Raw genomic sequence first — 144,179 nt, 5'->3', positions numbered from 1 at the left:
TAAGGGGTTCTGCTAAATGCCATAAATGTAAAATGAATGAAATGGCGTGTCCTTTTATGGACGATTATGTTGATGAAGAGTCTGTATTAATTCGATTGAGCCCATAGTGGACTTTTGTCACATCCATATGCATTTTTATTTGAGCAGTACAGTTTTTTTTTTACAGTAAATAAGATCCATAATCTCATCCATCCTTACTGTACATCAGCCATCTCGGCCGTGCTCTTACATCCTAGCAGATGCTTTGCGTTGCCTTACGTTTCTTTGCAAATTGTAGTTTTGTGTATAACATCGGGGATGCAGAACATATTAGTAAGGCTACTGTTTGCAGAGCGGCCAGGAAAGTGTGCCTCACTCTTAAGCGCTTTCTGACAATTTTTGTGTTGTTTCCTGATAAAATAAAATACTGTTCTTCCGGTTTCACCTCTGATATTATAACTTACTCTAAAATAGTTCTTAATCACTAACTACAAATTACATCTTCAACAGTAATTTGGTCTACTTACTTATTAATTACTTTCTAAATCCCAAATCAACATCAACCACTTGAACAATAAGGTAAGACAAGAAACTGCACTTCAATATACAATATACAATTGCAGTATACAATATACAATTGCATGAATTATCCTTGAATTGAACAAAGTGTGTAACTAGAAGGAGAAGTTTACATTAAAAATATACATATATATATATATATATATATATATATATATATATATATATATATATATATATATATATATATATATATATATATCTGTGTTTAAGTGACCGCTCAGTTACCCCAGTGAAGTCAGATCTTATAGGGATGTGAGCCTATACTTCCCATAGTTCCCATGGTTGGTAACATAAAGAATGATTATGGCAGGGCCATCTGTGGTAAGGCTAATTATGATAAAGACAAGAGTGTGTCTGTGTGTTGGGGGGAGAATGTGTGTGAGAGAGAGAGACAAAGAACAATGTTCTCTGTTCAGAAAGTCGGCAACATTACCAGAAACGATTGTTGTATGCAATTATTCTCACTATATACATACATATATATATATATATATATATATATATATATATATATATATATATATATATATATATATATATATTAAATACACCTTTTAAAATTTGATGTTAAATCCACTATTGTTTAGCAAAGTGAACAGCGGTGGACTGAGCATGCAGCCTTGAGGAGCTCCAGTGTTCAGGTCAAGTCAAGTCAAGTTCACTGTGGTAGTGTTGGAGATGCTGTTCCCGATCCGGACTGGCTGAGGTCTCCCAGTCAGGAAGTCCAGGATCCAGCTGCAGAGGGAGGTGTTCAGTCCCAGCAGGCTCAGCTTCTCAATCAGGTGCTGAGAGATGATTGTGTTGAATGCTGAACTAAAGTCTATGAACAGCATCCGTATGGTAGTGTCTTTATTGTCCAGGTGGGTGAGGGCTAAATGAAGGGCCCTGGCAATGGCATCTAACATGTTTTGGCGATATGCGAATTGTAGGGAGTCCAGTGAGGGTGGTAATTGGGTCTCGATGTGCCTCATGACAAGCTTCCCGAAGCACTTCATCACAATGTGTGTGAGTGAGATGGGACGACAGTCATTGTGGCAGGACACTGTAGACTTCTTTGGCATGGGGAGGATGGCGCTTGTCTTGAGGCCCATAGGAACAACAACGCTGCTCAGGGAAATGTTGAAGATGACAGTGGAGACATCTACTACCTGTTCTGAACATTCCCTTAGCAATCTGCCAGGAATGTTGTCTGGTCCAGCAGCCTGTCGTGGGTTAACACTGCATAGAGTTCTCCTCATGTCAACCGTGGATAAACAGAGTCTATCTGATCATTGGTGGAGGGATGTTCTTCTGGCTTCTGGTTGGAGCATGTGGTGATGTACTTGGAGCTGGTAACATCATCAATGCGCTTGCCAATGTAGCTGGTCACTGAGTCCGTATACTCTTCCAAGTTGATGGAGTCACCGTTGATTGCAGCCTTCCTGAAGATGTTCCAGTCAGTGCACTCAATGCAGTTCTGAAGAGCAGAGGTGGATCCTGCTGGCCAGGTTTTCACATTCTTCACCATTGCTAATTCTGCAGATCAATAATAGCCCCATAGAGTTCACATAGAGACTCTTTAGCATTAGCGCTGGGGGAACTGTACATTCTGACAATGAAAACCGTGGTGAATTCCTGTGGTAAATTAAATGGCCTGCATCTAACAGTCACAAACTCCACTAAAGATTAACAGTAGCTAGAAACAAGCAGAGTTCTTACACCATTTAGTGTTGATGTAAACACACACACCACCACTGCAAGCCTTACCACACAGAGTTACATTTCTGATGGCACGAAACAAGGTGACCCCATATAGCTGAATGGCAGCGTCTGGAACTTGCTGAGCCGTCTCTGTGAAAACAAAGATGCTGCAGTTTCTAAATCCAGTTTATTGTCCAGGGATGGATGGGATGGATGGTAAACCCAGCCAGTTAGGGTTTGTTTTTAGCCTAGAATGGACACCCACCTGCTTACTCCACTTCCTCAAGCACTACGTGCCGCCAGTATCCCTATAGTTGTCTTAAGCCAAGGGGTCTCAGAGGTGGTCTTACTGACGATGACATTTCATGTTGCTGCTATGGCCCTTTGGTGTATTTGGGCTGCATATTGTTTATCAGCTCAAGAGTCTTATTCAAAGGCACTTTCACACAAAGATCTGATCCTGAGTCTCATGCCTGCCATGATGCAACCACAGACCTTTAGGCACAGGTCCACTAGTGCTCTATAACCCAGGACCACCACTGCACCAGGACCTTCTGCTCCACTGCCCAGATCTGCAAATGCTTCATGGCCCATGTTTTCCAGTACTCCACAGTTTAGACCCACAATTGGACCTGGACCTTCTGCTTCACTGCCCAGGTCTGCAAATGCTTAATGGCCTGGGTCCCCCATTGCAACTGACCCACTGCTCCATGGTCCAGGCCCACCACAGTTCCACATCCCAGTTCTACCATTGCACCATGGTCCAGGTCCACCATTGCACAATGACCCAGCTTCAGTCCTGCTTCATCGGCCTGGCTGTTACATTTTTATCATTCTGTTTTGCCATTGCCTTTCCCTGACTTTTTTGTTTAATAAATCTAGCTGCATTTGGATCCTAGGCCTCATCTTTCAACACATGTCACAGCATGGAATGAAATCTGCCAGTGCTTGCTACCACTGGCTCAAACTGTGTTTCTGCCTTTGTAAAATATTAAATAGCTTATTGTGTTTCTGCATATACTTTGAAACTAACTGCACAGGGGTAGAAATGCCAGCACTACATAATGGTTGTGTGTTGAGTTATTTTGAGGGGACAGCAAATGTACACTGTTTTAGAAGCTGTGCACTCACTACTTTAAATTAAATATCTAAAAAAAATATGTGTACACTCCACCTTCCACTCCACCTTGGCTCCTAACCTGTCCTACAGTATCTATCATTTCCTAAATTTCTGAGTTCATTCTTCTGCTGTAATCATAATCATATGTTATATCTCCTCTTTCTCCCTCGCACACACAAACACACGCGCGCGTATGCACGCAAGCATTCCTGAAAGGAATTTTTCAGTCGCTCCGTATCCAGCTTTTCGTATCCAATATTTTTCGGCAAATTTGACAACTGTCAGGTTAAATGTCAAATCATACTTTTTTCTTTTTGTCTTCATTGTGGTATTGAGAGAATTAAGAAGAACAGAAGACTAAAAGAAAGTTCGTTAACCTCTTTGTTATGTTGCCATAGTGATGAGTCGTTCATGAACGGTTGCATCTGTCACGTGAAATCTAATCAAAACATAGAACAGACGATCTGACAGGTTTTAGAAGATCAAATACAACCTGATACTAAAAAACAGACTAGGCCTCTATTTGAGACAGGCTTTTATTTACCCAAACCTGTCGTCACACCAGGCGTTTAAAAGAGACAGGCATCTATTTGGGACTCGGCTATTATTTGTTTTACGGTATATTGCAGTGTTACCTGTTTTTTGTCAACAATAAAAAAATGAAATGGTGTTATTGTTTAATTTCTTAATGTTTTATGTTTAAATTCTTTTAATTAATATATAAAATCAAGTAGTATAATTTAAATTATAAGACATTAATAGTTATTTTATAAAACATATGCTCGCAAAACATTAGTAATTTGAACTAATGAATTTCAGTAACGACTACTAATGTACACTTGATTTGTCTATCGCATGACTTGAGATTCTATGTTCAAACAACTTAACTTGTTTCGTTTTATTCTGTGTAAAAACTAAAATGGATTTGTGTAACCGGTTTCCTTGAAAATTTCTAGTAATGTCAACTAATACAGGTTAAGAGTGTATGACCTTGGGATGAAATAAACGCTTTCAGATTTATTCTCATTCTATTTTCTCTCTACTCTTCCCCTACACTCTCAAAAAGAAAATGAACAAATACACGACTCATAACAAGCACAAGTTGGCTGCATTTTTTTATTTACATTTCTCCCTTTAGCACTCTCCCCTTTCTCTCTCTCTCTGGCTGTCACTCCTCTGTTACTCCCTTTTTTGTCGCAGTGCTTTCATTCCCTTTTTGCTCAGTTTCTCTACTGTTCCCACTGTTATTTCTTTTGTTGTGTCTTTGTTGCAACCACCCTACCACATCTTTTCCATTTCTTTTTCTGTGTGTGAGGAAAAAGATATACTGAATGTTTGAATGTACATAAAACATTAATGCAAAATATTTTATTAAAATCTTGTGAAAAATTAGGAATATTAGATTCATTCACTGATAGTTAAGATATTTGATCTTTTTGGCAAGATTTTTACACTGAATTGAAATTGTGCCTTCTTTTTAATTTAAGGCTTTTTAGAGTTATAAATCAAATGTTGTTTATTTCTTTATTTATTCATTCATTCATTCATTCATTCATTCATTTATTCATCAAGACAGCAATGTATACCAGGACTAGTTTGACACCTACTTTTGGAAGGTGGGAGAAAACTGGAGAACCCTGAAGAAACCAACACAGATTCGGGGAGAACATGCAAAACTTCACACAGACAGGGTTGAGTTTTCTTCTTAAATTATTCACTACTTCAACTGCTCCACGTTTAGTTGTGTACAAAATTGAATTAAAATATTCAGTTTTCTATACTCAAAATAAAGTGTATTTCCTTTAAACTACACATTGTGTCCAGTGATATTTATTTTATTGGCTTGAACTATATAAACCATGGCCATGTATGGTAATTTTTATAATATGCAAATGATAATAAGAACTAGTCTCTAATATTTTTGCCGAAGCTTTACAATATTGGTATCAAACTATTCTACTACTACTACTACTACTACTACTACTACTACTACTACTACTACTACTAATAATAATAATAATAATAATAATAATAATAATAATATTTGTTTGTGTGTGTCTGCATGTGCTAAATTATAAAAAGCATAGTGTGGAAAACCCACCAGCTGCCATGTTTTATCCAGGAGATAGGTTTATCACTTATCCCTCTATCTTTCTCCCAATATTTTCTTTCCCTGAGAAAAACAGAAGTGATCCTGCATCTGTCACCATAGACAAATTTTCTAAATTAGGATGAAGCAAGCTTCCACTGTCATTTAATGCATGAAAAATTCTTAAGCCTAATAACACCTAGGTCTTATTTTCTTCCTTATTAGGTATGAAACCTAATATGAACCCTCACTGAATTAAACAAACAATTTGAACCTGTTATAACACTATTTAATGCATCTTTAGATTATAAACATTTATAAAATCAGAAGCAAATCTTCAAAGGAGTTCAGACCATAATTATGTTGGCTTTGTAGAAGCCAACATTCTGATTTCCGTTATAAGCTTATTATTTTTATGTTGGCTTTGTAGAAGCCAACATTCTGATTTCGTTATAAGCTTATTATTATTATTATTATTATTATTATTATTATTATTATTATTATTATTATTAGACAAAAATTTATTTAAAAAAATGCGGCCCAGGGCATTCGAGCCACATGCACCAAATTCGGATATGTCGTAGACCCTGGTTTGAAATTTTTCTAAGCGAACAGAATTCCGACATTCCCAGTATGGAAGCTCAAAGTGGCCTTTTTTCCCATAGACTTCCATTATAAACTTTTGAGGTTTATAATTCGGCAGTTTTCGAGCGATTTACACTGAACTTGGACAGGTTCTTTAGGACATAACTCCGGACCAAATTTTTATTTCGGAGATCCGACGGAATTTTCGGTTTTCCCGTAGTCGATGGACGAACATCCCATAGACTTGAATAGGGAATTCCGAAAAGTCCTCTAAGCTCTCACACACACAATACATCCAACATTAAGAATTGCATGTACTGTTCTATGCAGTATAATAAGTAGAATCCCATAATGATTGCAGTATTGACATATCAAAACACTCAGCACAATGAGGGGAACTACCTCACGGGTATTCGGATCACATAACATGCTCATGTTCGCTCACCTCCAAAAGTATTGGCACCCTAGCGGTCCAGTAGCTTTCACAATCATTTTGTCCACTCGCCTCCAAAATGCACCGGCCTTTGCGAATACTTGCACCGTCAAAACCAACATCAAAGTTAGTCGCGATGAACTTTACAAATCTAGTTTGGATTTTGTGATTTCTTATTTAATTTACTTTCTCTCCAACTGTATTGGATTTATTCATTCATTCATTCATTCATTTTCTACCACTTATCCGAACTTCTCAGGTCACGGGGAGCCTGTGCCTATCTCAGGCGTCATCGGGCATCAAGGCAGGATACACCCTGGACAGAGTGCCAACCCATCGCAGGGCACACCCACTCTCATTCACTCACGCAATCACACACTACGGACAATTTTCCAGAGATGCCAATCGACCTACCATGCATGTCTTTGGACCGGGGGAGGAAACCGGAGTACCCAGAGGAAACCCCCGAGGCAAGGGGAGAACATGCAAACTCCACACACACAAGGCTCTGACTCTAATTGGTGATATGAACTTGTGTATGCCAGTTGTAGGTGTCCCTTTCTAATTCTTTGCGTGAAATTCCCAAAGTGGCATAGTCGAAACTGATATCTTTCTTATTTATATTTTAGTAATAATTGTTCTAGCACCTTCATAACCCCCCTTACCGCCACACAAGAAAGTTTTAGACTTTCTTTCACATGGAAACCATGTGTCACAGGCCTTTCATTTACTCTTCAGAATGTTTCGTGGCAGCTAGAATTTTTGCAAATGTATCCCTGTTCAGAGACTGCCATGATTGCCATATGCTTTTGGTTTTAGTATAACATCTCCTTCTTTTTTTTCAGTTTTTAAAAGCAGTTTATGCCTCTTGGGTCAAAGTGACCTTTATGCTTATTCATGGAATTTCACATTGAATTAAGCCCTGGATGTTTAACTGCTTCTGAACTTTCATTAGGCATACAAACATGTAAAAGCAGTGACTGGTATAGATTTTAATATTTTAAGATTGCAGCCTGTCTATGGCTAAGAGTCTCAAGGTTGTCTTAATGTTCAGTAAGCTCTTTTCAGTATTTGTACTTTAAAGTTGTGTATTGTGTAAATATTTGCATAAGCCAAACTAAACTAGATATTTCTATTGAATTTACAAAAGTTTCTGAAATGCTGGTTTCTTCATATTCACATGCATATGTTGATAAATAGCAATAATTAGGGTGTGTGCACAGTTGATATTATTTGCATTTAGTGACATACACAAAATTCCATAAAAGTCAAATTTTAACATCAGAAATCACTAAATATCTACTACTCAGTCATTTTCTCTGAGCCAGGAGTGGCGGTTCTTCTGAATCACATTAATAAGGAAAAACAATTATTTAACATTATAATCAGATGACTCAAAAAATGTAGAGGAAAATAAAGAAAGAAAATAAAGTGTACCACAAGTGGCGTCTTGGAAAAGCAGGACATTATGCTCAGTGTAGTGTATTGCAGAAACTCTAAAACAGATTTCAAGTGTAAAGCAAATATGTCAATCATTGTAAAATGTGAAAATGAAGCACTCTGATATATTCAGGAACAGAGTAATGGCATGCAGCACACTAGGGAGTATAGAACTCATTGCTGGTTGAAACATTCCACTTTGTTAATTTTTTTCAATATGATTTTAGCAAGAAACCCATGCACAGTTATGGACATGTACATGATGTCCCAAAATCCTTTTGTAGGTTGAATTAGTGCTGGCTCTAAAATCTTAGTCACTTGTTTAAAAAATATATAATGGTTTCTATATCATATCTGGTCTTCAGCACAGCATGTTAACTCATCTACAAATTATCAAGCACAAATATAAATATAGCTGTTTTTAATACTTTGGCTTACAGATGCCATATACAAAGTCCAACAAGCTCTCATTTAATATGGTGGCATTTTTGTGACATCTTTTTGTTTTAATATATAGTACAACTTAAACCTGACAACACCTATTCATAATATATGAGATGAAGTCAATTATTTGAGGTTTACAGTTGATGGTCTTCTGACATGAAAATTTACCAAGAATATTTACCTAGGATATTAAATGTACCAAATATTCCTGAATACCAGATTTTTTGTGTGCAAATGCTCATAAAAGCCAACAAATCAAGGACTATGGGTCTTTGAAGAAATTTGCTCCTTTTTGCATGGCTCTGTGGGCTATAAATTATAATTACTGAACTAAAATGAGTAGGCAACAGAATACAATATGAGAGATGAGAGATTCCCTCAGTCATAAACCCTGATCTACCCTCTCAGAAGGAGCGTTTCCTGAGCTGAACCAGTGCAAAAATCTTTCACGCCTCCTATTTCGTCTTTCTTTTCTTTTCATCTCTTCTGGCATTTCATTAACAAGTTTATTTTATACCAGAGTGTGGCAGAATATCAGAAGCATTTCTAATCAGAGCCAAATAGACATCAACTGCTTTCAGCCTTATTTGCACAAACCTACTCACCCATCATAAAACCGTCAAATTTCAGGCAATCATGACACAGAGCAGGGGCTGGTCAATTAGGTGACCGCATGGAAAGTTAAAAAAGCTAAGGTTTCATTTGTGAGATACACATCAGTAGTTACAATCTTCATTGTTAAGCCTAATGGAGCTCATGAAGGTTCTCTCTGACTGTCTGCAATGGATATAAGAGTGCCTGTCCAAAACATTAAATAAAAAAAGCTACAGTATTGAGCTAAAATTATTCTCAAACTCTTCTAGCATGTCATTTTCTGACACAATGCAGAAAGTTATCTATCTGTTATCTATGCATGTAGAAATTTCCCATAAATCAAATCCTGAAACTCTAAAAAAAGTAAATTCTCAGCAAGTGAGAATAATGTCCAGTATATGAAATGCTATTTTTAAAGCTATATATAGTCCATAATTACACCATAAGTATAATGGCATATATGCCAAATTATAACTGTTTTCTGCTGCTTTTCACTTTACACTGCGTACAGTATATGATATCATGTAGTCAAAACAAGGAAAGTAGATTTTTTTCTTTCTCATCAGGGGTATGTGTGTATATATTTTTTTTTTACTCATTCTCTAATTTCCCATAAGCACAAACTAACAAAGATTAAGTGGCTGTTTTTGGCTGAAAACCCAAATGTGTTTTTTTATTTAATCAATATTATTATTATTATTATTATTATTATTATTATTATTATTATTATTATTATTATTATTATTATTATTATTGATTATTTTGTTGTTGTTTTATTCACAATGTATGGATGCTGATTTGCACTGTATGCTATCTTATAATGTTTATATATGGAAGGTAAAAGTTTAAGCAATATAAAAGTATATTACTAAAGCAAAATATTTCTACAGTACTTTTGGTAACTCCTGTAACTCCTGTTTGGGTCAGTCAGTGATTATGGATAAATACTGGAAACAGGACTACTCTAACAAATAATATTGATTACACTAATAAAAGATTAGCTCCAGAATGAATGTGAGGCCTTGAAAATAATGACTCCAAGTGAGGTTTGTAAATATGCACAGATCTTTACAAATATCAGTTTTATATTTATATTTTAGTAATTCAGAAAGTCATACATTTTGTTAAAGACTTTTGCTGCAGGATTCTATAATAAATTACCAAGGACCATGTCGTTGTATAGACTTAATTAGTGACCATGTCTAATGATTTTAAAGGCTAAATTAAAGATTAAGATAATCATCCAACAGTTTTTGTCATTATTATTTAATTGATATACAGTCATGTGAAAAAATAGGACACCTCGTTAGTAGGTTCTTTATTAAGAAATATCAAAATGTCGATTTCTGTTCTTGTTTAAATTTGTAGCTGTAGACGAAAGTTATGTAATTACTTGTAAACAGCAATAAAAAAAAATCACTTTTCACTTATTAATCAAAAGAAATTAGTATTTCAACGGAAAAAAGCCTATGCCATAATGCTAGTCTGTGCCCCTTTGGCTGAAATAACCTCAGTGAAGCCTCTTGAAGCCATCAACAAGTTTCTGACATCAACTGGAAGAAAATCTTCCCCATTCTTCAATGCAGATTTATTTCAGCTGTGTGATGTTTGAGTGGTTTCTTGGATGCACAATCCATTTCAAATCACCCCACAGAATCCCAAAAGGGATTTGAGCTTTGTCTTGGCCATCCAAAATTCTAAGTTTTTTCCTTTTTAGCAAGTTCTTGGTGGATTTACTGATATGTTTTTGTTATGTTCCAAGGTCCAGTTCCAATTATTTTTTGGATAATTCTATAAACATCTTGTGATCTACTCTTGGGGTGAATTTGCTTGAATGGCCTGACATTGTTATGTTGTCAGTTGTTTTAAATGTTCTCCACTTAAATAATTTTCCAGACAGAGGTATGGGTGATTACAAATTCGTTTGAGATCTTTTTCTATCTTTACTAGACTCATAAGCATCAACAATCTTCTTTCTGAAAGCCTAAGAGAGCTCTTTGTATTTCCCCATGGTTATACCTCTCACTTCAACAATTAAGAGCAAACCAAACTAAATGTTTAAAGTATAAATAAGGCAAACCTCCTTCAAAGTGCTTTGTAACAATGTTCTAATAAATTGCACCTAATGTGAAACACTTGTAGGTAAAATGATCCATTTTAAGTACATTTTACAGATCATTTAAAAAATTTCTTAGTTTTTTTTTTGTTTAGTTATATTACTCATACACTTTCTCTAAATCCACAAAGACACAGTGCAGCTCCTTCTGACCATATCTGTACTTCTTCATTAACATTCTCAGAGAAAAATTGTACTCTATATAGTGCTCTTTCTGAGCATGAAGCCATAATGCTGCTCACAAATATCTACTTAGTTTCTTAGACTATCCTCCACTTTATTGTGTGGCTCATAAACTTTATACCTTTGTAGTTTCTACAGCTCTGCACATCACCCTTGTTCTTAAACATTGGCACTAGAATGCTTCTCCTTCATTCCTCAGGCATCTTTTCACTCTCTAATATCCAGTAGCATCTACCTATACTAGGAATGGCTGTTCAGGATCGAAGTGTCATAAGATGGGTGCTGTAGTAAAATTCTCTTTGAGCAGTTGAAATGCCTTCTGTGTTGCCTGAGACCACTGCTCTTACTTTGCCTTGTAGTAGAGCAGTGAGTGGGGTATTTGCCGTTGAATAGTTATAGAATTGAAGCATTGGTAAAACTTGGTGATATCCCAGGAACCTCTGCAAATCCTTGATACTGGAGGGGGTTGGCCATTCTGTTACTGCCTTGACTTTGGTCTCCTCCATTGTCGACAATCACATATCCTAGGAAGGTTGTTGTTGCTTGGTGAAAATCACACTTTTCTGATTTATATAGAGTTGTTGCTGCAGTAGACATGATAATACTTTTCAAACTTGAGTACTATGTTTGTTCATAGTCTTGGAACACTAAAATTTCATCTATGTAAACTATAACACACACTCCTCTCTGCACCCATATCTTCAACAGATCACAGGAGCTCCCCACTGCTATTCTCCCTCTATACTAGTGACTGCACTTCAAGAGACCTAACTGATAAACTCCTGAAATTTGCAGATGACACTACGCTCATCTGATTCATCCAAGATGGCAACATGTCTGCATACCAGCAGTAGGTGAAGTGGCTAGTGCTATGGTGCAGTCAGAACAGCCTAGAGCTAAACACCCTCAAAACTGTGGAGATGATAGTGGACTTAGGAAAGACCCATTAACACTACTCCCCTTCATAATATGTAACATTCCTGTGTCATCTGTGGAGCTCTTCAAGTTTCTGGGCACTACCATTTCCCAAGACCTGAAATGGGAGAGCAACCATTATCAAAAAGACCCAGCAGAGGATGTGCTTTCTATTTCAATTAAAGAAGAATGGTCTGCCACAGAAGCTGTGGATGCAGTTCTATGCATCCCTGAAACGCCACTGGAGTGTTAGCCAATCCATACAGCTTAACCAAGTATTAGTAATGGCCGTGTGAGGTCAAAAATGGTGTCTTCCCCTCATCCCCCTCTTGGACCCATATGAGGTTGTATGCACTCCTTAGGTCCAATTTAGCAAACACACATGCCTCCCTGAGTTATTCAAGGTAGGAGGCCTACATCTTTTTTTGAACAGAGAAAAATCTTGATGCGGCTAGAGATGTCGGGGTCGTATGAAGCCGGCCAAGAGAGCTTACTCTATGAAGCTTTCCATGGCTTGGGATGAAAAAGATTCTGCTCTTGGGTGTGGTGTTGGGAAGGAGTTCTATGGCCCTGTCCCATGGTTGGTGTGGAGGCAGTTTGGTGGCTCTCTCCTGGCTGAAGACTTCCTGTAGGTCCCAGTATTCCAGGGGGACATGGGCCTCTTGGATAGGTGTGGAACTCGCAACTTATGTAGCACAACAGGAAAAGTATATCTGTTTCTTAAAACATTGTTTTTGGCTTTTAGCTCCTTTTGTTGCCAGAAGATGAATGGATCTTGTGTATGGAGCCAGGGAAATCCTAATGGGGTTGTTAGGTTAGGAAGTAACGTACAAAGTGGTTTTCTCCGTGTGGAAAATGCCAAACTGCAATGTGATGGACCTGGTCTGATGGGTGATGTATCCAGCTCCGATGGGCTGGTTATACACTGCCACAAACTTTAATAGGGCTGCACCATGTACGGTGTGGAGCTTTAGATCTTGATCTCCTTGGCAGTGGATCTCATTGACTGCTTAACCTGAATCTATGCTCATGGCTCACCTTGGTAGCTCATGTGGGTTTCTTGGGGCAGTTAGAACACTGGTGTCCTGATTTTGTGTCATTGGAGTTAGAGCGGCAAAACAAGATGATGGCGCACTACTGTTTCCAGTTTTCAGAACACTAACGGAATATTTGCGGCGGAACCACAGCGTTTTGATTAAAAGGCTTACAGATTTCAATTCCTTGGACCTGTGTGGATTTTTGTGGATTATTTGTTTTGGAATATATTACCCCAGTGAAGAAAGGGACGCGTCTAAAGGTAAGGGAAAAACTGGTCTAGCACCACCTAGGTCAGTTTTGTCCAAAAAATTTTTCTAATAGTATGAAGGCTGTGAATCATATTATGCTTTGTGTGTGGGCTTAAAAAAATATTGAGAGTATAAACTTTACTAGGTAAATAGGTTTTTTCGTGTTTTTGGAGGATTTGATGCTTTAAAGATGAATTGAAGCTTGTTTCTGGGTCATCCCCTAGTGGTCACTTTGCACGGCACGGTGACCCATAACAGGTTGTACATACCACTACATACTACACCCAATAGTCTCCATACATATGGGAAATGACCTTTTTATTAAAAATTTCTGATAAAAGTGTTATGATAATTGGGAATTTATATATGAATGGCTGTGAAAAAAATATAGAACATATAGGGTCTGGCATCTTTTCCACATTTGTTTTCATGTGTCATAAAAGCACCATTTCTGAGAATAATAATATCTACATGCTTTTGCATTTCTTTGAGTTTCATTTTATATGGCAGCATATACTTCATTTAAATGAAGAATATTTTTCATATCTCTGTTGATAGATAGAGCACAACAATATTTTACTTTTGTAAATTCGTTTTTGCACACATCTGTCCATGACTTTGGAACCGCAAAAAATAAATTCCAGCTTTCCATCATAGAGGAATCATCATAAAGTAAGTCTCTGAATGGGATGTTGCCAGCCTTTACTCTTTTTTCCCTTTTTCTTGTTTTTTTAATAGCTTTGTGTATTAAATAATATAGTTTGCTCGCTGGATTTGGTTATCTCCAGGGTCAAAATCCAACGTTTGTGCATTAATAGTGCCATTCACTTTTACAATTGGTGTTAGCATTTTGTCACACACTTGAAAACCAATTGAAATTAATACCTTATAACATATATATTATATGTCCAGAGGTTATACATCATTACTGCCATCAAGTTGTTGATCCACTTTTCTCTTTCAAGAGTCTGAATATGAACTAATGTCAGTTTAATTCCGAAAAGGCAGACAGTATGCTCATTTTGGTCAGCATGCCATACTGTGTCTCTTTAACATCTAAACATTGGTTTAAATGTTGTTTTCTCCACAGAATTTATCTAAAGAAGCTATGACACAATGCTAGTGTGGACAGTTAAAATTAAGATTTAACAGTTAGCACTAAGAACTGTCACCTTTGAAGCAAAATGTACTGTTTGTAGTGTGACCTCTGAAATATATCTGATACAGCCCCATTGTCCACATTATTAGAAACACCTACACAAAAACTTCTATGCACTTATTCGATTAGCTAATAATGTGGCAGAAATGAAATCCATAAAATCTTGCATATACAGGTCATCATATGTATATACAGAACTTCAGTTAATGTTCACATCAGAGATTAGACTGGGGGAAATGACTTTTAGACTGGGGGAAATGACTCAGTGACTTTCACCATTTCATAAACAAAACTGCTGGGATCTTGCGATTTTCATGCAGAATAGTCTTTAGAGCCTATCTAGATGTTTTGAAAAACAAACAAAACAGAACAAAACAAGTGAGTGGTGGTTTTATGGGAAAAATGCCTTTTTGATGAGTGAGGTCAGAGCAGAACATCATCTTCTCTTTATGCAAACTTCAACTGTCCAGTTTCACTGAGCCTATCACCGCTGTAGCCTCAGATTCCTGTTCTTGGCTGAATCTCCAATTTTCATCCGCCTTTACATCTCTATATGCCTTTAGACCTATGTTATCTTCAGCTTCAGACTTCTTTTAGCACTTAAGAGGGTTGCCAATAGCTCATAAACTCACCATGTTTACATGCTACAAGCAATGGTAGACAATAACAAACAAATGAAGAAGTATTGCAGTTGCTAGAAATGTCTTAACATGCAGTTACACCTGTCAGATGAGTTTGTGAGCTATTGGCAACCCTCTTTAGACCTACGATGTGATCTTTAGCTCCAGTCTTCTTTTAGCACTAAAGAGGGTTTCCAATAGCTCATAAACTTACCAGACAGGTGTAACTGCATATTAAGAAATTTCTAGCAATTGCAATGCTTATTCATTTGCTTGTTATTCTCTACTATTGTTTGTAGCATGTAAACATGCAGTAAAGATAATTAGGTTTTGAACTTCTCTCTGCACTTTAATCCTGTTTCACTTTCTCTTTCTCTATGTGGGATGTTTTTGTGGAAGGTAAAATATAACACAAAAAGTAACATTTTGAGAACAGTTGCATGGTACTTATATCTAAATGATTTTGATTACGTTGCATGCTGAGAGCAAATTATCACAAAATGTGCCAAACTGCTAACTTAGCTGAATCACTGTGTATTTGAAAGCAGCTTGTTTGTTACTCTTTTTTATATTTAAGCTCTGATGTTGTGAACAATTTGACTGTATGAGGTTGGTACCTGTGGACAAAAACACCAACATGATCAATCACTCTGTAGGGAACATTGTATTCTTCATTTATGCCATGTCAAAAGAAGTGAGGAATATTACAGAGCCCATGTTCCTATATTCAAGGTATTATTTCAAGGCCAGGCTTCATATTACAGGAGTAAAGAAAAAAAAACATTATTTTGCAAACCAGGTCAGGCAGGGAGTCATCATCCTGTGAAACAATCAAGAAATCTCATGTGACAAAGTGTTTTTATAGCTTGTGATTGAAGGTTAATTATTGGAGGAGTCTTACCTCTTTCCTGTACTTTTCAGTACTTCTCACTATGAAAGAGTACTTACTTAACAACAATTTGGGAGGAAATCCCTGCATTTTATGTCAAATACGTTAGATAATTCACTTATAGGTCTCAGTATTGACATCATATAAATGTGATTTACAAAGTTTTTAAATTTGTCTTTAAATAACTACAGTTGGGTTCAGTTTCCATTCCTTTTTCAGTTTTGGCATAAAAATAACTGGTAACATGATACATTGAAATATGTATTAGCATAATTTAGAAGTGTGGCCTGTGTAATAAATAACACAACACACCGGAAGCAGCAATGCTTTTATCAAACTTGGAGTTTAATCTGACTGCTGTTTGTAAGAAGAAAAAGAATACAGCGGTCGATGGGAGCAAATTTGAACAAAACAAAAAGTCTGATTTAAACAATTTTTACAAAAAGAAGAAACTAGTGGGAATTTGGAGATGACAAATCTCACTTAAATCAAACCAAAACCGTCAAAAAGAAATAAAAGCACATTAGTTCAACCGTCTTATCTTTGTTTCTTTCCTTAAACAATCATCATGCAAGACATACATTAAACTATGCATATGCACATTTCACACGCACATTTTGCAGAATCATTACGTAAACATTCATGCATAAAAGATAAACTTGGTAATTAAACTTTTACATATGAAAATAATGAAGTTTACATACCTAATCCGTTAAATTACCACAAGATTCACTTTCACAGGCACATTAGATCCAAATGTGTCCCAAACAATCACCAATCCGCCACGAGCACAAGAAACAAACTTCTCTCACCACATGAAAAATATGGCTTCTCTGACTTAGCCCACAGCTTCAAAACTTGCAAACTTTATTGAAAAAAGGAAGAAAGTGTGTCTCTTAGAGGAGCCATGACCCTTTTTTAAAACACCACGATAATGTACATTTTAGCACCTGGCTACACAAGGAAGAGCCAAAATTACAAGTCTTGAAGTATAAAACTTTATGCAATATAGCCTAATAACCCATAGGCTTATGGGAAGTGTGAAGAAATACACCTGGAGATGGGAAGAACATGTGAATATTGACACAGACAGTAACCCAATGTCAGGATCGACCAGAAACCCTGGAACTGTGCTATAACAGTGCTAAGCCTGCATCACTGCGCTCCCCTTTTTATTGCTTGTGTTACTAAAACAATTTTTTTGTACATTTGTTTTGAAAATCTTGCAGCATTTGTCTAAATTTAAAATTACAGAAAGCAAATAAAAATGTTCTTTTGTTATTGCATTTTGCAAATTGTTTCTATGACTTCAACTATTTTACCCTGTTAACTTCATCACTATCACTGAGATCTGGTCTTTTATTAGTGTGTACTTGCTTCAGTGGAAATGCAGTGCGGGCCAGAAATGCCAGTGTATCGACCTGTCAACACAGCAACCTCAGACGGGTCATTTTCAATTACCTAGCTGAAGTGGTCATTACATGGAGTAAAGGCTGGCTGTCAGTCTGTGGGCATTTAGTTTCCACTTCACTTGCAGGAACCAAAATTGATTTCTGCATAGCTCCTTGTGGACTAGGATGTATTAAAGTGTTAGTGTATTAGGGAACTGGGGGATGGGGGAGTGGCGACTAGGTGAGGCAAAAAACAGAGGGTATATACAGATCCTGGGGGGTTTTTATTGAAGTGAGCTAACTCAATAAGCCAGGCTTATTTCAAGTTATTTTGACATATGGTATGTCATGAAATTAAGGATTGTCTTGCACTAAAGTGCTATCTTAATAAATTGAATACAGATTTCCAGACACTGTGTCATTTTTACCAAAAGGCATTTTAGCTGTCACTGGTATGCATGCTAGTATGTCAGTTTATGAGGACCTTGAAAAAATAACTTAATTCATTTCAGCAACAGCAGCAGCAACAAATGTCAGTGGTGCCATAATAGCTGTTATAAAAGCCCCATCACAGCCTGTGCAGACAGGGGATGTAAATAATTTCACAACATGAATGTATTGGTACAGCTTGATGTTATCTTCAAAGGAAAAGCATACTCTACTACCAAAAAATTTTAAAACACTATTGACTATTAAATATAGCCAATTTAGACATTTAACCTGCACATTGAATCTGATGAATGAAATATTCAAGATCAAAATCTTTTCTTATATTCATTGATTAAAATGATGTGACAATGGTCACTATATATGCCCTTATTCAGTTATATGTACATATTACTACACCTTCTGTATAACCTCACACCCTTATTTATTACACTGCCACTTGTAAATAAGCTATCTATGCACTTCTGGTTAGATGCTAACTGCATTTCATTGGCTCTGTACATGTACCTTGCACAATGACAATAAAGTTGAATCTAATCTAATCTAATCTAATCTAATCTAATCAATGGAAACCAAAATCATCAACCCACCAAGGACTGGATTCAAAATCACACAGAAAATCACTGGGGAAAAAATTAAATTGCAGATTGAACTTTTCATCACAGAACCCCATAATGTTAGTATGGTAGGGTGTATGGCCCCCCATGTGCCTGTATGCACCCCCAATTCCATCTAAGCATGCTTCTGTAGAGACGACAGACAGTGTCCTGTAGGATCTCATGTTGACCTGGATCAGGGCATCATTGAATTACTGGACGGTCTGTAGTTAATACATAACATCCCAGAAGTTCTCAATTGGATTCAGGTATTCAGGAATGTGAGGGCCAGTTAATGGTTTAATTAACTTGGTTTTATATTGTGCTTAAGTGTTCCCTTAGTTTTTAAGCAGTGTACATACACTACATATATAGAGAAATGTTAGACAGTTCCTTTGTTCATAAAACAAAATCCATTAAGACATGGTTCGTGTAGGTTAGCATGAAAGACATTGACTGATCCACACAGAACCTGGACCGCAATTCCACTGAACATAATTGGGATGAACTGAAACACATAATTTAAGCCAGGTGTCGGAACTCAGAGCCGGTCTCCAAGTCGACACATCACAGGGTGATCTCTTCTCTTAGGCCTTTAGTTAAATTTCACTGTTAACTCTATAATTACCACAAAAATACTGAGAAAACTCCTCAGACCTGGATGAGAATGAGCAAACTTCTTTATTATGGTCAATCAGCCAACAAATTATAATTTGCCAAATTCAAAGTATCAAATTGCCAAATTAAAAGTAACAAATTGCCAAATCAAAAGTAACAAATTGCCAAATTCAAAGTAACAAATGAAAACCCCCAAAAAGAGCATGTCATGCAAAATCAATCAAGAAAAACAAGAACTCTCGTGACGTCCTTGCAAAAATAAAAACCACCCACCTTGACACGCGGACACGGGCATGCGCCCGCGTGCGTGCGCACGCGCCCCCACACGCACACACACACCTTCACCCCCGAAGAACCAAAAAAAAAACCTCAGATATCTTTTCAATATATACCCTGGCGCTCCTAGGAGCCCAGGTGCCATATCACCTTATTTACCGGAATCATCTCCTATGTTTTCTAAATACACTGACCCAATTTCCCCTTATTTCCCATTACCTTTCACCCATATGCCCATTTATGGATTTTCCTCCCCTTATTTTTCATGACCTCAGACTAAACACCTGGGCCTTCTTCAGTCTGCACAACAAGTTTATGAGCACCACATGCCCATATATGATTTTCCTTCCTTTAGTTCTCAGGGCCTAGGTCTGTGGACCACTGTTTTTTTCATTCTACATAACATGTTATTGCTATGGACCAAGGTCTGAGAACCATGGTGTTCTTCATTTTCCATAACAATTTATGAGCTAAGGTCTGGGAACAATGGTATTTTCCCTTCTACATAACAAGTTGTTATTACAAATGTGCTCAGACTGACTAGGCCTAACCGCCCCGAATCTGGTTGCAATAAACATCTTTGGCCTACAACATCACCTACATATGTCTTATGACAGCAATTGTAATATTTTGCAAGGCCTAATACTTTACTTTGGTTATAGTATTGTAAGGAATAATATTTAAATTATTTCTACTAAGATTTTTTCCAACACAGGCCTTCTTGTCCAACATTATTGCTGAATCTCAATAATGCTCTTGTGGCTGAATGGGCAAATCTCCACAACCACTCTATAAAATCTACTGGAAAATCTTCACTGAAGAGTAGAGAACGATGCATCAAACTATGGCCTTTTTATACATTTATCCAAAAATAATGCAGTGAAAATGGGATTAAGGGATTTTCATGTCATTACAAATGTAATTGTGGCAATTGTTTGAACACACATGCATCCAATAAGCTTGTTTATTACAGCTGTGTGTATGCACATATAGCAATTGTCAGTTTTCTTGTCCATACTGTCAATTATGCTAGGCATAGAATATATCTCTTGTACACTTTGATAAATAAGACTCCATGTCCAGTGGTCAAACTAATGCCAGCAGGCCTTTGTGAGTGTTAAGAGTGCTATTTCACGCTTTGTTTAGATTATGTTGCCCTGCAGACTTTTTGAAGGATGTCAACATGCCAGCATCATTCATTGGTATTTGGCATTCCATCCTTTTAAGTGCACAGTGGTCCTTGAGCCATGGAGCAGATGGCAGTGTATGATGTATTTTCCTGAGTCATCAAGGGCTAGCTATCATCTTGTCATTTGGAACATGTAAATCAAACCTTTACATGGGTACTTGTAAAGGTCTCACCACAGCACCTAAGTGTTGCTGCTAAGAGTTCCTGTTATCTACATTGTCTGGGAATATGCTTACACTACAGGTGCATCACAATAAATTAGAATGTTGTGGAAAAGTTCATTTATTTCAGTAATTCAACTCAAATAGTGAAACTAGTGTATTATATAAATTCAGTACACACAGACTGAAGATGTTTAACTCTTTGGTTCTTTTAATTGTGATGATTTTGGCTGATATTTAACAAAAACCCACAAATTCACTATGAATTTAATGCAGAAAATTGCTTTCTAAACAAAATTACTGTTGGGTTATACAACAGTGAAAACATCCACTGATACAACTTAAAATTATAGGTTGACTATAATGCTGTATATACAGAGGTGTCAAGTAACGAAGTACAAACACTTCGTTACCTTACTTAAGTAGAAATTTTGAGTATCTATACTTTAATGGAATAATTATTTTTTGACAGACTTTTTACTTCTACTCCTTACATTTTCATGCAATTATCTGTACTTTCTACTCCATACATTTTAAAAATAGATTCGTTACTCCTATTTCATTTCGGCTTGTTTTCATTCGGGTTAGTCATCTTTCAAAAAACCTATCAAGATAAATCGCACCATCCGGATTGAGTGAATTTGACTGCGGTTGGATGAAAAGTATAAACATATACTATTCCGACACCCTATTGGTTTGTACGCGATCCATTGCACCTGCACATGACACAAATCATGTCACACTTCAGTTACCCCTACGATGGATAATGAAGGACTAAACAGTCATACAGGTAGATTTTATATTTTATATCTATTATGCTTTATTATATTACAAATAAGCCATTTTTGAAAAACAAATAAACAACCAAAAACTATGGTTAGGGTTAGATTATCAAATAGGCCACGCCTGCCCGATGACGCTGTTCTGAAATCCCTTGAAATAAGTGCATCTCATGATTCAACAATGCAAACTAGTTTGGTGGCTCGGTGTGAGAAAACTTTAACCAAATGTTATCTGAGTTTATATTGTTACTATATGCAATATTTGTAAGTTAATTGTGCAAAGCTATAATCCACAGCTCTTTGATAAGGTATGTGCTAAGGATCATGATCCTGTCTGTGTATGAGAGTGCACGCGCCTGTAAGGGGCCCTATGGGTCCTTGTAAAGAGGCAGTAGGCCCAACTATTAGACAAATGCTGTTTAAAATGATTTTACTGCTAATTTTCAGTCATGCCAGCAGCTGCTTGTGGTCCTAAAACAGCTTTAAAGGGATAGTTCACCCAAAAAGAAAAATTCTGTTATCATTTTCTCATCATGTTGTTTTAACTCTGTGTGAATTTCTTTATTCTGATGAACTTCTTTTCCTCCTTGAAGAAGACCAGCCTTCTTGAAATGACCCAGCAGTTGGATGCAAACCTGGGCTGCCCAGGAGACACAGTAGAGGTACTGACGTCCTTTCCAGCTGTGTGCCAGCTATGGCTTAATACGGCACTCCGGGCCAGCTTAATACGGCACTCCCGGCCTCAGCAGCCTGTGAAAGACTGTTTAGTGTTGCAGGGCTGCTCTTCAGGCCAAGAGGAGCATGCATTGGCTCAAAGAACTTTGAGAACCAGCTGCATTTGTGAATGAACAAAGCCTATTGGTACTGTAACTCTTTGTCGTATGCTCTGTGCTTAACTGATGTTTATTACCCTGTTGTTGTTTGAGTCCAATATGTTTGTTTCAATAAAGGTTATTGATGACATGCCTCTGAAGTTTGACTTTTTGCACCATTACAATACTTATAGCCAACTAGTCATATCTTCCGCTCTATGAAACACAGCTCAGTAGTACACATACTTTATATGGTTCTTTAATGTATTTGCATTGTACTAAAATGCATTCTATTTCAATTGGCATATACAGTATGCAGCTTAAACAGGTAGCCAGTGCATCCCAAATTTTTCAACATTATCATATTAATATAACATTATAGTCATTATGGCCTTTAGAAATGTGTTTTTTGAGGAGGTTCAGAAGGAGGGGGGTTTGGGGGCTTCCTTCTTTGGATAGCAATCAAACTTGTTTTGACATTTCATTTATCATATGAATATTATTTCTTAAAAATTCAGCAAATACTTTTCCTCCTGTTGTGTACAATAGGCCCCTGTGGCACAGCCTAAGCTTTTGTCCTTAAAGGCAGGGTCTCCGATTTTTGAGAAATGCTTCAGAAAACTGAGTTGGGCCGAATAATAAAAAAATCAAAAACAAAATTCAAAACAAATGTGTAGCCAATGAGCAGAAAGGGGTAGGGCTTGTCAATATGCATTGGAGAGAGTGTTCTGTGCGCATGTGTAACATTAGCAGAAAGTGATTTTAACATTGACATGGAGGATACAAAGAAAAAACAAAGAAAGAAAGCGAAGAAAGGCTTACGATAAAGCAAGAAGTAAGACCCGTGTTAATATAGTATCAGCTTTCCAGCTCTGGAGAGAACTGAAGGAGTTCACTGAGTTCACATATTCCCAGATTGGAGTTTCCCGAGTCAATAACTCCTGAGCTAAACACTGTTACTACACTTATAACACCTCCTTTCTATTGCAGTAATGTAGAGAGGTGCTGCAACCACGTTTTGCTAGCGTTTAGCTCAGGAGTTATTGACTTGGGAAACTCAACTTTACTTAAGACGCCGAGGTTGCTTTTTTCCTTCTTGATAGGTGAGTAATGTTGGTTTTGCTTTGTTTCACAGAAATAATATACAGTATGCCATCCTTTGCATGATTATGCTTGTGTGTCATTTTTGCTTGTTTGTTTATCTGCAATTGTATTGTTCTTCCCTTCTATGATAAAGACACATTTCTTTCCATTATTTGCCTGGGTTACGTAAGTATGTGTGGGTGGAGCTACAGTATCAATACAGGGGTGGGACCCATTTGGGTTAGGGGTGTGTTTGTTTTGGTGATTTCAAATGTCGACATTGGCTTTCAAAAATCGGAGACCCTGCCTTTAATGGCATATTTTCCTTGCATTACTATTACTTTTATACTTTTAAAGTTTTAAAGCTTGAGTTGATATTTCTACAGAAGTCTTTTTAACCCCAATTATCTACTGTATACTGTATTTTGAGAATTCCCAGCACTGTTAGTAAACATTTGAGAATTCCCAGCACTGTTAGTAAACATTCTCTCCTTTCTGCTGACAATAGAGAAAGGTTGAGGGATACTATTGAGGGTATACTCTTAAGAACACAAATTAAACACAACCTTGTTTTTACGAAAATTCTTGTTTCCTGTAGTTTCAAGCACCAAACACAACTCTTTCTTTGAAGTCTAACACATATTGTGGAGAAATGAGGGATAAATATTTGTTGAAATAAGGAACTTATGTGTACAATCTATTAAGGACACACATCTGGTTGATAAAACAACAGTATCAAGAACTTTACATTTCCATCTGTTTTTATGATTTTAGTGTGCATCTGTGCATAACAAAAATACGAGAAAGAATATACAGAATATAAGGCCTAATGTCTATAGACAAACAGTTGGTTTACAGATAAACAGAAAATAATATAAAGGGTGATGGAAAAGCATTTAAAAAGTTCCAAACCAAATGACTATTTTGGTTTTTCTCCATAGGTGAACCCTTAAAGCTTCTAACTAGAATCTTACCAGAATGATTCTCTTTATAAAAAGTTTCCAGTAAAATCTCTTTAGCAAGCTAAAACAGTTACCTATCCTTTAAACTTTTCTGAAAACTGCCAACTTATCCAAGTGATAATTATCTCTCTCTCTAATGTATTCTAACATTAGGAATAGTTTTGGTTTAAAAAAATTAGCTTTTCAGAGTATGAAAAAAATAATAAATAAAAATATAAATAACTAAAAAAGCTTACTTATATTAAACAGTAAGATAGGGACAGATTTATTCAGTGTCATTAATTTTTCATTATGGGTTAGTTTGCACATATAAAATAGAATACAATATTCTATTTAGAATGAGATTATAATGAATATCATATATATATAATCTACAAAAAAATAAAACTTTAATGATTACATTAGAATAATGCAAAATCAGTAAAAGAATACAAGGCACACACTAGCTAAAGTACCATCTTGCAAACTACAGCAATTGGAAATTTCTAAATTGGCAGTAAGACTGATTTCACAAATATGCCCTCTGAAATGCACAGTTGTCAGCAAACATTCCAGCCATTCACAGGAGTACCCAAAATTGCTGAAACATTTTGGCAATTCACAATAGTTCCTCAGACTTTAGACAGCTTTGTGCACTCTGATTGTCTGTTGTTTTATTCAATGTCTACAGCTAAGTCATAGATGAAAATCTTCATGCTACAGTGGGAAGAATTATAGGCAACACTGTATTAAGAAGATTAAGAAGGAAGGAATATTTTAATATTTTACCAAATTTAATCAGAACATTACAAAGAAATTATAATGACTTCAGGTACAAAATGCTGTGTCAAATTAGTTGAATAATGGTACAAAATGGTTCTTTAATTTAAATGTTTATTTTTGCACTGATTGTGTTTTTGTTTTTTTGTTTTTTTTTTGGTTTTGCTCTATGCATGGACATAAATCCCCCCACAAAAAAATGCATTTAGAAACATTTGAGTTCCCCCTCCCCTTCCTCACAGTGGTTTGACCCACTGCCTGCTTTCCCAGTTCATCTCACCTACTCTGCACACGAGTCAGGTGTGTGGCAGCGGCTCAATTAATGTTCAACTCCATTAAGTAGGGGATTTTATTCACTTTAAATAAAGCGATTCTCTTTAATGTAGTTGATGCAGACTCATTCATAAATTAGTTGCGGCAAAAAATGCTGATTACCGATGTAATTTTCCATGAATCTGCTATATTAACGATTAAAATATTACTTATCTAGTTAACGTCAACTTGTTTACTTGCTTGTTGCATAGTGCACTGCAGCTAACATGCCAAAGCCATTTCCCATGCATTGTTCTATTTGGGACTACTTGGCATAATGTTAACTTAACATTAACGGCCACAATTAGCACATTGTTTAGCTGTGCAATTACTAAATGAGCACTGTGCTACGTCCGATCTGACCTCACTGTATTTTTTTGTATAATCAATTTCTATTCTGTTCTTAAGTGTCTTAATTAATTTTAAATAACATTTTAAACCTTTTTTAATTACTTGGTTTTATTGTTGTGATTATTTTTTTATGATAGTTTTACTTTCTTTATGTAAAGCACTTTGAATTACCATTGTGTATGAAATGTGCTACAGTATAAATAAACTTGCCTTGCAGTGTCAGACTAGATAAAATGATGGAAAAATGGAAAATTTGAACCTGAGAAAAACTTTGAAAATAACCACAATGACACAGTCTTCATGCTACAATAATAATGATAAAAGCAAAGTTTTTCAATTTGGGGACATATCTTTATAAGTACAATTTGACTATTATTTGTGTCCCCCCCCTACAAAAATTGCTCATGAGATATTTTACAGTATATTTATTGTCCCCTCTACTGTTAAATGAAATTTACGCCCATGGCTCCATGTTTATTTCAAGTAATTTTAACTTATTACAGTTTCATTACTTTTTTCATAGATGGACCTGACAGCATGCTAAAAGGTGCTTGTGGTGGCCTAGTTGTTAAGTTGTTGGGATACCAATCAGAAGGTTGTGAGTTCCGTCCCAGGTCCACCAAGTTGCCACTGTTGGGTCCCTGAGCATGGCCCTTAACCTTCAATTGCTCAGTTGTATAAAAAAATTAGATCATTGTTACGACCGGGTCTAGGTCAGACTGTAACATACAGGTAAAAATGAAACTCAGCACAAAAATAGAAAAGAAAAAAGAAAAATAACAGAACGTGGCATGTCAGTTTCCTTCTTGTATTTATTTTATTTAGGTGGTGACAGCGTCAGAAGTCAGAAAGGCCAAAATAATAAATAAAACTCCCTCTAACTCAACAAGTACAACTCCCTTAACCTAATCCAAAGAAAAGAAAAGAAAGTACATGTCCTTCCCTCGCTCCCTATCTAGCCAAAAACAATAATAAACCGAATAACAAAACTGGCACCGACTTAATACAAACCACCGAATAGTGTGTATTTACAAGGTCCACATATAACCATATTTACAAAATCTACATGAAAAACACATACAACAGGACACTCATACAACAAGGCAGAAAACACAAAATGACTAAATCAACCCACAACTTCGACAATACACCGTGCTTTGCACAATGGGGGTAGTACGGCACGCAAACTACAGCATACAACCATTCAAAAACCGGCTTTTTCTCTCTATCTCTCCCCCCTGTCACTTTCGCCGACGTGGTTTAAATGTCCACCTGAAATTCGCAGCCAGCCAATAGCACGACGAAGAGGCGGGGCATAGCGTGTCATGTTATGATCGTCCAATGGCATGCAGGCGGATATGTGACGTAATTGGAGGGGCTGAAACAAGAACCAGACACCGAAAGACACCAGTGACAGTCACAAAAATAATAAGCAAAATTCAAAACATAAAGGCGTAACATCATGTAAGTCTCTTTGGATAAGGGCGTCTGCCAAAAGCTGGAAATGTAAAAGGTAAACATTAAAAATATATCCATGTTAAGCATGTTTGCACTTATTGAGCTGAAATGTTACACAACAGGAGGAAAAGTATTTGCTGATTTTTTTAAGAAATAATATTCATATGATAAATGAAATGTCAAAACAAGTTTGATTGCTATCCAAAGAAAGAAGCCCCCAAACCCCCCTCCCTCTGCACCTCTGTCTCTTTTTTCACCTCTGTGTGGACATCTGACATTTAATCTGATTTCTTTGGGGCAGCCTGCAGGGTTTTGAATCTTCTACCTTGGCATTTCAAGCATGGTGTTTTACTGCTTTTGCCATTTTATAGAAAGCTGTATACTTTTCATTTTTCAAACCGACAAGTTATCCTAGCAGTTATAAAATAGTTTAAAAAGCTTGCCCAAAAATGTGCAAAATAATGGAACAATGCAATTGAAAATAATGTAGGTATGCTACCAAAAACAAATCTATTATTTTCTATACATATAAAATATAGAAATTTGTTCTGAACAGATTCAGAAAGGTCATGTTTGTGAAAAAAGGTGTGAAAATAGCCTAGCTTCACTTATGTTAGCCTTCACCATCCCAGTTGGTAACTGTCATATGGTGGGGGTGCTGGCTGGTACTTAAGAATTAGGCAAAACTAGAGCAAAATTGAGGTGGGAAGTAAAAACCTTTAGGCACAGGATGGTATAAAAAGCAAATGACACAGTAGTACAAAATATTATACTTCTTTTTCCCTTAATTTAAATTAAAAATATTAGTATCATGTATAATAAATGTGATTAATATATTGCACAGAGACAGAACTTCAGTGAAAGCAGAGTGGTAATAGTGCCCTTAGAATTATTGCATTTATGGCATTTAGCAGACACCTTTATCCAAAACAATTTACCTTTAATCTCATTTTATACAACTGAGCATTTGTGGGTTAAAGATATTGCTCAGGGGCCCAATAGAGGCAGCATGGTGGAGCTGGTATTCAAGCTCACAATCTTCTGATCAGTAGTCCAACGCCTTAACCACTACGCTACCACTTCCCACACGCAAAATGCCCAAAATTGAAAAAAATGTATATGGATTGTATATGAATGTAATTACACAGTCAGTGAGGTGATATATTCTCTTTCTTTGGTTATTTCTTAATTAAATTTTGTTTAGTGGTTTCACTTTTAGGGGTTGAATATTTCATTATTGAGCCACACAGAGTAATAGCTTAGGATTCAGTTAGCTGATATATAGCAGAATACAAAGGAGAAAAAACATTAAAAATTTAACATCTTTAAATTTAAGAATTTTGTCAATAAGTGAATAAATAACATATATACTCATACAAGTCTTTAATGACATTTCTTCAAGGTGGGCCCAGGCCAAAATAATTAACAAAAGAATCTAATAGTTAGAAACTTTCTTACCTGAAATTAAATATAGAGAAAAATACAGTGGGGCTTACCTAACTCCCTACAGGGAAAAAAAAAACACTCCCAAAGAAAAAGGGCAGCCACACTATATATATATATATGTATATATATATATATATATATATATATATATATATATATATATATATATATATATATATATATATATATATATATATGCAGACAAAGATTAACAGCCACAAGTCGAAAACAGCACAGAAACAATCACTTAAAACAACAATTACGATCACATCAAAACTACTCCAACACGACACTTCTACCACTCTTCACCTTGCTTCCCTTCTTTCCCTTTTTTTTATAGAAGGCCACTGGTTTTGTCATTGAAATTGAGGCGGAGTAAGGGCAGGTCAAAAACTCTGGAAACACCTGCATGACTGCAAAAGATGCTACTTCAGATCCAGCGCTATGGCCTGCACATTAAGTACACTCCAAGAAAGGATATGCTTATAGCAGATGCTCTATCCAAAGCTTTCGCAATGATTGAAACCTAGTGGCCAAGTGAGACCATGATTATGGAGGAGTCGTGTACACACTGGCAGCAGCTGAGGCTCTGGGGGAGGAATTGAGCAAGTGGCCACAAATGAAGATGCCACACTCCAGAAGCTGCTAAATACCCTCCAAATCTGGCAAAGCACAGAAAGCAGGTAGATCCAGAGTTACGGGTCTATTGGCCAATCTGACACATCAACAGACTTAGTGAAGGAATCTTCATTATGGGCAACAAGATTTATCGTTCCCAGAAAGCTGAGACAAGTGATGCTACAGAGGCTATACTTAGTACACTTGTCTGTTAATGTGAACATTTAAGCAAGTAGAAGATGAAATTATCTCCAAAAGGCATTAAGTTACAGATGACACTTTCTCTTTATATTTTAAACAAAACATATTTTTCAAAATAATAGAAAAGGAAAAGGGCCTGCAGAACGCTTTTTTGAGCTAGCTAAGGGTCTTCATTTCTTGTTTGAGGTACTTGGAGAAAATTAAAAAATTTCTTCCAGTTTTATGTGATGCTTGGGCCGTCTTGCACACATTGCCCTTTTGAGGTCTATTCACAGATTTTTAATGATGTTTAGGTCAGGAGACTGTGAGGGGCGTGGTAAAACCTTCAGTTTGAGCCTCTTGAGGTAATCCATCATGGATTTTGAGATGCGTTTAAGATCATTATTTGTTTGTAGAAGCCATCCTCTTTTTATCTTCAGCTTTTTTTTTTTTTTACAGATGTTCTTATGTTTGCTACCCGAGTTTGTTTGAATTTAAATTCATTCATTCTTCTCTTCTTCCAAGCTTAACAGTTGTACAGTAGTACTTTTCATGAAATTCTGTGCTCTTTGTTCTAAAAACTTACCTTTGTCATTGCGGCCAAAAAGTTATTTTTTTAACCTCATCGGTCCGCAGGACTAACCCAAAATGACCCAAGATGCATCAGGCTTGTGTTAATGTTCTTTTTGAACAGGGCCCAGGAGAGGATTTCTTCGGGTTACTCTTCCATGAAGGCCATATTTGTGCAAGTGTCACTGAACAGATGAACAGTGTACCACAACTGTGCTTTAACTCTCTATATGTGATTATATTGTCTTCTGGTAAAGTAGGTTCCTGTCTTTTGTATACTATCTGCTTAACTCACTTTGTTCTAGAGTAGTGTGATTTGAATTGTGTTATATTCTATACCATTGTTGATTTTTATAGTGTTGGTCTTTGTTGTTCTCTCAGCTGATTAATCAAGAGTAGTTAGCCCAAATCTAACCCAAATCTTGCAGAGATCTTTTGCAGTCAAACGGTGTTTCTGACTTGCTTTTTTAGCAATCTTATGAGCAATTCTCTCTGACATTTTTCTTGATCTTCTAGACTTCCACCAAACTGAGGAAATCTGTACCTGAAAACACTTTGCTATCTTCTTATAGCCTTCTCCTACTTTGTGGGCAATATCATTTTTATTTGCAGAGTGCTAGGCAACTACTTAGAGGAACCCATGGCTGCTGATTTTTGGGACAAGGTAGATGAGTCTGAGTATTTATAAAGCTTTGAAATTTGCATTACCGGGCTCTCACTAATGATGACTGTGACCAAGCTATTACCCTAACAGGCAAATTAAGGCCTAATACCTTGGTCAAAGTTATCTAAGAGCTCAAGTCTCCTGGGGTTCCTATTCTTTTGCATGGTGCTGCTTTCCCTTTTTCACTCTAAAATTGTAGAAAACATAAACAATAGACTGATATTGTCTAAAATATTGCAAAAGAGTGTTCCATGTTTCATTTCATTTTCGACTTACATAACTGTTTGCATAAACTGAAATTTTAACCAGGGATGCCCAAAATTTTCATACTACTGTATTACAACCAACATGCAAAGCCTCTCTTTGTACTTGAGGCAGGAATGTCTGTCAACATGCAAACTCCTCAAGGATGGAAACCTACATGGGTTGAACTACACATGATGGAGCCAAGGTCATATGACATTGTGACTCCAACCAGACAGAGATACAGGAGAAATAGGCAACACCTGAGATCAACACAGAGATTGTCCTGGGACCGTATATACCTACACATGCATAGTTTAAAATTCTTACAGACATTCTTACAGACTGTCAGGGTTCAGCAGACTGTCAGGGTGACTTTCGGCCACGTGTGTCTGATGTCGTTCCTCGTCACGTGTCTGCCCCGCCTTCGTCGTCCTGTGTATAAATGTGAGCCGCGTTGCCGATGGCAGCGCAGATTCATTAGTTACATTTACCCTTTGTCATGTCTAGTCATCGTTTAGTCCTCGTCATTGTATTTTACTGTATTTGTCTTTATCATTTATTAAACCCCACTCCTTTCAAGCTATCCTGTGTACTTATCCACCTCCTTCCTCCCCTGGTTGTGACAAAGACCAAGGCACAGTACCCTAAAACAGAAGCTTGAGTGGTTTTCTTTTCCTGACAACCAAGTTGTTTTTTTTTTAAAAAGAATTTTGCAAGAGGCTTGAGTTTAAGGATGTGCAGTTTTGATGATATATGTATAAGCCAGTTTAAAACAGTCGGTTAATGTTAATGTGACAACTATGCTGTTTTTTTTTCTTGTGAAAAAAGGAGTGAAAAGGGGGATGTAGTACTGTATATGCAGCTGTGTGTTAAAAAAAAAATATTAATATAGATCTCTACATGATATCCACATACAAAATTAAATAATTTCATGTGAGTACTAGGCTACTTAATAACAAAATATGCATGGGCATTCACAATGCGATTTAAGTAAGCTAGTTTGTTAATAAGAACTGAAAAAATCAAGAAAACACACTTGTCTGTTTCATTATGATGGAAAGAGAGAAAGCTGTGTAGTATATATAAGATGATATATAGTCCCTGTCTTTCATATGTACAGTATAAGCGCTCACACATACACACATACACACAAACATGCATACAGATGCACATACAAATACAGGCACCAGAAGATGGACCTACACATGCATATATACACATACTACAGTCCTAAGCTTGGGCTACTGAAGTGTTACTGTACATGTTCTATCCTTTTGCTCCAAACATGACAAGCTAAAATATGCACCTAGAAATCTATTACCTGTTTGAAAATTTGTAGGTGAAATTAAGACAATATTTTAGCAGCATTTACATAACTCAAACTTGATCTATTTCTATGTATTATTAACTTATAACTGTCAGCAAGTGGATCCAGGCCCAAACGCTGTGATAGCAAACAGACACAATTTATTAACAAAACCCGGTAAGAGGACAAAAACACTGGGGGGAGACTAGGAAGAACATAAGACATGAACAAGAAATGAAACCAAAACTTAAAACTACAGATGGGAGGCACCAAACAGAAACTTGAAGACAAGAATTTTGTAATGCTAAATGCATTGCCGCAAGGCTATATGGAGGAAAACAATTAGACACATAAGGGACAGGTGTGCAGGGGCAGGAAGGAATTAAGACTAGGATGGAGCAAACACACGTGAGCACATAACGTAAAAAACACATAGAGTGTTCCGGCATGGAAATGTTCTAGCATGACCCTGACAGTACAGCCACCCTCAAGGTTCAGCTCCTGACATGCCAAATCAGCACCATGCCTTAAAGTCCGTGGGGATAATGATCCCAGGGAGATCCAGGAGGAACAAGGAGCAAATCAAGGTCCAAAGGGTGAGCAAGGGAAACCACAAGGCTCTAGGGGGCAAGGAGGAACATGGCAAGGCACGTGGGGTAAGTGAAAAACATTGCAAGGCACATGAGAAACACAGTGGTGAAGCCAGTGGGACCCAAGCGATGTCCACAGCTGAGCAGAAGAGTTGGGCAAAGTCCCAGATATTGCAGAGGAAAGTCCTGTAGGGAGGGAACATCCTCTGCTGAGTGCCCATACCTGGTGTCCTCCCCACAGGTGCAGAAAAAAATTGTTCAAATTGTGAAAAACAGAAAAGAAAAAACAAGCATGTTAGGTGGCCTCCCCTCACAGAAACAGGAACGCAGCAGGTTTACGGAGCACAGATGAAACAAAAACCAGTGAAATTGGACACCATCCTCTGCGAACAGGAAACAGAGCCCTGTCTCCCTCAGAAGCCTGTGCAGAGCAATGGCGACAAAATAATCCAGGTAAAACCTAATGTCCTCGGCGAACGGTCCAGAGTAGCTGCCTCCACAGCTGAAGGGTCAAGGCTTATGCTATCCTACTGGGTCTGTATATGGTGGATCCTTCTTTCTATGAGAGGATGCCTCTACCAGGGTAAAAATCTAGGCACAAATGCAGGAATAGCAAACAGGCACAATTTATTAACAAAATAATCTGGTAAGAGGACAGGAAACACTGGGGGCAAAAACTAGGCAGAACTAGACAATAAATTAAACCGAAACTTAAAACTAAAGACTGGAGGCACTACAGAATAACACAAATTAGAAGACAAGGATTCCGTGCCACAAAATGCAATGCAACAGGGCTATATGGGCGGAAAATTTTACACATACGGGACAGGTGTGCAGAGGCAGGAAGGAATTAAGTCTAAGTCAGGGCAAACACACGTGAGCACAGAACGTAAACAAATACACATGGCACAAGGCACACTGTCAGCTCCCTGATGTTCTGGCAGGGAATTGTAGAAGGGTGACACTGATAGTAACTAAAAACCCAAGCATAAAAAATGTGGCCATAGAAGACACAATGAGAAAGTGAGGAATTATAAAATAGAACATAGATAAAGGAAATGGAATTGAATGAGTAAGAGTGTCCCAGGGGTTGGCTCTAGACTTTTTATAACCCTGACCCTGTAAAGCTGATGATGATGATAAATGCATGAATGAATGAGAGAAATAGAAAAAGGTTATATAAACAAGGAGTAAAGGAAAGGGGAAGGAGAGAAGGATACAAGAATGCAAGAAGGAAGTTGGGTGGGTGGGTGGGGGACGGGGACAGAAACTGTATGTAGCAGAAAGTGTCTGTGAAAAAGTGAGCTGAGGGACAATGTTACACCATGGAGGTACAGCACCACCCACAGGACTTAACAGAACTGCACACACACACACACACACACACACACACACACATGCACACACACATGCACACACATTGCATTATGCACTGTGATAAATTATTTAAAATGTCACAATTACTTGTGGAAGCCTGTGTCTTTCTCTGCTCCTGTTGAGTCACGTCTATATCTCTACATGACTGAAACATTTGCACAATCAGAACAGAGATGGAGATAGGCACAGGCTCCCCGTGACCCGAGGTAGTTCGGATAAAGCGGTAGAAAATGAGTGAGAGAGTGAGAGAACAGAGATGGACAAATCAACCACACCATGCCAAATACTTTACACACTGCAGTGCACGACAGAATTATAACTCATATAATGTCTCATTCTCATAACAATGCTGGACCAGTCTGAAATTATCCACTATTGCTACACTAGCATTCATCTTTTACATCATAAAGATGTGACATTAGTTAGAAAACATCTTTGATATTCCATCAAATGATATCACACACACACACACACAAACACACACACACACACGCACACACACACGCACACATACAGACAATTTAGTGTTGCCAATTCACCTCTGGGTATTTTTTTGAAAGTAGAAAACACAGACACACAAACACAGACTGGGTAGCCTGGAGCTATGAGGCGGTAATACTGATTCTAAATGTTGGCATAAATTATTATGCATATAGTGAACAGTGAAAGTAGTAAAAGACTGTAATTATAAAAGCATATTTACAGAAGTTCAGATTTGATTATGGGTACAGATACAAATACCAATTTAAATATGGATTTACAATTTATACAATTATAATTTCATCCTTGCACTTACATATAATTACTTTCAGCAGGAAAATAGCTTCAATAGATGTAGCAACTCACTCCATATGAAGCAAAATTCTCTCCGGATCCCATAATCTAAAACCAAATGAAAAGTGAAGCATACGCCAAGAAAATATAGTATCCATAATGGCAGCTTCCAACAGTGCAAGCCTATATCTGACTTGCAAAGAAATTCTTCACCTGTAAAAACTGAGAATCTTTAGCACACAGAATGTCAGTTTTGAAAAAATACACTCCAAATCAGTACAAAAACAAATAGTCTGAAAGCTTGAAAAAAACGAAGGCTAGTATTGTGTCAGTGTGCTAGACTGGATCCAACACAGTAACTTAACTTTTTAATTGTTTTTATGTCCATTGATTTTTTACATCCCTGCTAAAAAAACAGCATTGCTGGTCCAGCATAAGGTATGTTTTGCATGCTGGGACCAGCTTGGGATGGTGGTATGCTGGTCCAGCATTAGGTGCTGTTTGCTGGTGTGCTGGTCGACCAGCCTGGGATGGTGGTATGCTGGTCCAGAATTAGGTGCTGGTTGCTGGTGTGCTGGCCGACCAGCCTGGGATGCTGGTGTGCTGGCCGACCAGCCTGGGATGCTGGTGTGCGGGCCGAACAGCCTGGGATGCTGGTGTGCGGGCCGAACAGCCTGGGATGCTGGTGTGCGGGCCGAACAGCCTGGGATGCTGGTGTGAGGGCCGACCAGCCTGGGATGCTGGTGTGCTGGTCAACATATGTTGTCTATGATGCTAGTATAATCCCAGCAAGACCACAACAAAATCCATTTGTTTGGAATGTTTTCTGGGAGCGTCCTAGGCTATTCCGTGCTGACGGCCTGCACCCCAGCAGAGTTGGAGCGGAGATCCTCTCGGACCACATCTCCAGGGCGCTGAACACCTTCTGACTGGTAAACTACTCTTTAAATTTGAATCACAATAGCCATCCTTCACCTCAGCACATTGACACAAAAAAAGCACGCATAGCTCACCCTATAGAAACTGTGTCAGTTCCCCGAGCAGTGAGATCAAAAAGTAAATATGTGAGAAGTTTTCAAAAAAATCTTACTGTAATTAGACCAGAAAAATGCCAAAGAAACAAACAAAAACATTTCTTAAGGTTTGGACTTCTGAACATTAGATAGCTTGCACCCAAAGCACTTATTGTAAATGAAATGATCTCAGAAAATAGCCTTACTGCACTCTGCCTCACCGAAACTTGGATTAAACTAAATGAATACATCAGTCTAAACGAGTCTACACCATCAGGATATATCTACAAGCACGAGCCTCGTCTGATTGGTCGTGGAGGTGGTGTCGCCTCTATCCTTAGTGATTCCGAAGAATCCCTGATGTCTCTTGCTCTAGTGACCGTGTACAGACCCCCAGGGCCCTACACAGTTTTTCTTAGAGAATTCACAGATTTTCTCTCAGACCTATTGGTTAATTTTGAGAAAGCATTAATTGTAGGAGACTTTAACATTCATGATGACGACACAAACAACGCTATAGGACTCACATTTATGGACTTACTAAACTCACTTGGGCTCAAACAAAACATCACTAGTGCAACTCATCAACGTAATCACACACTAGATTTAATAATATCACACAGAATAGATGTCACTGATATAGATATCATTCCCCAAAGTGATGACATCACAGACCATTACCTCATAATGTGCACACTACCCGTAGAACAGACTATCTATGTCTCCCACGTTAGAACTATTATTCCCACGACTCGGTAGAACTATTATTCCGACCACTAAAGACAGATTCACAAATAACCTGCCTGATCTGTCTGGACTTCTTACTGTACCCTTAAACACAAACGACCTAGATGCAATGACTAACAGCATAGACGTTATATTCACTAGCACATTAGACACCGTTGCCCTAGTCAGATTACAGAAGGTTAGAGATAAAACACTTGTGGTATAATAGTTATACTCATACCCTCAAGAGAGAGACCCGTAACCTCGAACGGAAATGGAGAAAAACTAAATTAGAGGTTTTTAGAATTGCGTATAAGGACAGTATGTCCAGCTACTGTACAGACAGGCTCTAAAAGCTGCTAGGGCTGAGCACCTGAGCAAACTCATAGAAAATAACCAGAACAATCCCAGGTTTTTATTTAGCACAGTGGCTAGTTTAACAAAAAAAAAAACAGAAATCTGAGCACACTGTTCCATCACAGTTCAGTAGTGAGGATTTTATGAGATTCTTCACTGATAAAATCGAAAGTATCAGGAATAAAATAGGTGACGCTCAACATATGAGAGCAACTAGTGACACAATCTCACCTAAGGCTTTACAGAGCTTTACAAGTACAGGACAGGAAGAGTTAGATAAACTTATTACTACAGCTAAATCAACACTCATCATTCACTAGACCCCATCCCAAATAAACTACTGAAAGAAGTGTAACATAAAGCTGGTGAGCCTGTTCTTAATATCATTAACTCCTCGTTATCTTTAGGTTACGTCCGGAAGTCTTTTAAGTTGGCAGTTATTAGGCCACTCATCAAAAAACCTAACTTAGACCCAAATGAATGATCTTCTGTTTATGTCTAAAATACTTCAAAAGGTTGTGTCTGTCCAACTGAGCTCCTTCTTACAGGAGAACAATATCTTTGAAGAGTTTCAGTCAGGTTTCAGGCCCCATCATAGCACAGAAACTGCACTTGTTAAAGTTACAAATGACTCGTTCTTAGCTCCAGACCAAGACTGTATGTCCTTATTAGTTCTACTTGACCTTAGTGCTGCATACGACACTATAGATCACAACATTCTTCTAGATCACTTACAAAATTACACAGGTATTCATGGACAGGCTTTAAGTTGGTTTAGATCCTACTTGTCTGACTGATACCATTTTGTAGAATTAAATGGTGAATCCTCAAGTTTATTACCAGTTAATTATGGGGTCCCTCAAGGATCAGTTCTAGGACCTCTGCTTTTCTCTATATACATGCTTCCATTAGGGTACATTATTAGAAGACATGGGATTAGTTTCCATTGTTATGCTGACGATACACAGTTATATGTCTCATCAAAACCAGATGAAATAGCCACAGTGTCCAAATTAACTCAATGCCTTAGAGAGATAAAAGACTGGATGAGCTGCAATTTTCTGTTGTTAAACTCCGATAAGACAGAAATACTACTTATAGGTCCAAAAACCAGTGCACAGAAACTCTCACAACTTAACTTCCATTTAGAGGGATGTACTATTACTAATAGCTCGACAGTGAAAGACCTGGGTGTTATATTAGGCAGCAACTTGTCTTTTAAAAACCATATCACCCATACTACCAAAACAGCCTTCTTCCACCTTAGAAATATTGCCAAGAAACATCCTGTCTGTATCTGATGCTGAGAAGCTAGTTCATGCATTCATGACCTCTAGACTGGACTATTGCAATGCATTACTAGGTGGTTGTCCTGCATCTTTAATAAATAGGTTACAGTTTGTAGCATCTTGTACCAGTCATTTTAGATTTCATGTCCCAGGCACCCTAAATTTCAACATCTACTCCTCAATTAACCGATGAGCAACCCAGTTTTACACCCACACCTGGCTCCAGAATGTCTGGAGTCTCCACAAAGACCAGATAACCCCATGCGGCTCATTGGGGCCTGCAAACAGAACTCTCTCTCACACACACACACACACACACACACACACACACACACACACACACACACACACACACACACACACAAAACACAATGAGACATTCCGTTTACTAATAAAACCCAAGATAAGGTACTCTAAGGTTCTCATTCTTATAACCCTTTTTGTAATGTGTTTCTTCTTTTAAGGCTTGCCTGACTTAAAATTATTTGCTCCTTAATTTCCTGACAAGGGTGTATTTTATTCATGTGTCAGAAAACAACATTGTATTTTAAAATCCGTTATACTCTATCATCATATCTTACTGATCATGGCATGTTAATGTATACCTGTTCTAATCCTGTATGCCATTTTAAGGTCTGATGTCAGAATATATACGAAGCTATCGTTTTCTTTTTACTTCCCTAATGAAAGTGCATCTTGTTTATGTTTCATTCTTGTTTCTTTGCCTTTATCTTTGCCTTGATTAATGATCTATGTATGTAATGTACCGCTGCCTTCATACCGTCATTACCCTTCATGTTTAGTATCCAAATGACCACAAAATTATCGGTTACTCATTTTTCAAGCACTGGTGTAGTTTATTTGAGCACGAAAGGCACCATACCATCTTAATACACCCTGGATCAAACTTTAAAGTCATCTAAAAGTTTGATAGCTAAACCACGCCCACAGACACCTGAAACAAAGGGAGTTTTTCCTTTCAAAATCCTGACCGATGTATTGGTCATCTTCCAAAAGATGGGTGGAGTTCGTGACCTTTAAATTGTCACAAACACCACTAATCCGTGGTCAGACTTCCGGAACAGCTTCAAGACGACTCCATCTTCCTTCAAAGAAGTTCCAGCAAGCTTCACTTCCAAGAACGACAACTGCTCTGATCTTCAGGAGAACTTGGAAGAATGTCTGACCCCACCCTAACTGACTTTTCAGAGATTTCTCTGTTGCATCCGGACTCTTGTTCAGTAAGCCAATGCAAGTAACCGTTTCCTTTACCAACCAATTTAGATGCGTAATTTTAAGTAGGAATCTTTCATTGAATCTTAAGGTGAATTTAAGTTTCTGTGACGATTTCCCAGTTAGGGTGTGATTAATTTTTGAGTCTAAGCTTGCCATTTCCTTTCCTTCCTTTCTCTAGTTTCTTCTTTCCAGTCTCTTCCTCCCTTTCCCCAATTTTAATTTCTTTTGTTTTATTTTGTTTTCATTTTCGTTTTCCCTATTTCTTTTGTTTGTTTGTGTAGTTAGTTTTATGTTGTGTTTGTCTCATTCATTAAATGTCATAATTTTGAGCCACAGGTGATTTGTCTCTGAGTATCGCTCACAAATTAAGGTACCTGCAATATCTGGTCTGAACTACATACTCTATTAAGTTAATTTAATTTAAATTACAGTATACAGTAAAAGAAGAGCGAATCTTTCTTGGCCGGGAAGATACCGCCTTCATAGAATTAATAAAGGTTACACGGCCTGTTCGCCGGACGAACAGACCAAATAAGCGTAACGTTAATTCCAGTACCGTTAATTTCAACTTAGGTTAAAATATTTGGAAGTCACTATAACACGTTTTAGTTGCTTATAAATATTTACCTTGCTTCGCGAGCCAAAATCGCTACAGTTAGTCCAAAATGCAGCTGCCAGAGTTCTCACTAGGACAAGAAAGTATGACCATATAACCCCAATTTTATCATCTCTACACTACACTGGCTACCTGTTAAGTTTTTCTGCTCTCTGAGATCACAAAACTCAGGACTTCTGGTAGTTACCAGAATATCTAAGTCTACTAAAGGTGGTAGAGCGTTTTCTTATCAAGCTCCTAAACTTTGGAATAGTCTTCCTGATAGTGTTCGGGGCTCAGACACACTTTCCCAGTTTAAATGTAGATTAAAAACTCATCTCTTTAGTCAGGCGTACACATAATACATCCTATAGTATTATGCACTAGTATATCAGACCTGCACATTTTTATGAACAGAAGATATGTTAATCCCTTTCCACTGCTTCTCTCTTTGTACCCATCCCGAGGCATCAATACATTGTACCAGCTCCCAACGTCCGCTGTGGGACGAAGCCTTTGGACGTCCACTTAGCCAAGGCCGACTCTAAGAATCCTGAGACATCTCCAGTTAGACTCTGTGATACTAAGAAGATCCGTAAGTCCATGATCCTTACACCAATACAACATTTATCTGACTATATATTACAATCACACCCCCAGTGTCACCCATATGAGGATGGGTCCCCCATGAGTCCGGTACCTCTCAAGGTTTCTTCCTTTACCAATATAAGGGAGTTTTTCCTTGCCACTTCTGCCTGAGTCAGCTCAGACTTGCTCATAGGGGGATAAATACATACAGATTGTGAACTATTTATATCTAATAATAATCTAGAATTTTTTTTTATTCTGTCAATCCTTTTACTTTTATTATTCGTTATTTCCTTTATTATTAATTATGTTTACCTTCTACTCTATGTTTATGCTCTGTAAAGCTGCTTTGAGACAATGTCTATTGTAAAAAGTGCTATACAAATAAACTTGAATTGAATTGAATTGAATTTGTTACATATCACATTTCTTAGTGCATATTCATAGTTAAATAAAGACCAAAACAATTTTCTTTCTCTTTTAGCGAGTAACAAGTAGTATGTAATGGCGATGACCATGTTTTTTTAAGAGGTGCTACCCGGAGTCATTTGCCTTTAGACAACTCCTGCTCTATGTCTTCTTTATTCTCTGAAAAATTATAGAAACAAAATAAGAAAAAACTATATCTCACTCATTTGTTTATATTGTGCAGTGAATGAGTTACGATAAAACAGCTACTGCTTAAGTTACATACCTTTAAGCATTAGTATTTGTGCCTAAAAGAAGTCTTGCTTCCATCATAGCTACCCAATAACATCAAACATGTCATAGTTAAAGTCCTTAATTTCGCAAGTTGAAACAACTGCAGTGCAGCCATCATCCAGGTACCTCACGTATGCAAACATTTTGATTCCCAGTGATCAGCAGATACGTTGTGTAGATCGGAAGCTTTTTATTTACCCCAAAACAAAATCCTAATTACGGTGGCAAAAACATGATGATCTGGAACACGTGCACTTATACTAATTTCAATAAACACTGGAAGGTATATAATGTAATCGAAAACAATGCGAGATTTATCTTTGGAAAATGCAGGAACTACATTTACATTCATGAACATAGTGATGAGACTTGAGACAAAAGGATTTTATATATTTATATATATATAATATATAAAATCCTTTTGTCTCAAGTAAGAAGAAGTTTGTTTGTTTGTTTTTTTAGTAAAGCGGTAACGTGAAGAGATATTACCCAGCATCAGTGTTGCTATGCAACCTTTACAGCAACTATGTTCACAAACAAACAACTTCTTCTTACTTGAGACGAAAGGATTTTATATATATAAATATATAAAATCCTTTCGTCTCAAGTAAGAAGAAGTTGTTTGTTTGTTTTTTTAGTAAAGCGGTAATGTGAAGAGATATTACCCAGCATCTCCCTCCTTTGGTGTGTATGTATATATATATATATATATATATATATATATATATATATATATATATATATATATATATATATATATATACATACATACACCAAAAGAGGGAGAAAAAGAAATAACACACTTATAATGAAATATCTTCCAATATATTGTGTTTTAATTTTATATTAATGTGTTACATAGAAACATACACAAGCAAAAATCTAGGTTGTTCCCATAAAGCTCATTCCAGCAAGATCAAACTGGTTAACCAGCTACACCAGCTCCGTTTTGCTTGATAACACCATGACTATGCTGGCCACCCATCTATACCAGCACTATACTAGCACTATACCAGCATTGACCAGCATTATACCAGCACTATACCAGCATGAACCAGTAAAAACCAGCCTGGATCAGCATGGAGTTCATGCTGGTTTATGCTGGATTTTTCACCAGGGATGTTTCAAAGGACATCAACTTAATTGAAATTACAAAGAACTGAAATTAATACATTATTTGACAATACATTCTTTCAGCACAAATCCAAAAATAGCAAAGGACATTATCAGGGGAAAGAAAGTGTGAAGTTACTGGCCAATCATATATATATACTGGCCAATCATTTATTTCAACTGAAAGGTGAAACCACCCAAAAACAAATAACTATTAAACAAACAAGCTGCAGTACTAGCTTTTGAAAAACAACACTAAAAACAAATACAATGGTTTGGTGATGTCAGTTAGTCACCACCTTGATGTAGTTGTAATCAAGGGATATGCCACCAAATGGGATAATGAGCCAGTCTCACTTTGGTTGGAAAGGATGTCAACATATCACGGGGGTTGCAGTCTCATTAATGTAAGAAGTTAGTTATCAGAAGGTTCTATTATAGTGCAATATAAAAGACAGAATCATCTTTGTCAAGTCAATAAGCTTTTATTGTCATTTTAACGATATATCTGTTGCATTACACAGAGAAATGAGACAACATTTCTCCAGGACCATAGTGCTACATAAAACAAAGACAGAACTAAGGACCGATGTAAGTAGTTTTAGCCACATAAAGTGCATCTGTGCAACCTGGTGCAAATGGTGCAAGACAAAAGACAAAAAGACAGTTCAGGACAAAAGACAGTGCAAACAAAAAATGCAAGACATTTCACAAAAGACAATACACAAAAGACAATACACAAAAGCAGCGCTGACCAGTGTAAATCTACTGTACATCCAATCAATATTGCGTGTGCAGATATACTAGAATGAACACTAGTACATCGGCAAGTTACATCGGCAAGTGTAGACCATCACCACACGCTCCAATCAGAAGCCGTCGATGACTGCTAACGTGCTACCACTGCTGAGGATTAGAAACCTAGCCTTCAGAAAAGGGGACAGGGCGGCCCTAAGAACAGCAAGGGCCAAACTGTCCCGAGCCATAAAAGAGGCAAAGCGCACACACACCCAGACAATCCACAGCCACTTCCAAGACATTGGGGACACCCGGCGCATGTGGCAGGGTATACAGGCGATCACGAACTACAAGACAGCTTCACCTGCTTGTGATAGCGACACCTCCCACACAGATGCGCTAAACGACTTCTACACTCAGTTTGAGTTGCAGAACAACATAGCGGCAAGGAAGACCATCCCTCCCCTGATGACCAGATACTATGTCTATCCACGGCCAATGTGAGGAGAACTCTAAGCAGAGTTAACCCATGGAAGGCTGCTGGACCAGATAACATTCCTGGCAGGGTGCTCAGGGAATGTGCAGAACAACTAGCGGATGTCTTTACTGACATCAACATTTCCCTAAGCAGCGCCGTTGTTCCTACGTGCCTCAAAACTATGCCTCAATTAAGACACTTATGTACGAATGCTGTTCATAGACTTTAGTTCAGCATTCAATACAATCATCCCTCAGCACCTGATTGGGAAGCTGAGCCTGCTGGGACTAAACACCTCCCTCTGCAACTGGATCCTGGACTTCCTGACTGGGAGACCTCAGTCAGTTCGGATCGGGAACAGCATCTCCAGCACCACCACACTGAACACTGGAGCCACTGGAGCCACAGGGCTGCATGCTCAGTCCACTGCTGTTCACCTTGCTGACTCACGACTGTGTAGCAATGCACAGATCGAATCATATTATCAAGTCTGCCGATGACATGACCATGGTGGGTCTCATCAACAAGAATGACAAGTCAGCATCCAGGGAGGAGGTGCAACAACTAACTGCCTGGTGTAGAGCCAACAACCTTTCTCTGAATGTGGATAAAACTAAAGAGATGGTTGTGGACTTCAGGAGAGCACAGAGCGACCACTCTCTGCTGAACATTCACGGATCATCTTTTAAGATCGTCAAGAGCACCAAATTTCTTGGTGTTCATCTAACGGACACCAGCGCCATCACCAAGAATGCACAACAGCGTCTCTACTTCCTAGCGAAGGCTGAGAAAGTCACATCTCCCTCCCCCCCATCCTGACCATGTTCTACAGAGGGACTATTGAGAGCATCCTGAGCAGCTGCATCACCATCTGGTTTGGGAACTGTACAATCTCGGATCGCAAAACCCTGCAGCGCATAGTGAGGACAGCGGAGAAGATCATTGCGGTCTCTCTTCCCTCTATCTTGGACACTTACAGTACACGCTACATCCGCAAAGCCAACAGCATTGTGGATGACCCCACACACCCCTCACACACACTCTTCACCATCCTGCCATCTGGAAAAAGGTACCGAAGTATTCGGGCCTTCACAACCAGACTGTGTATTAGTTTCTTCCCACAAGCCATCAGACTTCTTAATAACTGAACTGTGCTGAGCACAACATACACACACATCATCTGTATGGACTGCACAGGCCCACACAAAACACACACACTGATACATCAAACTGTTTACATGCTGCTTACAATCCATCAAACTGTTTACATGTCGTTTTGCACATTTTTTTTTGTCCAACATTTCAGCTATTTTCGCACATATTGTTCAATATCTCAACCATTTTGCACATACTATACAATATTTCAGTCATTAGCTGTTTTTTCCACAATTCTATATATTATTCCAAGGACCTGCTGCTAAGAAACTGTGTTCATTCTAATGTTACTGCAGGAAATATTGTTTGAACATTCAGTATTCACATACAGTATTTACGCAGAGACTTGCGATCCGAGATGGTGCAGTTCCCAAACCAGACAGTGATGCATGGTGTTGAGTGACCAGGTGAAGTTCTCCACTAGATGAACACCAAGAAATTTGGTGCTCTTGACGATCTTAAAAGATGATCCGTCTTTGCTCAGTGGAGAGTGGTCGCTCTGTGCTCTCCTGAAGTCAACAACCATCTGTTTAGGTTTATCAACATTCAGAGATAGGTTGTTGGCTCTACACCAGGCAGTTAGCTGTTGCACCTCCTCTCTGTATGCTGACTCCTTGTTCTTGCTGATGAGACCCATCACGGTCATGTCATCAACGAACTTGATGATATGGTTCAATCTGTGCATTGCTGCACATTTGTGAGTGAGCAAGGTGAACAGCAGTGAGTTGAGCACACAGTCCTGAGGGGCTCCAGTACTCAGTGTGGTGATGCTGGAAATGCTGTTCCCGATTCACACTGACTGAGGTCTCCCATTTAGGAAGTCCAGAATCCAGTTACAGAGGGAGGTGTTCAGTCCCAGCAGACTTAGCTTCTCAATCAAGAGCTGAGAGATGATTGTGTTGAATGCTGAATTAAAGTCTACAACATTTGTGCAAAGCTTGAAGAGCTTCTCGAAGCACTTCATTATAATGGGTGTGAGTGCGATGGGAAGATAATCATTGAGGCAGGACTCTGTACACTTCTTTGGGACGATGGTGGTTGTCTTGTGGCATGTAGGAACAACATTGCTGCTCAACGAAATGTTAAAGATGCCAGTGAAGACACCCACTAGCTGTTCTGTGCATTCCCTAAGTACCCTGCCAGGAATGTTAACTGGTCCAGCAGCCTTCCATGGGTTAATTCTGCATAGAGTTCTCCTTACCTTGGCCGTGGATAGACAAAGTACCTGATGTGATATAGTGTGTGTCATTAGTCATTGTTAAGTGGCACAGGCCTATGTTAATGGGCCACAATTTGCTGAAGAATATCCAACAGGATTGGCTGGGCATGTTTACAGCATAAAGAGGAAGAAGTTTAGATTCAGCACTCCAGCCACACAATAAATAGGCTGTAGGTAGAAAACCAGGAAGACACATAATTACAAAGCAGTTAGTAAATTTTGTCAAGGGGCATAAACCATTTTTCAGATGGTTTTTCATAGCTGTATTTTCTAAAAGAAAAAGTAAATAAATAATTGGATAGATTAGTGGAAGCGGGGAACACAATTTTTTATAGATTTTTCAGATTTTTTTTTATAGATATTTTGAGAGTTGGAATCTACTTATAGATGCTGATAGACCACGGATAAATCCAATTTTCTGAACAATGACCCTCCATTAAGGTAGTGAATACATTTCTCATGTCCACCCACTCTGCTCAACTTTGTCATTGTTCAGAAAATTGGATTTATCCTGGGTCTATCAGCATCTATAGTTAAGATTCCAAAAATATCTATAAATAAAAATCTGAAAAATCTATAAAAAATTGTGTGAGCTAATGAGTCTTTTAATTCACCATTCATATTTCAGTCTGTCATGGACAGAATATTACAGGGACTAGATCAAGTTACCTGACTTTGTCATGACTGCACACTCAAAAGAGCATGCACAGAGGGTGGAAAAGTACTCAACCATTTGAAGAAGTACAAGGTACTGGGGAAACACATTCCTTCAGGACATACTTTACCCACCAGAAAAGTAAATAGCAACCATTCTCCAAGGAACCAAAGCCATATTACATAATAGCACTGAAAACTTTTTAGGTCCCCTGAAAGACAGCCAATTCTTGAAGAATCTGTCACACTTACTGCAGCCATTACAAAATCTAATTGGACCAAAGCTTTAATTTATTTGCAGAAATGAGCTATATGCAGACAAAGGGTCTGTTTTGTGGGGCCTATGCATCATAAATATGTCGAATGGAGGTACTAGCTCAAAGCTTATTTCTGTTTATAGTCATTCAAAGTGGTAAGAAGTATTCCTCATCGCAAGTTTAACTTACACCATGCTGATTAAAATTCTCAAGGGTGTATTTGCAGTTTGTGTGACAAATGACATCAGACAACAAATGATACTATGTGAGTTTGCCCAACTGCTGTAAAGACAAAATTAAATATTTATTCTTCTGCATTATTATTGAGTGTATAAGTTCCTCTAAATATAATACAATTTTTAATCAGGCTAATTAAACCTGTGATAAACATCCCTTTGTACAGTAGGAGTAGAAAATGATGTAACTCATTAATGAGTCAAAGCTAACAGTGACATTAATTGTGAATACTTTTCCATCAACAGCAAATCCAGAAGTAAATCTTCAAATTGTCAGTGACATATATTTATCCTTGACAACATTCATACAAATCCGCTTACTAATGTGTATTTGGATAGTAATAGGAAACTGGAAAAAAAACTTCACACCGGAAGTAATATGACCTCAAGTTTGAAAATGCTTCATGTTGCCCTTTTATTTCTCACATCAGTGCAAGCATGCTAAAGCAATTAAGTACATTGATTGGCATCTCTGGAAAATTGTCCGTAGTGTGTGATTGCGTGAGTGAATGAGAGTGTGTGTGCCCTGCGATGGGTTGGCACTCCATCCAGGGTGTATCCTGCCTTGATGCCCGATGACGCCTGAGATAGGCACAGGCTCCCCGTGACCTGAGGTAGTTCGGATAAACGGTAGAAAATGAGTGAGAAAATGAGTGAGTATCTATGGATTGATTTATTTTTGCAGTGCATGGTCGATTGAATTTCATTGTGTGCATCAGTTTTATTTTCCTATCATTTTTTTAATTCGTTTTTTTGGGTGGGGGTATGGTTGTTGGTACCATAGCACTACAGACCTTTTCTATTTTGGATATTGTATGGCTTACAATGAAGTAAAGCTACTAGTATACTTAAAACAAAAATGTTTTATCTAATAAATAAATACAAAATAAAATGTCAGCTATCTATAGATGAGCCATGCTGCCATGTCAGCCATGCTGAAGTCAATTCCCACCGTGGTGAAGATGGTATTTTTTGTTTAGAACCTTCAAGTAGCCTTTTCATACATGAATTTCTCAAAACTGGGTTATGTTATTGTTATGTGTTTGCAAACTATTCAACAAATTACATTGACAACCTGTAATGGCCTGAAAGTTAATCATTATTGTTGTCTTTTCAGCTTTCATTTGAAAATGTGAGGTATTAGGTTATGAGCAATATGAATGCATTTTGTTGTCCAAATGTGTGGTGATTTGCTGGCAGAGATTGACTAAAATGTGACTGTAAATTGCACTGAGTGTGCAAAATTAACATATGAGCCATTCATCACTCTCAGCAATGAGAGATCCATGTGCAAAGCTGTGTGAGCAATATCTTCAGGCAAGGTCTGCCATTGTCTGCACCATCCCAGTCAATCTCTAGCTGTTCCTTGAAAAAAATAAGAATAAAACTATAATACAAAAGAAGGTGTCAGTGAAAGCCTAAAAGTGTTCTAGATAAGTTTTATCTGTGCAAAAACAGAACCAGGAAATATACTATTTACTGACCTTATCTACACTGAACACTGGTTTGATTGTCTGAATGGTTTTACATGCATGACCCAGGTAATGACTGCAATGCAAAGTACATTAAGAAATTCTCATGGGACTATGCTGTTACCAGAAAGTTAAATTCAATTCAATTTTATTTCTATAGCTGTCACAAACAGAAGACAACGGAAACAGAGATACATCAAAATAACAGAGTTTATTGAACTTGGGTAGTGAAAGGAGGTGAATGACGGAGAGATAGTGCAGATGAGGCTCCCACACACTCACGGGATCACTGGATACAGAGCCACACGGATTAGCGTCTCGGAGGGCGATGAACTTTTATGACTACTGTGTAGAGAGAGATAAAGAGTCGGGTTAGTAGACACAGCATACAATAGCAGCTAGCGTGTACAAGACCGGACAAGGTGTGTGTGAGTGTCTTTTATAAGTGGTGGTAATGACGAGTGACAGGTGACGGTGATCAGTACTCAGGTGATGTGGATCTGGTTTGCTGAGTGAGGGGAGAACCTGGCGATTCCGTGACAGTACCCCAAGCCACGACACGAGGATCCGCTCCTGTAGACCGCTGCAACCTCCGACACTGAGGTGGACGGCCTCTACTTCGGGGTGCGGGCTTGTTGGGCTGGGCATTGTGGAAGTCGCTAAGACGTTCGGGGTCCAAGATGTCATCTCTGGGGACCCATGAACATTCCTCTTGGTCAAATCCCTCCCAAATGACAAGATACTCTAGTCGACCTCCTCTGAGCCTGGAGTCCAGGAGTTGCCAGACGGTGTACACGGTGTGATCTTCTTCGAGAGGGGGGGCTTCTTTGCTAGGTCCTGTGAGGGGAGAAGGTTAGACAGGTGAGTGATACAGTTTCAATGAAGATACGTGGAACACTGGGTGAATCCGGTAGTGCGAGGGGAGTTTTAGCTCAAAGGTTAGGAGCTAGACGATGAATGGTCCAAAAATTGGGGACTCAGTTTTTTGGAGTGTAGACGGAGGCGGATATTCCTTGTGGACAGCCAGACCCTGTCCCTGACCTTGACGTTGGGTGTCGGGGCACGACGAACACCCACCTGCTGTTGCTGGTGCCTGACAGCCCTCTGCAGGTGATGATGCGCCGAGTTCCAAACCCTCTCACTCTCTTGGAACCAGTGCTGGACAGACAGGACTTCGGAGGGTTCTTCTGTCCAAGGGAACAAGGGAGGTTGGTAACCGAGCATGCACTGAAACGGGGTTAGACTGGTGGTCTGCTGACGTAAAGAGTTCTGTGCATACTCAGCCCATGGAAGAAACTGGCTCCAACAGTTCTAGTGATGGTGGCAGAAGGTTCGGAGGAAACGGTTAATCTCCTGGATCTTCCGTTCAGTTTGGCCGTTGGACTGCGGGTGATATCCAGAAGAGAGACTGACTGTCACATCTAGGAGCTTGAAGAATGATTTCCAGACTCTGGACACAAACTGCGGACCTCGGTCAGACACGTTGTCTTCGGGCAAGCCGAAATACCGGAATATGTGCTGAAATAACAGCTCTGCACTCTCCATGGCTGTGGGCAAACTCTTAAGAGGTATAAGTCTTAACATCTTCGAGAAGCGATCGTCTACCACGAAAATGTAGGTGTTACCTTGTGAAGTGGGGAGGTCCGTAGCGAAGTCCACTCCTAGATGCGACCAGGGACGATGAGGAATGGGTAACGGGTGGAATTTTCCACTGGGAAGATGACGCGGGGTCTTTGCCATAGCACAATCCTTACACCCCCTCATGAACCTTCTGATGTCCTGAGCCATGCTGGGCCACCAGAAATGATGTTTCAGCAGCGAGAGGGTTTGCTGTATGCCAGGATGACCAGTGCCTAGGGAGGTATGTGCTTTTGTGATTAATGGAACACGCTGAGACAAAGGTACATACGTGTGACCGTCTGGGCAGCCCAGTGGTACAGGTGATGTGTTCAGGATTGTGTCCCCCTCACTCCACTTGATGGGACAGATGAAGGCCTTGGCTGGCAGGATGGTTTCAGGAGGCGTGTGGCCATTCTCGGGAGAAAACATCCTTGACAAGGCATCAGCTTGGCAATTCTTGTGTCCTGGACAATAAGCAACCACAAAATCAAAGCGAGCAAAGAAAAGGGCCCACCTGACTTGTCTGGCGTTCATCCATTTAGCTTCCCAGAGATACTGGAGGTTCTTATGGTCCGTCAGTACTGTGAAGGGATGTCGGTCACCTTGAAACCAGTGTCTCCATTCCTCCAAAGCTAACTTGATAGCCAGGAGCTCTCGGTCACGATGTCATAATTCTTTTCTGATGGATTGAACTTATACGAGAAAAAAGTGCATGGATGACTAGTTGGAGGTGTCCCCTTTTGCTGCGACAGAACCGCTCCAGTTGATGACGCGTCCACCTCCACCAGGAACGGTCTCTCTGGGTCTGGATGGGTTAGAACTGGTGCTTCGCAGAAGGCTTGTTTTAGCGTACTAAATGCTTTGTCCATTTCTGATGTCCATTTGAGTAGTTTTGGCTTACCTTTCAGCACTGGTTCACACGGAAGGAGGTCGCCTGTTTACTCCTTCCTCAACCTCCATGCGCATTTTCCGTTAGCTCAAGTCGTCTGATCTCTTAGGTAAATAATACACTTTATAGTAAAAGCAGTTTAATTTTTTAACATTCTCTTTTATTACTGTATGTTTTTATACAATACTTGTCATTTATAAACACAGGTACTGTACATTTTTCATATTCAAAATATATAAACAAAACAACTGGAGTTGAATTTTGCGAGCTGGAATGGATTAATGGGATTTCAATTAATTTAAATGGAAAAAATTACTCTGAGAGACGAGCAAATTGAGATATGAGCGAGGTCACAGAATGAATTAAAATCGTATCTCGAGGTATTACTATTATATATATATATATATATATATATATATATATATATATATATATATATATATATATATATGAATATTTAAATAAGTCTTATATTAATATATACTAGATTTTTTGTATTTTGTTTTTGTTTTTTGCATCTTTAGTAGACATTGATATTCTTTGAACTACCAGAAGTCCAGAGCTTTATGATCTTAAAGAGCATGACAGATAATAATGTGTTAGAAGGTTAGATTTGTACCTAAGTAGCAGCAGTTTGTAATCGATTCTAAACTTAATAATAGCTAGTGTACAGATGACAGAATTGATCATATGATCTTATTTCCTCCACCTGGTAAGAACTGCATTTTTGACCGACTGTAGCTTGTTTATTGAAGATGTAGGGGAACCAGCCAGTAATGCATTACAGTATTCCAGCCTGGAGGTCATGAATGCATGAACTAGCTTCTCTGCATTAGATATATATAGTATGTTAGTTGGCAGTTATTAGGCCACTCATCAAAAAACCTAACTTAGATCCTAATGAACTATCAAATTACAGACCTATCTCACACCTTCCGTTTATGTCTAAAATACTTGAAAAGGTTGTGTCTGTTCAACCGAGCTCCTTCTTACAGGAGAGCAACATCCTTGAAGAGTTTCAGTCAGGTTTCAGGCCCCACCACAGCACAGAAACAGCACTCGTTAAAGTTACAAATGACTTGTTCTTAGCTTCGGACCAAGACTGTACTGTATGTCCCTATTAGTTCTACTTGACCTTAGTGCTGCATTCGACACTATAGACCACAACATTCTTCTAGATTGCTTACAATATTACACAGGTATTCATGGACAGGCTTTAAGTTGGTTTAGATCCTACCTGTCTGATCGATACCATTTTGTAGAATTAAATGGTGAATCCTCCAGTTTATTGCCAGTTAATTATGGGGTCCCTCAAGGATCAGTTCTAGGACCTCTGCTTTTCTCGATATACATGCTTCCATTATACTACTTATAGGTCCAAAAACCAGTGCACAGAAACTCTCACAACTTAACTTCCATTTAGAGGGATGTACTGTTACTAGTAGCTCGACAGTGAAAGACCTGGATGTTATATTAGACAGCAACTTGTCTTTTGAAAGTCATATATCTAGCTAGTATTCTAACACTTTACAATCCTTCACGCTCTCTGAGATCACAAAACTCAGGACTTCTGGTAGTTCCCAGAATATCTAAGTCTACTAAAGGTGGTAGAGCGTTTTCTTATTTAGCTCCCAAACTTTGGAATAGTCTTCCTGATAGTTTTCGGGGCCCAGACACACTTTCCCAGTACCGTTAATTCCAGTACCGTTAATTTCAACTTAGGTTAAAATATTTGGAAGTCACTATAACACGTTTTAGTTGCTTATAAATATTTACCTTGCTTCGCGAGCCAAAATCACTACAGTTAGTCCAAAATGCAGCTGCCAGAGTTCTCACTAGGACAAGAAAGTATGACCATATAACCCCAATTTTATCATCTCTACACTACACTGGCTACCTGTTAAGTTTTTCTGCTCTCTGAGATCACAAAACTCAGGCCTTCTGGTAGTTACCAGAATATCTAAGTCTACTAAAGGTGGTAGAGCGTTTTCTTATCAAGCTCCCAAACTTTGGAATAGTCTTCCTGATAGTGTTCGGGGCTCAGACACACTTTCCCAGTTTAAATGTAGATTAAAAACTCATCTCTTTAGTCAGGCATACATATAATACATCTTATAATATCATGCACCAGTACATCAGACCAGCACATTTTTATGAACAGCAGATATGTTAATCCCTCTCCACTGCTTCTCTCTTTGTACCCATCCCGAGGCATCCAGACATTGTACCAGCTCCCAACATCCGCTGTGGGACGAAGCCTTTGGACGTCCACTGAGCCGAGGCTGACTCTAAGAATCCTGAGACATCTCCAGTTAGACTCTGTGATACTAAGAAGATCTGAAGTCCATGATCCTTACCCCAATACAACATTTGTTTGACTGTATATTACAATCACACCCCCAGTGTCACCCATATGAGGATGGGTCCCCCTTGAGTCCGGTTCCTCTAAAGGTTTCTTCCTTTACCAATTTAAGGGAGTTTTTCCTTGCCACTTCTGCCTGAGTCACCTCAGACTTGCTCATAGGGGGATAAATACATACAAATTGTGAACTATATATATCTAATAATAATCTTGAATTTTTATTCTGTTAATTATTTTTCTTTTATTATTCCTTATTTCTTTTATTATTCCTTATGTTTACCTTCTGCTCTATGTTTATGTTCTGTAAAGCTGCTTTGAGACAATGTCTATTGTAAAAAGCGCTATACAAATAAACTTGAATTGAATTGATGTTTTTCAACTTGGCAAAAAGGTGGAAGAAGGCTGACGAAGGCTATTCCCAGCCTTCTAATGATGTTTCCCAAAGAAAGCATGTATACTGAGAATAGCAGAGGTCCTAAAACTGATCCTTGATGGACCCCATATTTCACTGGCACTAAACTGGATCATTCTCTATTTAAATGTACAAAATGATGTCAATCAGACAGGTAGGATATAAACCATCCTAATGCCTGTCCTTGAATACCTGTGTAATTTTATAAGTGACCTAGGAGAATGTTGTGATCTATAGTGCCAAATGGTTGGTAATAGATTTAAATGGTCCCTCCAGACCAGGAACTGCCTAGGCAGTGTCTCTTTATTCCTTCAAGGCCAACTTGACTACTAGAAGCTCCCAAGTACACACAGCATAATTTCATACACTGGGTGACATGAAGGTAAAAGTTGGCTCAGTTCTATTCCCACATATACTTAAAAAATAGATATTGGGATATTGTGTAGTCAGAACACTGAAGCTAAGATCAAGTTATTATTTTTCTCTCGAATTTGTTCAAAAGCTTCCTGGGCTTTGTAAAACTGATAATGGTCTCCATCCTTATTCCCCACAAAAAACTATTTTGACAAGGTGAAGAGTATGAAAACAGCAGCAAGATTTACTCCATGTGGTGCCCAATCCTGAGTGACTGACCAGGGAAAAGGGGTTGCCACACCAGAAGTGAGTGAAGATAGGCAGTGGAACCCAAGAGCCTCATTCAGACAGGAGTCAATGAAGTATTTTAGTTGGCATACAAATCTTTAGGTTGGAACTCATGGAAATGATTCAAGTAGAAGAAATGCCTTTAGAGTTAGTAACTTATCTGTAGCTGACTGCAAGGGCTCAAAAGTAGTCTTTGATAACCTTTCCAGGAATAAAATGTCTCAAGGAGGAAGTCATGGCCTGCAAATAGGCCTCAGCTGCATGGTGCCACAAAAACTTAAGAAAACAGGGGAAACCTTCCCACAGAATCTACAACAATGGATACATAGCTAGCAGATATAGAAGTCACATATAACTACACCAGGTTATAAGGGAAGTGTGGAAGGGAACGAGACGCTGCGTCAGTGCTGACGCTATGGGAATGCTTCTTTGAGGAAGTTGTGTCTGAAGCTCTGTGTGCACACACGCCATTTAATGGCTCGGAAAGGACACGTGACGGAGTAATTACTCGCCAGTAAATCCATATAAGGGCATCTACGTCACGCTGCTCCAGCTCTCTTTGTCTGAAGGAAGCGCGAACGGATGCCTGGGGCAACTAGGAGAAGGTTGACCCGGTCGTGGCGCACTCTGGCTAGGACTTGCGGGAGCAGAGCTATCGGGGGAAAGGCGTACAGACGGAGCCTCGGCCACGTCCATACCAGGGCATCCAGGCCCAACGGGGCCGGGTGAGAGAGGGAGAACCACAGCAACAGTGGGTCGACTCCTCTGAGGCGAACAAATCCACTTCCGCCCGGCCGAAAATCTGCCAGATTCGCTCCACCACGTGAGGGTGAAGACGCCACTCCCCGGGGCTCAGCACCTGCCTCGGCAGGAAGTCTGCCTCCCGATTTACACGCCCTGGGATAAAAACCGCTCTTAGCAAAAGAAATCTGGTCTCTGCCCAGAGCAGAATCTGCCACGCCAACCTGAACATTGGGCGTGAACGCGTACCGCCCTGATGGTTGATATAGGACACCACCGCGGTGCTCTCTGTTCGCACTAGGACATGACAGCCCTCGAGGTGCGGGAGAAAGTGTTGCAACGCTAGAAACACAGCCCTCGTCTCCAGGCAATTTATGTGCCATGAGAGACAGGGGCCCTCCCATAGACCCTGGGCCGGGCGGCCATCTAAGGCTGCGCCCCAGCCCGAGAGCGAGGCGTCCATCGAAAGAGTCCTGCAACGATGACACGCCCCTAGAATGGGACCCAAGGCCAAGAACCGGGGTCTTTTCCACATAAGGAGGGTACGAAGCCCACGGCGCATAACCCATATAACCCTGAGGGGATGCCTGCGAGGATGAAAGCCCGCCTCCTTGAGCCAGAGCTGGAATGGCCTCATGTGAAGCAGACCCAAAGGAATAACGTTGGCTGCTGCTGACATGAGGCCGAGCACCCTCTGTGCCTCGGCAACAGAGAGGCTGTGGCCTAGCCAAATAGCTTTCAACGCTGACAAGATGGAGGCCACCCGAGTGGGAGACAGATGTGCCCGCATCGTGGTGGAGTCCCAAACCACCCCCAGAAAGGTGGTTCTCTGAGAAGAAGAAAGCACACACTTTCCTGGGTTCAGCCTGAGTCCTAAGGACCTCATGTGGGCAAGCACAGCATCTCGAAGCCTGGCTGCCATAGCCTCTGACTGGGCCAGAATGAGTCAGTCGTCCAGGTAGTTCAGTACACGGATGCCCTGGAGACGCAATGGTGCCAGGGCAGCATCCATGCACTTCGTGAACGTGCGTGGTGAAAGGGCTAGGCCAAAAGGAAGGACACGATACTGGTACATTTCGCCCCCGAAAGCGAACCTGAGGAACTTCCTGTGCTCCAGCAGAATGCTTATGTGGAAATAAGCATCCTTGAGGTCGATCGTGACAAACCAGTCCTCGGATCTGATCTGGGACACGATCATCTTGAGCATGAGCATCTTGAACTTCTAAGTCTTCAGAGTACAGTTCAGAGCCCGCAGGTCCAGAATTGGACGCAGCCCCCCGTCCTTCTTGGGAACAACAAAATATCGGCTGTAAAAGCCGGAGTCCCGCTCTGGGAGGGGAACATGCTCTATGGCCCCTTTCTCCAGAAATGAGAGGAGTTCCTCCCGGTGGAACACCGCCTGGTGCCTGCCCACATTTGTGGGCAACACACCCTGGAAACATGGAGGACAGGAGGAAAACTGGATCCTGTACCCCCTTTCTACAGTATTCAGGACCCACTGAGACACCCCTGGCAGAAGTTTCCACGCTGCCAGGCTGCCTGACAGTGGTGTCAAACTTGTGAAGACCTCCCGGGCGCCCTGAAACAGCGCACCGGCAGGCGCGAACCCGGGAAGATCCGCACAAGAAAGGGGAGCCGACACAGGCCCCACTGCCCCCCGAAACGACAAAGGCGGCGGGGCTGGCAGTAGGGGGAGCGTCTCTGAATAGGGTGCTCCCAGGAGCCCCTGCCCTCGGGCATCAGGACTCCTTCGTGGCCCGCTTGGCTGAAAGGACAGACCTAAGGTCCTCTCTCACCGGACGGGTCCGGGCCCGGGCATGTGAACCGACCTCCCTAGTTCTAGACAGGGGGACACGGGCCACCACACTAGCTCTTCTAACTGTCCTGAGTGAGCTAGAAGGGGGGGCACGGCTGGATGATGGCCCAGGCTGCTCCCCGCGTACTAACTGCGTCGCCGAACAAGCCCTGAGGTGAAACTGGGGCATCCAGGAGAAAGGACTTATCAGTCTCTCTTATGCCCGTCAAATTAAGCCACAGGTGCCTCTCCGTGGCAACCAGCGCAGCCATAGTACGGCCTATAGAGCGGGCCTTCTGCTTTGTGGCACGGAGTGCGAGATCATTGGCGAGGCGGAGCTCGGACACCGCCTGAGGTCCCAGCCCTTCACTGCCATCCAGCTCTGCTAGCAGATCAGCCTGGTAGGCCTGCAAGACCGCCATGGTGTGCAGCGCTGCACCTACTTGACCCGCTGCCTCATAGGCCTTACCCACAATGGCCGAAGTGGTCCTACATGGCTTGGATGGAAGGGCAGGTTTTCTCCATGCGAGCGATGCAGGGGAGAGATAACTGGCCAGCGTCTCTTCAACCCTCGGCATCGTTCTAAACCCATGGTCTTCAAGCCCCGTAATGGCTGAATAGTCTGACATGGCTGGAGAAAATACACGTGCCGAAAGGGGATTTTTCCAAGACCTCAATACCTCAGTATGAAGGTCTGGAAGAAATGGCAGACGCCTGCGTGCAGGTGGCTGATGGCCTGAAGTGAGAAAGCGGTCATTCAGCTTAGAATGGGTGACACCAACTACCTCCTCATGCCAATCTAAATTCAGCTTCTCAACAGCCCGAGTTATTACCTGGAGGAGCTCCTCGAACGCGACTGATTGCGTCAGCCGTTCTGAGGTGGAAAGCCCCTCCCCTTCGACATTGAGCTCTTCAGAGCCGGACGCGGAAAGCAGCATGCTCTCTTCCGGGTTGGGAGAAATCGCAGCGCGAGCTCCCGAACGCGAAACCGAGCGATCGGAGTCAGGGGAGAGGGCAAGAGAAAGGGGAACACCCGTCTCTTGCTCCGCCTCCGCTAACTCAACCTGGGAACCCCATGATTGAAGCCGCCGCGCTGCCTCGGCAGACGCAGGACCCGAACCACGAGGTGCAGCCGAAGCTGAAAATACAGCCAGGCGGGATCGGAGCGTGCACCACAAAAAGAGAATGCGCGTCGCCCACCGTGATAAAGCGGGGGCACGGATGCACGCATCTCTTAAAGTGCTTAGACTGCAAAATTTTGCCTAGTCTTTCCCTATTTTTTTTCTTTCCCTGCACTTGACAGACAGACAAACGACACACATACACAGAGCGCTTCCTGAAGACAAAGAAAGCTGGAGCAGCGTGACGTAGATGCCCTTATATGGACTTACTGGCGAGTAATTACTCCATCACGTGTCCTTTCCGAGTCATTAAATGGCGTGTGTGCACGCCATTAAATGGCGTGTCTGAAGCTCTGTGTGCACACACGCCATTTAATGGCATGAGCTTTGAAACATGAAACACAGAGCTTCAGACACAACTTCCTCAAATAAGCATTCCCATAGCGTCAGCACTGACGCAGCGTCGAGTTCCCTCGAAAGGGAACTTAAGGTTAGCAGGGATAACCCTGCTGAGAGCTGCTTTTGGAGGAACTCCAGCACTGCAACTGTTCAAGTGGTGTAGTTCGCCCCACAATGCAAAGAGTTACCATTGTAGGCATACAACTTTCTTCTGGAGTAAGCTCTGGAATTTGTCTAAACAACCTTAGTTGGGAGACCAAAAGTTGCGGGCTCAGGGGCCAGACCAAATATTTTCAAATCCAAAAAAAACATTCTTTCTTATCTCAAGCTTCTCAGGGTGAAAATATCCCACAGGTTGCCATCCAGGATGGCTATTAGGCTCAAGAACCAGACATAGGCTGGCCAGAATGGATCTAGCAATTATAGATTTTTATCTCTTTTATATATTACAATTAAATGTGCAGGGTTCTTTGTTTTGTTTTAATTAATGGGGTTGTGAGAATTTTGGGCCTTAAAACAAAAACAGTTCTCTGTTTAACACCTTAATGGCTCAGCTCTGTTCCATTTTATTTTTGCAATAGGATTTGGGTCCAGCATGACCCAGACTGGATAGTTATTTTGGCACAATTATAAAACAGCAAACTAGTAAATAATCACAGTAGGTATCAAAACTCAATCAAGGAAAAAAAGATGATAAAATAACTCAGAAATGACAGCAGAACATTTTTGCACTTCAGTTATGATGTGTATAAGTGAGTGTGTGTGTGTGGGGGGGGGTTTAGTGTGTCAGTAGTTTATCATTTAAGGGCTGTGTGTTCATCCATTTCAGTGCTGAGAGGCTTCCCGTCAGCTTCTCTGGATCAATTATTTAAAATGATAGAAATGACACTTCTCCTTATGTCACTTCACATTTGTCTGTCTTCTAATCTCTCAATTCCTTTCTCCTGTCTTTCTAGAGATACCTTACTTGAGATCATCAGAATTCTCACTGCACAGCTCCATTCTTATTTAAATACTATGAGCAAAAATTTTATGTTAAAAATTATAAAAACATTATATAAGATATGAAACAATTATGTCCATTTCTATTTTTATTCATTTCATGCTTTAAATGTTTTTATTTTCTTGACCGATACTTTTGCTTCTATCAAAGTATTGAGCATTTATTTATTTAGAAATAGCGTTAATGATCTTGTATTTGTTTAGTGAAAAGACATAATAAGAAACATATTTATCATTGAAGATATTTTTACTTGGAAAGATTCCATGATTTGTAGTCTTCACCCCTTTTAATATATGTTTGTTGTATGACATGGCAGCTTTGGTTTATCTCAGATACAAAATAAAAGCAGACAATCAAAATTCAAAACTCAATCAAGGAAAAAAAAATGATAAAATAACTCAGAAATGACAGCAAAACATTTTTGCACTTCAGTTATGATGTGTATAAGTGAGTGTGTGTGGGGGTTTAGTGTGTCGGTAGTTTATCATTTAAGGGCTGTGTGTTCATCCATTTCAGTGCTGAGAGGTTTCCCGTCAGCTTCTCTGGATCAATTATTTAAAATGATAGGAATGCCACTGCTCCTTATGTCACTTCACACTTGTCTGTCTTCTAATCTCTCAGTTCCTTTCTCCTGTCTTTCTAGAGATACCTTACTTGAGATCATCAGAATTCTCACTGCACAGCTCCATTCTTATTTAAATACTATGAGCAAAAATTTTATGTTAAAAATTATAAAAACATTATATAACATATGAAACAAGTATGTCCATTTCTATTTTTATTGATTTCATGCTTGAAATGTTTTTATTTTCTTGACCGATACTTTTGCTTCTATCAAAGTACTGAGCATTTATTTATTTAGAAATAGTGTTAATGATCTTGTATTTGTTTAGTGAAAAGACATAAGAAACATATTTATCATTGAAGATATTTTTACTTGGAAAGATACCATGATTTGTAGTTTTCACCCCTTTTAATATATGTTTGTTGCATGACATGGCAGCTTCGGTTCATCTCAGATACAAAATAAAAGCAGACAATCTGTATTTTTGGCATTTAGCACAAAGCCTGTGTGGGAATTCAGTGGGAGTGATTAAAACATTGATACATTTGTGTGTGTGTGTGTGTGTGTGTGTGTGTGTGTGTGTGTGTGTGTGTGTGTGTGTGTGTGTGTGTGTGTGTGTGTGTGTGTGTGTGCATCATATTGAAAGATGTTGCAGGCAGTCTAACTTTTCCAACCCACTTTGGCAAATCCCAAATGGTGACCACCTCCTGATTGTTTGGGCAGAAAATTGCACATCAATAATTTGCTTTATGTCAATTTTTAGGGCTCTGGCAGTTCTCCTCCTGCACCAATGTGCTGATTGCACCAATGGAGGTGAAACTGTCCTTCCTAACTAGAAAGATTGATATACATAAAGTTTACTTTATTTGGAGTTGTTCTGTGATGATTAAGTGTTCCCTTAATTTTTTTGTGCAGTGTAGTTTTTTTTATAGCATTTACAAAAAATATATTTATAGAAAAATAAAGAACATTTACACTACTATCTGATTCATTGATTATTCTACTTTTTCAAATGTAGTCAACTGCAGTTAATGCTTACAATGAACATGGTAAATAACCAGTAGGTAATATAATATAATGTACTAAAAACAGAGGTGAATGGATACGTAATACAAAGTGTATAAAGTATACTTACATACAATATGTGAGTAGTAATTGAGTCCAAGTGTGTTTGATAAGTAATCTGGTGACTCTGAAAATGACATTGATCGAGATGGTTTGATGGATACTGTTGTTCTCAGTGGCCATTTTTTAAACTGAGAAGCCCCAACTCAAAAGACATAAAGGTTGCCAACTTTAGCAATATAGTATAGAGGGAACAGATGTCACTGGACATTTTGACTGTGTAATATAATGTAGGGCCAATTAAATCATGACATCACAAAAGCCTACTGAGAATCTTGTTCTGTGATTCAAAGACCTTTTGAGCTTACTTAGAGATCAGCTTGAATTGGATTTCTCTTACATTACACACATCCTTGCATTTTTCCTTCAAAATACCTATTGCATTGCTTTAAGGTGTGATTGAGAGGAGACAGGTTTAATATGTATTTATTTAATTACTTAATTAATTTAATATGTGTTCTAACCGCAGCAATCTCTTTGCTGAGAGTGATAAGTGACTTTTTGTTTCATTGCTGTCTTTCAGCAACTTGTTAATCTTGGAAGAGTTCGTCTCTAGGTTATGACTGTAACCCTAGTTTCCCGAGGAACAAGACGCTGCGTCGAAACACTATGGGAATGCCCCGGCGTGACTGCGCTCTGAACCACGTGTGTAATCTGACCAATAGGCGTTGGGACGTGACGTCATCGGCGGGTGACGTCACGTAAACAGGAAGCTACAAATGGCTGCGAGATGGACAAGACGCTAGCTCCTGTGAGAGAAGGTAAGCGCCGCAGGGATGCAGGGAGTGTGGCACGGAGATGCAGCGCCTCGTTCCTCGGGGAACTAGGGTTATGTACGTAACCTAGAGACGTTCCCCTTTGGAACTCGAGATGCATCTAAACGCTATGGGAATGGGTGTCCAATCACGCCACACTGACCAGACCCTGGTTAGAGACTGAGGGCCTCAGCACCTGCATGTAGGACAGAAAAGCCCAGGGTGGCTCTGAGGTCAAGGTCATAGAACCTGACGAAGGTCAGAGGGGTGGACCAACCCGCAGCGTCACAGATGTCTTGGAGTGCCACTCCAGCGGAGGCTCAACCTGCTCAACATCTGCTTAGTGGCCGGGAAACCTTTCCTATTAGGGCCGTAGCAGACGAGCAGCTGCTCCGACTTTCTCCACGGACTCATCCTGCGGAGGTAAGTGACCAGTGCTCGCACTGGACACAGTCGGTTCTGTCGCTCCTGTTCGGGGGCTGTAAATGGAGGAGGGCAGAATGCCTGCAAAACAACAGGTCGTGAGGGGGCCGAAGGCACCTTTGGTACGTACCCAGGTTTTGGATAGAGAAACACTCTAGCCATGCCAGGGGCAACCCTAAGGGCCACTTTGGTCAATGGCTCGAAGGGGGGCTCTGATAGAACCGTCAGCACAACTGCCAAATCCCAGACAGGTACTCTGGGTCGCGACCTTTTGGAACTTGTTCACGACTCCTGGAACTTGTTCACGACCGCCGTCACAGCGTCGCCAAACAGTCCAGGAGGAGCCATCAGTGCGTACAACAGCACAGCTCGATCCTTGTCCGGGAGGTCAGACAAGGTGAGCCACAGATGCCTTTCTGTGGCCACCAGGGCCGCCATGGACCGACCAATGGCCCGCGCCGTGTGTTTCATGGCCCAAACAGTCAAGTCGGCAGTGCGACGCAACTCCTCAATATCAGCGGCCCCGGAGCTAAGTCCCTTATCCAAAACTCATAGCAGGTCAGCCTGGTATGCCTGCAACACACCCATGGTGTGGAGGCAGCCCGCCTGACCTGCTGCTGCGTAAGCCTTCCCTACTAAGGCCGACGAAGTCCCTCGAGAGCCGATTGTGCATGCTCCACTCCCAAGCAAACAACACACCGATCATGCGAATCCTTCCCGGTAATAAAACGGGGACACGGAAAAACACACTTATGGAAATTCTGTCTGCTAGCCATCACTCGATCAGAAAAAACACAGCGCTTACCTAAACGAGCAGAAGCTAGCGTCTTGTCCATCTTGCAGCCATTTGTAGCTTCCTGTTTACGCGACGTCACCCACCAATGACATCACGTCCCAACGACTATTGGTCAGATTACACACGTGGTTTAGAGCGCGGTCACGCCGGGGCATTCCCATAGCGTTTCGACGCAGCTTGAGTTCCGAAGGGGAACAATATAAAATAATAGCATCTGCATACACACGACGTTCTGCTGTAGTTGTTGTAGATCACAAAATTAGAACCTGTTTTCTACAAACTTTAATAAATGAGACCCATGGTCAGTAATGGTCCTTGATACAAAAGAAAAGATGAGAAATTGTGAATAGACACATTTGGGCTACAATCAGGTTACATTTGGTTTACCTACAAAGTGACCTATACTGTATGTGCTAGATGATTCTCAGATGAAATGGCCAGTGAGCAAAGCTACAGGTAAATGTGTCTAATAAACTAAGCGTAATGTTGGGAAAAATCTTGGACTGTGCTATTGTATTATAATATTACAATTGATGTCATAAGACATATGGCGGGGTAGGCCAGATGTAATATTAGGGAGCTATAAGATAGTAATATATACGATGCTAATATAATAACATACGCATGAGACAAGTGTTTATTGGGTTTATTGAAGTCATAAACTCAGTAGGCGGGGCTAGGCCCAGGCCTAGAAGTAGGGGTGTAAGAAGTAGGAGATCCAGGTTCGGACGACTCAGAGGGAGAGGATGCTGGAGGACAGGCAGGTGTTCCCAGCTCAGGGCAGCAAGGTTCAGTATGCAGGCAGCCATCTGTCTGAGACCTCATAATGAAGGATGGCGTTAAGGGACGCTCAGGGAGGTCAGGAGATCAGAGTTGTTCCAGGAACGTGGAAAGTTCATGGGTTATATGAGATATTTGAAAACGACGGTATCCTGCCAGTAGTTCACTGGACTCAGGCCTCATGTAAGGAGTTGGGCACAGAAGGCCGAATCATTCGACCAGCCAGATGAACTTACTGACTCTGAGGATCTTAAGGCTTAAAAATAAAAATGCATGTGCAGGCCCAGTCTGGAACAACAGGTCAGACTGAGATCATAAGTCTAGCAAGCTTGAGGAGTCAGCATAAACAGCATAAAATATGCAAAAGCTTAGCAAATGTAGCAATATTACACATAGTAATCAATCAAACTTTGATCAAAAGTCATATACTACTAACATATGATCCAGATGATTCTGAACCAGAAGGTTATTTTAATCAAAACCCATAATCCTAACCTATGATCCTGAAATCATGTCATAACTATATCCTAATTCAATACTCATATAACATAGGTAATAGCATATCTTAATCGATCTCTTTATATGTAGGGAAAGATGTGATTAATGTAGTATATGTATGTGTGTGTGAATATCTCATACATATGTTTACATGTATGTCATGGTTATCAATTCAATTCAATTTCAATTCAATTTTATTTGTATAGCGCTTTTTACAATAGACATTGTCTCAAAGCAGCTTTACAGAGCATAAACATAGAGCAGAAGAATATCATTATCATATGTACATATATAGGCGTATAATCAGTATAAATCATATACAGACAAAAAAATATAGAAAAAGATAGAGGCAAACTCACTCATTGTAGCTGTAAAGGGAGATTGGGAGATTGGTCCACAAGACATGTCTTCTGTGTGATACGTGACAGGGAAGAGTACAAGAAGTTCTCTGGAGCACATTTCTAACAACAGTTTTGACAACGCAGCATATTTTTTAATAACAAGGCAGAAGTACATTGGGAAAAACAACAGAAAAAACAAAAGGCAGACTTGTTTCTCGGGGACATTTGAGGGGGGTCACGAGGCGATTCTGTAGAGTCAGGGAAAATCTCAGACAGGTCAGGTGGATTGACGTAAAAAGGAATAGACACACCTAGAGGTGCCAGGGTATATATTGAAGAAAATTTCTAGGGAGGGGTGGGGGTTCTTTTTGGCATGGGGGTGCTCTGTTCGGTTTTTCTTTGATTTCTTTTGACTTAGAAGTTTTTCCCTGAAGTGGTGGCTGATCAGCTCCAATAAAGAAGTTTTGCTCATTCTCATCCAGGTCTGGAAGTTCTTCTTATTCTTATTGCTTTGTGTAGATCCATTATAGTATAAATATACAGTTTACTAGTTTGGTGTACATTATGATTAATTGATTGAATGGTTAATATTGATAATATTAACGAATACTAATTTGGCTGTGATTCACCCTGCAATGTGTCCACTCGGAGATGGGCTCTGAGTTCCGACATATTTAATGGCACCCCAGATGGGACTTCGTAAGGGTTAGCATGATCTGCGTCCGGAACCGGGATCACTCTCTCAGAAGGGCTACAGAGGCCGGCCATAATATTAAGGTAAGCAGACGCCTGTTATATTCAAAAGTCTGTGTATAGTGAATCTGTGGCCTGACAGGGGAGGGATGGCCCTGGTGAGGGAGGCAGACAGCGGCCCTCAAAGTCAAGAACTTGTAGGGAAGGGTGAGCTAAAAGAGCTGGATGAGAAGTAGCAAAGCAACCCATAAGTAGCGAAGGGGGGGTGTTAGGTGGTTCCTGTTTCATTATTTTTTTTTTTCTTTCCGTGGTTTACTGGGGATGTACGGTTTGGGGAAAATCTCGAGTGAATACTGTTATAAACATTTTGTATTTATCTATATTTTTTGGTATTAAGAATAAAAATTCCTGTGGCGTAAAGCCAGGGTGGGTGCTATATAACTCACTGCCGGGGCAGAACGGGCAGGTGGAAAAAATTCCTGCGGAGTAATGCCGGGGTGGGTGCTATATAACTCTCTGCAGTGGCAGAACGGGCAGGTGGGAAAAATTCCTGCGGCGTAACGCCGGGGTGGGTGCTACATAACTCACTGCCAGGGCAGAACGGGCAGGTGGGAAAAATTCCTGTGGCATAACGCCGGGGTGGGTGCTATATACTCGTGAGCATTGTATATATGTGAACAGTAGGAAATTCAAATTAACAAAATAACAAAGCAACGTAGAGTAAAGTCCTGTGGAAGTTCTAATTAAGTGTCATAACGTACCGAAAGTGTTGTACGGAAGTGCTGTATATGTAGGGTGCATTTGTATATTGTTACAGTGCCACACGGACTGCCTGACACACAACATTTAGTACAAAAAAAAAGAGGAGGGAACATTAGTGTCGTACCTTATAGACATAGGAATTAATCCTCTCATGGTTAAGCTTTAATCTTGGTTAATAACTTGCGACACACACACACAGTTTTGTACAGCCCCCGTCTTGTCCACTTCCCAGTTCCCCGGTTCCACCTACATCATATCATACACACATACAGTCAACGGACCTCTACTGATCATTATTGAATACTACTGAATGAAAAACAGATAAAGAAAGGAAAGAGATAAGAAGAATAGGAATTCATATCATTATATTTTAGCCTCATATTTCTTTTTTAGAATTTATATATTCACACTCATCACACTGCACAACGTGTATAAGAATAGAAGTGCTATAAAAGGATAGGTTTGGATTAATAATAAGCAGTAAACATCCAGTGAACAGAACCTAGGAGCCTGACTGCTATGCCCAGATGTAGAAGTAAATAGAAGAAATAGTTAAAATAATAATGTGATAAAAGAAACCAACCCTGTAATTCATTTACATTTTTTCTTCAGAATATTGTAACTTTTTAACATTCTATTTTGATAATTGTAATATTGTTGAATTGTGCTGATTTACTGGACCAAGTGGGTCCTCTTGAAAGATTCCTTCTCTGGCTATAAAGTTCTAATTATTTTTAATTAATACTTAAATAACTAACTGATTAATATAATTTCAATAAAAGACAAAAAGTGCCACAAGTGCTGGATAAAGGGGCATGATGGAGAAGCCAAAAAACTTAATAACTCCAGCCGTAATAATAATACTAAAGCACAAGGATGCCGAAAAAGATATTAAAAAATACATGAAAAAATGGCACGAGCGGACACATGGAGAGTTGCAGTGGACTGAGGGGGAGGGGGGGGGCACAATTGATGTGAACAAATGTAGGAAGATGAAAGAAAGGATAGAATGCTGGGGAGAAGTAAAAAAAAAAGGGAAACCATGGAAAAAACAATGAGAAAATGGGAGATAGTGGATTGGTTTGAACAGGAGGGAAACAGGAGAAGAGAGGAAAAATTAAAAGGGGGACAGAGTAAGGAACAGGAGAAAGAGAAGGCTACTCCTCCACCATCGGGAGAAGGTGAGGAGCAGCTCCGCCCCCATCTTATACCGAACATTGCAAACCTGAGTATCATGGGATATACCCATCACTTCATTTGGAAGAAGGAAGTGAAGTACGAGAAGTAGAATTAGAGATCACAAGTGGGCACGTCAAAGGGCTAATACGACAGGTGTCAACAGGAGAAAAAGACATGAAGCAAGGACATGTAAAGCCCAGCGCCCCTCTTCCAGAGGACCAGGATAGAAAGGCAGAGGAAAAGAGTGTAAGACCTATAAACCCCCAAACAGAACGACCAAAGAGCCCACTGATGGCTGCGAGCAAAGAAAATGATGGGAAAATGTCATGGTGGGAGGACCCAATAAACCTGGAAGCAATAAACAACAATGGCTACAAGATCACTATCAAGAACAGGAACAGCAGTCCCATAGTACCCCCAAAGTACGAGGACATCTACAGCAACAGCCTACAGACCTATATAGATTGACCCAAAGCTGTGCAGGGTCAGAGTACCACCCGGAACAACGATATGGGGATATGAGCAAGCTTTGCAGGACATTAGAGCAAATGAACACACAGGGTCAGTGGACTCTCATGGAAGACCGGGACAAGGACAAATGGGAACCAGGACCATATAAGTATGTGAGAGACAGATTAGCAGCTGAAAAAGAACCAAGCAATATAAGTAATCTTCAAACATTGAGCATGAGCATAACCAGCGATGACCTAGAAGGAGGGGGCCCACAGCAAATAGAGGAAGGAATGTGGGCAAGAGTAGATGGAAGAGTGAAAAAACACCATTGGAAAATAAAGATAAGTGGGTATGTGAAGGGAAACATGAGGCAAACAAGGAAGCTCTGGAGTGAAGCCAGGTAGCAGCAGAGACAGCACGGGAGCTGAAAGTACATCCCAGCTGGAGATGAAGTTAAAAGAATTAGAAGTGGAACAGGAGAATACGAACAAAAAGCTGAAAGACTTACAGCATGAACAAGGAGAAACAACTACAGCACTGTATAGGGGGTTAGAAGATCGGCTGCAAACGCAGGAGGAAAAGATGGCCAAGACCAACGAGGTCCGAGGGGAAAAACTGAGGCCCTACTTGAAAGGACAGAGAGATAAATTAAGATGGAACTTATTACAGGGAAAAAGACATATAACAATGCGATCACAAGCACTGAGCTAACGAGAGGAAATAGAAGAAAAGAAAATTGAGGATACTAGTGAAGAGGAAGAAGAGGAGGAAATGATACAGGGAGCCGCAGCCCAGTGTGCCCTAATAGTCAAAGGAAGGCAGGCACATTATGTGCCTTGGACATTCATGGACGTAACCAGACTGATACAAAGGTTGCCAAACTTGTGTGAGGGGGCAGAAAGGTGGATTACCAAATTTGAAGAACAAACAACTGGACAGCACTTGGCTATTGGTGATCTGAAGGCAATCTTATGCCAGACCATTGGAAAAGCTAAAATGATAGAAGTACTTGATAATGCTGAATTGAAAAGAATGGCAGATGATCCAAGGGGAGACGGAGTAGCCTTCGGCCAATATTGGAATACCTTACGGAATGTGCTAAGGGATATGTACCCAACTAGAGCTGATCCAGGAAAGGTGGAAAAGATAAAACTGGACGAGGAGGTAGGAATTGCTCAATTTATACTGAAACTCCAGGACTCCTGGCGGAGGAACCATGGGAGGAACGACTAGAAGGAAAACAATATGATATTAACGTGAACAATATAATACTTGACGCGCAGGGAATGGCGGCATATGCCATGCTTCCAGAAGACATGCAGGGATGGTATCAAATTGGTGATGCGGTCCCTCACATCTCCCTGATGGTCGGGCAGAGGTTTGAATCAAAAGATTTGGGGCCTATGATGAGAGAGGCAGAAAAGGTAGTGATATGGAATATAACAAAAAACCCTAGAATACATGTATCAGAAGACAGAAAATTTTTAAAGATAGCTTATATAGGAACAGAGCAAGTGGTAGCAGCAACCATGTTAGTAAGTCAGCAAACAAAAATACATGTAAGAGTAGAAGCAGAGGTACAGATGCCCCTGGTGGCTGATGAAGAAAACTTAACAGAGGCCAAAGTAGAAGATGCATCAAGTCAAGTCCCAGACCAATTATGGACTAAACATGCAACCGATGTAGGACTAGTTAAGTCAGCAGGATTAGCAAAAATACAGGTCATACCCAATGCACCATTACCTTATCAGAAACAATACCCATTGTCGAAACAAGCTGAGGAAGGGATAGGACCTACTATTAAAGGGCTAGTAGACGTGGGAGTTTTAATCCCCAAAAAAAGTCAATGCAACACTCCAATCTTTCTGATCAGAAAGCCAAATTAAGATAAATGGAGACTAGTACATGATTTAAGGCCTGTCAATCAAATAGTGGTGGTGGAAACCCCAGTTGTCCCAGATCCACATACGTTGTTATCAAACATTCCAGATGGAACAAAATGGTATACAGTAATTGACCTGTGTTGTGCATTTTTTAGTGTTCCTTTGCACCCGGACTCCCAGCACTTGTTTGCATTCACTTATCTGGGGCAACAGTATACTTACACAAGATTGCCTCAGGGATACTGTGAAAGCCCATCGATATTTAACCGCATACTACTGCGAGACCTAATGAATTTACAATTAAATAGGAACAACACAATAAAGGAACTATTAAAAGGAACAACACAAAAAATATTGCCAGCTCATGTACGGGCTATACGTGAGGCACCAAGACCTCAGACAGTACGTCAGATGTTGTCGTTTTTGGGCATGGCAGGATTTAGCAGACCATGGATATGTGACTTCGCCTTAAAAGTGCAGCCACTTACAAACATGATAAAAGCTGTAGATCAGGCTAAGCCTAATACACAACTAACATGGACACCAGAAGCACAGGCAGCTTTCGAATTGTTAAAAAGCACACTAGCCTCGGCCCCAGCTTTAGCTAGTCCAGATTATAGCAAACCATTTCACTTATATGTATCCGAAAGACAAGGATTTGCCTCGGCCGTACTGATGCAGCACCAACAAGGTATGGGAAAGCAACCAATTGCCTATTTTAGCACGGCTTTAGATGTGGTAGAAAAAGGCATGCCACCCTGCTATCGAGCAATATCAGCAGCCGCATTTGCATACCAAAAAGCCTCCACAATCCACTGGGGCATCCAGTGACCCTATACACATCACATGCGTTACATGCACTTTTGACAAGTCAGGCATTTGTAATAACCAATGCAAGACGCACAGGATATGATGTAATATTATCTGCATCAGAATTGACAATTGAGTGGTGTAATACCGTAAACCCAGCTGAACGAATGGTACTGCCAAGGGAAGGGACTCCTCACAATTGTACAGAGGAAACTGAAATATTCTTGAAAGCACGACCAGATTTAGAATCTCAACCTTTGTTGGGAGCACAATGTATTTTCTTTGTGGATGGATAATGTTATCGCACCCATGAAGGAAATAAAGCTGGATATGCAGTAGTAATGATATATCAGACCTGTTGGCAGCTATACAACTTCCTAAGAAATTAGCCATAGTGAAGTGTAGAGCTCACAGGACAGATGGAACAATAATAACAAAAGGAAACACTGCAGCGGATGAAGCAGCTAAAAAGGCAGCTGTAGGGGAAAATTGCCTCATGGCTGTTATGCAGGGAGAAGAACCAGATGCAGGACCAGGGGAAATGTCAATTGAAGAGATCAGATATCCGCAAAATGCAGCTAGTCCAGAGGAGGTAGAGCAGTGGGGAAAACGAGGTGATCCAGTAACCAAAGTGTAGAGAGGAGGAGAAGGGTTGTGGGTAGCTCCCAATACCTTGCTACCAATGCTGATAAAGGAGGCACATGGGATAGATCACAGCTGCCGAAGAGTGATAGACACAATCAGGAAGAATTGGTGGTCACCGTATCTAGCTAACTTTGTAGACAAAGCACTAATAGACTGTGAGTTATGCGCAACAAGAGATGTCAGAAAACATTTCACAGCCCCAATAGGACATATCCCCGAACCTCGAGGCCCATTTCGGCACTTAATGATGTATTTTGTGGATATGGCAGAAGGGAAACGATATATCCTAGTGGTGATTGATATGTTCAGCAGATGGGCTGAGGCAGTGGCATGTGCCAGGAATGACACTGACAGTAGCTAAATTCTTGTGTAGGGAAGTAATCCCGAGGTTCGGCATACCAGACCAGATGAGTTCAGACAACGGACCACATTTTGTAAATAAAATAGTTAAGTTACTTGCACAAGCATTGTGCATCAAACACAAGATGGGATGTGTATATCACCAAAGTTCTCAAGGCAGAGTAGAATGGGCGAATGGAGTTTTAAAAGAGAAAATTGCAAAAATATGCGCTAGTGCAAGCCTGAATTGGGTACAAGCTTTACCACTAGCACTGATGAAAATGCGCTCACAGACTAACCGTACAACACACTTGACACCGCATGAAATGGTGACAGGGAGGCCAATGCCTGTAGCTTTCACTTCGAGGACCATATAAGGGACCAACGTTGGAACAAATGGAAGCGAAATGTCAAGTTATGTAAAACATTTAACCCATATCCGCTGACTTTTATATCCACAGGTGGGGCCGGCTACGCATGGCACAGCAGTAGAAGGGCTGGGTAACCAGGTAGACCCAGGGGACTACGTATACATCAGAACATTTAAAAGAAAACATTGGAGAAAACCAAGGAGAGAAGGACCTTTTAAAGTGGTGTTAGCTACTCCTACAGCAGTCAAGGTTGAAGGTAAGGACTATTGGTATCACTTCAATCACTGTTGACGTGCGCCGGCTGAAGCAGACCTCGAAGAAGAGCAGCCCACAACCTCAAAGACAGAACAACAGACCCAGACACAACCTGTCATTACAGGGCCAAAGGAGCAGCCTGCCATCTCTGGGACGAGACTGTCTCCATACTCTAATGACAGGGACGAGAGTGATCACCTATGGTCCCGAATCAGTAACGGGCCAGCCAGTGGAACTCGGGCTAGAGGTAAAGCACGTTCATACTAACAAAACAGCAGCCTGTAGAAGTACCTATAAGCCATGATGCCACTATCCATACCCCATGACAAAGATAAAGGAGATAAATCCACTGAAACCAATAAACACGATGAAGCAGAGAGGCTAACTATCCAGATCTTTTACATAGCATGTGCAATAGTATTGGTAGTGAACCTAACAGTCATAATAGGCTTTCTCACCATAGAGATTCGTACCGCCCTCTCTCACCCATGCAACACCGGCAATACTATTAGCAATGTCCCGAGACCTAAACGAAGTGCTGGAACAGGATCCGGTTCCGCTACCATAAGGGGTCATACGGTTTTTCAGGCAAAAGGATCAACCCCCACATTGGCAGGAGTTACAATTGAAATGGCCAAAAACGCCATGAAGGGACACACTGAATGCACCCTAGGTCTACTTGCCCATGCTAGCATACAAAAGAAGATACAAAACAATACCAATTATTTTGTAATGTACTCATTTGATTATAAGGGCCCACTTCCAAAGTCAGTATCAAACCCAGTGACATGGGCTCGTAACCAATCATCATCTTATTACACCTTAACTGTGGAGATCCACTTAAAGATACCAGGTGAAGTGAGATGTGATGCAACAACCAGTATTGTCGTCATCGGTCAGCCGGCTGAAGGCAATAAGGGCAGCCGCTGCAAACTGATCCATGCCTTATGGCATTATAGTCTGTATACCTCTGCTGGATATCCTGCCGCACCGCAGAAATCTTCATTTCTTGACGCATATAACGTCCGCTTTTATATCCCAGCATCCCTGAATGGCAGTTTTGCCAGGCAAGTATAGATTTCTGGGCTAAATGTGGCAACAGTAGTAGTGTAAAGTGCAGCCCCCGTAACTTCGCATTAGGGGGGGGATATCAGGAACTTACAGGATACGTTGTAATACCACTGCAGGTGGACCAGAAGGCAATCTATATCGCCAGTGGCTAACTACTAACAGTACCTGCGTGGTATGCCATGATCGATCCAAACAAATTCCCTACGTCATGCCCACTAGAGGAATAGGTGAGTGTGATAAGCCCCCCTATAATGATATACACTTGTGTCCGGCACTTTGCCTGTTGGGATCAGCGTCAAGAACGCATGGACCAAAATGGATTGGTAATATCAGTAGATCGTGTGCATATCAACCCGTTACCTCACCCATTCCTACAGATATGACAGTCCAAATGCAACCTGATCAGATATTTCCTTTGTGTGTACGATCAAGAGGAACAGTATATGTAGGATTCCTGCCAAAAAAGGCATGCCAGGATACCTTAGATGCGCACCATCCCATAGTTAATGTGCTCCCACCTTGTAACATCACGGAATATGGCTGTGAATCACCCATACCGGGTCTTATGATAGTTCCTAGCCTCAGATTTGGCACGTTACCACTAGCCGACATCTTCTGGTATTATGGTGACAAAACAGCACTCCAGACACTGCCCCGAATGTGGCATGGCCTGTGTGCACCAGTTATATTAGAAGGACGTCTTACCGTGATGGCATTGAATGACTCCCTGTTAGATTACTTCATAAACCAAAATCCTGCTCCTGTCTCTCGCAGGCAAGGGGACACCTCCAAGTATCTGCAAATCAGTAATTCCTCAGTACTCCCTGAGTGGTCCAAAGACCTGGATATATATATCAACTGGAAAGGGGAACCTGTGGGTATCCCGGAGGGGCATAGAGCCTTATCCCATGCTTCCTCCACAGCATGGGCAGTTATACTGCCTGGTGTACAGGTACATAGGAACATGAGGTGGATAAACTACATATGGTACAATCAACAGCGCTTTATTAATCATACTATCGCTGCCTTGGGATTAATATCAGAGCAATTGCACGCCACCACATTCATGACAGTGGAGAACCGCTTTGCCTTAGACCAAATGTGCTTACCTGATCAGGGAGTATGTGAGATAATTGGCACTGAATGTTGCGCCATCATCCCTTTACACACAGGCCGCATGGGAACACTAAGCACATTGCTTAACCGCATGAAGGAAGCTCGAGATCAGATGATCCATAATACCAACGCAACAGACCCTGCATGGTACAAGTGGATAGCTGGACTTACACATATAGGCCTGATCCTCCTTATAGTGTTGGTGGTTATAGCTTTTATTGCCTGCTGTGGAATAACTATCCTATGGGCCCTGACAAAACCGTCCACTCCCTTTTTGGACAGTATATGCAGATACATATGGCAGAGTTGGATCTACTGGACTCAATCCCATTGCTAGATGAGGACACTCATGACCCTGAGTGGAACGGATAATGTCCATCTATATATATATAGATAGATAGATAGATAGATAGATAGATAGATAGATAGATAGATAGATAGATAGATAGATAGATAGATAGATAGATAGATAGATATGTAGATATATATAGATATATGTATATGTACTTTGTTCGGTGTTCTGTATTTGCCCTTTGTCTATTTGTCTAGGTCTCCCCTGTGTGTGTAAGTGTTGTGTGCAGATCCATGGAGACCTATCCTGTCCAACGATTCCAACCGGCTCAAAGGCACCGCACGTGCGCCCGCCTTGATCTCAGTCCTGAGGGCCTGGCTTATAGATTCTACGTGGAAGAGGGCACCTCGTACCAAGCACGCTGCGCCACTTGTAAGCTGCTGGGCCTGGAGGTCAACCTCTCGCGCTATCGATGCCCAACGCCTTTTCCTGATGATATCTAGCTCACTGAGCATGAAGACTCACGGCCGCTATCTGTTATCCTCACACATGCACACATTATGCTGGAAACTGGACAATGGCTGACCTCACGCCAAGCCGAGGTGGATTATATTACGATGCTGTATAACTGTCTCGTCTCTCTATGGATCAAGAACAAGACATGCTTTTCTCATTTCCCGCTACGTGCAGCAGAAGACTATTCACCAATATTGTACTCTTTTCTTTTGTGGCTATACACTGTGGACGTCATTTACTGTTGGGGCACGGGCGGTCGTAGAAAACTTGTCGCCACCACCGGACTGGCTGACTGACCGCCCATGGAACCATGATTCAGACGCGGTGTTTGCCTTGCCAGGGACGTCCTATGCGCACACGTTCTCGAGTGTTTGGCGCGCTTTGCGGACCAAAATGAAGGTTAGGGCTACCTTGCCAAGGTGGATGTACTCAAGGCATCATAACCACTATTGGTGGTGGCCATAAATAAGCATGGACTCTGGCTCTATTTTCTTATATGTTTGTTTGTTGTATGTTTATGTGTATGTTGTACATTACGATGAACCTGGTGACACTGATTTCACTGCCGCGCAATCTGTGGGCAGAGTGAGAATTTTCCCCCGGATTGGCTTTAAGGAGGGTTTTTCGCTCACTCCTGGTTCACCTTTTGAGAATGAGCCTTTATGTTTGATACGTAAGGAGGGAGTAATGGTATTTTTGTTATGGTATTTTTGTTTTGTTTTGTTTTTTGGGGAGTTTGAGGCTTTACAGCCTCACAGGAGGGAATAATGGGAAAAATCTTGAACTGTGCTACTGTATTATAATATTACAATTGATGTCATACGACATATGGGGGGTAGGCCAGATGTTGTAATATTAGGGAGCTATAAGATAGTAATATATACGATGATAATATAATAATATACACTTGAGACAAGTGTTGAAGTCATAAACTCAGTAGGCGTGGCTAGGCCCAGGCTTAGGAGAAGTACGGGTGTAAGAAGTAGATCCAGGTTCGGACGACTCAGAGGAAGAGGATGCTGGAGGAGAGGCAGGTGCTCCCAGCTCAGGGCAGCAAGGTTCAGCATGCAGGCAGCCATCTGTCTGAGACCTCTGGTCAACAAGGTTAGACAATGGAGTTTGGGTGGAGGTAGTGCGAGTCAAAGGCTTCTTCATAATGAAGGACGGCGTGAAGGGACGCTCAGGGAGGTCAGGAGAACAGAGTTGTTCCAGGAACGTGGAAAGTTCATGGGTTATATGAGATATTTGAAAACGACGGTATCCTGCCAGTAGTTCACTGGACTCAGGCCTCATTTAAGGAGTAGGGCGAGAAGGCCGAATCATTCGACCAGCCAGACGAACTTGCTGACTCTGAGGATCTGAGGGGGAAAAAACAAGAAAAAGGGAACCTGTCCTTTAGGAGAAAGAGAGAAACTAAGGCTTAAAAATAAAAATGCATGTGCAGACCCAGTCTGGAACAACAGGTCAGACAGATCATAAGTCTAGCAAGCTTGAGGAGTCAGCATAAACAGACCTCCACTTATATGCAAAACACCATTATAAAATGCAAAAGTTTAGCAAATGTAGCAATATTACACTTATAGTAATCAATTAAACTTTGATCAACAGTCATATACTACTAACATATGATCCAGATGATTCTGAACCAGAAGTTTATTTTAATCAAAACCCATAATCCTAACCTATGATCCTGAAATCATGTCATAACTATATCCTAATTCAATACTCATATAACATAGGTAATAGCATATCTTCATCGATCTCTTTATATGTAGGGAAAGATGTGATATTATACTGTATGTATGTGTGTGTGAATATCTCATACATATGTTTATGTGTATGTCATGTTATCATGTATACGTATATAGGCGTATAATCAGTAGAAATCATATACAGACAAAAAAATATAGAAAAAGATAGAGGAAAACTCACTCATTGCAGCTGTAAAGGGAGATTGGGAGATTGGTCCACAAGACGTGTCTTCTGTGTGATACGTGACAGGGAAGAGTACAAGAAGTTCTCTGGAGCACATTTTTAACAACAGTTTTGACAATGCAGCATATTTTTTAATAATAAGGCAGAAGACCGTCGGGAAAAACAACAGAAAAAACAAAAGGCAAACTTGTTTCTCGGGGACATTTGAGGTGGGTCACGAGGCGATTCTGTAGAGTCAGGGAAAAACTCAGACAGGTCAGGTGGATTGACATAAGAAGGAATAGACACACCTAGAGGTGCCAGGGTATATATTGAAGAAAATTTCTAGGGAGGGGTGGGGGTTCTTTTTGGCATGGGGGTGCTCTGTTCGGTTTTTCTTTGATTACTTTTGACTTAGAAGTTTTTCCCTGAAGCGGTGGCTGATCAGCTCCAATAAAGAAGTTTTGCTCATTCTTATCCAGGTCTGGAAGTTCTTCTTATTCTTATTGCTTTGTGTAGATCCATTATAGTATAAATATACAGTTTACTAGTTTGGTGTACATTATGATTAATCAATTGAATGGTTAATATTGATAATATTAACGAATACTAATTTGGCTGTGATTCACCCTGCGATGTGTCCACTTGGAGATGGGCTCTGAGTTCCGACACTACCCTATATGCAGCTAGAGCATTTCCACAACTTGCAGTGAAATGAAACATGAACTTGCTTCATTTTTATAGAGATATCAGAACAGTCTACTACAATTCTTCCAACATTTCAAGATGCTGTAAAAGGAATAGGTCAAGAATAATTCATAGGCTTTACCAGTGAAGGTGACTTAAGCCGTTCAAAAAACAGCAGCAAACTCTAACTCAAAGTGGATTACTATGAGTGAGTACTGGATTCTAAACTCCACGGTAAGTGCACTATTTATATTCCTGGCCTGTTTTCTTTAAACCCAATAATCTCTAAGAGAGATTTTCATCCAGCATGAGGGCAACCTGTTTAGATGGAAAGCCTGGGATAGCATCTTGGTCAGAAAAATGAGAAAAGTGAAGAAGTGATTACAGAAATGCTGCATTCACCTGGTGACCCTTTTATAAGAAAATATAACAAAAAAGGTGTGTGGGAGGAATAAAATGCCATCATATTGCAAATCCATTTAGTGATACTTTGTAAAAGAAAATATAAAACTGCATACATAATAAACATTCACTTTTAATTTGATCCGGTTCTGAGAAAACTGGATCAACAAATATTATTATTATTATTATTATTATTATTATTATTATTATTATTATTATTATTATTATTATATAACTGTATTTTATATAGTGCCTTTCATACATTTAGAATGTAACTGTTTTATTACCATTAGTCATATTATTCTCCATGATAGACTATAAGATGTTTCTAAGATAATGAGAGGTCTGACTAAGGTCTTATTTGACTGATCATTATCAGTTTATAAATGTTGACTTTTAGGGTAATGATTGACAAGGTTTTGTTTTAGGCCCACTGTTTTTTACTCTATATGTGCTACTTTATGTATAATTATTTTTAATATGACACACAATTACATATTTCAGGAAAGAGAGACGGGAGCTTAATTGAAGAGCTTAACAGCTTAATAAAGTTGAGGAATTAGGTAAAGACTTTAGACCTTGAATGATGAGCAACTCCTACTTAATTAAGACAGAAGAACTTTTAATAGGATCAGCAGCAGCTAGAAATAAGTTTTCTGATAATTTACTCTGGATGGCAGGGGCTGGGCAAAGATTTGGTTTGAATGTTGTAGGAGCTGTTTTTGTGGGTTTGCTTCCTGATATATTTTTAATTAAATTAGAAAAAATAAATCATTCAAAAACACCTTTGTTATATCTGAATTCTCATTAAATAACTTATCTATCTTTCTATCTTTCAATTAATCTATCTCTAAATATATATCAACGTATATAACAATGTAATAGTAATAACAATGTAAATGTAGGTGGGCGGATCACCTAGATTCAATTTGAGGATGTTTACACTGGATGTGATCATTCTTTTAAAGCTCAGATACCTGGCAGCAGAGTTATCTAAAATAAAATAATAAAACTGAACAAAATAAATAAAAACAGAAGACTTTGTATTTTATCTGATTTATGATGTTAAATTCAGAATAATTTTTTAACACCAATAATGTTACAAAATAAATAATTAATTTGTTTCAGTGAATATGGTATAAATATTGGGGGTGGGGGCATACACACATTGAGCATATACATTTTTCTTTTTTCTTTTAGATTATTAATACTTGCATTACTCTCTACAGCTAAACCTGGTTTCCAGAAATTACTGGGAGATAAATATTGTGGTTGTGTATATGATCTGTTGGGCTTGATCTATAGATTAGTCACTTTAGACTCTATAGAGAATATTCTAAAAAGCAAATCTGTAAGCAAATCTGTGATTTACACAGCAAAAATAGTTACATACTATTATTTTTGCAATATCCTAATTGTCCATATTTTGTTGGTTTTATGGTTGGTGTGCTATGTTAGAGTTTGGCTACATACACAGGATGTTAAATCAGGATGTTAAATTTAACAGGATGGTAAATCATGTGCATCCATAATTCTAATTATCATCCTTGTAAACAAAAACACACTTGTTATTGCAAAATAAAATAAATAAATAAATAAATAAATTTGTGCATAATTCAAAACAGTATTTTGAGACAGGGTTTTTTTTTTTTGCATATTTTTCATCTACATATTTTAGCATCTTTTTATAGACAGAGTTTAGCATCTTTTTTATAGGTTTTTTATACTGGAGATTATAGTGATCTAAAGCATGAGTCATAACGTAATCTAATGTTGCATTTCTTAGTGCTATTCTACAATTTTTCTTTGGCTGCTATATTCTTTGAACAACCCCATGGATTTGTGCCTGTTTTTGATGAATACATCAGGTGTGTGGTTCACAATCACTGGAGATATAATAATTTTGCATGTATGGAAGGTTTGATATGTTGAAAGGTGATCATACTAAACTGTGCTATTGAAAACTTCAAAAGGCACTGATCTGTTGTTAAACAGATTGACCAAATTAATCTGCTAATAAAATTGGAAATTCTAGCTGCTTGTATGTCATTAAGCAAATGTCTATTGAAAGGTTACAATGCTTTTAAATTTGAGCCATATTTTCTTGTAAGCATATTAGCTTGCCTCTATTAGTGCATATTATGTAGCTTATGCACTTGATCTATTGCCCTGAAAAAAAACTGCACCAGGTTATGTATGTATGTAACCTGGTTCCCTGAGAAAAGAACAAGACACAGCGTCAGTATTACCATGTTACCCCTGTTTCGACTCCCAAAACAGAGATGAGGAGTTATGCTACAAGCTTGATTGAAGTCCTCAGGGCCCTTACTGGGCAAAGCAAATGCAGCCACTACTGTTCCACTGACTCATAGGGCAGAGGACAGTGAGCCTTCATTATGACTTGACAACCTGCCATCGTGGGCACCTTGGGGAAATATCCCACCCTGGGGTGCAGGATAGCCATGGACATGCCAGAGGCAAATTCTAGACAGGGCCTGCAAATCTCCTACTCTTTTTGAGAGAGCCCAAAGCTAGAAGCAGGGCAATCTTCAGGTTCAGAATCTTCTCAGAAGTTGACTCCATGGGCTCAAAGAGGGATTCCAGCAGCCCCTCCAGGACCACAGAGAAGTCCCAGGAAGGAAGGTGCAGTCTGCAAGAAGGTCTCAGTCGCCTGACACAAAGCAGAAAGCGAGAGACCAGAGGGTGCCTACCCAAGAAGGCCCTGAGGACAGGTTTGTGGTTTGCAGCAATGGCAGCCATGTACACCTTTATAGAAGATGGGGACAGGCGCTGAGAAAAGCAAGACTGCAGGAACTCCAGCACTGTACCGACTGGGCAGTGAAGTGGATCCTGACAGTGTTCATTGCACCAGTGGTGAAAAAGCCTACACTTCAGAGCATAAAACTTCCTAGTGGAGGGAGCCCTAGCATTCTTTGTTACCTCAGATGAGAGGCCTGCCTCTAGGAACTGGTCCATCTCAGGGGCCAGACCCAGAGCTTGCACATCTTGGGGCGGGGATGTAGGATCACCCCCTGCGCCTGAGATCTTTCCTGACGTCAACCTTCCATGGAATGCATGTAAAGCATACCCAAAGGAATAATGTTGGCTGTTACAGAAATGAGGCCAAGCACCCTTGGTGCCTCAGTGAAAAAAGGCTTCAGCATAGCCAAATAGCTTTCACTGCTGACAAGATGAAAGCCACGCTAGCAGGGGACAGACATACTACCGGGGACAGGAGACAGTCCCAAACTACCCCCAGAAAGGTGGTTCTCTGAGAAGGAGAAAGCACACACTTTTCTGGCTTGAACCTGAGGCCTAGAGACCTCATATGGGCAAGCACAGCATCTCGATGACTGGCCTCCATAGCCTTTGACTGGGCCAGAATGAGCAAGTCATTCAGGTAATTCAGTACACGAATGCCAGTGCAACATCCATGCAATTTGTAAATGTGTGAGGTGAGGGGAACATGGCCCCTTTCCTCAGGAGCAAGAGAAGTTCCTCTTGGAGGAACACCGCCTGGTGTTTGCCAACGATCGTGGGCAACACGCCCTGAAAAGGTAGAGGATGGGAGGTGAACTGGATCCTGTACCCTTTTTCTATGGTATCCAGGACCCACTGAGACACGCCTGGCAGAAGGTACCACACTGCCTGGTTGCCTGCGAGTGGTGTCAACCTCGCACAGATCTCCCGGATGCCCTGAAACAGCACACTGGCAGGTGCTAACCCAGGGTACAGATCTGTACGAGGAAGAGGAGTGGGCAAAGACCCTACGAAATGCCGGAGGCAGTGGGACAGGAAATAGAAGAAGCCTTCCTGAAAAGGACACTTCTAGGAATCCCTGCCCTTGGGCATCAGGATTCCTTCTTTGCCCGTCTGGCCCAGATGACGGACCAAGGACAATCGACACAAACATACACAGAGCACTTCCTGAAGACAAAGAAGCTGGAATAATGTGACGTAGATGCCCTTATATGGACTTGCTGGTGTGTAATCACTTCGTCACATGTCCTTCCTGAGCCATTAATTTGGCGTGTGTGCACACAGAGCTTCAGACACAAAAAAGAAGCAATTCCATGAAGAAGCAATACCATAGCATCAGCCCTGATGCAGCGTTGAGTTCCCTCGAAAGGGAACTCAGCTTACTATATTGTTGGTTTATACTGTTTAAACTGATCTAGTAATAATTTATATGTTTAAACCAGATCTTTTTCGGTTATCATGTTGATATCAATTCATAACTGCTCATAAAGCTCGGTAGCTGCTTGTAGTGAAAACTCTTCTATTGATTTTCTTAAAATGAGGTGCAAAGAAAGAAATTCAAGTAGCAGATTTTACAGAGATTATCAAATAGACTATCTCATTTTGTTTTCCTTTTAAAAAGAATTATCTTCAATAATAGCAAAAGACACAGATACAATACAAACCACAGAGGTTATAAAAATAATGTAATACCATTTTACAATCAGTTAAATAACCCATACCTAACTACTTCTGGACTAATCAGGAATGAATAAGTAGTATTATATTAACACTTAATTTTATTCCTATTAAAAACAAATGACTACTGAATATTTATGGTATGGTAATCACTGTCATTTATGGGGTGATTCTGTAGAATGGCCTTATTTTCACATCTTCATTTCACCTGACTGCTGAAGCTATGATCCACAAAGAGCTTACAAAGCATGTATAATATTTAATTTTTACAGCACAATGCTTGAGCCTGACAATATTGTTTAGTTTGCAAAAAGCTTACCAAATATTTTGTTTATTATTACTTAGAAATATGATAAATATTTTTTAAAAATAAGGTATCCTTTAATAGTTAATAGTACAGACTTAGGCAGTTTATGTCCTATTTCCTAGTTTATTTCCTATTGCATATTACTCTAACACCATAGTAAAGAAGGCTGTTTTGTTTACATTTCCTGCCTTCGTCTGCTCCTCCCTGTCACCACACCTGCTCCTCATTGTGTCATCATTGTCCTTTGTATTTAAGTGTGCCGCGTTGCCGATGGCAGCGCAGAATCTACTGTTGTCTTTGTCCTGTCTCCAGTCTGTGTCGTGTTTCGAGTTCCTCTGTTATTAAACCCTGTTTTGTTTTGCTATCCTGCGTTTGGGTCCGCTTCCTGCCCCGCGTCATGACAAAAGGAGTCAATAAGATTTAATATTAAATAATTTGTAAAAATATACTCTACATTATAAAATAGTATTCACCACCTAATTAATGGACTTTGTTGAAAATTACAGACTTAATGCTTTTTCAAGCAGCTTAACAAATTATTATTGTAAATGACATAGAATTTTTACTTAAACCTTGATTATACAAAACCACTGAGAACTGTTTACTCTCTCCTTGTCTATGTGTACTTCCATACACTCGGTGGCCCTCACTCATCAATGTTTTGAAATCTAATCACAAAATCAGCTGGCAAAATTTCTAATTAATAATATAAATTCCTAATTTATATTGATGTGCAATATGTGTAAACTCATGTCTGCATGGAATATGTCCAAAATGCTTTAATTTAATTAATCAAAATCAGTATTATAATTAAAAGTAACAAAAATAAGTATAGCATATAAAATTGAGCAATTTGTGTAATTCGGTTGAAAAGCCTACGTTTCAGAGTTTGTTTAATTCCTTCATCTTATATGAAAAGATAATTTGTCTTTTTGTTTATGATGGAATTTTGGTCCTCTATACCAGTGGTCCCCAACCTTTTTTTCGCCGCAGACCGGTCAATGTTTGATCATTTTACCATGGCCCACTGGGGGTGGGGGGTGGTGGGTGGCGGCTATACAATTAAATTAAAATTAATCATTTTAATTTAATTCTATTTAAACATGACTTTTTAACTCACTACAACGCTTAATCAATGAGAACCCCAAGCTTGTTTCTTTGCAACAAGACGGTTCCATCTGGGGTAATAGGAGACAATGACACCCGAAGTGTGTTGCTTATGTCCAGTTTATTCCGTTGTTTTGGTTGCTGTCAATGCAGAAAACCCCACTTCACACAGATAGCATGTCGGAAATGGCAATAGGGATTTAAGTGCAGTGGTGACAATCTCAGGGTATTCTGCCATGACTTTAATCCAGAACACCGGCAGAGTTTCTAACTTTCTAATGACGTCTGTTTCATACTCATTTTTGCTAATTTGTGAGTTAAATTTGAGCAAACACAATATACAAGTACACAAAGCACTGTTAAACATGCGAAAGTACCGGTGAACAGAGAGAAGAGCGATACACACCTTCTCTCCACCAAAGCTACAACGCCACTGCCGCTTGCAGCCGCTCATGTGATGTCACCTAAACCCGGCCCGATATCATGATATTTTGCGCATGCGCGGTATTGGTGCGGCTTTAGGTGACATCTCTCAGCTCCCGGTTAACCTCTCGTCCATGGAAAGTCGCACAAACCTGAGAGAAATACACCACAGTAAATAAAAGGGAAATCATTTAATGTTCCTTGGAAGGCCCGGTACCATTTGGTCCATGGACCGGTACCAGTTTGCGCCTCGGTGGTTGGGGACCACTGCTCTATACCTACATATAAATTAAACTTTACTTAAATATAAAGGAAGGAGATTTAATCATATAGAAAAGAGTACACACACATAATACATATAGTATTTACAATATAAATAGAGATGAGGTTTTTGAATTGTTCTATTTCCTTAACTGATTATTGATGTGATCAGCTTTATCAAGCATTTCTATTTATTATTTACAGCAACCTTGGAAAAAAGTGCCTCAGCACTGTTTATTTGGCTTAGTTGAATGATATGCAGAATGCTTTACTTTAATTATCTCACTATTTACAAGATATGCATTAATTAGAGCATGTTTCATGTAAATTGGACATTTGATATAGAAATTTGGGCATGGTATTTGCATATGACATGTAAATACACATGTATGTGACCAGTTGGTGGTAAATACTGTAGCAGGAAGGCAGCTGAACTTATTATTTGCACACGATTCATGATTGTTTTTATGTCATTGTCAGCAACCTGACACAGATTTGTTTGTATGTAATTCTGTCATGCAAATTTGATTACTAAAAGCCACTATTTCAAAAGTCAACCAAGATCAACTCTAATACTGTACATGAGATGAAGAGAAACGATTTTCACATAAAAAGAACATTATTTGATCATTTTTTATTTTTATTTAAAAAATGATGAATTTTTTTAAATTCATAAAAATGAATTTAAATGATGCTAAAAATAAATAAACTGTCTAAAAATGAACAGTCTAAACATCAGCTATTGTAAAAGCTTGAAAAACCTGAATGCTGAAACTCAATCTTGAATTCTATGTTGATTTTGCCTTTGTCAGGTCCAATAAAAGATATTACAAGTACTCCACCCAAACTCAATATACATGTTCATGGTGAACTTTAAAAGTCCTCATGTAATCAGTTAAATATTTTTCAGCAGTAAAAAATAGTTTTTATTATAAAGTGTAGTATCATATAGCTATTATACATCTATGATAGATAGATGGATGGATGGATGGATGGATGGATGGATGGATGGACAAATAGATAGATAGATAGATAGATAGATAGATAGATAGATAGATAGATAGATAGATAGATAGATAGATAGATAGATAGATGAGTTTACCCCAATGTGAGGACATGTTAATAACACAGAACATAAGGGAATTTCTTCCCAACTTGGTTCCATGCCAATTCACTTCCACTAGCTAGCGATACCCTATATGGCAACTACCAAGGAAGGAGGGTAAAGGATAATGTTTTGGAAGGAGGGTAAAGGATAACTGTTTTGTTTTTTCGGTGTCCTGTGACATCGCCCCGCACCTGTCCGGTGGGGGCCGTCGCTTCACATCCGGTTTCCGTGGAGGACGCCGCCCCACTTCCTGTCCGCGGGGGGCTCAAAGTATTTACTTGAGGATGAGAGAACAGGCAAGACATATAATGAGAAGTGGAGTTAATTAATAAATATATTGTAATAAAGGTTTCAATAAAAATAAATATATATATATATATATTTATTTATTTATTTTTTCTTAGAAAAAAAATTAACGCAGAGTACAAGAATACAATTTCCATACTGACAATATTCATGATGAGCATGCATGTAAATAAAATATATGCCATCAAATATAATTTGAATCATGCTTTCCAAACCAACACCAATGCTGATCCAATACCAGCACCAGGGACATCAACTGAAAAAATAGTCTGGACAGCTCTCTCAATGGAAACAAATGTACAGTATGTGCACATTAAGCCAGCTCCAAATATGCTGTACTGAGAATGGAATAGCTGCAAGAAACAGGCAGGTCACTAAACATTAGAAATAAGAGCTGCGCAATGGGGAAATGGACAAAGGAGACAAATGCAAGCCCCTTCAGTTAACTCTGCAGTAAAGTTTTCCCTTTTTTATCCTTGACCACATTTACTCATGACCATGAGTCTATGAGTCCCTATAACACTATCCCTAACCTTGTAAATAAAATCTGTTCCAGGGCTGAAACATACTTTTGGATGTGGAAGTGGTTTCACTACATTGTATTTACATAATAACTTATAAATGAAGTTATTTAATAGTGGTAAAAGAGAATGAAGTGAAAAAATTACATTTTATGCTTTAAATGCAGTTAAACCAAACAAGGCCAGTATTGACCTGGAAGATTTCCCAAAGATTTGTTGGGAAATGAAACATAATTATTTACAAAAATATGCCATATTATTATAATATAAAATACTATATGAAACTCAACACGCACAAATTGACCAGACGTGGTTAATGGATATCTGAAATTGGGCCAAGCTGGCATAAAAGTGGCCTTTGAAAAGACTGGATTGCCAAATACTCTTATTTATATCCTCAAAAGGATCTATCTACAGTATATAAAAAACTTATGAAGGTTTGATACTATTACAAAATTACACATTTTATTGTAAGTATCTTAATCACTGAACTAGTATATTAATAATGAGTAGGTCAGTGATGAGGTTTGTATGAAATCATCTGCCACGTCACTCCAGCATAATAATTTATAAAAAGACTAACTCTACAGACTCGGGTGATATGATGCCTTTTCCACTACACCTAGAGGACCATTTATTAAGTACAACATGAGTAAGATAGTATAATGAAAAATATTTAGTGCCAAAAAAATTGAAAATATTCATGAATAAGAAAAAAACAGGTAATAAACAGCAGTGCCTATACAAATATGCCTATATTAATTCAGTCACCGTTACTTGTATAATACTTGAGTATTGTTCTATTTCAACTCTCCTAACTACCAAGGACAGTTAGGAGCAACTATGTCATGTGGGTTGTATTTGCTTTCTTGTTTTAGTCTTGTACATACAGTATGTCAGACCACATGTAGACATTACAGAGCTAGCTACTTAATAGCCTGGACATAGAAGAATCAGGTCCTCCAAAGCTGATGATAAGCCTCAACACTTCTCTCTGAGTTAATTTACTTTTATAGATTAAACACAGCCAAGTACTGTAACAACCAGAGGAGGAAGGAGACAGACCCATATGCAGGATAGCTTCAAATGAAAGGAGTTTAATAGATAATGAAGACAAAGACCTAAAAGACGATAACTGAAACAATACAAATGATGACACTTAACAACGACTAGACATGACGAAGGGGTAAACGTAACTAATGATCCCGCGCTGCACTCGGCAACGCGGCTCAATTAAATATAAAAGACAATGATGACACAGTAAGGATCAGGTGTGGAGACAGGGAGGGGCGGACGAAGGCGGGGCAGACACGTGATGAGGAAGATAAACAAAAGGCACGTGGCCTATACTGAACAAAATTATAAATGCAAGACTATTGTTTTTGCCCTCATTTTTCATGAGCCGAACTCAAAGGTCTAAGACTTTTTCTATGTACACAAAAGGCCTATTTCTCTCAAATATTGTTCACAATTCTGTCTAAATCTGTGTTAGTGAGCACTTCTCCTTTGCCGAAATAATCCATCCACCTCACAGGTGTGGCATATCAAGATGCTGATTAGACAGCATAATTATTGCACAGGTGTGCCTTAGGCTAGCCACAATAAAAGGCCACTCTAAAATGTGCAGTTTTACTGTATTGGGGGTCCCGGGGGGTCCAAAAACCAGTCAGTATCTGCTGGGACCACCATTTGGCTCACGCAGTGCAACATGGGTTGTGCATTATCATGCTGCAACATTAGGTGGTGGTCGTGGATGAATGGCACAACAATGTGAACAGAACACCTCTCCAAAGTGCCAGACCCCATAGAATGTGAACATTTGCCAACTCAAGTCAATTATGACGACGAACTGCAGTGAGGTTGAGACCCCGATGAGGACGACAAGCAGGCAGATAAGTTTCCCTGAGACAGTTTCTGACAGTTTGTGCAGAAATTCTTTGGCTGCAAACACAACTAATCAGAACCGCACATGGCAGGGACTAGTATGCCACAGCCAACCAGGTTCCAGAAGCAGCGAAAAAGGGAAAGAGAGAAAGAGAGACAGAGCGAGAGAGAGAGATTTAAATATAATATTATAAGTATTTGGTTTATATTTATTAGTCTGTGTTGCTGCCTCTTCCTGACCCCCCTCCTCCCAATCATGTGTGATTATTGATTTGATTATTGATGGTGTATCATTAAGGATGGCTTCAGACAAAGAAGGTCAGTGGATTCATGACTGTTTGAAGTTAAAGAGAGATAACTAAGACGGGTGTAATTCTGATGTATTATTTTGAGTGGAAGTAGACAAGTTTTCCATGGAGATGTACTCTATTTGTAAATTTTTCCAAGTTGTAATGTGTATGGCGTTCTTCGATTTCCAGTTCATGAGGATAGTTTTCTTGGAGATAGTTAGAGCCACTAGGAGTAATTGACTGTTTGTACTGTTTAAATTGATTATGGATATGTCACCTAATATACAGAGGGAGGGAGACAGCGGGATGTGACAACCCATAAGGTTGGATAGTGAGTCAGTAACGTTTTCCCAGATTTTTTTAACCGCAGTGCATTGCCAAATAGCATGTAAATATGTGTCTGGGGTGTTTTGTGTGCAATGTGAGCATGTTTCTGAAGTAAAACCCATTTTAAATCATTTCTGTCCAGTTAGGTGAAATCTATGAAATCTTTATACTGTATAAGTTGTAAGTTGGCTTTTTTTTTGTCATGACGTAGATATTTTTGCAGATTTATGTCCAGAAAGCGGCATTAGGAGCAATAGATAAGTCTGATTCCCATTTAGCATTGAGTCGGCTTAATGTGTTGTCTGATTTGGATATTATTTTATATATTTTGGAGAGTAATTTTTTGGGGGGGGGAGGTTATATTAATTAGTTCTGAAATTAGAGGTGAAAGGTCTAGATTAATTCTCTGAATGTCAATTTTTGATTGAATAGATGATTTGATTTGTAAATATTCCAAAATACAATTACTCCCAATGCCGTATTTCTGGACCAAGTGGGAAAATGGTGCCAAGTTGTTATTAAGGAGGATGTGTTGAAGTTGTGTGATGCCCTTATCTACCCATGTGCTTTTTGATTGCCTGACTATAGAAAGGTAATTCGGAAATGTTAATCTCTTTACAAATTGACTGTTCAACATCTAGCCATGTGCTTTCTGATGGGTTAGGATGAATCCATTTGTATATGTTTTGGAGCTGATTGGCCAAAAAGTAGTTGTAGAAATGTGGTGCTTCCAGTCCTCCTTGTGTTTTTGGTTTCTGTAGTGTAGTCAATTTAATTCTTGAAGTCTTATTTTTCCAATAGAATTTAGTGATGATTGAATCTAGTGATTTAAACCAGGTGAGGGTGGGTAGTGCTGGAGTCATTGTAAATAAATAGTTTAATTTAGGGAGTATAGTCATTTTAATTACTGATATTCTGCCCATAATGGATAGTGGTAAATTCATCCAGCGGTGAAGGTCATCATTTATTGTTTTAAGTAATGGAGTAAAATTGAGTCCAAATAGCTCTGAAGGCCTGGGGGAAACATTAATGCCCAAGTATGTGATATAGTTAGTGCACAAAGGAATAGGTGATATCTGGGATGTCACATCCAAGCTGTTGGAATGTAATGAAAGTATGGCTGATTTACTCCAGTTGATGGAGTATTCAGAGATATCTGAGAATGAATCAATGAGTTTAATCGTTTCTTGTAATGATGATGAGGGGTCTTGTAAATATAGTAATATATCATCAGCGTAAAGACTAATTTCGTGATGCATGTTTAGTGTTTGAATTCCTTTAATGTAGCTGTTTTGACGGATAGCTGCTGCTAATGGTTCAATGAAAATGGTAAATAATGAAGGGGAGAGTGGGCATCCTTGTCTAGTCCCCCGTTGCAGCGTGAAGATATGTGATGTTAGTCCATTAGTGATGACAGTGGCTGAAGGTGATGTATACAGAATTTTGATCCAATTAATGAATGACTCCCCAAAACCAAACCTCTCTAATGTGGAAAACAGGAATTTCCAATTGACCCTGTCAAAAGCTTTTTCTGCATCGAGAGTAATGGTTTTGTTTTTTTTGAGTTGATGAATAATGCATCAAGTTAAAAAGTCTGCGTGTGTTGTTGGATGAAAGTCTACCTTTGATGAAACCGGTTTGATCTGAATGGATTATAGATGGTGTGACTTTTTCTATTCTATGAGCTAGTGCTTTAGCGATGATTTTAATGTCTACGTTAATTAGGGAAATCGGGCAATAGCTTGATGGTAATGTTGGGTCTTTATTTGGTTTAAGAAGTAGTGAAATTGTGGATGTGTTCATAGTATCTGGGAGTTTTGATTTTTGTTTTGATTCAGTAATCATACGGATAAAAAGTGGTGATAAAATGGATAAAAAGTGTTTGTAGAACTCAGCAGGGAATCCATCGGGGCCTGGTGCTTTGTTGTTTGGCATGAGTTTGAGGGCATTAAAAAGTTCATATTCTGATAAGGGAGATTTGAGAGTATTTATTTGATGTTTACTGAGTTGAGGTAGGTTGATATTGTTGAGGAATGAGTCAATGTCTTTCTGATCTGGGTCTTTATTGGAGGAATATATTTTACTATAAAAATTTTGAAAGATTTGATTTATTTCTTCTGGTGAGTTGGTGGGTTTCCCTGCTGTGTCTACAATCACTGGTATTGTAGCTTTTTCCTTATTTTGTTTGATTTGCCAAATATTTACCAAATTTGTTATTCTGATGAAAGTTTTCTTGTCGTAGCCTATGAATTAGGAATTGTGTATGTTTATTGATTAATTCGTTCAATTTGAGTTTATATTTTCTTAATGAATCCTGAGTTCCTTCTGTTGGGTTATTTATGTTAATGTCTTCTAGTTGTTTAATTTTTTGTTCCAATTCTATTTGTTCATCCTATTCTTTACTGTTAGGATGCTGTAAACGTCAACTATCGCCAAGACCAAAATCATTCATGAACTGTTTTATGGTTTCTGCAGATTTCCAAATATTCCAAATATTGCCTAAACTATTACATCTATCTATTGTTGGATCTAGAACTGTATTGAAATCACCTGCAATTATAACTGGACAATTAGAAAAATTGGAAATTGAAGAGAAAAAGGTCTGGAAAAAGGATGGGTCATCTGTGTTTGGGCCATACAAGTTGCCAATTGTGACCGGGCTATTATTAATGGAGATGTTTATAATAATGAAACGTCCTTCAGGGTCTGTAATAGTGGTGTTATGAACAAAGAACAAATTTATTAGAATGCATACTCCTCTTTGTTTTGTGTTGTAGTGAGCCAGGAATAAATTACTGTAATTTGTAATGAATGACTGTAATGATTTAATTTTGTTATAATCTGATTCCGATAGATGTGTTTCTTGCAGGAGACATATGTCGGCTTGAAGTTTATTCAAATTATTAAAAACTTTGACCTTCTTTGTCTGAGAACCAAATCCACGAACGTTCCAGGTTACAAAAGTGATAGATGACATGTTTTAGTGATTATGGCAGTTATTGACTCAGGAATGAAAGTGAAGTGTTCAGAAAAGCCAGGGAGTAATGTCCTTATCGCGATATAGTTGTCCATCTATGTATAATTTGTCCACTGAAATGACTGCCTTTTTTCCTTCATTTATTTTCTGTTTTCGGATTGGGAAGAGTTGTTTCCAGCATTCGAGAATGACCTTTGGATATTGATCATTGAGTCCATAGTTTGTGCCTTTGAGTTGTTTGCCTTGCCTCTGAACCAGTTCTTTGTGTTTATAGTGTTTGAATTTTGCAATGATCGCTCGTGGTCGGTTGTTATTGTTTTTAGATCTTATACGTGAACTCGGTGAAAGGTGATGCTCTGTGCTGTTTCTGCCGGTAATTTGAGTTGTTTTATCATGAAATCCTTTACTGATTTTTCGGGGCCATCTGGAGTTTGTTCCGGGATGCCTGTGAAAACTAAATTGTCCTTCATGCTGTGCGATTGCAAGTCCAAAATTTTTTCTTTCATGGTTTTGTTTTCGGCGACAACGGAAGTGAGTTGAATGGTAAGTGCTTGTACGGAGTCCTTTAAAAAGTTATTTTCTTTAGTGAGAGTGTCTATCTGTTCTTGGCTGAATTCTAAGCTGTACCCCAATTCCCGGAATTCCTTGTGTACAGTATGACTTCTATGAGTGCAAACCTGGTATCATGTCCGGTGAGTTTATTTTCGATTGACAACAAAATGTCGCTTATCTCAGTGCAGCACGGCGGTTTGGGTGATGTGGATGGTGTTGTACTTGGGCTGAAAGGTGAATCGGGACGAGGTCTCTTGGAGTTTGGAGTGGGGTTACCTTTACTTTTTTTGTTGTGATCTGGTTTGTCCCTGTTCATGGTGCAGCAGAGTGTGTTGTAGTGCGTGTCGATATATTCTTCAAGATGATCCAGGTTGTATAATATTATAATCCAGTTTTGACAATAAATAAATAAATAGATAAATAAATAGATAAATAAATAAATAAATAAATAAATAAATAAATTGATTGAAATGAGAGAAGTATGGAAGAGAAAGAGAGAGAGAGAAAAAAAGCTGGAGTTGTTTACAATCTTGCAGACTGAAGCCGCCATCTTGGATCCTTGTAAATATTGAGATTGCTGAGAGGTGTAAAATGGCTTCAGAAACAACTGACCAGGGGGTTATGATTCCATATCGGGGTTATGATTCTATATAATTTTGTGTGCAAGTTTCTGCAACAACATCATTCTCAGAGCACACTGACCAAAGTTTAAAGGTGAAAAAGAATTCTACTCTCATGAGTATACATAAATATTATAGTAGTGTATGTGAGAAAATCCATTTTAAAATGTAAGCTTAACTCATGCTGAGCATTTTTGCAACCTAATCTTTAATGCATCTGTAGAGTGGGGGGATTACTACAGACTGTTATGTTTCTTTCACTAACTCGTAATGCTTATACCACAAACTGCACTTTCTGTAATCCTCTAGAACTTCTGTTGAACCTCTAGAATGGGATTTCCTCTGAATTCTTATCTAAAATCTGCTTATTTGATAAGTATTCACCACCATTTTGCAACAGTTAGCAATTTGAATTGTAATGGATATATGTCTCTGTGAACATTTTCATATTGCCATTTTATTCCACTCCTTAATGCAAATGTTCTCTTACTCTGCCAAATTAGATTCAGAATGTTGGAGGACAACAGTTTTCTACAACAGATTTTACCCAAATTTATTGGCTCACTGTCCTGTTGGAACATTTCTCTAAATTCAGATGTCTGGCTGACTGGAACTGGACTTTTTTGCCCCAACAGTTTATCTATTCACTCCTCACCTGCATCATTGAGCTCTGGGAGCCTGGTTGTCCTTCACTGGACCATTTTTGGGAGGTTTTACCACTATTTGAAGCCTCAAATCAGGACAATGTGGTGGTTGTTGTGGATGATGGCAAATTTATCAATGAAGCAAGCGTTCAGCATCCAGGGCCTTCGATTTTCGAGTATTTATGGCCAAAACTGCTATGTTGCTTTTTCGCGCAACAATCCAACAATCCGAACAATCAACATCTGAACCATTCTGTACCTCAAGCGGAGGTATGTTTATACTCTCATTTTTTACAAGAAGCAAAATCTGAATTTGAATTACGAGCATATTTGGCACAAGAAACCACTTCATTTTTAAAATAAGCAAATTTAATGATATTATGCCTATACCAGCGTAGCTGCAACTCATATCACGTGATGTTATGTTACGCACATGTAAGTTTTTACTTATTTTCACTTGTTCTTTTAAATGATTAACTAAATTATTAGTTAAAACACAGTCTTTATATTATTGCTTTAAGAAAAAAACGTTTGGGGTGCATTGGGGAGCTTTGTTCTTTTTTGGGGATGATTCTCTGGCCACGCCTATGTCCCAGAAACAATGAGCATGAGGAATACACACTGAATGGAATGACATGCAATCACACATTTGAAATGAAATCATTCCAATTATGTTAGTTTCACTTTCTTGCATGCAAGGCCCTATAGCATCAAGAAAAGGTGCTATGAACTTTGCAATACACGTGCCAAATGCAAGACATTTGTGAGTTGGAAATATGACTGTATGATGAGCCAGTCTACTGTTGGGCTGTATGTTGTTACTTCTCCATTTTAGTGACACCTAAACTGTGAATGAGTTAAGATTTGCATGTATACGAATAGAGGAAAGCAGATCCAACCTGAAAAAAGTTGTGCAAGTTGATTTACTAACTTTGTGTATCTCCTACAGACATAAAATTTTATGTTGTCAAATCCCTCTCTCAAAATGAGAATATGTCTGTCTGTGTGAATATGAGGCTTAGCCAAAAATCGATATCCACAAATTGTAGATCTTTTCCTTCATTTTTGAAGCTCAGACATATCAGACTGGAGAATGTCTTTCTTGTGTGCATACAAAGGCACATGAGTGACATTGATTTGAATTGCTTTGATGGACTCAGACTGGCTCAGACCATTCCGTGTTGCACTTTATGGAGTCATCTCCATCTCATAGTAAAAAAAAAAGTGTCCAATAAAGTTTTTTTTATTTTCATCATATTTCTGTGATATTGAGAGGAAGGCAAATACAGCAACAAATCATTATATCCATAAAGCCAAATACTTTGATTTTTCAAAAACAAATAGTATTTGATATCATTACTATTTAGACATAGTTCTTTGTCTGTAGTACGGAGAAGGTCACAGCACAATGATGTAGTATGTACACACTGACAAACAATGATGATCTGGGCTTCTAACCAAATTCTCAAATCTTACATCAAGGAGCTTTACGTTACAGGTAATTGTAGATTTCTAGATGATTAGGGGTTGAAATATAGGCTAGTAATAGGTTGCAATTTCTCCTATAATACTTGTACTTCACTTTCACATCTCCTGAAAATATAATGCAAATTTAATTAAGCACAATGTAAGTATAGTGTCAAAACTGAATGCACGAGAGCTTTGTATAAAAAATATAAACATTCTTCATGTGAGGATTCAAACAACCTGCCCACAAGAAATTGAGATGTGCATGTGCAAGAATCTCTTAAAAAACAAATAAATTAAATATAAACCAGTTCCAGCTTCTTAGCCAATTTTTCATCTTAAAGCATGTTAACCTTTTATCATGTATACACTTCACTATAAAAAAGGTGGGGGGAGCAAGGCACACACGGCAAGGCAGGTGGGGGGAGCGACATCCACAGCCCAGCAGAAGGGCCGAGCACAATCCCCGACACACCGTGTCTAGACCCACATCTAAAAGACCAGAAATGGGGGAGGGCAGGAAAAATAATCTGCAACGGATCAAAAAATAAACAAAAATATCCATGGGGAAAAACTATACGGGTCTGCAACACCCCCGCAGACAGGAAGTGGGGTGGCGTCCTCCACAGGAAGCCAGGAAGTGAAGCGATGTCCCCCACCAGAACAGGTGCAAGGCAATGTCGCAGGACACTGAGAAAAAAAAACAAAGCAAAACCGGGCTGTGACATCCTCCGCAGGCAGGAAATGAGGCAGTGTCCTCTGCGCAAAACCGGAAGCAGAGCAGCGTCCCTCACCAGAACAAACGTGGAGCAATGTCATACAAAAAAAAAACCAAAAGTCCAGGGAAAAACAGGGGGGGGGGAACAGTCCGGGAAAAAAAAATACTCCCACAGAGCCGGTCCAGGCTGACGCTATCCTGCTGGGTCTTTAAATGGCGGAATCCTTCTGTAAGCTTAAATGCAGGGGATAAAAACAGACCCAAATACAGGATAGCAAAAATAAACAGGTTTATTAAAAAAATAAACATAAAACAGGAACAAAGACACAACCAAAGACATGAAAAGACTTGACATGGGACGACGAATGACAAGGATTCCATGCCATTGATTGCACATTGATTGCAATTGCTATGCTAAATAGATATTTTTTCCGGGAGAAATACTCCAAGGAGTTTAAGTACTGGATGTGCTCTCTATGATCAGCACTAACTTACACAGCAGCCAACAAACTTATAAAGTAATAAAAGATCGATTCCGATTTTTGCTTCTAGATAGCATGATAACCATGATGATGGACAAACTAGTTGAATGCTAATAGCTGCTTTGATTAATCCAGTCTATGTAGCAAAATATAGATTAAAGTGATGGGGATTAGGTCATAGATTTTTAGATAAATAAGTTGAAGCTTCTCGATGCTAATAGGCCACCTAATGACTTTTTACAAATGATTATGTTGAAATGTAGCAGTGTAGTTAGTAAAAAGTAGAGAATTTTTTGTCAAAATATCATGTGAAAGTAAAATTTAAATACAATGTAAAGAATGGATACTTTAAAGAATGGAATGCAAAGAATTGAAACAGACATTACCAACTCTGCTTGTTTGTGATTCCTATGGCTGATTATATGATTGTAATAAACAAATGCTGTTTGGCTTACAGGAATTGTGCATGGGCAGGAATGCTGGAATTCAATACAAATCATATGTAACATTTATTTGAACCACTATGGTGGTGGATGATTTATTATTTCAGAAATATTACCTTTAACATTAGCCTAATCATTCTGTGAGCAGTATATCTCTCCTTAAAACTGAGCCTATGTGGTTACTCTTAACACAAGGTAGAAATAAAAAAAAACTAAATACATTGAGAGTGGCTATATTTGTCTGTGTGATAAACACCGTCTGAGATTTTAATGTCAACTGTCAACACTTTTTCATCCTAATGATCAAACAATGTTTTCCTTCTTTATGCTCATCAGATGTTTCTGACATGGAAGGCACCCAGAAGCTTTTATCAATTCTGTATAATACAAAAGGTCATAAGGACATTTAAGAAGTTTTTTTCTGATTCATTATATACAGTATAGTTTGTAAGTACAGTGGGTTTGCTGACAGCACAAATTGGTGCCATGATGTTATAATTAGCTTAGTATGGAAAAGTTTTGTTTGCTGAAAGTTAATTGTATGTATCTAGGCTATACACTTTTACACCAGTCCCAGACAGCATGTTGGATAGAGCTGTATAGAGATTACGGGCATGATTTACTGTACTGGTATATGGTATTATTGATCATATTAATTCACTTTAAAACTGTTAATAAAGAAATAACCACTTTGTTGAAACCTTGCACTGTTGCAGTTATCATACCATACTAAAACATACTATTATTTATTATGTTTATGTTATTAATTACTATTTTTACATCATCATTAGGTTTTGGTCAGCCTAAGAGATGTCATTCTTTTGGGCATAAAAAACTTAACATGAGCTGCAGAGAAATTTAACTGCCAAAAATAATGTCTAATCCTTATTTTTGGCAGTTAAATTTCTCTGCAGATCATGTTAAGTTTTTTATGCAGGATCACTTGGGACAGAAGCATTTTCAGCTTTGTTATGACCACTACTGTCTTTAAAACAGATGCTTTACCTTAAGCCCCCAAAAAAAGATAGAATTGAAAATATATGGTGATAAACCATGAGTGGTTTTTCCACTTGAGATCTATTGCAATACAATGAAGGCTAAAATCCAATTATAAAACACAATTCCATTTTCATTAGTTCTGGCCTGCCAGGGCAGTTTCCTTCTGAATTAATAGAGTTTTCTCATTTGATCAATTCTTTGCCAAGTACGAGTTGCAAAGTCAAATGTCACTGTTGTGTAACACTTACTACAATTATTTTCTTAATTATTTCATTCAATCTTGTTGAGGATATGAGGAGGTAGGCTCGAGATTACTGTATAGCAACATCACATATACTGTGTGGACACTGCAGATGCAGAGTAACTGATCTTACAACCTTAGAAATCTATTTGTTTTTAATTTGTGTGAATTATTTACACTTTTGTCAATTTTCAAATCTTTTGGTGTACGGACATTGTATGTATGACAGACATATTGACAGCAACTGTATCGGTAAAATATGGAATGCTGCTTTTCAGACCCTGAATGCTCAAGGTCTGACAGCATAATCACAAAAGCATTATAAGTCTTCATGATAGAGTTCATTGAGGTTTGCCCTTGAGGTTATATATATATATATATATATATATATATATATATATATATATATATATATATATATATATATATATATATATATATATAAAGATATATTGTAGTGATTTTGAATATTTAGAAGTAATAATAACATTATAGTGACTCCAAAATATTTTAACCTAAGTTGAAATTAACGGTAATGGAATAAACGTTACACTTATTTGGTCTGTTTGCCCGGCGAACCGGCCGTGTAACCTCTATTAAATCTATGAAGGTGGTATCTTCCCGGCCGAGAAAGACGCACTTCCCTTTTATTTTATACTGTCATATAAATTAAATTAACTCAATAGAGCAAGTAGTTCAGACCAGATGTTGATGGTACCTTACATTTGTGAGCAATACTCTTTGTGAGACAATCACTTGTGGCACAAAAATATGGCGTTTAATAAATGAGACAAACACAACATAAAGCTAACTACGCAAACAAACAAAAGAAGTAGAGAAAACAAAGATGAAAAATAAAAATACAAAAAAGAAATTAAAATTGGGGAAAGGGAGGAAGAGACTGGAAAGAAGAAATCAGAGAAAGGAAGGAAAGTAATGGCAAGCTTAAACTTCAAAATTAATCACACCCTAACTGGGAAATCGTCACCGGAAACTTAAATTCACCTTAAGACTCAATACAAGGTTCATACTTAAAATACGCATCTAAATTGGTTGGTAAAGGAAACGGTTACTTGCATTGGCTTGCTGCACAAGAGTCTGGATGCAACAGAGAAATCTCTGAAGAGTCAGTTAGGGTGGGGTCAGACGTTCTTCCAAGTTCTCCTGAAGATCAGAGCAGTTGTCGTTCTTGGAAGTGAAGCTTGCTGGAAGTTCTTTGAAGGAAGATGAAGTCGTCTCCAAGCTGTTCCGAAAGTCTGACCACGGATTGGTGGTATTTGTGACAATTTAAAGGTCGCGAACTCCACCCATCTTTGGGGAGATGGCCAATACTACGGCCTGAGATTTCGGAGGGAAAAACTCCCTTTGTTTCAGGTGTCTGTGGGCGTGGTTTAGCTATAAAACTTTTAGATGACTTTAAAGTTTTTTCCAAGGTGTATTAAGACAGTATAGTGTCTTTCGTGCTCAAATAAAATACACCATTGTTTGAAAAATGAGTAACTGATAATTGTCTGTTCATTTGGATACTAAACATTCAATTCAATTCAATGTGTTTATTGTCATATGCACAGACAGAAAGCATGTTTCCCTGCACAATGAAATTCTTACTTTGCTGTCCACACTAAATGTCATACAGTAAAGTAAAAAGTAAAAATAAAAACTGGAGCCAGTTGTGTGTGTGTGACACTGTGGAATGTATCCCTCAATAAAATCGTAAAACTGGGTTGTTCATTGGTTGATTGAAGAGTAGATGCCGAAGTTTAGGGTGCCTGGGACATGAAATCTAAATGACCCGTACCAGATGCTACAATATATATATATATATATATGTGTGTGTGTGTGTGTGTGTGTGTGTGTGTGTGTGTGTGTGTGTGTGTGTGAGTGTGTTTGTGTGTATATACTGACTGACGACGCCATGGTAGTGTTCCATTAAGCACCAGGGGGACATAAAATTTTGAAGTGGACATGCAAAAAGAGTTACACATCCATTCATATCCAGTCAGACAGCTGATATACTGTCTCACAGCAAGCCTATACATGACTGTGGAAGGAACTCATTATGGCTGAACTCAATTGGAACTCTTATGACATCCTGCTGTACTGTGACACAAAGTTATGGGTGATGCTTGGTGGTAGAGTACTGGTGTAGATTCTGGTCTACAGCTTTTAAAGCACTCTCTTGACATAGTATGCATATTGTCTGTTAGGTTTAGTTTTGGTTTTGTTTGTTTTTTGTTTTTTTTTTCTAAAACACTTTGGGTATGAGAAAATCACTATAATATTTAAACAGACTTACATTGTTTCACTGAAGCTAAATGTCAGAATCTTGCATAATTAAAACATAAACAAGATTGGTATTTTGTTCACACTTTGCCTGGTAACCATATCTTATGTTGAGCTTTCACTTCCCCAAACATCTATTCCCTTAAGTGCATATTTGCCCCAGAGCAGTTGTAGCTCTTTATAATTTATTTCACCTCAAAGATGTATCATGAGTAGTGCCTCCTAGGATGGATCCATCCCGATACCATCTAAAACCATTCTCATTCAATCTCATTCAATCATAAATGAAATGCTCAAAAACAATATATTCTATGTGACATAAGCATTATTTATGCTGCTGCAATAATGTATAGACAAACATTTAATGAACATTTAAAATAAAAATTAATAAGATGAGTTTAATGCTTGCAGCACAACTGCTTAATACTAAGTACATTAGTCATATTAGTTGAATCCCCAGTTTTCCTGAAAAATGTTGCTCTAGGATCTATGTCCCCTGTCTATGTCTGTCAGCAAGGCTGTTTTCGGATTTGTTAATGTGTATTCGGATTTGTTAATGTGTTTTCGGATTTGTTAATGTGCTTTCGGATTTGTTAATGTGTTTTCGGATTTGTTCATTTGTTTTCGGATTTCTTCATTTGTTTTCGGATTTCTTCATTTGTTTTCGGATTTGTTAATGTGTTTTGCACTTCTCGGCCACCGTACAGATGTCATGAAGAATCCTTTTTCAGTCATTTTGTACAAACAGATGTAAACTAATTTTACACTCGAGGTAGCACTGAACATATATGTTTAGCAAGATAGAAAAAGGTATCTGAATTTACATTTACAAGGCCACAAGATGCCCTTGTCCAGAGCAACATAAAGTTCTTTGTAGTCCCCATAAAAATAAATTATGAGTTCCTGTTAGTGACCAATAGCGTAAGGACATGGCTCCGGGAGCTTTGCAGAAACCTTTTATAATGACTATCAGGGTGTTTTCGACTGACGTGGTGTGTACAGATTTTGAAATCATAGAACCTTTTTGATTGTATTAAATGCCATTATGCCTCCAAAACCCAGAAATGCGGACAGCCAGACGGCATCAAGAGCGCGGCCTAATGCAGGGGCTACATCCCGGGCCCAGCGTGATCCTGTCAGACCACTGCCTCATGACAGAGATGGCATTAGCATCGCTAGCACCATCACAGCTTCGAGTGTAGCTTCTGCGAACTTTAAAGCCGAACTTCTTGTTGCTCTCTGAGAAGAGATGGTAGGCATTTTCAAGTCTGAGTTACAGATGGCTATGACTGAAAACTTATCTCAAATAAAGTCAGAATTGCAAAGTGTGAAAACGGAGCTGACAGCTAACCTAGCCGCTACAAAATCTGACGTGGGTGAGCTAAAGGGGACTGTGATTGCGATGGAGGAATCGCTGTCCATTTGCACAGACGATGTCGCGTACCTCAAGAGTAAAGTGGAGAGCCTGTCTAATAAAGTTCTGGCTCTTGAGAATAAATGTGAAGATCTAGTAGGTAGATCTCGCTGCAATAACATCCGTATAATCGGGTTATCTGAGCAATGTGGCACGGGCTGCTTCTACCTCCGCTTTGCTTAAAGAAGCTCTTAATTTGGATAAAGCACCTCTTATTGATTGTGCTCATCGATCCCTAAACTCCAAGCCCAAACCCAGAGAGCGGCCACGTCCAATAATAGCACGTTTACATTATTACCAGACTGTGTTGACATCCTTCAACGTGCCAGGACCCAGCAGCGGATCAAGATTGGGGACTCTACAATCTCCATCTTTCCGGATCACACAGTGTTACTCCCCTCGAGTTGAATAAAAGGCTCAGGTCGTTCTTGGTTTTTAACAGACATTTATTTTGGACACTTCTTCAACATGTCTTGTAGCCTTATGCTCCAACAATGTCAAAATGTCGAAATGCTCAAATGCCAAAATGCCCAAATGCCATCAGAACTATGGAAGGACATAAAGTACATAACTTAAATAAAGTGCATGTTCAACAAGTAAGAAAATACACTTAAAATGGGTGATTACACAAACACAGTTACATACAAAAAAGGCAATTAACAACAAACACATACTGCATTGGCCTCTCTAACTCAAGAGGAATAAACTTGAGGGTTAACAGCTTCTTCTTCTTTAAACAAAGAACATCAAAATGAATTAAAAAAAAATTCTTTCAAGTGCAACTTGTACAGACATTAGCGCGTACCTCGTGCTTCTCTTCTACCTCGTGTGCCCCCGGAAGCGATAGCAACAATCAAATAATTCCCCAGTGAAACAAAATTATATGTTCCCTTTCGACTTTTTATGGTTTTAACTAATAACATAGAATAAATTAACATCAACAAAAATATATTGCTGTTTTATTCTAATAAATTGAACATTTTAACCATTTATTTCCTTAAATATCCATTAGCCATATTCTTTAAATATCTTAAAGTGCATATTAGGAACTGAATATATATATATATATATATATATATATATATATATATATATATATATATATATATATAGCCTCTACAGCTACACACAGCTTTAATAATGTCAGGAGGCAACTCAGGGACATTCCAGGCATACGGTATGGTCTGATACTGTATATCCTGCCCTCCTCCGGGTCACAGCGAGTGGCTGGGTTACAAAGGATTTCATATCCCCTGGGGAGGCTGCTATCTTTATTAAAACCCTTAAAATGTTATAACTGATTTTGAGTGCCACCTGCCTACAAAATGACTTTGAATGTCTATATAACATAAATATTTACCATCAAAGTAAATTTGACTGTGAGACATAAGTAACAGTGGCACAAATATTTTATTATTTTGATATACAAATATCCTTCTCAGGTTCACACAAGTTGCACTGTTCTAGTTGAATGTACACCCTGTAATTTAAGTTACACATTTTATTATTGTTGTGTAGGGGCTCCTGCTGAGTTTGAGTTTGGAGAAGCATGAAGATGACTGTTAGGTCTAATGTACAGAGTTTACTTGTTTTGTTAATGACTCCTAGTGGAGTCTGCACTATCGTTTAAGCATGGGGTAATAGTAGGTGCGGGGGAGGGGGGTCTGGGTTTATCCCTTATTTTTGTCTTTTCCCTTTTTTTTGTCTTTTGTCTTTTTTTGGAATTGGAATTTTTTGGAATTGTGGTTGCAGTTTCAGTTATGATATAAATTAAACATGACAAGTATTAAAGCTTTAAATGCGAGATTTGTTAGTCGGATTATAAAGGATTTGGGGATTGCTGTCAAACACTCAAATATGTTTTCTCATTTAAAGCGTTTACAGCCTGATATTGTTTTTCTTCAGGAGACCCACATGCAAAATAATGACCAGACACGGCTGAGGTGTCCCTGGGTTGCGGAAGTATTCCGTTCCAGCTTTAATTCTAAAGCCAGAGGGGTTGCCATTCTGATTATTAAATCAGTTCCATTCACACAGACCAAAGTCATTTCAGACAAGGACGGCAGGTATTTGATCATTTTAGGGACTATATACCGGGTTCCAGTGATACTTGTCAATGTATATGCACCAAATTTTGATAATCCTAGCTTTTTAAATAATCTGTTTAAGAAACTACCATCTTTAAATGATGTATTGTTGGTATTCGGCGGGGACATGAATTGTGTTGTGAATTCCCAGCTAGACCATTCAACAGTCAGCTTGAATCAGTCACAAATGGCTAGAACTCTAAGTAGTTTTATATCCAACAATGGCAACATTGACCCCTGGAGGGATCGCAATACAATTGGCAGACAATACTCCTTTTATTCACATGTACACCAGACATTTTCCCGTATCGACTATTTTTTTTATTGATGCCAGACTGATGCCCAAAGTGACAGATACTTGTTATCATCCTATTATTATTTCAGACTATTCGCCTTTAACCTTGGACATTCAGCAAGAACTTACACTGGCACTACAACATATGCAAAATAATAAGTCTCCTGGGCCAGACGGGTTTCCGGTTGAATTTTTCAAGGCATTCCATAATCAACTCATTCCGCTGTTACATGCTGTTTATGTAGAATCTCTGTCAAATGGCTCTCTTCCTTTCACTTTGAGACAGTCCTTTATTAGCGTTATTTTGAAAGGGGGCAAGGATCCCGAACTTTGTACTTCTTACAGACCTATCTCTTTGATGAATGTCGATACAAAAGTTCTTGCGAAAGCCTTGGCATGTCGTCTAGAGAAGGTGCTTCCGACAATTATATCTCAGAAGCAGACAGGCTTCATAAAAGGATGCCAGCTTTTTTACAAGGTTCGTACTTAATTTAATGTTATTTACTCGAAAGGAACCGCTGCCATTTCAGTAATCTGTGTTGACCCAGAAAAGGCGTTTGACAGAGTTGAATGGAGTTACTTGTTTGCAGTTTTGAAGAAATTTGGTTTCGGTAATGTTTTTATATCATGGATACGCCTTCTGTATACGTCACCTTGCGTCAGTATCACAACTAATAATGTTAAATCTAGTTATTTTTTCTTAAACCGTGGATGTAGACAAAGTTGTCCTCTGTCTCCCCTCCTCTTTGCTATTGCAGTAAAACCTCTGTCCATTTATTTGAGGTCTTTCCCCATTTTTAGTGGCATTACGCATTCCCATGTCAAATTCAAACTTTCTTTATATGCTGATGATCTGCTATTGTATATCACAAATCCTGTAGGGGCATGCCCTGCTATCCTTTCTTTTTTTCACAGATTCGGTTCGTTTTCGGGATACAAGATCAATGTCTCGAAGAGCGAATGTTACCCGGTCAATGCCCTAGCAATGCAGCTCTCTCAATCTGATATCCCCTTCAAACTGAGTCCTTCAGGATTTAAGTATCTGGGGGTTCATGTGGCCAGGTCCTACAAAACTCTTTATGATGTACACTATTCTCCTCTATTGACTGAGATTAAGGCTGATTTCCAAAGATGAGGTTCCCTCCCCCTTTCCCTGATCGGTAGAATTAACATGGTTAAAATGAGTGTCCTCCTAAAATTCTTGTTTCTGTTCCTTCTTATAGGTATAGTGACTACCTATATTTTTATCTAAAGGTTTTTTCCAAAACATTGATTCAGTTATATCTCATTTTCTGTGGAATGGTAAGACTCCTAGAGTTAGGCTGAAATTACCTCAGAATTGCAAATTCGATGGTGGCCTCTCTCTACCAAATTTCAAAGTTTATTATTGGGCTATGAATATAACCAAAACTATATTTTGGCTAAAATTGGTTAACATACCTTGGTGTCAGTTGGAAATACAATCATGTCCCTCATCCTCTTTACTGGCAATACTGACTGGCATGGCTTCAGTCAACCCCTCTGGCTTTACTAGCAACCCAGTGGTCATTTCCACATTAAATATATGGTTTCAATTTAGGAAGCATTTTAAATTTTTTTACTCCCGCCATATCAAGTCCAATGTTGAGGAATTATGCGATCAAACCTTCTATTTATTTCTAAAAAATTTCACTTTATGGCATGATAAGGGTCTGAAATGTTTTATGGATTTTTATAAAGATGGGGTTTTTCGTTCTTTCACAAATCTAACTAGCGAGTTTGACCTCCCACCTTCACATCTTTTTAGGTATTTCCAAATTAGGAACTGCGTAAAAACTTTATTTCCTAATTTTCCACAAATTCTTCACAAAGATCTTTAATTTCAAAAGTCTATGGTACTATTCAGTCCTATGATGCTCATTTAGCCTCTAGGACAAAGGAGGCTTGGGAGAAAGAGTTGGGTTTGGACTTTGATGTTGACTGGTGGGACTTTTAAACGGCATTCACAAAGCCTCAATCTGTGCCCACTTGACCTTGATACAATTTAAACTAGTGTTCAGATGTCACTATTCTGAAACCAGATTATCTCAAATTTTCCCTAATACTTCCCTAAATTTCCCTAAAAAAATTTCCCTGATGTCTGTGACAGATGCTCTGGTTCGCCCTGTACTCTTGCACACATGTTTTTCTTTTATATCTGGCAAACTTTTGAGAATTTTGAGAATAATTTTTAAAGAATGTATGTTGGAGTCAGGCCTAGCTAGCTTGGAAAAATATATATATTTTTTTTTGCTTGGAGGAAAAGAAAAAAAAGGAAAATGTATACAATTATGTTGGTTATTGTTATCCAATTTTTTTTGTGTGTGCAAACCAATAAATATATGAAACAGAACATAAAAATAAATTATTTTGTCAAAATGACATCTAATAACAGAGGGAAAAGGGGAGAAAGCAGTCATATACTGTATGTATTTATTCCTATAAACATTTTCTTCACCAAATGTATTATATCCCAAACAATTTTGCTTTTTTGATATAGAAGATGGGGCTATTATGCTGTAATTTCACTGGATGCCTGGCCTATTCCTTTGAAAAAAATTAACACCATTCTGCCTTACACTAGGGCTTTGTGAAATATCAGCACCGTTCTGATAATCAAATATTGTGCAAATGATGGACATTGTGCATGTGTTATAAAGTTCACTCAAGATACTGGGTATATGCACATCATGTTCCGTGAATAAATCAGTCTCTTATTATCCAATATACATGCTACAATTCTTTCTGATAATATTTACTTGCATGCACACCATAGTCCAAGAACATACTGTAAATTCCTATATGATGGTGAGACATTTGATTCATCTTTGACAATTCAAAGATTTCTTAGACACTCACTGAATCTAATAATTTTATACATCAATTTGAATGGTTAACCAGCCCAAGAACACTTTTTTATTCATGGAAAACTTCCACTGTACCTGACCTACCCCTCTCTGAATTTTTAAGGCATGAGAGGCTGAAAAGAGCATTTCTGCTCAGCATGTTTAAGTAAATGGGGGACTGGGGGTGTGAGGTGACAAAGTGTATTTTATGTATGTATTTGGCAGAGGACATTGGATTTGTAACCAAATAACATCTAAAAAGAAATGTATAATTCATTTTCGATAAATCATTAATTCTGTGAAGTATCTTTCAATATTGTAGCAACAGTTTGGGACTACATATGGGTGTGGAGTTCAGTTGTGCAGAGTTTTAGTCATAAAGTGTTTTAACATACAGTACATCTGCATGATACACAATAGTGTATCATGCAGATCAATAGTGTCTCTATTTTAGAGTTAACTAGGTTGGGTTTACATTTTATGACACTCCTATACTAAAACAATGGATAATTATTACACTTTCATTAAACACTGTTCTTGAGGACCTTATTTCAGAACCCTGTTTTTCTTGTCACGTCAAATAATGTAACGACTGCTCAGGCTGGTAAACACCGCCAAGGGCACAGAGAAAGTACCAGTCCCAAATGCGAGAGTCCAGTGAGCTTAGATACTTTTATCACAAAAAACAGATTATCTAACTACATGGAACATGACATACATGACACTGTGTCTAACACGACAATCTTGGCAAATGTGGTACACATAAAAACACATGACTGACATGACTATAGCTATCTTGGTAACATGAACGTAGAACGTGCTTAACTAGCATAATCCTGGCAACATGAACATGACATACAATGACTACACACAGCCTAGCTGAACTCAATAAACAAAACCCAAACAAGCATACAATCATCAAACAACTATCAAACAACAAATAACTATCAAATAACTATCAAACAACAAATAACAATGACTCACCAAACTCTCAACACCTGGGGCCTATTGCACAAAACTAGGATATACATACAGATTGTGAACTATAGAACTACAGATTGTGAACTATAGATATCTAATAATAATCTTGAATTTTTTATTCTGTTAATCCTTTTTCTTTTATTATTCATTATTTCTTTTATTATTCCTTATGTTTACCTTCTGCTCTACGTTTATGTTCTGTAAAGCTGCTTTGAGTCAATGTCTATTGTAAAAAGCACTATAGAAATAAACTTGAATTGAATTGAATTGAATTGGATATGGGATTAAGCCGGGATATCTTGGTGATCCTGGCTCAATTTATCCGTGATCTGGTTGCACTAAAGCTGGATAAGATGGTGGTAGGATGTTATGGTATAAATTACCATGAAGATTTATTCTGTGGAGCTAGCCTGCTACAGACCAGGCTAAGTTCCAGGATCTATTTAATCTCATCCCTTATGTCAGACAGCAGTCACCACAAATGGAAATCAATAGTTATTCCTCTGCCAACTATACATTGTTATCACATATTACTAGACCCACTGTCATTATTTAAACGTTTTTGATCATTAATTTCAATCATTTTGGATAAATTATGATTTTTAGATGATGTTGACATCATTACATAATTTACAGTTTCCCATAGACTATAAGGCTATATATAAAATGATAGAATATTAGGGCCACAGAGGAAAAAAAAGAAAATTCACTTCACATTGAGAATATTGTAACCCGTTGTTTTAGAGGAGGACAGTTGTTAAAATGACCGCTGTGGGGCATTTCGTGAAATTGTTCTTCAGTATGGTTTCACAAACAAGGACATACTTAATCTTTTGGCACATCAGCATCACATTGTCAAGTATCAGGACTGTAAAAAGAATATGCATCTTTTCCACAGAATGAACCAGCCTCATAAATTTATGACTTTTTCCTTCTTCCTCAGTGTGGCCCTAATACTCTGTCATAAAATACACATTCCATATAAATATAAAAACACAGTGTAACATTATGTTCCTTTATTGAATAAGGATAAAACAAAGCAGGGAAACCATCAGCTCCTTTCGAAACTGAAGTGACTCTGCAAGTTGGAAAGCACAGAATCAAAGCATATTATACAACAAAAGGATAAATACACATTCAAAAGGTCTGTATATAACACACCCCGCATGTCTGCACACTGAAATAAATGCAGGACAAAATCCATACACATCAACCGAACAGCCAAATAAATGGATGCAGTAGCCTCCCTGCAAGCTTGCATTACACACAGTATACAGCACAAACATCATAAGAGGCCAAATCAATTAAAAAATAAAAAAAAATTAACACAAAAAAAAACAAATTCCTCTGCAACTGCAGGACATATTTAGCCAAAATTGAAAGAACACATACTAACTAAAATAATTCAACACATATTGGTCCCTCAGCAGCCGACCACTGTCGTCATCAGGGAAGATTGCTGAATTGTCCCAGTCCATGGCTTGTGGCACTCTGGGGGCCTTCTCCTTCCTCAGGCAGGCCACATTGTGGAGGACAGCACAAGCCACAGCAATGTCACATGCCCTCACAGGGCTGACCCTTAATTTGTGAAAGCAGTGAAAGCGTGCCTTCAGGAGGCCAAAGGTCGTTTAAACTCTGGCCCTGGTCCTGGCATGGGCATGTTTGTAGGCCTGCTATGCTTCCTGGGGGTCTGTGAAAGGTGTCAGTAGTAAAGGCTGGCAGCCATACCCCCTGTCTCCCAGCAACACACCAGAGAATTCACCTGTCAACACAAAATCTCATCATTACTACCTCATAAACACAGTGTTATTCTTGACAAAGCCATGATGTAAAAAGTGGACTGTTTTGGCCCGGTCATGTTTAATCTACATCACACACACACGAAGAGCGACACCTTCTTTATCACACAAGAACATTCAATGGAGTCAGTGAGCAAGCGACCTTGGGTCCTTTGAAAGGCGCTATATAAATTAAAGTGATTATTATTGTTATTAGCTCATCTATTTATTCAATTAAATTTATTTGATTTTTATAGCACTTTTCACAATTGTTTCATTGTTTCAAGGCAGCTTTACATTAATAAAAGCAGGAGAACACAAAAATCGGTGGACAACATAAGAAGCAGAGTACAACGTCTAAGATTAAACCGTACTAGTGAGCATAGTAATAATGTAAGGCTTTGATTATTTATCAAAGCTTTATACAGTGTGATGGAGTTACTGTCACTCATATCTGCAGTCCATTTCCATTAAAAATTCAAAAGTTTCATAATCAGAGTACAACTGCATTTTAGGAGATGTGAATTAACTATTTGTATTGTAATTGTGATGTTTTTAGAGGAGCAGGAAGTGTGTGCATTATTTATGCATTTAGGCGGTCTGCAATACTTGCCACGCTTTTTCTCTTTGCTTTATCACTGTGACGGTGTTGCCTTTCTTCTTAATTATGTCTTTTACCTCCTTGTATGCCTCCATGAGGATTTGTGCCTCCAACGGGGAAAAGTACACCGCTCTAGTTGCCATGGTGAATCAGTGAATCTGTGATTGGTGGTGGGTCTGTTTGAGTGAGCCGTGAGCGCGCGCATATCCAGGATTGGTTTCACCTGGCTTGATGAATCCGTGTCTGCTCATCCTGGCTTCGTCTTTGTGCAACCAATTAAGCCTGGACGCACTTGTTTTGGATTCATTGAGCTCAACTCAGTCATTTATCCTGGATGTCTTAATTCTACTTTTGTGCAACAGGCCCCTGGATAGACATATATAACAAACCTAGTCAAACAAACAAGACACAGGTGGCGAAACATGAAACAAGGAGACCTGTCAGCCTGCCATCTTGTGGTCTTGCAGGCAACCAACAGTTTAGCCAAAAAATAAAATCATATGGGCTCCCCAGACTACCAGTAACAAAGATGTTTGGATTCCACACTCTATAAGGTCTGTGCATGATATACTGTGTGTTGAACTTTTAGTGTTTTGACACAAGTTTTCCTGGCATTTTTTGGATTGTTTGCTATGCCTGTTTTCACTGGTCCTGATACATTTGACCTTTTTCTAATTTTGTAACTGTTCTGATAATTATGCCTTGTACTTCTTTTACTGTCTTTTTCATTATTAAAAGCCCTGCATTTGTATCCAACCCAGTTTGCAGGAGAGCAGCAATTGGCACATTGTTGACAAGTAGTCTAGGGTAGCACCTAACTCCAACCGTTGCTGCCATTACACCATACACCTTTGCCAGATTGCCTCAGTTAATGCAATGTTGAGATTACTCTCTTTGCCAGCTTCAAGTGGATGTCAGAGATAAAAAAAAAAAAGGTGCTCTGATTTTTGTTGTTCATTACTAGAAAAGCATTACCAATACTTTGTTGAGCTCTTCCTTCACACAGTGGCTGATGAATAGCTCCTGAATCTCTCCCATTGGGCTTGGCAAGTGTTGGAGTACACACTTGAGTTCTACACTATTGCTGCCGGGAACAGATGGAATAAAATGTCTCTCAGGGCTGCGTTTTTACACAGGATCAAGAAAGAAGTGCTCACAGAGCTTGCATGTCAAGATAAAACATCTCATATTGGATTCATTCACTGACCTGGCAATCCATCTTGACTAGATTCTGGAAAATCAGCCGCCGGTCATCCAGTGAATACAGTGTTTGAGACAGTAACAGTAATATGATGGAACTGGGATGTGATCGAGTCAACAAGGCAGAGAAAGGGAGGCAGCACTATGAGAGGCAATGCTTCTACTTCATATTGGCCAATTGCTTCATTAGGCAGTGCCTGCTTCGTGCAGTATGGTGACACTATGGTCTTCTATCCAAGTGTCAAAGGTCTAAGGTTAATAGTGCAAATTCCACCAGCTTATATCAGGGGTTCAGCTTCATAAAAAATAAAACTTCTGCCTCACAAAATATTAATATTTTAGGCAGTATTTCTCTTTGAATTCATGCAGTGAAAGCATAAAAACTCCAGAAATATATTTTATAACATCTCACCATTAACTGTTTCAAGTTTGATTTACCTATTTTGTATCGGTGATATTAAAGAGAGGTTTTTGTACACTCAAACATGTTGGCACACGTCTGTATCTAAGTTTTATCAGCTACCAAAATAGTATAAAACTTTTAATTTTTAATTTAATTGATTTATATGTCTCTCTAGGTGTTCAGTCCATCCAAATATGGATCTACCTACCACTACCTACAGTAAAAAGACAAACTCAAATTTTCTAGTCTTTTTACACAGTTGGATTCCATACACTACTGGTTTGAAAACAGTGATAATATGGACCAAATAAACACAAATGATCCATAATAAATGCCTGGTTACATACCATATAGCTGATCGAAGGTATTCCTGTATGCCATTCAGATGATCTGTGGGTGTTATAACTTTTAGCACTATGTTTTTTTTCTTGAAAACGCACCGCTTTTTGTGTAACCCACCTGTTTTCTGCTTTGCAAATTTCCAGCATTTAAAAAGCAAAATAATGCGAGAAAATCATGTAGAAAGTTGAGCTAGTGAATTTAAAGATCCAGGGCATTTAAATGGGCTTTAAACTTTGTTTTGTTCCAACAGCGGTTGCACAAAATCAGCTTGGGTGTATTTTCATGTATGACCCACCTATCTAAAGGTCTAAGCCAATACAGTCGAATGGAAATGGGCTTTACATTTTGTTTTGTTCCGACAGCGATTGTGCAACATCGGCTTGGTATATTTTTATGTATGACCCATCTATCAAAAGGTCGAAGCCAATAGAATCAAATGGAAATCCCACTAAAGCATTCAATTAAAGCATAATCCAATAGTAAGGCACTAAATTTAGTTTGTCATAAATGATTCATGAATGGTTGCCAGTGGAATTTTTTTATTTGTAAGTCTCTCACAGACACAGGAAGTAACAGAGACAATAAGCAGAAGTTTGTCTTTAGTGGCAAACCGATATAATTTTATAAAACGACTGAATTTTTCTCTTGGAACATGATTTATAATTCTGAAACACCAAAGGTAAGAGCAAATTCAGGGTCATGGCTTTTGTGTTTTTTCCTTCTATTTCTGTGAATATTGCACACAGTGATGATCCTTATATTCAATTCAATTCAAGTTTATTTGTATAGCGCTTTTTACAATAGACATTGTCTCAAAGCAGCTTTACAGAACATAAACACAGAGCAGAAGGTAAACATAATTAATGATAAAGGAATTAACGAATAATAAAAGAAATAAGAATTAACAGAATAAAAATTCTAGATTATTATTAGATGTATATAGTTCACAGTGTGTATGTATTTATTCCCCTATGAGCAAGTCTGAGATGACTCAGGCAGCAGTGGCAAGGAAAAACTCCCTTAAATTGGTAAAGGAAGAAACCTTGAGAGGAACCAGACTCAAGGGGGAACCCATCCTCATATGGGTGACACTGGGGGTGTGATTGTAATATACAGTCAGTTAAATGTGGTATTGGTGTGAGGTTCAAGGACTTCTGATCTCCTGAGTACCACAGAGTCTAACTGGAGATGTCTCAGGATTCTTAGAGTCGGCCTCGACTCAGTGGACGTCCAGAGGCTTCGTCCCACAGAGGACGTTGGGAGCTGGTACAGTGTCTGGATGCCTCGGGATGGGTACAAAGAGAGAAGCAGTGGAACGGGATTAACATATCTGCTGTTCATAAAAATGTGCTGGTCTGATGTACTGGTGCATGATATTATGGGATGTATTATATGTACGCCTGACTAAAGAGATGAGTTTTTAATCTACATTTAAACTGGGAAAGTGTGTCTGCGCCCCGAACACTATCAGGAAGACTATTCCAAAGTTTGGGAGCTAAATAAGAAAATGCTCTACCACCTTTAGTAGACTTAGATATTCTGGGAACTACCAGAAGCCCTGAGTTTTGTGATCTCAGAGAGCGTGAAGGATTGTAATGTGTTAGAAGACTAGTTAGATACATGGGAGCTAAACCATTAAGAGCCTTGTACGTAAGTAGCAGCAGTTTGTAGTCAATTCTATACTTAACAGGTAGCCAGTGTAGAGATGATAAAATTGGGGTTATATGGTCATACTTTCTTGTCCTAGTGAGAATTCTGGCAGCTGCATTTTGGACTAACTGTAACCTATTTATTAAAGATGCAGGACAACCACCTAGTAATGCATTACAATAGTCCAGTCTAGAGGTCATGAACGCATGAACTAGCTTCTCAGCATCAGATACAGACAGATGTTTCTCAGCTTGGCAATGTTTCTAAGGTGGAAGAAGGCTGTTTTGGTAGTATGGGCGATATGATTTTTAAAAGACAAGTTACTGTCTAATATAACACCGAGGTCTTTCACTGTCGAGCTACTAGTAACAGTACATCCCTCTAAATGGGAGTTAAGTTGTTAGAGTTTATGTGCACTGGTTTTTGGACCTATGAGTAGTATTTCTGTCTTATCGGAGTTTAACAATAGAAAGTTGCAGCTCATCCAGTCTTTTATCTCTCTAAGGCACTGAGTTAATTTGGACACTGTGGCTATTTCATCTGGTTTTGATGAGATATATAACTGTGTGTCATCAGCATAACAATGGAAACTAATCCCATGTCTTCTAATAATGTTCCCTAATGGAAGCATGTATATAGAGAAAAGCAGAGGTCCTAGAACTGATCCTTGAGGGACCCCATAATTAACGGGTAGTAAACTGGAGGATTCACCATTTAATTCTACAAAATGGTATCGGTCAGACAGGTAGGATCTAAACCAGCTTAAAGCCTGACCATGAATACCTGTGTAATTATACCATTTGGTTCTATAGAATCTCAGCTTTTCGACCAACCAAGGTTCGTGTGTCATGTAATGGATGATTACAGAAGACATGCAGAACACCAATGCCCATCTAGTAGAGGCCATGCGCAACCCACCACCACCACGGGGTGAACCATCAAAATTGGCGCTGCCAGATAAATTTGACGGAACTGCGGATCGCTGCAAAGGTTTCCTCTGCCAGTGTGACATTTATTTCTTACACCAATCAGAGGCCTACAGAGAGGAATTAACAAAATAAACTCTCATCATGTCTTTACTCACAGGGAAAGTGCTGGACTGGGCCTCCACCATTTGGGACAGTGACACAGGAATCCGTGAGTCTGTCAGTTATTTTTCTCAACAAATAAGAGATGTGTTTGACTATTCTGCAAGTGGCAATGATATTTCAGTGCAATAACTGCAACTGTGCAAGGCTCTGATTCAGCAGCTGACTATTCAATAAAATGAGTCACCATTTTGGGCCATGTTTTGATACAGATTGAACCTCCAAGCCAAAATGGCCTGCAAAGTTGTGAACCTCTCACTATCCCAGTTCATCAGCACTGCCATCCGATTGGGTACTGCCATCTCAGGCACATACAGCCCCCACAAGCTTGTCAGAAAACTCATTATTCTCATCCACAATCAACTTGTTCATGATCTTCATCTACTCTCTGTTCCATGTGCCACCCCACTGAAGGTAACGCTTTGTAAACAATCAGCCCATCAGAGACGGATTTAACATGCACCAAACTGTTGCAATAACCCTTCAGGTGGGACAGTTCCATGTGGTTTGTGGTCTCCTTTCCCGTTCACCCTGTCATCCTAGGATTTCCCTGGCTGCACTTACACAACACCCAATTCTCCTGGCAGGATAAAGGGCTCACTTGTTGGTCTCCCTACTGTATTACCCGTTGCCTTCAAAAATTATCCACCTACTGATGTCACTTAACCATCATCAAAAGCCAGCCAGCGAGAGAACCACTGAGAATATCTTGACCTCATGAAGGTGTTCAGCAAAGAGCGTGCAACAAATTTAATCCCAAATTTTTCTTGGGACTGTGCTAACAAACTGTTGCCCAATTCCTCATTCCACAAAAACTGAGTTTACCCCCTTTCACTCCCGAGACTTGAGACCCATGGAGGAATACATTAAGGAAGCTCTGGCTCATTTGCCCCTCCACATCACCTGCTGTTGCTGTGTTTTTTCTTAGAGAAGAAATATGAGACTACGGCCCTGCATTGACTACCGGGTCCTTAACACCATCACAGTCCGTTATCCATTCCCCCTTCCTTTAGTACCCTCAGCCCTCAGATTTTTTAACAACTTTACTTGAGAGGTGCCTACAATCGCACACCCAAACACTAAGGGGTTAACTTTATTTGCCAGCCCTGATAAAATGGAAGGGATGCATCAGGAAGAGGATCAGATGATCCACCATGAACATTGTTATTATTGTTGCTGTTTTGTTGTTGTTACTAGACATACTTATTGTTACAAGTTAAAATGAAGTGCACAGGTGTGTGTGTGTGTGTGTGTGTGTGTGTGTGTGTGTGTGTGTGTGTGTGTGTGTGTGTGTGTGTGCTGCAACTGTTAAAGAACTGCCGTGAATTCAAATGAAGTCAGTGTGAAAACTAAAGAGACTCCAATGCACTGATCTTAGCTTTAAAGTCAGACCAAACTGTGTTCAAACAGCTTCACCATGTGCAGATAATTGAGAAAGACAAAGTGAGTGGAGGCAGGGAGCATTTAAAAAATGGTCCAAAACTGGACATATTTCATGTGATGTTTTTTTATTTTCCACTTTTATGTACTGACATTATGCAATGTACATTCATATTTATGGTCTATATATTTGGCCAGTGTAAAAAATTAATAAAATATGTACACACTAATCAATTCAATTCAATTCAAAGTGTTTGTTGTCATACGCACAGACAGAAAGCACGTTTCCCTGCACAATGAAATTCTTACTTTGCTGTCCACACTAAACGTCATACAGTATAGTAAAAATAAAAATGTGTGAATGAAAAATGAATAAAATAGAATAAAAAAGAGCAATAAAAGAAATAAAAGTGAGGTACAGTTCTTAATAGAGGCAATAAGAAGTGCAGTGCCAAATAAGGCAATAAAGTGAGGTAGTGCAGTTCTTGGTGAGGTAGTGCAGTTCTTGGTGAGGTAGTGCGGTTCTGAGAAAATGAATGTGCAAAAATGTAGTTCAATGTAAACAGTTATGTCCATGATTGCAAACTCCTGTCAGCTGTTTAGGAGTCTGATGGCAGAGGGGAAGAAAGAGTTCTTCAGTCTTGAGGTCCTACATTTCACACCTCTGTACCTCCGTCCTGAGGGTAGAAGTGTGAACAATCTGTGCTGGGGGTGGGAGGGGTCTTTGAGGATGAAAGCAGCTCTCCTGTGGACTCCTGTGGTCCTGTGGTGGTAAATGCTCTGCAGAGAGGGCAGTGGAGTCCTGATGATCTTCTGCGCAGTCTTCACCACTCTCTGCAGACGTTTGCGGTCCATGACAGTAGTGCTGCCGTGCCACACAGTGATGCAGTTGGTCAGGACACTCTCGATGACGCAGCTGTAGAAGTTTCTGAGGATCTCAGGCGACATGCAAAACTTCCTCAGCCTCCTCAGAAAATACAGCCGTTGTTGGGTCTTCTTGACCAGCTGCGTGACGTGAGGTGTCCAAGTGAGGTCCTCACTGATGTGGACACCCAGGTATTTAAAATTGCTCACCCTCTCCACTTCAAGCTCCCAGATGAACAGTGGCTGATGCATTCTTTTCTCCTTTCTCATGTCCACTATCATTTCCTTCGTCTTGTCCGTGTTGAGGGTGAGGTTGTTGTCTCCGCACCATGACACCAGACTGCCCACCTCCCTCCTGTAGGCTGCCTCGTCACCGCCAGTGATGCGTCCTATCACTGCAGTGTCGTCCGCAAACTTCAGGATGATGCTGTCCTTGTGGGAGGCGACACAGTCGTAAGTGAACAGGGTGTAGAGGATGGGGCTGAGTACACAACCCTGTGGAGTTCCAATGTTTGTGATGATACTGGCTGAAGTCCTATTACCAATCCTGACAGACTGAGGCCTGCCAGACAGGAAGTCTAGGAGCCAGTCACAGAGGGTGGGGTGCAGACCAAGTGTGGACAGTTTGTGGGTGAATGTATTACATATACTAACACATAATTATAACAGAAATAAAAGTAAAGCAACTGAAATGGTAGCACATTTAAAAAGAGAACTAAAAGAAAAAGCTTTATAACATACACTTACCTTCTAGTTACACTCACTGATTTTATCAAGTAAATAAAGTTCAAAGGACCATCATACTGTTTTAGTGGTGCACCATTCTCAGCAGAGCAGTGTATTTTGTATCAGGTGCCAGTTTTGTTTAGTTTTTCTTTAAAAATGTTACCTACACTAAATGGCCACTTTATTAGACACATTGTTGTTCCATTTGGTATAAGACACTATAGGCTATATTATTTCAAAGCACAAATCATACTATAGGTTTTAATCATTGCCCTGTTAAAAAGATTCTATGCAGAGCTTACAAAGACATAAACAGAGAGAAGAGCATCAAATGTTAACAAGACCTTTTTGAACTACAATACATACATGCTGTATATTAACAAACCTGTTGAGAATGCATGGCCGATGTTCTTATTCAAAATTGCTTTTAACAGTTTGAATGAAATTTGGGCTTGAAGTTCAGAAAATTTGGCTAAACTTAATTGCCCCTAGGTGTAAATGAATGTATCAACGCATGTGTGTGTTGTTCTATAATGGCATTCCATGCACACCCTGGGGTAGGATCTGGATCATACCATAATTCAGAACAATGAAAATTCCAACTAGGAACTAATATCCTAATATATAATACTACTAATAGTAATATATAAAAATCTTACCCACTGGTTCACTATTAACTATATACTGTAAAACTGAAAGGATTTATACAGTCATATAAATATTGCTGTATCTCTTATTCAGGTCTCCCAAAATTCACTTGGACTATTGCTATCCATAGATGGCTGTGAAATCTTTTATGTTGCCCACTTGGTGTAAAAAGTTATAAAACCCCACACAGCAGCAGTAACAGTCAGTATAGGAAATTTTAATAATTTGTTGGAAGTGAATCCATGACTTCAGCACAATGATATAAAAAATAAAAACCCAACATGATCAAACAAAAAGACAAAAATCCCAACATGCTCTTAGGTATTTCATCCAGAACTAGCAACGTTGTTTACCCTGTGGTTAGCAGAGGACAGTGCATTTGTTAAATATGTTGCTGCAGGACACCTTATACAGATCATTCAATTGGAAGTTTGATACATTATTATAAAACACATGCTTGAGACCGAACATTGATATTTAATAAATAAATAGTGCTGGAATAAAGTTTAATGCATTTTTTCTTTTTTTTTTCCTGTTAGACTGGGTTCAATTTTGGAGGAGATTATCAAGAAACTAAACTCAGCCAGAGGTTGGTGCTGTTTACAATTCAACCTATATACAATTCTATGCATCTTTTTTCTGTTGGGAACCAGCCCATTTAAGTGTCTACATCTAATGACATTTTCTGAGCAAAAGATTTTGTTTATTTACATTAATTACTTCTGTGTAAATATTGTGTTAGCCAGTGGACCATAGGGAATGTCTTTGGTTTTGCTAGGTCAAATTGTGACCTTAGTATTATTATGTTTTATCTGCCATTCATTGTTAAGTAAGATAGAAGCTTCCAATACTCAGGTCAAGAAATCACTGCTTCCTGAAAAAACAGTTGTTTATTGGCGACATGTACCAGACTTTCTAACAAATTATAGAAGTCTGGGTTGGGTGACTAGCTCTGACCACCTTAATAAATTAATTAATCATTTCATTTCATTGCTCATGTCCATTCCCATTAATTTGAGTTAACTTTATAGCAAGACAGTGTTTTCTGATTTGTGCTTAGGATAATTGTCTAACACATTTGAACCCCTGGCTTGAAATAGTCTAGCTCTACACCTCAATCACTGCCAAATGCCAAACCCTACACAAGAAGAAAATACCTAAAAATGTTTGAGAGAGAGAGAGAGAGAGAGAGAGAGAGAGAGAGAGAGAGAGAGAGAGAGAGAGAGAGAACTGTAAGGAAAGAAAGGTAAGACTTTTTTCCTAGTAAGGGAAGAAAGTTTATGGATAGAGATAAGTCCCTAATGGTCAGAAAGTCACACCTTCAGAAGTCATAATCAGAGCCTGTTTCACACAGCGCCCACACATAATGCACATGAAGTCAGAGCAAGTCTAAGTCTATTTTTATGCTTGCTGCTTTTGCTGTAATGATGTAAGATGCAGCTCCTTCTTCATCCACTGCTCTGCATCTTGAATGAGCTGAATGAGTACCAGCAATTACTGAGCAACTAGTGCCAAGAAGGTTAGCTTATGATTTGCTTTTAAATACTGCTCATATGGATCATTACATGCATTTTAAATATAGCTCTAAGCAAAAAACATTACAGTAAATAAAACAACAAATAAACCAAGATTTGTCAGCTGCTGCAAATTAATATATTTTAATAACCTAAAAATTATTTCTACAAATGCCTATAACATATTTAGTATATTTTGTATAATAGCAGAATAAGGCTACAGAGTACATATCTTATCCAGAGACTAGCATGTAGAGTAGAATAATCTAGTTATTGTGATTCCAACTTGGTTTACAGTGTAATGTACTGAAAGACATTTTTTCATATTAGATTAATTATTCTAATCAGAAGTCAATTCCAGTCAAAAAGATTTTTATTGTCTTTTCAACCATATATAGCTGTTGCAGTACACAGTGAAATGATACAACATTTCTTCAGGATCATGGTACTACATAAAACAAAGACAGATAAGGACTTAAGTAGTCTTAGCCACATAAAGTGCATCTGTGCAACCTGATGCAACCAGTGCAAGACAAGACAAAAAGACAGAAAGGCAGTTCAGGACAAAAGACAGTGCAAACAACAAATACAAGACATCACACAAAAGACAATAAGCAAAAAACAATAAACAAAAACAGCTCCAACCAGTGTAAATACTGTATGTTCAATCAACATTGCATGTGCAGAAATATTGGAATGAACATAGTATTATAGCAGCAGTTGCATGAGGTAATGTAAAGTATTGTGCAAAACAACAATCAACTGAAATCTGAGACAGCATGTGCAAAGAGCAAAAAACAGTGTGCAAAACAGCCTGTAAACAGTCTAATGGATGTATAATGTTAGAGTGTATAATTGGTGTAGGTCTGTGCAGTCCATACAGTTGATGCATATGTGTGTGTTGCACTCAGTACAGTTCCGTTCAGTTATTGAGGAGTCTGATGGCTTGTGGAAAGAAAGTGTTACACAGTCTGGTCGTGAGAGCCTGAATGCTTCGATACTTTTTTCCAGACAGCAGCAGGGTGGAAAGTGTGTGAGGGGTGTGTGAGGTCACAACAATTCTGTTGGTTTGCAGATGCAGCATGTGGTGTATGTCCATGATAGAGGGAAGAGAGACTACAGTGAGCTTCTCAGCTGTCCTAACTATCCTCTGCAGGGCACCTGAGCGGCTCCAGTGCTCAGTGTGGTGGTGCTGGAGATGCTTTTTTCCAATCCGGACTGAGGTCTCCCGGTAAGGAAATCCAAGATCCAAAGCACTTCATGAAGATGGGTGTGGGTGCGATGGGACGATAATCATTGAGGCAGGACACTGTGGACTTTTTTGGGACGGGGACAATGGTGGTTGTCTTGAGGCATGTAGGAACAACATAGCTGCCCAGGAAATGTTGAAGATGTCAGTGAAGACATCCACCAGTTGTTTTGCACATACCCTGAGCACCCTGCCAGGAATGTTGTCTGGTCCCTTCTGAGCACCCTTCTGTAAGTTAACGCAAACAAACCAACATTCTCTTATGTTATACAGGGCATCCCGATCCACAAACCTCATACTTTACAAACATTATCTCACATAACCCCTTTCACCACAGATTTGCATCCAAAATTCGTACGAGCACTGAGAATACACACAAAACACAAAAACAAAACAATACAAAACAAACAAACAAAAAAAAAAATAATAATAATAATAATAATAATAATAATAACAATAATAATAATAAATAAAATAATAATAATAATAATAATAATAATAATAATAAAAGTAAAATGAATAAATTACGGGGGAGATGAGAACCTTTTTTTTTTTTTTTTTTATCTAAAGAATTAGCATCAAATGCATTTTCAAAATAAACCAAGAAAGGTTGCCATATATTCTGGAACCTTTCTGAGTTTTGGAGTGTAGTTCTTAATCTTTCAAGCTGGAGGAAGGACATAATTTCGCACACCCAACGTGAGTGTTTCGGAGGTGAGGGAGATTTCCAATTTGTAAGAATTAATCGACGGGCTAACAGTGTAGAAAATGCTATTAATTGAGATTGGCCTCTTGAGACCCCAACTTTAGTGTGTACCACCCCAAATATTGCAATGATAGGATCTGGATCGATATTCTTTTTACAAATGTAGGTGAATGTATTAAATATCTCATACCAGAATATGCCTATGCTTGGGCATGACCAGAACATGTGAGCCAGAGAAGCAGGGGCTTGGTGACAACACATACAGTTGGGATGCACATTAGGATATATTTTGGCCAATTTGGTCCTAGAAAGGTGCAGACGATTAAAATACTTTGAATTGTATCAATCTGTGCCTAATACAGATAGACGATGTGTATATTTTATGTATAGCTCTTTGCCAAATTTCATCCGTCAATTCTGTATTTAGATCCTCCTCCCACTGTACCTTAAGAGACAGAAGGGATGGGCATTTCATGGCCTGAATAGCAGTATACAGCTGGGAGACACCACCCGAGAGATGGGGCTTGACCGTCAGACAACGATCAAGAGGGCCGATATTTGGTTTTGAGGGGAATGAACGAAACTGGGAACGGACAAAATCACGGACCTGAAGATACCTGAAGAAATGTGTTTTTGGTAAACTTAATTCATTAACCAAGTAGTCAAAAGAAACGAACGTGCCATCTACAAAAAGATCTCCCACACTGTTTATGCCTTTTCTAGCCCAGGTGAGAAAGGCCGCATCTATAAGCGATGGCTTAAAAAGAAAGTTTGAGGACAGAGGCATAGACACCAAAGCCTGATTGTGACCAAAATGTTTGCGAAATTGGGTCCATATACGGAAGCCGCCTCTTACAATAGGATTGTCCGTATGTGCACCCACTGCCACCGGCAGTGGAGCACATAGCATTGAGGCCAAAGAGACGGACGAGCATGAATGTTGTTCCATTAGACACAAACTCGGACTACTCCCACCAATAGAAGCTCCATACCATGTTACTAATTGGTGAATGTTTGCAGCCCAATAGTAGTATAAAAAAGTTGGTAGAGCCAGTCCAGCATTCTCCTTACATCTCTCGAGAACTGTTTTCCGTATGCGAGGTATAGTCTTGTTCCATATAAATGTACCGATGTGCCTATCAAGTTCCTTAAAGAATGATTTGGGTATGAAAATTGGGACTGTTTGGAATAAATACAAGATCTTAGGTAATATTACCATCTTTATTGAATTAATACGTCCAGCCAGGGACAGAGGCAGAGCAGACCAACGATTAAGGTTCTCCTTGATCTGTCCTAAGGCTGATTTAAAGTTATTTTGGAATAGATCCTTATATCTACTTGTGACACTTACTCCCAGGTATGCCATGTGGCCCTCTGTAGTTCTGAATGGGTATGAGTCAAAGGATCGATTCCGAGCCAGAACATTAATTGGGAACAAAACACTTTTGGTGAGGTTGATCTCATACCCAGAGGATTTACCAAATTGATAAATGGTGTCCAGGCATTCTGGGATTGAAGTCTCCGGATCTGATATAAACATCAGCAAATCATCGGCATACAATGACACTTTATGAACCAGGCCGCCCTTCGTGATACACCGTATATTGTTATTACATCGCAATGCTGCGGCAAGTGGCTCAATGACCAGATCAAAGAGTAGAGGAGACAACAGACAACCCTGTCGTGTCCCTCTCTGAACAGTGAAATATTGCGAATTAAAGTTATTAGTCCTCACTCTAGCTTGGGGTGCTTCATACAATGTCCGAATGCAAGAAATAAAGACTGGACCAAAGCCGAATTTGCTTAGAGTTTTGAGGAGGTGTCCATACTCAATTCGATCAAAGGCTTTATGCGCATCTAGTGAGATCACAATTTCTGGCGAGTGAATCGAATGTTTAGAGTATATTATGTTAAAGAGGCGACGTAAATTGTGAAAAGACTGCCTGCCCTTTACAAAGCCTGTCTGAACGGGATGCACAATTTTTGGTACTATAGATTCCAATCTTAGGGCGAGAATCTTTGTAAGTATTTTATAATCACATGTGAGTAGGCTGATCGGGCGATAAGACTCGCATTAAGTGGGGTCTTTGCCCTTTTTGGGAAGGACAGATATTGTGGCTTGGGTCATAGATGTAGGCAGCTTCTCTTGTGTGAGTGATTTATTATAGACAATGCACAGTAAAGGTATCAATTTAGAGGAAAAAGATAAAACTTATAAAGTTTTATAAAACTCGATTATTCGATTTATAAAACCCCTTATAAAACTCGATTGGATAACCATCTGGGCCTGGTGCCTTTCTATTTTTCATTGATCTAATTGCTTGACTAATCTCAGTTTCAAATATCGGCTGCTCAAGGATGGCCTTATCCTCCTATAGTCGGAAGAGTTACATTGTCAAGAAATACGTGATCACAAGATTTGTCTGAAGAATATAAAGATGAATAAAATAATCTGAATTGCTCATTAATATCTTTGGAGTCAAGCTTAACGTCTCCATCCGCAGTTTGTATTTTTGTAATAAAATTGGCCGCAGAATATTGACGCAGCTGGTGAGAGAGTAACCTACTTGCCCGCTCTCCATGTTCGTAAAAGTTTTGTCTTGATTTCAGAAATTTCTCTCCTGCTTCCGTGGAGGCAAGAAGATCAAATTCAGTTTGTAATGCTATTCTTTTTTTCCGGAGGTCGACTGTAGGGGCCGAGGAGTGTTGCTGGTCAACATCGTGGATTAGATTGATCAACTCATTGTAACGTCTAGACCTGCTTCTATTAAGACGGGCAGTGTATTCTATTATTTGACCCCTAATATATGCTTTTAGAGTTTCCCAAAGTATTAAAATATTGGTATCTGGCAGCTGGTTAGTTTCAATAAAGAAATCAATCTGTGTTGAAATAAAGTCTACAAATGTTTCATCAGACAACAAAGATGTATTAAATCGCCAATTACATTGAATTGGCCTTCCAACCTGGAGCCAAAGCTCCATAATGACCGGAGAGTGGTCAGAGATAACAATGTTTTCATAACTGCAAGACTTGATTGATGAAAGCATTTTTTGATCCAGCAAAAAGAAATCTATTCTTGAATATGTTTGATGAACAGCGGAGAGGAAGGAAAACTCTTTTAACGTAGGGTTCTTAAATCTCCATGGATCTACTACACCACTAGAGCCACAAAAAGCATTTATAATAGTTGCGGATTTAGAGGGAGAGGGAGGGGCTGTAAATACTTTGGAACGGTCTAGAGAAGGTTTAAGAACCGTATTAAAGTCCCCTCCCAGAATCAGATGATGTGTGCCCAGCTCTGGTATACGGCCAAACAGTTCTTTAAAAAAGTCTGGGTTATCCCAATTTGGAGCATACACACTAACTAGGACCACCGGCACGTTATAAAGTCTGCCCTGAACGATCACGAAATGCCCGCATTTATCCCTAATAGCACTGGTTTGTATAAATTGCACATTTTTGCCAATCAAGATGGCTGTACAACGAAATTTAGAATCTAATTCAGAGTGGTAGACCTGTGATACGCATCCTCTCTTTAATTTAGGAATGTCTGTTGAGCGAAGGTGTGTTTCCTGTAGAAAAATTATCTCTGCCTTCAGTTTGTTTAAATGTGAAAACACCTTACTTCACTTTACAGGATGATTGAGTCCCCTCACGTTCCAGCTCACAAATTTAGTCGCAGGTCTATTCATTCCCTCTGCCGAACCCATGGCTGATGGAGTCCAACTCAGTGATATTGTGAAAACTCATCTCCAACTCTGAGAGAAAAAAAGAAAATAAAGGGAAAAAAACAAATGCACAAAGACAAAAAAAGGCAAACTTTGTGGAATATATCATCCGTTAACAACACAAACCCCTGCTGGTCCCTCCCCAAATGAGAGACTGCACCCCCCCAACCTCCCAAGCCACTGTGAAGTATCATGGAAAGAAGAAAATAAACTTTAGTGGAGCTGAGGCCCCACACAAACCTTATAATAACTATTAAACTGAACATTAACAAGACTATTTAAAACCATTACTCAATATCCCTGTGTACATGGAAGAGAGAGGAAAAAAATAAAATATAAAATTAAAAAAAAAAAAAAAAAAATGAAGTTATCGAAAGGTTGATTCCAGCGTGTTAGAAAACGATTCCAAATGAAAAAAGAAAAACCAAGCAGACATAAATTATTGCATATAAAGAAAAATAAAAATAAAATTATCCATACTTGTTTCCTACATATATTGGAAGATAGTTCTGGGGAAAAAAAAGAAAGAAAAAAAAAAGGGGAAACACACCTCAGTCCGCATATGCAACTAGCCATCAGTACACCCACTGTCCCATGTCACCGAGCTAGTCTAATGTCCCATGGCATTACACTGCAGCATTGTTGATCCCAACAAGAGTTGGTTCAAGCCAATACTTGCACCAAATATAACGTTACCATGGTATGTAGCCGAACATACTCCCATATTAATCGCTCGTAAGTCCCCTGACGAAGGTAGCCGCCTTCCCTCGCATTGCCGTAATAACTGTCTCACCTGCCCGAACACCGCTCTCTGTTGCGCCACCTTCTGCGTGTAATCGGGGGAACACTCTGATAATGTCGCCATCTTCGGATACAAGTTTTGGAGATGTAACAGCCTTTCGTAGAATGCTTTCTTTCTCTCGATAGTAGTGAAACTTGACGACAAAAGCTCTCGGTGGCTGCCCATTTCCCAGGGCTTGCTGCAAGGTACGGTGAGCCCTATCGATAACGGGCGGTACGTCCAGGCCCATCACTTTTTGTAAAAGGTTTGCAACGAAGGTGCTCACTGAAACGCCTGCCTCGCGTCCTTCTTTAACCCCAAAGATGCGTAATTTACACCTCCGTGATCTCGCTTCCAAATCCTCAGCGTTTGCCGCCAGACTCACCACCTCTTTTTTCAGTTCAGTCACCTGTTGCTCCAGATTAGTGATAGCATCCGAGTGAGTGTTAGCTGCAGTTTCCAAGCCTGCGATGCGCTCCTCTAGCGCATTAGCTTTGATGTTAGCCTGATCGATTGCACCCTTCAGTTCATCTCTCAAACCACTGATTTGTTTGCGTATTTCTTCATTTTGCATCTCTACTTTCTCATCCATTTTCGCAAGCAGTTCATTTCTTAATGAACTTATTGCTTGCAATATAGCTGACTGCCCCGAGCTCGTGCTTTCCGCTGGTTTGTTAGCTTTACTAGTCTTCCTCAGGTCCGGCATCTTTATAAGAGGCTCAACTCGATTAACAAAATAAAAAACAAAAATTATCACATGTTATCCATGCACACAATGTCTGTAGGGCTTCAAACAACGAAAAAAAGTGTCTTGTTGACAAATTTTAAGGTTCATGTGGGAGAGCTCAGTTAGACGCGTCTACATCCCTTCGAGGCCCAACCGGAAGTCCCCGGCCGGACATTCATGATGAGTTCCAGCAACTGGTGCATTATTCTTTTGTTTAAAAAAGTCTTGCATTGCTTGAAAAAGGCCTTTAACAATAACATACAGTGGTGTGAAAATGTATTGTATTGTCCTGATTTTTTATTGTTTTGATGTTTGTCACACGTGATGTTTCAGTTCATCAGACAAATTTAAATATTAGTCAAAGATAACACAAGTAAACACAACATACAGTTTTTAAATGAAGGTTTTCATTATTAAGAGAAAAACAAAATCCAAACCTATATGGCACTGTGTGAAAAGGTGTATGCACCCTAAACCTAATAACTGGTCAGGCCACCCTTAGCAGCAAGAACTGCAATCAAGCATTTGCGATAACTTGCAATGAGTCCACTACAGCACTGTGGAGGAATTTTGGTCCACTCATCTTTGCAGAATTGTTGTAATTCAGCCACATTGGAGGGTTTTTGAGCATGAACGCCTTTTTAAGGTCATGCCACAGCATCTCAAAAGGATTCAGGTCAGGATTGGACAAGGCCACTCCAAAGTCTTCATTTTGTTTTTCTTCAGCCATTCAGAGGTGGACTTGCTGGTGTGTTTTGGATCACTGTCCTGCTACAGAACCCAAGTTTGCTTCACACATTGTCCTTCAGGATTTTTTGTAGAAAACTTTGGATTTCGGCATAATGTGTAGCTTTTTGTCTACTTCACTTTGTCAATCAGGTCTTATTTAAGTGATTTCTTGATTGAGAACAGGTGTGGCAGTAATCAGGCCTGGATGTGGCCAGAGAAATTGAACTCAGTTGTGATAACCCACAGCTGGTGTTATGTTTTAACAGAGGAGGCAGACACTTTTTCACAGAGGGCCATGTGGGTTAGGATTTTGTTTTCCATTAATAATAAAAACCTTCATTTACAAACTGCATGTTGTGTTTACTTGTGTTATCTTTGACTAATATTTAAATTTGTTTTATAATCTGAAACATTAAAGTGTAACAAACGTGCAAAAAAATAAAAATCAGGAAGTTCACACCATTGTATTTAGTAATTTGATAGTTTGATTCCTGACCAACAATGACTCTTATTTTGTTTAAAGCATCTCTCATGGGCTCGTCCTGAGGGGAATCCCCAGCGAATCCCTTTGCCCATTTCCAGATTGTTTCAATATTAGAGCAGTCATTGATTGCCCTCTCTTTGCCTCCCTAAGCCACAAGTATTCCCCATCTACACAATTAATGAATGGGGAGGTGCAGGGCACTTTACATTCTTCCTTTGTGCACTATCCAATGCCTCACAGTCCTGCTCAATTGGAGGAAGCCTGTGATGCATCAAGGAGCTGGACCTATGGACCCACTCGGTTTCTAGACATGGATCCTGTAAATTTTAGTGTGCCGAGAAAGAGAGAGAGAGAGAGAGAGAGAGAGAGAGAGAGAGAGAGAGAGAGAGAGAGAGAGAGATGTAATAAAGGAAAGCGAGTTCAGTTAATGAGCAGGCCAATTCAGAGCCAGGCCCAGGGATGTCGTATAAGAGGTTCAGCACCACATGGTCCACAATGCCAGTGTTGCTTCCTTGAGTCAGGGATTTTAAAGCTTCTGGGAGAACACATAAGACAGCTTCCCTTTAAACCCTGGCACTCTTGTTCTGGTGTTCAGCCAACACTCTGGTTGATCACTTTTTTCAGGTCTCAGTAGTCCAGCTGATTTTTCCACTGGAAGCTGATGCAAAGCCAAAGGGATTTCCCAAAAGCAGGGAAAGCAGTTGAATGGCCACTGCACCTTTGGTCACACCCTGCAACACACACTGCAGTGTGTTCAAAGAGCTCAATGTATGGTCCCTGTTCATCCTGAGGTGTCATATTTGTGAGATTGATAGATACCACAGGCATTGTGAGGGCAGCAAAAGCAGGCTACAGTGCATTGGGCTTGCACTGAGAACCGCATGCTCAGGAGGAATGCTTATAAAGCTTGAGTAAAGTGGTAAGGGACTTCATTACCTCAGCTAGGGATTAGGTTTCTATGATCTCTGATATAGATTGATCGTTTTTGCACCACTGGGACACTAGTCAATGGAAGGAGAATGAAGGCCTGAGAGAGAAAGGTATATATATTTTAGTTCTTTTTGTGCCTAGGATGGAAATCAACATAAACAAAACTTCCATAATTTACACACAAACAAGCTTGGCATGTCACTGTCAGGAAAAAACAGCCTCACTCTGCACCAGACACAAAAGACACAGCAACTCAAAATAGCATTCTTAATTTCATTCGGGTGAATGTCTATTCTTGAAAATATGAAAGACAGAATAGTGTCCTTCAATTATTTTTATGGGTTGACAGAATAAAATTGGTACTGTATTTATGTTATTGGTATGTAGTATATGACTATAATACTATCATCTTGTTTTTACTAGCAGCACATTTATGATGCAGCTTATAAAATTTCAGTTTTGTAGCATTCATTTTCATGCTACAAAATCTACATACATTGAATATACTTCTGAAAATGAATATAGTAGGAGGACACTGAAAATTCTCAATGCATCATGAATGTTCTGTTAGTAAGGATACTATAACTTACAAGATAAGTTCAAATAAATTACACATACAACAATATTTGCAATAGGTGTTTATGCAATATTTGGTATAATGTATTATGGAAGACCAATGTATTTGCCCTTCAAATAAATGTTGCCTTTTATTCTGCTAATTAGGCAGCATGTCTAGCTATAGCACTAGATAGCATGCTACCTAGTTAGATCAGCTTATATTTTATGGAAACAGCTTTACAAATTGTCACATAAATTGGTTAAACTGTGCTGTTCTTGCTGCCAAGGACAAGTGTTTTGCTCCCCACTACATTCCGCTTGTAACCCATTTGTATTTGTCAAGGAAGCTGACGAGGGCACACAGTTACAGCATCATCCTTTATTCCAAAAATCTGTTTCTATCACTCTTTATAGCATCCTCTATGCCACTTCAGACAAACATCAAGATATTTTTAGAGTATAAGTTATTAAACTTCAAGTGACTGTAGAGTCTCTTGCATAAGTACACCTGAAAACACTGCTGTGATTAAACATGAATCTGTATCATATACAAATGTAACTGGATATGAGTACATTATTTTCCATCATATTATATTATATTGTTGCTGGGCTCAACAAGAAATAATAATTAAATATTTTTAATTTTAAAAATACACAGTTAATGCTCAGTTCCTAAGTGGCCATTTTCCAAGGTTAATAAATGTTCCTAAATAATCATATAAGCATTATAATGACATTTTGCATAGAAGGCCTTATTGTAACTAGCAGCACTTCATAGTAGATTGTGAAAGCATGTCCAGTCATTTTTCTGGAACGTAACAAAAAAGTTAACTGAAGTAAAATTAGATTTAGAACATTTAGTAGTAATAATAAAATTATATTTTCTATATTGGTCTTTGTTATGAATGACATGACATCTTTGTTTGTGGTTAGGTTTCAATGGCAGGATTCACATTTATTAAGAAAAAAATAGAAAAAAGTGAATGTTTTCAAAGAAAAACATGTTTTCAAAGAAAAACATCTTTGAATGTTTTCAAAGAAAAAAAATTGATCCAGATAATGTATTGTTATACACATGTACTATAGTGGTGCTTACCTTTTCCCTGGAAAGCAGTGTTCCATTGTAATATTTTTACTATGCGTATACTTGTGAAAGCTTGTAAAGCACAGAAGAAAAATCCATCTATAATGTGTAACTAACATGAAATCAATTCTGGCAACAAACAGAGGCATATTTAGACAAGCCAAAATCTGACATGTTTTTACATCACTACATCTTGTGTCATCCAGCTTGATGAAAGCATTTTTGGTCCAACATTTACTCTATTTGTCATTTTTTAACTTAATTGGATTTTAGTTTCTCATGTTTGGTTCTTTGCACTTCTTGTAGGACTTTTAAAAGTCAGCACAAGACAGTGGTGTCTCCTGAGGCCTGAAACATCAAGACACACAGATTTTTCCTCAAAGTCCAATCACACTTGCCATAGGAGCAGAGTGAGAGAGATAAAGAGAGAAATATTTCTAAAGAGAGAAATAACCTGCTTCATGTTTTTCTTTTTCTTTTTGTCTCTATATACAAGTACAAACAAAAAAGTGATCAAAGTGTATGGATTGTCAAAAGTAAGGAACCATAACGATGTGCAGTGCAGAGCTGGTGAGATAAATGGACAATCTCCATGTTATAGATTTGTGAGGACAAGTTATAATTCAGAAGATAATACCTGAGGCTCACATGCAACTTATAGACAAATGGTATAAAGTATAAATTATTTTCACCTAGTGCTTTTGAATTCCTGATTTTGGTTAGTCAGAAAGCATTGACTAATTGTTTTTTAGAACAGCATTTTGTGAGAGAATCACAGGTTCTCGTTGGAAGTGTACTGTGTTGGGAAGAAAAATGAATATGGACCTCTACTGACTCTCCTGATATAATATCCAATGAGTAGGATATAATATATCGGTATATACAAATATACTCTGTGTAATGCAGTCCAATAGTGAGTCAGAATATATATAACTCTATTACAAAGAAAAGGGTCAAGGGCTTTGCAAATATGAACACTTTCTTCATAATAAAAATAGAAATAGAACCAACTAAATTCACTTGGGAAAAATCACAGGGTGATATGAACAAAAATAATAGATTTGGTTGTGGCCAATGATTAACTCAAGTGAAATTCAGTGAGGTAGCCTCAGGTGGGAGAAGTGGGTCCCAGACTAGTCTGAGAGCTTTTCTATACCTTTTTTTCCTCTATTGTTATATTTCAAATGTGCACTATGTTGGATGTGTACAGTAGGTGGTCATTTGGGATTCCTATACCCTACATAAATGCATCACATATGCCTTGAAATAATTGCTCCTACACCCTGTGTAGTGCAATGTAAAGTCATTTGGAAGTAAGATTTCTACTCCTTTACCTGGTGCACTCTTGTGTTCAACAGTGGCGTACATATAATGACAAGAACAGGAACAGATGCTCATTGTGTGAAATGAATCGAGCATAAACGGACAGTTCCATTCCATTCCTTTCATGTGTGAGACACTGAGACTGACATGACCAACCACCCCTGCTTTCTCTGAAATAAGACACGACTATACTCATCTGTCTTCAGCTTTGTAAAGGCTTGTCGGTTTCTCTCAACTCAAAAAGCAACCATCACTGTTTGGTGTCTAGATCAGAATTTGTAGGTTCTGGCACCTTGTCGAGTTGGATTTCTTTACAGATCATTACACACTTACTCTGTCGTGGAGAGTGCACACTTTAGACTGTGAGTGGGAATTTAAAGTGTATTATTAATGAAGGCAAGATGAGGTGTAAGCTAGTGTTAGAGCTTCTTTTTATGCTACAATGCCAAAGCGATTAGAATAAGTGATGCAGGTTCAAAGGAGACTGTTGAAATATATTTTTAATTAAACAGTGTCACTGAATGATGTATGGAGCCAGGATGTTGCTACACATATTAATGGACATTGTGAACAATGCTACCTTAATTATTGGTCTTATTTAGAGCATCTATTCAGCTCTCTGTCATTGAATGGGTTTGGTACTTGACTTAAGATAAAATATAGGTTATTTGGGTTCCTGTAGTGTTACTTATGTTTTTTTTTTTAGCTGTACAGCTAGCTTCTAATGTGATCTCAAATTAGCTATGTGACAGTCTTGTTATGTTTTGATGTTATCAAGAGCTTTTAGTCTGTCATCATGTCTGGAGTATGATAATCACATTACTTAAACTCTTAATTACATCATCAGCAGATGATCATGTCTGTCCTGTCACTTGAGCTTAGTGGTGTTATTCACAGTTTTTGATAACCTAGAATTAAATATCTTCATGTTATTAATAAGCCAGTAATCTCTCTATCTATATATCATCTCTTTGAAAATCACAACGGTGGAAGTCTCATCATAATGAATGCATGCTTGTCATACTAGTTCCATGTGTACAACAAACATTTCACTGTGACACAATATTTATTTTGCAAGTTGAGCTTGATCATTAAAATAGTTATGTGAAAAAATCAGGACACCCCAATTTTTACATAGTTAAACATATAGGCATTTGATCTTCATTTTAACAATATTCAAGAATCTATATTTCAAGATTCCAGTAATATAACTAAACAAATAAAACCATTAAAAGTCCTTGTTAAAGTCCTTGTTAAATGATCTGTAAAATGTAATTTTACAAAAAAGGACACCTCCACAATTATTTGTATTTTGGATAAAACTACATACATGTATATCACTTCAGGTGCAATTTATTAGAGCATTATTACAGAACACCTTGAGAAGACTGTTGATGCTTAGGAGTCTGGTAAGGGCTATGAAAAGTATTTGTAAGGGCTATGAATTTGTAATTGTCCATTCCACTGTCTGGAAATTCATTTACAAGTGGAAAACATTTAAAACAACTGCCAACATGGCCCAGTCAGGCAGTCCAAGCAAATTCACCTCAAAGGGCAGACCGCAGGATGCTTATATAAGAATCACGGTACATACAGCAAACTCTTGCTACAGTTGACCTCAAAGTGCATAAATATACAATCAGAAAGAGACTAAACAACTTTAACTATCATGTTAGGTGTGCAAAGAGGAAACCTTTGCTGTCTAAGAAAAACAAGAGAACAAAATTAAAGTTTGCCAAAGAACACAGAGACAAAGGCCAAGATTAATTTAATTATTTAGATATATATAATAATTATAATAATAAAAATAATTAAAAAAAATAATACAGAAAGCATTTTTGACGTAAACCAAATACAGAATTCCGGCAAATGCTAGCCAAATACAAATGTGACTTATGTAAATATTTCAAATGAGGGAAAAATACTTTTGAGGCTTACATTTCCATACAGTTTCTCACATTGTCCATATTTATTGCATTGTCATTATAAGATAAAGGGGGGAAATGACAGAAATGCATTTTAATTGCCCCTTTAAGCTTCTGCCCTAATCATTAAAAGCAACCAAAAATCTCACTGCTGTTTTCATCCTCTGAAAGACATGCAACAGCTTTCAACTCCCCAGCTAGTGCACTAGAACCAACCAAATGTCAACTGGGATTCAGTTTCAAACTCCATATATAGTTGCACTACATCACATCAGAAATATTGACTTATATAACCTAGGCAATGCACTTTATATGACACCATTTGAAAATCAAACACCTTTTGTAGTGCACTATATGGGGATTCGGTCAGGGATTTGAGGAATCAACTCCCCAAATCTCTCCAATATGTTAAACAGGAAACCTGTTTTAATTGTGCTCTCTATTCCCCCAATAGAAGTGTACTACTTAAGGTGAGAAAAACTACTGAATGCTGGAATACGTTTGAACTTCTACTTTCAATAAGGTTTTAAAGCCTTTGTTCAGTTTGCTAGAAGGAACTTTCGAATATTCTTACATATCTGATGAAAATCACAGACATTCATCTTCGGTAACTCTTGCGGGAACAGTGCCATTGTCAGTGTGTTGAAAGAGCCCAAAATTAACTTAACAATGAAATTTGTGCAATGAGCCCGTAGCCAAGTTTTTTTGCAGACAGATTTTTTTCTTCTCGTTATTTGAACCCTGCTTATGCATCCCGTGTTTGTTAAGTCCAAAATAGATTTAATCTCCTATTGAAGGCACCACTATATATCCAATTAGAAATCGGTATGAATTCTATTTATTATGTTCTATGATTTCCATTGAAGTGCAATGTATGACCTGTAGAAAACCTGCTAAACCATACCCTGTCAGGGAAGGGGTGTCTTTGCAGATAAAAAAAATCCAGACACAAGAACAGGATCAAAAACACTAAATTTTTAGTCACAAAAATTGAACTAAACAAATCACAGAAACCAAAACAGACACAGAGACAAGGACTCAGCAAAAAACAGATGCAAGACCACAGGATTAAATGGGGAGGAAATCATAGAAACACAAGAAACAGGTGTGCAGACGCGGGAATGGATTAAGGATGGGGCAGGGCAACACACGTGATACACAAAAAAATAACAAATGCACATGGCACAAGACAAAACCTGCCAGAATGTTCCCCTATTCTATCGTATTCTATAAATTCTATAAATGTATTCGGAAACAAAGATGAAACTCTCAAGGTTAACACACACCTGGACTCTAGGGGTCTAAAGACACAAAATAAAGTCAGAAATCTTGGTGTAATTTTAGAGTCTGACCTTAATTTCAGTTGTCATGTGAAAGCGATAAGCAAATCAGCTTACTACCATTTCAGAAATATAGCCAGAATTAGATGTTTTGTCTCAAGACAGGACTTAGAGAAACTTGTTCATGCTTTCATCACCAGCAGGGTAGATTATTGCAATGGACTCCTTACTGGGATCCCCAAAAAGACCATTAGACAGCTGCAGCTCATACAGAACACTGCTGCCAGAATTCTGACCAGAATCAAAAAATCTGAGCACATCACTCCAGTCCTCAGGTCCTTACACTGGCTTCCAGTTACATTTAGAATAGATTTTAAAGTATTGTTACTCGTTTATAAATCACTTCATGGCTTAGGACTGAAATACTTTACAGATATGCTAATTAAATATAAACCAAGCAGACTACTCAGATCATTAGGATCAGGTCAGTTAGAGATACCAAGGGTTCACTCAAAACTAGGTGGGTCAGCATTTATTTATTATGCCACCTATAGCTGGAATCAGCTTCCAGAAGACATCAGATGTGCTTCAACAGTAGACACTTTTAAATCAAGATTAAAAACACATCTGTTTAACTCTGCATTTACTGAATGAGTGCTGTGCTTCTTCACACTGACTGCACTTTTTAATCCAAATCACTTTTACTCCTGTTTTATTCTTTTTAACACATTTTAAACTGTTTTTATTAAAATCACATTTATTTTCTTTAATTGTTATTTGTTTTTGTTATGATTTTATCGTGTGTTTCTTATTTTTCATATATTTTTTTTCTATCTTATAAATTGTTTTCTAATTTATATGTAAAGCACTTTGAATGACCTCTGTGTATGAAATGTGCTATACAAATAAACTTGCCTTGCCTACTCCAAGCCTCAAGGTGCGGTTCCCGACGCGCCAACCCAGAAACATGCCTGAAAGTCCAAAGAGGCAATGATCCTGGCTACAATCGGGGAGGAGCAAAGAACACGGTGAAGCAGGAGGTTTGGGGAGCGAGGAACACGCCTAGTAGAAGGCCAGAGTGACGTCCACAGCCGAGCAAAAGGGCCGGGCGACATCGACAGCCGAGCAGAAATACGCGGACAAGAAGTGGGGCGGCATCCTCCAGGGGAAAAAGGAAGTGAAGTGGCGTCCCCCACAGGAACAGGTGTGGAGTCATGTCACAGGGCACCTATAAAAGCAAAAAAATAAAAGAACAGAGCAGGCTGGTGACATCCTCTGCGGGGAAGAACTGAGGTGACTTTATTCATGGGAAAACAGGAAGTGAAGCGGAGGAACGGAATGCGGAGTCATGTCCACCAAAAGGCCAGAAAGAATAGTCCAGAGTGTACAGAGAGTCTTCACAGATCCGTGTCTGGCTGAGTCCTTCTGACAGGGAAGGGGTGTCCCTGCAGACCCAAATGCAGGGATTACACAAAATGGGGGGTTTATTAGGGAGAATGACAAAAGGCTGGAAACACTATGAACATGGAAACACAAAACATGAAAACAGAATAAAAAACCAGTACAAAACAAATCACAGAAACCAAAACAGACACAGACACAGACCCAGCAGGATAACTACACTTGGCACCTACTAACTGTGGAGCTACTTTTTCTGGACTGCTTTTATCCCCACCTCTCTGACACACCCTACTTATAAGGGAAGTTCCTACTCTCTCTATTAGTGCACTGCATAAAGTGTGTAACAAGACTGATGTGTGCTACATATGGAAAGGTTGTGGATTTGGATCAATACTTCTGATATGTGTGCACTTCTTTTGATGTAGCTGTGTAGCAGAAATCAGTTAAAATTCAGCTCCCTGTTCCTTACATACAGTAAGCACACATACAAGCAGGGCCATGAAATAATTGCTACTATAAACAACATACTGTAGCTCATATTATGACCAATAAGGTGTATGTTTATTGCTCCTTATATTATGCACACTCTAACAAGAGTTATTTCACACTTATTTTGCAACCTGCTATATTACTGTACTACATAGGCCATGAGATAATTGCTTATACACCCTATGAAGAGCAGGATATTTTCAAGTGGAAGTCATTAGCGATTAAGTGCTAGTTCTCGACCCTCCCCTTTATTACTCAGGTGGCGAATTGTGGCTAAAGTGGGGCTACATTTCTCTCTAGTGGTGTTTCTGGGACATAGCAGCAGTTTTACTTCCATTATAACAGCATTACATTGCTGAACACGTTTAAATGTGCAGAGCTAAAAGATGTTGTAACATAAAAAAAGAAAATGATGAAACTGTAAACTATAAAAAGTAGATTTTGTTTTTATAATAGGTTATAAGAATTTTGTGTTGCATTGTGATGTTCAAAAAGCCAGAGCTATAACATTTAATATATGTTTATGGTGATGTTATTATTCTTTACCACACTTTATTTGTAAAGCCATGTTTATACTCATATGTTTGCAGTCATGTGTGGACACAACATTCAGTGAAAGGGTCTGTTTTGGTTTTGTTTGTTGTAAAACTTTTTTGTTTCATTTACAGATCATCTTTTTGCTACTCCATTGTCAGATACAGTTATAGCTGTCTATATAACTAATGTATTTGAAAATGAATCTATGCTAGAACATTCATTATTGTGATATAACAAATATTACTCTGAGGTTTCGTCAATTTATAGTTTCTTCAGTGGATAATAAACGTATTTTTGGAAAGAGGACCAAGGTGGAAAATTCAGCAGGAGAAGAAATATGCAATAATATCTAAATAAGATGGCAGTTTTCTCACTGTAGATTGACTGAATATGTAATTAAACAAGATCCATAAGTCTTAATCTACATTTTTAGATATTAAAATATTTTTAGTGAAAGTAGATGCTTTGGAAAACTAAGCTCTCCCTGTTCACTATTTCTATTGATGGAGGTAATGCAGAGATGGTAAGAACATTGAAAATGGTGCCCTGATGTGTTTTCTTCCTCATTGCAGTTTTTTTGGCCAGGTGAGATCACAGCAATCACACTCCAAAGGAGACCAAAACAACCAGTGTGAGAGTCTGACCAGCATGGTCCAAGTCTACTTCCAAGAAAGTTCTAGTGTGGGTCAATTGCAATAAATAAATAAATAAATAAAAATATCTCCTGAATTGACCCAACTCCTGGAAGTCAGTTGAACATGGCAAATATTTTGGTTTGTAGGAAGCATTTTTTTGTTGATTATGATCTGCTTAATTGTGTTACAAGGTGTGTTACAAGGGTTACTTATTTCTGGCCAGTGTTAAGGGTTATTTATTTCTGGCCAGAGAATTGGAAGATCTTTAAGGGTACATTGTGTTGTGTTAACTATAATTACCATTACAATCCAGATGCCCTTTCTCTCTTTCAGTGTTACGTAAATACCTACAGTAGCACAGTTATTCCCCCTAGACTAATATAGAGGAATCAATTTGTCTATTTTATATGTCCAAACAAATACAATTCTAAAACTAACCACAGGGGTTGCAAACCAGTGATTTCTGTGCCGTTCCCAAACCCGAATAATTGATAGGGTTGCATAAAGAAGGGCATCTGGTGTAAAATGTGCCAAATTTAAACATGTGAGACGTCATTGTGAATTCCATACCGGATCGGTCGAGGCCCGTGTCAGCTGTTGGTCGAGGAAGGAGAGGGGGGAGAAGGGTTCATAGCCAGGGAGAGAAGAGGATAGGCAGGAGTATAGGTCTGAGAATAGGGACTCTTACCATTGGTACAATAATGGGCAAAGGTAGAGCGCTGGCAAACATAATGGAGAGAAAGAAGGTAGATATACTGTGTGTGCAGGAAACCAGGTGGAACGGGAGCAAGCAACTATTATTTTGAGGGGGATACAAAAGTTTTTATTATAATGTGGAGAGGAAGAAATGGGGTAGGAGTTATCCTGAAGGATACGTTTGTGAGGAATGTTTAAAGGTGAAAAGAGTGGCTGTCATGACTCACCCCGGACTTTGGCCACGTGCATCTGTTTACGTTCTTCGTCACGTGTCTGCCCCGCCTTTGTCTGCTCCTCCCTGTCTACACACCTGTTTCCTGTTGTGATCACCGTGTCTATTTAACTGTGCTGCATCTACAGAATCTACTGTTGTCTTTTTCCTGTCTCTAGTCCGTGTGTTTCATGTTCTTTTGTTATTAAACCCTGTTGATTTGGCTATCCTGCGTTTGGGTCCGCTTCCTTACCCCGCATCATGACAGAAGATTCCGCCGCACCAGGACCCAGCAGGATAGCAGCTTGGACCGGCTTATCGTGGGAGCATTTTTGTTTTTTTGTTTGTTTTTTTTTCCCCCCTGGACTTCACGGGTTTGGTGACATTGGTCCGCGTTTTTTCGGTGAGGGCCGCTCCGCATCCGGTTCCTCCGCGGGGGACGCCGCCTCACTTCCGGGTTGCGGGCCATGTCGCCAGCCCGAGTTTTGTTTTGTTTTTTCGGTGCCCTGTGACATTGCCACACATTTGTCCGGTGGGGGGCGTCGCTTCAAATTGGGGTTCCGTGGAGGACGTCGCCCCACTTCCTGTCCGTGGGGGGTGTTGCAGGCCCGTATTTTTTGCCTCTATGGATTTTCTGTTCTGTGGAGGATTTTTTTTCTTCCCTGCCCTCCCTCCCCATTCCTGGTTTCTGAGAGGTGGGACTGGCCGCGGTGTGTCTCTGCTGTGGACGTCGCTCGTCCCCCCTGCTCGGCTGTGGACGTCGCTCGTTCCCCCTGCTCGGCTGTGGACATCGCTCGTTTCCCCTGCTCGGCTGTAGACGTCGCTCGTTCCCCCTGCTCAGCTGTGGACATCGCTCGTTCCCCCTGCTCGGCTGTGGACGTCACTTGTTCCTCTCTGGCTGTGCCGCCTTGTGCCTTGCTTCCCCCACCTGCCTCGCCTTGTGCCTTGATCCCCCCACCACCTCACCGTGTGCCTTGCTCCCCCCACCTGCCTCGCCTTGTGCCTTGATCCCCCCACCACCTCACCGTGTGCCTTGCTCCCCCCACCTGCCTCGCCATGTGCCTTGCTCCCCCCACCTGCCTCGCCGTGTGCCTTGCTCCCCCCACCTGGACCCTGTCGGGACCATCAAGATGGGTTGGCGCGTCGGGAGCCGCGACCTTGGGGGGGGCTCTGTCATGACTCAGCCCAGACTTTGGCCAAGTGCATCTGTTTATGTTCTTCGTCACGTGTCTGCCCCGCCTTCGTCTGCTCCTCCCTGTCTACACTCCTGTTTCCTATTGTTATGACAGTGTCAGACAGGCTAATCAATTTGAATTTAGAAATTGAAGGGGTAATGTTGAATGTCGTCAGTGGTTATGCTCCACAAATAGGCTGTGAGCTAGAAGAAAAGGAGAGATTCTGGAGTGGGTTAGATGAGGTGATGAAGAGTATTTCCAGATGGGAGAGAGCGATTGAAGCACACTTCAATGGGCATGTTGGTGAGGGAAACAGAGGTGATGAGTAGGTGATGGGGTGTTCAGGAACTGAACTTAGAAGGACCGATGGTGGTGGAGTTTGCTAAGTGGATGGAAATGGGTGTAGTTAACACTTATTTCCAGAAGAGAGGGGAAGAAAGACATATAAGAGTGGAGGTAGGAGTACACAGGAAAACCACATTCTATATAGACAAGGCAATCTGAGAGAGATTAGTGGCTGCTAAGTGGTGGTAAGAGAGATTGTAACCAGACAGCATGGGATAGTGTTATGTAAGATGTCTCTGGTGGTCAGCAAGAAGAGGAGAGGAAAGATAGAAAAGAAGACAAAGTGGTGGAATTTGAAAAAGAAAGAATGTCTTGAGGAATTCCGACAGAAGCGAAGACCAGCTTAAGTGGTCAGGGAGAGTTTCCAGATGACTGGAAAAATTACAGCAGAAGCGATCAGAGAGATAGGTAGGATGGTGCTAGGTGTGTTGTCTGGAAGGAGAAAAAAGATAAGGAAGCATGGTGGTGGAGCGAGGAAGTAAATGACAGCATTCAGAGGGATATGCTAGCTAAAAAGAAGTGGGACATAGAAAGGACTGAAGAAAGTAGTCAGGATTAGAAAGAATCGCAGCGCAGAGTGAAAGGGCTCATGTCAGAAGCCAAACAGAAAGCATATGGTGAGTGGTACGGAGAGATGGATTTCTACAGATTAGTGAGACAGGGATAGGAAGGATGTGTAACAGATAAGGGTGATTAAAGATAGAGATGGAAGGGTGCTAACAGGCAAGCAGAGTGTGCAGAAAAGATGGAATGAGTATTATGAGGAGCTGATGAATGAGAAAAATGAGAAGGAAGGACAGGGGAAGAGGTGAATATTATAGAGCAGAAAATTGGAAAGGATGAGGTGAGGAAGGCTCTGAGGTGAATCAAGAGTGGAAAGTCTGTTGGTCCAGATGACTTACCTGTAGAGGTGTGAAAGTATCTAGAAGAGATAGCAATGGAGTTATGGAGTGAGAAGATGCCTGAGGAATGAAGGAGAAGTGTCTAGTACCGATCTTTACGAACAAGGGTGATGTGCAAATTTGTAGCAACTACAGAAATATAAAGTTGATGAGCCACACAATGAAGCTATAAGAAAGAGTAGTGGATGCTAGGCTAAAAAAGGATATTTGTGAGCAGCAGTATTGCTTCATGCCCAGAAAGAGCACTACCAATGCAATTTTTGCACTGAGAATGTTCATGGAGAAGTACAGAAATTGTCAAAAGGAGCTGCACTGTGTCTTTGTGGATTTAAAGAAAGTGTATGACAGGAGTGGGTAGAGAAATGAGCCAGAGTGCTGTGTGACAGATGAGATAAGCAAGAATCAATGGAAGGGTGTACAAGACAGTACTGAGACCAGCTATGCTGTATGGGTTGGAGACTGTAGTAGTGAGGAAAAGACATAGGGCAGAGATGGAGGTAGCAGAGATGAGGATGTTGAGATTCTCTTTAGGAGTGACAAGGATGGACAATTATGAATGAGCACATCAGGGGGACAGCTTGGCTGTTTTGAAGACAAGTCAGAGAGGCTAGAAGAAGAAACAAATACAATTCTTGTAGGAAATACAAATACAATCCTTGTAAGAAAGACCACATCCAGGAATGTTCATCAACCTAACTTTAGAAATATAACACTAGATTATTTGTGTGCAAATGAGCAGTCACAACCTTAGATATATACACTTGTTTTTTAGGGCCACAATTCAACAATTGTTCAACAAGTGTTTTTCCTACTTTAATATCAAATTCACCAAAAAGAAAGGCTTAGTAATTATATGATGCAGTAGACCTGGTGGTTTATGTTAAATGAGGTTTCTCCATCTGCTTCAAAGATGATGAAGACGCAACTGATCCTGAATGTCAGCGCACATCCAAAGCTGTTTAGCACTGTAGTACTCATACAGAGATTGCATATCCCTAAATCAATACGCTACTAAAATTAGGTTGATGAAACAAAACTTATGTGTAGCCACAAAGTTAGAAGCAAGTGTATAGGATGTCTTTGTATGGTTTGACAATTTCACTGAAAATAATGGACTGAACCGGTTTCCAGCATGACAAGCCCTGTGCACAGAGAAAGCTCCATGAAGACATGACTGACATGATTGGAATAGAAGAACTCATGGCCTACACAGAGCCTTGACCTCAACACCAGTGAACACATTTGGGATGAATCGGAAGGCCGAACCTCCTTTCCCAACATTAGTGCCTGATCTCACTATTGTTCCTGTGGTTCAAAGTGTTAATAAAATGTAACTAAAATGTAATGGAGTGTCATAACGGGGATCAAAAAATTGTTACAAAAGCACATGTGAGTGATGGTTTGCACAAAACTTTGTTTACATTGTGTATACCCGTTGATGATAAACCCGTCCCAACATCCGCCCATACCCTGACCTAACTGTATA

General features: G+C 39.2%; 2 long non-coding RNA genes across 2 annotated transcripts; both read left to right on the top strand.

The window, feature by feature from the left end:
• Positions 1-92,337: 92,337 nt before the first annotated feature.
• Positions 92,338-122,009, top strand: LOC113661331. The gene is made up of 4 exons (XR_007144624.1): positions 92,338-93,056; positions 94,189-94,599; positions 119,823-119,872; positions 121,873-122,009. It is a non-coding gene; the product is annotated as an uncharacterized LOC113661331 (long non-coding RNA).
• LOC113661384 lies at positions 110,886-117,304 on the top strand. The gene is made up of 4 exons (XR_003445037.2): positions 110,886-111,536; positions 115,390-115,567; positions 115,664-115,714; positions 115,878-117,304. It is a non-coding gene; the product is annotated as an uncharacterized LOC113661384 (long non-coding RNA).
• Positions 122,010-144,179: the final 22,170 nt, after the last annotated feature.

This window comes from Tachysurus fulvidraco, chromosome 13, assembly GCF_022655615.1.
Source record: "Tachysurus fulvidraco isolate hzauxx_2018 chromosome 13, HZAU_PFXX_2.0, whole genome shotgun sequence".
Lineage (NCBI taxonomy): Eukaryota > Metazoa > Chordata > Actinopteri > Siluriformes > Bagridae > Tachysurus > Tachysurus fulvidraco.
Note: the sequence above shows the minus strand (reverse complement) of the source record. Positions and strands in the feature narration are given on the sequence as shown.